This window comes from Aphelocoma coerulescens, chromosome 26 (genome assembly GCF_041296385.1).
Source record: "Aphelocoma coerulescens isolate FSJ_1873_10779 chromosome 26, UR_Acoe_1.0, whole genome shotgun sequence".
Taxonomy (NCBI): Eukaryota; Metazoa; Chordata; class Aves; order Passeriformes; family Corvidae; genus Aphelocoma; species Aphelocoma coerulescens.
The window spans coordinates 4343789-4452561 of NC_091039.1; the positions used below are offsets into that span (position 1 = coordinate 4343789).

The 108773-nt window shown below is 58.6% G+C and overlaps 9 protein-coding genes across 24 annotated transcripts; 3 read left to right on the forward strand and 6 right to left on the reverse strand.

The window, feature by feature from the left end:
• The first annotated feature begins 1658 nt into the window (after window positions 1-1658).
• TULP1 (TUB like protein 1) lies at window positions 1659-12573 on the forward strand. 2 transcript variants are annotated; one of them, XM_068995895.1, is made up of 14 exons: window positions 1659-1798; window positions 2244-2289; window positions 3737-3854; window positions 3968-4117; window positions 4697-4828; window positions 5094-5198; window positions 5307-5441; window positions 5618-5709; window positions 5934-6110; window positions 6494-6606; window positions 7095-7203; window positions 7397-7495; window positions 7778-7949; window positions 8760-12573. In XM_068995895.1, exons 1-14 carry the CDS (start codon window positions 1752-1754, stop codon window positions 8891-8893), a joined length of 1629 nt encoding a protein of 542 aa, XP_068851996.1. In that variant the 5' UTR covers window positions 1659-1751; the 3' UTR covers window positions 8894-12573. The 2 variants fall into 2 exon arrangements, with proteins under 2 accessions (XP_068851996.1, XP_068851997.1); XM_068995896.1 differs by having other exon boundaries at window positions 5937-6110.
• Window positions 12574-14298: 1725 nt separating this feature from the next.
• TEAD3 (TEA domain transcription factor 3) lies at window positions 14299-39356 on the forward strand. 4 transcript variants are annotated; one of them, XM_068996053.1, is made up of 14 exons: window positions 14299-14390; window positions 25766-26019; window positions 28848-28912; window positions 30715-30777; window positions 30909-30971; window positions 33617-33628; window positions 33974-34111; window positions 34323-34366; window positions 34471-34532; window positions 34869-35002; window positions 35124-35297; window positions 35475-35615; window positions 35826-35978; window positions 36570-39356. In XM_068996053.1, exons 2-14 carry the CDS (start codon window positions 25884-25886, stop codon window positions 36681-36683), a joined length of 1299 nt encoding a protein of 432 aa, XP_068852154.1. In that variant the 5' UTR covers window positions 14299-14390; window positions 25766-25883; the 3' UTR covers window positions 36684-39356. The 4 variants fall into 4 exon arrangements, with proteins under 4 accessions (XP_068852154.1, XP_068852153.1, XP_068852156.1 ...); XM_068996052.1 differs by having other exon boundaries at window positions 14327-14390; window positions 25763-26019; XM_068996055.1 differs by lacking the exon at window positions 30909-30971 and having other exon boundaries at window positions 14328-14390; window positions 25763-26019.
• A 555-nt stretch (window positions 39357-39911) lies between these two features.
• SMPD2 (sphingomyelin phosphodiesterase 2) lies at window positions 39912-44418 on the forward strand. 4 transcript variants are annotated; one of them, XM_068996049.1, is made up of 11 exons: window positions 39912-39974; window positions 40905-41102; window positions 41564-41660; window positions 41747-41823; window positions 42052-42145; window positions 42234-42323; window positions 42665-42747; window positions 42946-43078; window positions 43150-43254; window positions 43331-43487; window positions 43688-44418. In XM_068996049.1, exons 2-11 carry the CDS (start codon window positions 41053-41055, stop codon window positions 44029-44031), a joined length of 1230 nt encoding a protein of 409 aa, XP_068852150.1. In that variant the 5' UTR covers window positions 39912-39974; window positions 40905-41052; the 3' UTR covers window positions 44032-44418. The 4 variants fall into 4 exon arrangements, with proteins under 4 accessions (XP_068852150.1, XP_068852151.1, XP_068852149.1 ...); XM_068996050.1 differs by having other exon boundaries at window positions 39919-39974; window positions 40999-41102; XM_068996048.1 differs by lacking the exon at window positions 39912-39974 and adding an exon at window positions 40385-40612 and having other exon boundaries at window positions 40999-41102.
• Window positions 44229-56797, reverse strand: MICAL1 (microtubule associated monooxygenase, calponin and LIM domain containing 1). 6 transcript variants are annotated; one of them, XM_068996047.1, is made up of 26 exons: window positions 56718-56797; window positions 53178-53388; window positions 52822-53100; window positions 51913-52120; window positions 51712-51819; window positions 51431-51529; window positions 51198-51353; window positions 50898-50998; window positions 50397-50654; window positions 49879-49994; window positions 49670-49796; window positions 49323-49395; window positions 48755-48905; window positions 48494-48681; window positions 48283-48389; window positions 48149-48199; window positions 47974-48051; window positions 47465-47639; window positions 47293-47375; window positions 46731-47184; window positions 46514-46614; window positions 46271-46369; window positions 46054-46147; window positions 45877-45976; window positions 45706-45779; window positions 44229-45601 (listed from the first exon to the last, which is right to left on the reverse strand). In XM_068996047.1, the coding sequence occupies exons 3-26, from the start codon at window positions 53080-53082 to the stop codon at window positions 45471-45473; spliced, it is 3393 nt and encodes a 1130-aa protein (XP_068852148.1). In that variant the 5' UTR covers window positions 53083-53100; window positions 53178-53388; window positions 56718-56797; the 3' UTR covers window positions 44229-45470. The 6 variants fall into 6 exon arrangements, with proteins under 6 accessions (XP_068852148.1, XP_068852147.1, XP_068852145.1 ...); XM_068996046.1 differs by having other exon boundaries at window positions 46054-46369; XM_068996044.1 differs by having other exon boundaries at window positions 46271-46614.
• Window positions 56798-58263: 1466 nt separating this feature from the next.
• Window positions 58264-63281, reverse strand: LOC138098974 (inositol 1,4,5-triphosphate receptor associated 2-like). The gene is made up of 14 exons (XM_068995923.1): window positions 63237-63281; window positions 63088-63134; window positions 62629-62705; window positions 62413-62476; window positions 62044-62119; window positions 61776-61803; window positions 61021-61161; window positions 60778-60909; window positions 60345-60492; window positions 59797-59849; window positions 59179-59229; window positions 58996-59078; window positions 58795-58908; window positions 58264-58487 (listed from the first exon to the last, which is right to left on the reverse strand). The coding sequence occupies exons 3-14, from the start codon at window positions 62698-62700 to the stop codon at window positions 58328-58330; spliced, it is 1122 nt and encodes a 373-aa protein (XP_068852024.1). The 5' UTR covers window positions 62701-62705; window positions 63088-63134; window positions 63237-63281; the 3' UTR covers window positions 58264-58327.
• Window positions 63282-67123: 3842 nt separating this feature from the next.
• On the reverse strand, window positions 67124-73748 carry FANCE (FA complementation group E). Its single transcript, XM_068995818.1, has 12 exons — window positions 73683-73748; window positions 72924-73173; window positions 72016-72631; window positions 71889-71933; window positions 71535-71594; window positions 71310-71453; window positions 71106-71229; window positions 70482-70557; window positions 70285-70351; window positions 70064-70189; window positions 69824-69923; window positions 67124-69646 (listed from the first exon to the last, which is right to left on the reverse strand). The coding sequence occupies exons 2-11, from the start codon at window positions 73145-73147 to the stop codon at window positions 69825-69827; spliced, it is 1581 nt and encodes a 526-aa protein (XP_068851919.1). The 5' UTR covers window positions 73148-73173; window positions 73683-73748; the 3' UTR covers window positions 67124-69646; window position 69824.
• Window positions 73749-73989: 241 nt separating this feature from the next.
• LOC138098879 (probable E3 ubiquitin-protein ligase makorin-1) lies at window positions 73990-77305 on the reverse strand. Its single transcript, XM_068995767.1, has 8 exons — window positions 76675-77305; window positions 76071-76190; window positions 75727-75959; window positions 75339-75430; window positions 75043-75251; window positions 74693-74803; window positions 74479-74602; window positions 73990-74403 (listed from the first exon to the last, which is right to left on the reverse strand). Exons 1-8 carry the CDS (start codon window positions 76743-76745, stop codon window positions 74248-74250), a joined length of 1116 nt encoding a protein of 371 aa, XP_068851868.1. The 5' UTR covers window positions 76746-77305; the 3' UTR covers window positions 73990-74247.
• Window positions 77306-77689: 384 nt separating this feature from the next.
• Window positions 77690-96493, reverse strand: PPARD (peroxisome proliferator activated receptor delta). 4 transcript variants are annotated; one of them, XM_068995685.1, is made up of 9 exons: window positions 96459-96493; window positions 93513-93601; window positions 87659-89695; window positions 83503-83731; window positions 82668-82819; window positions 81811-81949; window positions 81030-81232; window positions 80249-80702; window positions 77690-79848 (listed from the first exon to the last, which is right to left on the reverse strand). In XM_068995685.1, the coding sequence occupies exons 4-9, from the start codon at window positions 83630-83632 to the stop codon at window positions 79601-79603; spliced, it is 1326 nt and encodes a 441-aa protein (XP_068851786.1). In that variant the 5' UTR covers window positions 83633-83731; window positions 87659-89695; window positions 93513-93601; window positions 96459-96493; the 3' UTR covers window positions 77690-79600. The 4 variants fall into 4 exon arrangements, with proteins under 4 accessions (XP_068851786.1, XP_068851787.1, XP_068851784.1 ...); XM_068995686.1 differs by lacking the exon at window positions 87659-89695 and having other exon boundaries at window positions 80249-80699; XM_068995683.1 differs by lacking the exon at window positions 87659-89695.
• Window positions 96494-97695: 1202 nt separating this feature from the next.
• DEF6 (DEF6 guanine nucleotide exchange factor) lies at window positions 97696-108346 on the reverse strand. The gene is made up of 11 exons (XM_068995953.1): window positions 108226-108346; window positions 104294-104434; window positions 102668-102853; window positions 101026-101253; window positions 100799-100945; window positions 100514-100622; window positions 100135-100433; window positions 99535-99701; window positions 99133-99331; window positions 98668-98758; window positions 97696-98429 (listed from the first exon to the last, which is right to left on the reverse strand). Exons 1-11 carry the CDS (start codon window positions 108319-108321, stop codon window positions 98218-98220), a joined length of 1875 nt encoding a protein of 624 aa, XP_068852054.1. The 5' UTR covers window positions 108322-108346; the 3' UTR covers window positions 97696-98217.
• Window positions 108347-108773: the final 427 nt, after the last annotated feature.

Here is a 108773-nt window from a genome sequence, read left to right on the forward strand (position 1 = left end):
CAGTGCCATTGTTCTTTGAAGGGCCAGCAGTCCGTGCTTTGGAAATGCCTGGCTGGGGGTCTCAGCTGGGGGTCTCTTTGGGGGTCTCAGCTTTTTTTCCAGCCTGGGAGATTGATCCTTATGCTTTTTTTCCTCCCCTCCAGGGTATTCTTTTGGGAGGGGACTTCCTGAGGGTCAGCTGGGTGGGTGGAGGAGTCATTCGTGCCCCTTGACTGAGGGTGCAGAGGGAGCAGAAAGCTGAGCCAGGGGGGACGTTAGGACTGCCCATCCCTCTTTTATCCCTTGCCTCCACAATCTCGGGAGACTAAGCCAGATTTGGTTAAAACTCCTCTTCTCTAGTCCCATCAGGTGGTACCTGAAGCATCATTTCTCAAGCCCATCTGTTCTCCCAGTAGTGGCACAGCATCCATGTGGCTGCTCCAGCTGCTCATCCAGGTCTTGGATTTTCTACCACCATGGGATGCACCTCCCTGGAGGCTGCTGTGAGACCCAGGGCCTCTGTGAAACATGAGTTTTTATTTTTTCTTGCAGCAGGGCAAAAAAGTCCTTTGGGGGCAGCCCAAGCCACATTTTCTATAGGAAACAATCTCCACAGGAAAAAAAAACAACCAAACCAACAAACAAAACAAAAAACAAAACAAAACAAAACAAAAACACCAAAAACTTGCTTTGCAGTTTCTGGGCTGGCTCCCGGTTTTTAAGCAGGTTTTTGGTTTATTTTGGCTTGGTGCTTTTCTGTGCCTTGGAAGAGAAATTGGACTTGCGCGGGTGATGAGGTTTAGAGATGAAAGGGAAACCAGGAGGGTTTTGCAGCGAGGCATCAGAAGTTCCCGGTGCTGGTGGGTCTCAGTGTGCAGTGCTCAAATGCCACCTAGTGGCACCAAGCACGGGCTGGGGGTTTTGGGGGGACAGTGGTGGGCTGGGCAAGGCCAAGGGTCCAGTGGCGACACTGGGGACACTTGGTTTGTCGGGCTCTGCAGCCCAACGGCATCCGCGGGGGCATCTGAGGAGGAATATTAAGAGTTAAATGTTAAGTGGTGTAATAACGAGTGAGGCACGAGCAGGAGGTTATGAAACCCATCACGCAAAGAGACCTCGGGACACGGGGTCGGAGCAGAGCAGAGGTCAGTACAGAAACCCTTAGCGCTGCCCAGAGCCAAGGGTGCTGCCTTCCCTGCATGGGCTTTCCATGCTCAACTCACATGGAACAGCCCAAATCCTGCTCTTCACTCACCCAAAAGACAGTTCTGGGTGAAAAACAAAGATACCCAGGGAGGATAACCCTAAACACGGTCAGAGAGCCGCTCCTCTGCCCACTGGAGTGAGTGGCTGTGCTGTGCCAGGGACCCCACCCAGCCGGGGGGAACCTGTGCACCCCAAAAAGGCACCGAGGTCTGACTGACCCCCTGCATTCCTGCAGAGCCCCCTTTTCCTGCGATTACTGCCCTGCCAGCTGCTCTCCCAGCGAGCCTGGCTGACAGCCCCTGAAATCCTATTAACCGAGTTCCAGGAGAAATAAAGTTAATCATCTCCTCCACCTGCTCTTCCTCCTTTCCCTTCTCCTCCTCCCACCACAGAGACTCGCGGAGGCGGCCGAGCCGGTGCTGTGAGGCCACTCTGGCTCTTGTGGCTGAGACTGACCCCATGGCCCTGGCCCTGGGCTGGTAGGGGCTGCAGGGCCGGTGCCGGGGAGCAGGGCAGGGCAGGGCAGGACGGACGGAGCCGGCCCGGCCGAGGCAGTGCCGGGAGCGATGCCGCTGCAGACGGAGATCCTGCGCGAGGTCTGGGCTGCCGACAGGTGAGTGCCGGCGGGCAGGGTGGGGTCTGAGGGATGCGTGATGTGCTGGATGCCCCCAGCGGACTCCCCTCTCCTCCAGCGCTTTTTTTTCTCTCCTGTTTTCAATTTAAATGCAATTTAGTGAGCAGCTTTATCGTAGTGGTTTTGCTTTGGGGGTTGGTGGGATGATGCTCATCGAGTTACATGGAGGAAAAGTGTTTGTTAGAGGGGGATCCTCAAATTAAGCTTCTTGCTGTCCCCCTCGGCCAAGGCAGAGCCTCTCCTGTGCTCCCTGTTAGGAAGGATGATGTCGGACAAGCTCGACCCGGTCAAGATGGGGGAAATGTTTCTGGAGCCAAATGGAAGACTGACCTTTCCCCCTGTACCAAAAATCGGGGCAATCTCATGCCCCCAGGGTCTGTGGAGGGCTGAAAGCCCTCACCCTTTTGCTTTCTGTGCCCCACAGCCCCAGTGAGGAGCCGGGGAGCCCCCAGCAGCACAAACCCAAACAGGTGAGAAAAAATCCTTCCCCTCCATCCCCTGCTGTGCTCTGTCCCCGAGGGCTGGGGACATCAGAGACCCCCAAACCCCGAAATCCACACCGAGGCCGATTTGGGGCTGGTTGGGCTGCTCCATTGGGGTACTGCAGCCTGTGAGGGCATGAGATTTTTAGGAATCCCCTCCAGAGCAAGTGGGTAGAGAAAATTCCACACCCCTCCCTTCTTTGTGCATCCTTCTGAATCCCCCCTCCATCACTTTGAAGCAGCCCATGAGGAGGGTTCCTAGTTCTTAAATAACACTTTAATTAAGCCCCTCAGTTAAGCTGTAAACTTTGACTCACTTTCCCCAGGCCACGACCCTGAAAGCCAGACCCCCCCCACCCCTGCATTTCTGAACAGCCCCCAGGTGCCTCCCTGGCCTTGGAAGTGTTTCAGCAGCAATTTCATCCATCACCCAATTTAATTTTTAATCAGCAGCTCCTCCTTGAAGGGCTTTGTTAAGTAAGGGAGTGGTTGTCCACCCCACAGCTGCTTAAGGGATTAGGGGGTGCAAAAGAGCTTTTCTGTGTGAGCTCATGACACAGAAGAAAGCAGCCAGTTCACAGCTTCACCATGGAGCCCCCACCTCCCCCTCCCCAAATTCACAGTCCTGGGATCCATGAGGATCCCACCTTTTGCAAAGCACCTTCACACACCACCCTGGAGCACACAGGAGAAACGAAACCCCTGCAAGGGGGAAGATGCTCTGTTAGGCAGTGGAAGCAGCCCTGGTGCATCTGGATTTGCTGAGATCACTTTCTGACAGCCTGAGCTGACACCCACTCCCCAAATACCTCCTGTCCAGAGCCAAGTGCTGACCCACATGCTCCATATTTGGTAAATCGGGGTTATTTATAGCCCCAGCTAACCGGGATTAGGTGTGCTGTGCCTAATCCTCCTGCTTCCCTGCTCCTGCTGACCTCCTTGCCATTGACAGGAGCCTCTTGCGAGGGTGAGAGGAGATGGAGGTGAGAGGCCAGGCTGTCTGCCCGTCCCTACGTCCCTTGTCCCAGTTCAGGTACCCAGGGTGCCCAGCAGTGCCCAGAGTGGCTCCCAGCCAGGGTCCCTATGGCCACAGTGGGATTTGTTCCTCCGTGCTGGCACGGTGTCACAGCAGCACCATCGTCACATCCCTCCTCTCTAGGGCTGTCCCGGGGCAGATGTTCCGTCTGTCTGCTAACAGTCCTTTCTGTTTTCCTCCCTCTGCCTTCCTCGGGGGGCTGCCCCATGGTAAGTCACTCGTTGGAAGGTGTGAGTGTGTCCCTGTTCTGGAGCGTGTCCCTCGTTCCCGTGTTGGGCCAGGGAAAAGCCCGGCTGTATTTCTGAAAGGGACCCAGTGCTGTATGAGCAGGGGTTGCCTGGTAAAGGGAAAAGGTGTTTAAGGCTGGCACCACCTCTGCAGCACCATCCATGAGGGCAGAAGCTGAAGAAGAAGAGGCAGGAGCCTGGGCTGGAGCCCGAGGCCAAGCCACGGCGGCCACGGGTGAAGAAGCCGAGCGAGGCGGGGGCTGCAGAGGAGCCCCCTGCCCCAGCACAGGGTGAGCACAGATCCCCCACAGCCCCCATGGAAACGGAGGGAAGTACCGGGCCCCCGTGGCCCCATCCTGCATCTGAGGCGCTCTCCATCGTGGGCATCTCTTGAAATGCACAGGGGTGAAGAAGGTGAGGAGGAAGAAGGAGGAGAAGGGGGAGGAGGAGAGCGACAGGGACCCCTCCTCCAAGCTCACCAAGGAGCCTCGGAAGAAGAAGGAAAGCCCGGCTCCCCGCTCCCAAGTGGCCAAGGGCCCCAAGAAGCCACAAGGTACGGGGGCAACACCCACCCCTCTGCAGGCACTCGCTCGTGGCATCTCGCGTCCCCTTGCACCGTGTCCCGATAGCGCCGTCGGTGCTCCCAGGGTCCGCTGCGGCTCCGCTGCGCCTCTGCACATCCCCGGCAGAGCTTTTTTTGGCTAAAACCCAGCTACGGACCTGGGAGAAACGGGGATGTGGCAGGGGACCTGGGCTCACTGCCTTGGCTGGGGAGTTGGCATCGAGGTGGGGAGGGGAAGAGGGGGTGGCACGCTCCCTGGGAAAGGGGCAGTTTGGTCCCCGGACACTTTCCGGAGCGAAAAGTGGCTCGGCCCCGTCCTCCGCACGGCGAGGCCGCGAGAGAGCGCTGTGGCTGCGCCCGCAGTGCCCGGCGCTGGACACGTCCCACGCCCCGCCGGACAGCGCGGCCGGGCCGGGCCGGGCCCCTCGGCCACCAGCCCGGGGTGACGGGATCAGCGCCCACTCCGGCCGCTGCTGCCCAGGGAAGGTCCCTCCTCGCACGCCACGGGGCTGGGGTCCCCCGCTGCCGAAGGACCTTGTGTTGGCTGATGCCGTGGTCACCTCTCGGCAGAGCCGGCTGAGGATGAGGAAGATGAGGAAGAGGAAGAAGAGGTGGAGAATAAAAACCCGCCAAAAAAGCTCAAGAAGAAGCTTCCCAAAGAGCCCCTCTCGGGCGGGGGGGAGAAGAAGCTGAAGCCGAAGGGTGAGTGCCCAGGGGACAGGGATGGCTTAAGCCCAGCTCTGTTGCCACTTGCATCTGTCCTTGCCGGGAGGAGGGAAATGCCTGCACCCCGTCCCCGTCGCTGTCCCGGGAGGCTCGGGGGGCTGCAGAGCCATCGCCTCCTACCCATGCAATATGCCCCCTGCTCAGCCCTTCCTGCTGCTCCGACCCTGCCACCTCCTTGTCCCCATCACTGCCCGTTCCCATCCCCCTGTCTGGCTGGTCATCAGCTCCTCTGTCCCAGCAGAAGACAAGAGTGATCCTGACAGCAAAGCCAAATCTGCCAAAAGCACCAAGAAGGAGCCAATGTCTGTGTTCCAGGTGAAGAAGGAGAAGAAAAGCAAGAAGAAAGGTATGGGATGAGCTGGAGGGGGTGGCAGCCAGTCCTGCTGCCTGATGGCATCACCCTGAGCCAACAGCACTCACTGTTGTGTGACCATGTCCCTCATGTCCCTCACAGCTGCCACGAGCAGTGATGAGGAGGACGATTCTGACTCCAGCACCAAACCCATCAGGTCAGAGAAGAAGAAAAACCCAGCATCCCTCTTCCAGACTGGTGGGGACCCCCCAAAGGAGAAAAAATCCAAAAAGAAAGGTGAGAATCTGGCACTGGTGGGTTCTGGTGGGGCTTCTGGGGGTGCAGTGAGCTTGGCCATGAAGAGGGGGGTTACAATCACTGATGTTGGCACGGATCTGTGCTGAGCTTGATTTTGGGGCTCAGTGGAATCAGGATCTTCTCCCTTCTATGCCCCTGCCTGTTCCTGCCCGCAGTTCCTCCCAAACAGGCTGAGAGTGAGGAGGAGACTCCAGAGACCCTGCAGAAAAACTCCAACAAGAAGGGCAAAGCAAAGAAATCAAAGAAGGTACAAAAGACCCCTCAGAGCTATGGGGATCCCCTCGGGGCAGGGGAAGAGCAGCTCTTCCCCCCAGGGCGGGTCAGGAGGTTTGCAGCACTCCCAGTGGGACCCACCACGGTACAGTCCCCAGAGCCACCGGCTGCAGAGCCACAGCCCAGGGGAATGGATAGCAAGGAGCAATTACCTGGGAAGGGAGGGTGGCTTTGGGGTCACCATCCCCTCTCACGCAGCAGCAGAAGGAGGAGAGGCCCCCATCCCCTGTCATCGAGGTGGACAACCTGGAGGAGTTTGTGCTGCAGCCGGCGCCGCAGGGGGTGACCATCAAATGCCGGGTGACACGGGACAAGAGGGGCATGGACCGGGGGCTGTACCCCACCTATTACCTTCACTTGGACAATGACAAGAAGGTGATTTGGGGTGGGGGCATGGGGATCCCTGGGGCTCTGCATCCATCCCAGGGAGCACCCTCAGGGTTTGGGGGGGGGATGCTCGCCTGCATCCCCCTGTGCTGGTGTGTCCTGAATGAGGCTGCTCCCCTCTCCTGCAATTCCTCCAAGGAAAGGCCCCTGGGGATGGTACCTGGGGTGATGAGCTAACATTGGCTAGAGAGCCATGCTGAAGCTGGGCTGGTCTCAGTTCCTCCTGCCCCATAATGCAGCCAGTATTTTGGGGATCATCTTCATGACTTGCTCAAGGTCATGGCAGTGACTTGTTGGGGGGTGAGCTGGGGACAGCAGTGGCAATGGCAGTGACAATGTCCCATTCCCACATGGTCCCACTGCTCTACTAGGTGTTCCTCCTTGCTGGGAGGAAGCGTAAGAAGAGCAAAACCTCCAACTACCTCATCTCCATCGACCCCACTGACCTGTCACGGGGTGGAGAGAACTTCATCGGGAAACTGAGGTAGGAGCAGATGTGGCCCCCCATTTTGGTGGCACCCCGTTTCTGCAGCACCCTCTTCCCACTCCATGGCTTACCGGCTCTCCCAAGCCATGGCTGGGGCAGACAGGAGGCTAAATACAGCATTTCCCACTGCTGTGCCTGACCTGAGGAGTGGTGGGGGGCTGAGAGGGGAAAACAAGCTTGGCCGGTTCCTCCCAGCAGACAGGTCATGGCTAGAAAAGGCGCCTGGCAAGTCCCAGCCTGCACTGCCAGCAGCCACACAGCAATGCTGGGGGTCCCCGTGGTGGCAGCACCCTATAACACCCTGATTTAGGGCTGCCTTGAACCCAAGAAAATGACTCAAGAGTGGGAAAGACGGCATTGTTGTGGCGCTGCACCAGGGGTTTGCAGCCAGACCAAATCCAAGGCTGTGCCTGGAGAGGGGTCATGGAGGGGGTGGAGTGGGCTCAGTGGCATCAGCCACAGCCATCTCCCACCCTTGGGTGCAGATCCAACCTGATGGGTACGAGATTCACCGTGTTCGACAACGGCGCAAACCCCGACAGGGCCAACGCTGACTGGTCCAACGTGCGCCAGGAGCTCTCGGCCGTGGTCTACGTAAGAGCAGCCACACAGGGCTCCCTCCCCGGCCCTCCTGGCCAGCAGAGAGGGGCTCCCACCCTGCACCCCTTCACTGGGGCTTGCAGAGGTGTGGGATGGGCTGGAGACACCCTTGAGCCCTTGTTCAGCCCCGGTGAGAGGCTGCAGCCTGTGGTGGTTGCTGGTTTTAGAGATGGGGTTTCTCTTGCAGGAGACCAACGTTTTAGGGTTCAAAGGCCCCCGGAAGATGACTGTCATCATCCCTGGGATGAACGCTGACTGTGAGAGGGTGCCCATCCGGCCCCGGAACGTGAGTCAGGGCCCGGACTGGGAGAAACTCCCTGGGAGCTGGGTTTGCAAGGGACCGCCTTGGATTTTCCCCATCTTGGGGCATGGAGAGGCTTTCAGGCGTCCCTGAAATTCAAGGTGTCCATGGGAGGTGGGAGACATGGTGTCTGGTTTTTTCTCCATGATAGATCCCATTTCCAGCTGGGTACTGCTACTGAGCATCCCCCAGGCAAAGCCACAGGAGGTGGCAGGACTCTGGAGGGGTCACCCCAACTCTGCTCTGCTCCCTCTTGCCCCTCCCCAGGATAACGACGGCCTCCTGATGCGATGGCAGAACAGGAACATGGACAACGTGATCGAGCTGCACAACAAGGCACCAGTGTGGAACGACGAGACCCAATCCTACGTCCTCAATTTCCATGGCCGGGTCACCCATGCCTCCGTCAAAAATTTCCAGATCGTGCACAGCAGTGACCGTAAGCTGGGACGGGGGTGGGATGGGACAGGGGATAGGATGGGGGAGCACTGCTCATGAGCTGGCCCCAACACCCATGTTTAAGCTGAGGTTTAGTTTTCTCATGCTCTGGGGTTCTGCCTGCCCTTGCAGGAGCTGGGATGAAGCTGGACAGGCACCCCACAGGAGTTGCCCTTGGTCACTGGTGCTGGTAGGGGCAGCGTGAGGGGCTCCTGTTGCCAGGCAGATTTAGGACAAGGAGAGATCCTGTGGGGTGCTGAGCCCTCTGTCACACTGCAGCCACCCACTCAGCCCAGGCCACCCCAGAGCACTGTCCCCAGCACACTCCCCACACCGCTGGCACTGGCGGGCTCCCTGTGCCTCGGGGACAGTCCCTCAGGGGTGGCAGCAGCTCTGTCTGGATGCGGCCACTCGTCACCTGTCCGGCGCAGTCAGAAGCCCTTGGCCTCCGGGGTGTTGGGTTACAGGACAGAAAAAGCCTCTTGAGGGCCCCTGGTTATTTTTACAGATTTCCTGTCACCCGCCCTCCAGTAGCAGCGATCCCACGGTCTGGGGGGGGGGTGGGGTGAGTGGGGTCCCTGTCCCTTGGGGGGCTGTGGGGTGCTGGAGGTGCCAGAGGTCCGTGCAACGGGAAAATGATGCTTTTTGGTGATCTGTGCTGCAGTACAGCGCAGCCAGCACAGGAGCCACAGGCAGAGTTTGGGTGAGGGCGCGTGGGCAGCTTCTTTGGGATGCTGCTGCGTGGGCTCACTGGGGAAAGGCAGGCTGGGTGCACAGGTGACATCCCAGTTGCTCGCCCTCTCTCCCGCAGCCGACTACATCGTGATGCAGTTTGGGCGTGTGGCGGATGACGCCTTCACCATGGACTATAACTACCCGCTGTGCGCCGTGCAGGCCTTCGCCATCGCCCTCTCCAGCTTCGACGGGAAGCTGGCCTGCGAGTAGCACCTGCACCGGGGCTGCCGGGACCACCGGGGCTGCCAGGACCATGGGGGCTGCCTGCCAGTGCCCATAGGATGCTCCTGCATCCCCGTCCTGTTCCGCTCCCTGCGTTTCCACCTTCTTGCGGTCACAGTTGTTCTGGGGTGGTTCAAGGCACTTGGTGCCCACTGAGGGCTGTGGGATGCTCACCCAGCTGCTGCCACCCTCTCCAGGCAAATTTGGGGCAAATTGCTGGGCTGGGGTGATGGCAGAGCCAGGGTGGGGGTATATTCAGCAGATGAGGCTGACTGCAATCCCTGTCTCATCCCTTTGAGATGTTTCTTGGACTCAGATCCTGGAAACTCATCCCTCCCCTTTTTTTGCTTTTTTTCTTTTTTTTTTTTTTATTATGGTTTGAATTTTTATGCTCAGTCTCCTAGTAAGAAGGGGGTAGGTGGTCTCCTCACTTTGTGTTTCCTCATCCCTGCCCACATGAAGGTGGGCTCTGCCTAAGCTCCTGGCTCAAGACCCCCATCCTGGCTCGTTGCCCACTGGGCACAAAGCCCCTCTTTTGCCCCATTTTGCCCTGGTGTGAACAGATGGCCAGCGCCCATGGTGTGTTTGCACCCACTGGGTCTCACCCCACTGCCCAGAAAATGCTGGGGATTTGGGTCCCTGAGAAGCAGCCTGGCACCGGCAGCACCCAGGCACGTGCTGAGGGGTGACAGTGCCAGCAGAGGAGGGCTGGCAGGCACGTGAGGCAGAGCTGGCATTGCTGGCAGGTTGCCCAGCTGGGTCAGTGCTGCCAGGAGGGACCTGGAAGAGAAAACTCAGGGTGCACCAGGAAGCAGTGGAGTGACTCATGAGGTGTGGTGCGGTGCTGAGTCACGTTCAGCACCCAGGCAGGGCCCGCCGAGCTCCCTGTGCCCGCAACACTCGCTGCCCCTTCACTCTGTGACGTCCCTCCAGACCTCACGTGCCCCAGGTGTCCCCACAGCTGCCTCACTGGTGCTCTCTGTTCATGAGAGGTGGTGGACACAAGGTGCCGTGCCCTGTCTCAGACTGGTGGGGAGCTGCAGGGAGTCACTGGGAAGGGGAGAGGCTGAAGAGAGGCAGCTCGGTGGGAGCAGGACAGCTCATGCCCCCAGTTTCACCATTTATGGGGTGAGGATCTGGCTGCACAGACAGTCCCAAATCTGATTAATTCAATGGTGAGAAAAACGAGGAGATGCCAAGGAGCCCTGAAACACCATCCTTAGCTCTCTGATGCTGTTTCTCTCACCTGCTCAGCTCACCCACGGACTCCAGGACAATTTGGGATTCCCTTCCCAGGACACATACAGGTTGTTCCCCCATTGTGGGGGTGATCTGAGTCCCCCAGGTTACTGCAGCTGAGAGGCAGCTGCAGTGGAAAGGCTGAGGAGCGGATGGATGAGATGGATGTGATTGTGCAAGAGGGATGCTCATCCTCTCTGGGCAGTGTCGCAACACCACCATGGCCCGAGCCTGTCTGCCTGGAGCCAAGGACAGAGGACAGTGACAGGGGGACCGTGAGCTGCTGCTGAACCACTGGTGAACTTCTGCCCCAGTGGCTTTGCAGATGGGAGTGGAGATTTTCCCCAGCTGTATGATTCTGGGCTTCATGATTCATGGGCAGATGCTCGTGGTGGGGTAGGCAGTGGTGGACAGCTTTGGGGACAAGCCAGCCAGCGTGGACCATCATCCACTACCCATGCAGCAACCTCAGAGAACATCTTGTGAGCTGAAGGGAGAACCAGCCACAGCAGTTCGGGGCCAGAGTCCCTGGCGAGGTATGGCCAGCAAATGTGGGGAAAGCAAGAGCTTTCTGCCCAAATCCAGCCACAAACCCAACATCTGTTTGAAATCGGGACGAGCTCAGCTAACAGTTGAGCTAATACTTGTCCCCATTTCCTCCTGTGTAAGGAGAAAAGAAGCAGCAGGGTGAGAGAGAGGGGTTTGGGCTCCCCAGGTTCTGTCTGCTGTTATCCCAGCTGTTCCCCAGGTCGATTCTCCCTCCCCTCACCCAAAACACTTCCATTTTCCATTTGCCCATTGTTGCTTGCAAACCCCTCAGGTTTCCTGGCCTGCTGCCCATGGCAGAGCAAAATCCCTGCCATGGGTGTCCCTCCTGTGCAATGTCACCCACTCTCAGAGCAGCCACTGCATCAGCCGCCCACCCGAAATCCCTTACACAAACCCTCTAACGCAAACCAACTGTGGCAGAAGAAACGAATGAAAACAATTTAATGGGGCGATGGATATTCGGGCCCTTTGTTTGCGCTGGCTGTTAACACCAGAGGAGATGAGGGATGGAAGCAGTTGAAATGTGTATCTACTTTGGCCGGCGGAAAGTGTGACGGATGCGCCGGCAGACCAATGGCTGAGGATGCTGGAGTGTGCGTGGGTGTGAAAGGAATGCTCGCTGCAAGAAAAGATAAAAAAAAAAAAGAAGAAAGAGCCTTATCAATGGTGTTTGAGTCCAAAGTGTGTGTATTCCTTGGAGAAAGGGCTTCCTCGATCCCCAGGGGTGATGTTTTCCCGGCAGTGTGAGACTTTGAGGTTTCTGAAGGTTCGTTTTAGGGGGGCTGGCACTGGGCTGGTGCTGCAGGCATGGATTTAACCCCACAAAGTGCTCCTGCAGGGGCACAAGCGTGGCCAGCGGCCAGAGACGACTGTCGTCAGCTCCTCGAGGGAACCTCCTGGGAAATGCATTTTATTTTTGCAGAGATGCTTATAAGGCAAAGGGGAGGAAAAAAGCAAGGCCCCACCTCGCTGCTGAGCAGCACATCCCAGCCAGGACCAGTGTCACTGCAGTGCTGGCGGCTCTGTCGGTGGTTCATCGCCATCCCACGCCGATGAGTGGAAAGATGCTGGTCCAGAGCTGAGCAGGAAGATGGACATGGGGGCTCTTCTCCAACTGCTTGCTTGTCCCTCTTCCCCAGACCCCTGGGGCTCAGGGGGCTCCATGCACCCAGTCCTGAGCCCAGGCTGGGCCCCTGCTCTCCTAGGGGGGCTGACAGATATTTCCATGGGTTCCAGGAGACAAATGTCCCATTGGGCGGGCAGCCTGAGCAGGGAAGGGCTGGTACATCCTGGGGGGTTTGGAAGGGGAGACCAGAGCTGGGAAACTCCTTGTCCAGCAATGGAAAGGGGCTGTTTGGTTCCCAGCAAGCTGCCATGGCCCCAGCCCTGGGGGATCTCCCTCCAGCTTTGAAGTGGCGATAATTTAATTAATTAAAGAAGTGATTGTGATCACTTCTTCTCTTCCCTCCCCCTCCCCTTGTACTTATTTGGGTAACATTTTTTAGAGGGAAAGGCAGACCCATTGCTGGTTAGCTCAGCTGTGGCTTTGCAGGATGGGCTCCTTCTCGGTGCAGCAAGCGACAGGCGGCAATGGGAAAGCCAATATTTTTCAACTGCTTTTTAAAAAGAGTCATTTTTTAATTAGTGAATCCATTCTAGAGAAGTGTTGGAGTTTTACAATGTTGTAGCTGTTCTTGGTGTCTTGCCTAGACTTGGATGTTCTGGCCATAAGAAAATATTATTTATGGCGTTGCAGCTTGCAGCTCTTTTCTATTATAATTTGAGAAAGGAAGTTGCTGTTCCCACCAGTGAACAAAAAAAAAAAAAAATAGCAGAAACAAGGATTATGGACTTCTGAAGGAGGAAAAAAAGAAATAAAAATTAAGAGGCAGAATGGAAACAAACCACTGAGCCAGCCTTGAATCTTTGCACTCCTGAACAAGCTCATCCCAGCATCACTATCAGTTGTGCTGGATGCTGAAGCCAGACCCCTGCCTAAAAGGCAAGGCCAGAGCAGCAGTGACCCCCTCAGCACTCCCATGCTCAGCGTTACATGTGTTCCTAAACATTTGTGGATCAGCCTTTTTATTCATGGGCTAATGCACACTTGTTTGCTCATGCCTTACTCAGCCTAAACTCCTATTGAACTCAATTAAGGCTGTCATCTCCAGGAGCTCTCAATGTCATTTTTGCCCAAGTAAGGGATGAGTAACGAGGCTCTGAACAGCCCTTGGAGAATAGCAGCCATTTTGCTGCAGTTTTTGGTCCAGATTTCTTAGAAGTTAGCACCAGGCCAAGGGTGGAAGAATGCGATATGGCTTTATGAATCACACACAATTGCTGAATGCGCTGGATGCTTCAGAGCCCGTCACTTCACGGACTGAAGCATTGGCTGTCTTGTCCCAAAACGCTTGAATACAACCAAGCTCATGATGAAAATTAGAAAAATATGTTTCTACAAGGAATGGGATGCAAAGAACATCCCTTCTCCGAGCAGGGTGCCGGGAGGATTCCTCATCTGGATTTATGTCTGGGGGTTTGGGGTATCGTGGCACAGGCCTGCGTTGTGTGCTGGCCCAATGGCCAGGGGGACTCAGGGTTTTGCCCCTTTTGGGGCTGCAGCTCCTGACAGTCAGGCTGGGTCGTGGCCAGGGACTTGTATGTGATCAGCCTGCTGTGGCTTAGCACGTTACCACCCATCAGCTCACTCAGAGGAAGTGACCATGGCCTGGATCCTGGCTGCATTCCCTTGGGAAATCCCAACAGTGTGGGCTGAAATCCCCATCCTGGGCACCATGGAGTGGGTGTCTGGGAGAAACAGGGAATCTGCAGATTGGTGGGATCCAGGGGACTGAGTGTGCATGTGTGTGAGGATGAGGAGAGGAATGAAGGGGTTTGGAGCGGGATGAAGATGTGAGGATGGGAAGGAGGAGGAGGATGAAGATGTGAGGGAGGGCACTATAGCGTGCAGAGGACAATGAAGAGGTGCAGAAAGGGATGGAGGTGAGCACAGGGATGAAGGTGAGTGAAGGGGGGCGAGAATGAAGAGTGGGATGAAGGTGAGCACAGAGGGCGATGAAGATGTGCAGGAGGGGATGAAGGTGTGCACAGGTGACCCTGGCTGGTTGGGGACGGGACAGGACGAGACGGGACAGCAGCACCTTCATGCCCTGGCCCAAGGCCGCATCCCAGGGCCTCATCCCGGGAATGCGGGACGGAGAAGGAGGAAGAGGAGGAAGGTGACGAAGGCTCATAGAGGGCGCTCCCATAGCCCGGGCCGAGCCGAGCCGAATTCCAGGGCTGCCCTTTCCCAAAAAAAAAAGAAACCTTCCCTGTGGAAGGGAAGTCCCGCGTCCGCGCTGCCTGCTGCCCCGACGGGGAGGTCGGGAGGGTCGGGCGGGAGGAAGGGCCGGGAAGAGGAGGAGGAGGTGGAGAAGGAGGTTAGGGGAGGAGGAGGAGGAGGCCCGGCCCGGCCCCGCCGCCTCCTGATTGACTCCCAACTTTCCGCTCCTCCCTCGCATAAACTTTCCCGTCCCTGCGCCTGGCTCCGTGCGCGGACCCGGGAGCCCGCCGCGCTCCCCGCATTCCTGCCGCCCGCCCCGGCCCGCCCCGGCCCGGCCCGGCCCCGGCCCCGCTCCGGCCCCGGCCCCGCTCCCGGCACCCGCGGCCGGCCCAGCCCCTCCGGAGCACGGAGCAGGTAAGCGCTCGCCGGGAAGAGACTCCCAACCCCCCTTCCTCCGCCTCCTCCTCCTCCTCCTCCAGCCCCTCCTTCCTCCCGGCCCGCAGCCCTCCGCCTGCACCGAGCCCCGGCGGATGGCGGGGGGCGGCGGGGTCGCACCAGCCCTCGTCCCCCCCCCCGGCCGGCAGCTCGGTGCCTCCCCCCGGGGCTGCCCCCACGCCCCCCGATGGGGTGTGTGCGTGGAGGGGGGGGGCACGGTCGGGCTGTTTTCACTCCCCCCCGTCGGGTCCCCGGGCTCCCGCCCCGTACGGGCTGCGCTGCCCCCGCACCGGTCCCCGCCGAGTCCCCCCGCGGCGCATCCCCGGGGTGACAAAGGGGCCTTGTGCCCGCACGTCGGGAGCGTTCGGGGCGGGCGCCGGACGTTACGGGCAGGGATAGCCCGCCCCGGCCGAAGCCCCCCGGGGAACCGGCGCGGGAGGGTCCCGGGTGAGGTGCGGGGTCACCCGCGTGTCACGCTACATGTGTGTCACACGCATGTAGGGGATGAGCATACACTGACTGTATGCTAAACACTTTGTGCCTCGTCATAGGGGTGCATTGCTAACAAGGCGGCAATTAGATGTATAATTTTCAGCAGTGTGTCATCTTTATTATTATTATTATTATTTTATTTTTACACCCTCCTTGGGTTTGGTGTTGTTTTCTTTCCCCTTAACCCCCTTGGAAGGAAAATACGGCCAAGCCCTCGCAGAGCCACCCACCTCCAACCCCCTGAAACTGCTCAGGCCCTATACAATGCATTTGGCTTCTATTGACTGAGAAAAAACCCAGTTTGGGGAGAAACCAACTGGAAATGGTACCAGTGGCCCTGCTAGAGTGGCGGACACCCTGCAGCCACTCACTACTGTTGTGTGGTTGGCATGGGGTGGCAGGGGGAAAGGTGAAGGCAGAGGTTTTGGGGGGTTTTGGTGCTTTGCAGGGAGCCAGGACAAACTGGGCTGGGCGATCATCCCATCAGCGAAGCGATAATCTCCTGTGTCAGGCACGCCAGGGTATTTTGGGCTCCGGCATCCTCTCTCCCCTCCTATCGCTTTACCCCGCGCGGGTACGTGCGTGTCGTGAGTCAGGGCATTGGCAGTGCCCGGCCACCCTGGGGGGCCCTGCCAGCCAGGCTGCGAACCTCCCCCTGGTACTGGAGCGCTCGTGATGCTGAGTGGAGAATTGGGGTTTGCCAGGGTGATGAGCTCCCCGTGCACCTGGCGCCTCAGTGGCCCCACAGCCCTTGAGGTCATTTCCCCCAAGAATGGGAGGAAGAGGGTCCCCAAAGCGGGCGAGGGGTGAGGGCTCACCAAGGTCACTCAGTGGTGAAGCTGGGAGAGAAGCAGGTAGCGGGGCTGGGACCATGGTGACAGGACAGATGATGGTCACTGTGGCAGTGCCCCAGCACTTCCCCACCAGAGAGGACGAGCATGACTGTCCCGTGGGGAGAAGGCACTGGATTTGGCCCTCTTAGGGTATTACAGGGTCAGCATTCCCGTGGGAAGAGGCTGCAGATGGCTGTGGGGTCAGCAGCTCCTCCTCACAGCTGGGTGGCACAGGGGGACATTGCCATCCCCAGGGACCTCGAGCACCCAGCTACCTCCCCACAGCGAGCATGTGGCTGGCACCACGCTGGCTTTTCTGGCAGGAATAACCCTTTGAAAGCAGCGGGTCCAGCTGCCTTCTATGAACGGCACCCAGGTATCTCAAGGAGCCCCATCCTGCCTGAGGTGACTGCAACATTGGGGTGCAGCTCAGAATAGGGAGATGTTTCAACTGGGGCATTTTGGACAGCCTAACCCTCCAGCAGTTGTCCCATATCTAACATCCCTTTCCTGCAAAGCAGAATCCTCCAGCTCCATCAATAAAGGGACTTGCATCCATTTGCCATGACATGCGGTGGCTGTTTATCATGATATCAGAAACAGCATCTCCTTTTAATCGCCATTTAATCCCCATCTTGCCACCACCAAGTGGGTTGGGAGGCGAGTCCCGGTGGCCCTGGCACCGTGCCGAAGGAAGGAGCCTTTTCCCGGCGGTGTGTGAGCAGGTCGTGGCACTGAGGAGGTGGGGGTGGCAGCGGTAATCAGCTGTAATTAATGTATTAAAAAGCAAGTAACCGCGCAGCTCCCATCAAACACACAGAGAGCACGAGGCTGGTGGCAGGTGAGCTCGGTGGTGAGACTGGGTGCAGGCATGCAGCAGCCAGAAAGGGCATAAATGGGCAATTCTGGGCTGTTTGTGGGGGGAGAAATGTGTTTTCCTGCGTCAGTACCTCTACTTCTGTCTGTGGGAGTGGAAAATGGAGGGAAAAAGGGGAGAAGGGGCTGCAAAGCCCTAACCAAGGGTGCTGCTGGGATTTGTGTGACAAGAGCCATCCTGAGGCTCTTTGTGAGGTTGGAATCTCTCCATCCATCACTGAACTGGACGGATGCTTTCCAAAAATTGTCCCATCTGTAGGAGCTTCCCTGTCTCATTAAATCCTTGATGGCTATGGCAAGGGGCTGCTGGGACAGCCGCAGTGTTTACATCCCCTTGAGCGCCGTTGGTGGACGTGATACAACCAACTACCCCTGATTTTGGGAGCTTCCATCCACGGGGGATTTGCCGAGTGGCCGGGCCATGCCCTGACCTTCTCAGCTGTTTGTCCAAGGCGTTATTTGGGGTCGGGGCCAGGCTGGGAGCCGCGGCGGCCGAGCCCAGGCACCTGCGTGTTGTGGTTGGGGCAGACACCTGAAGCGCATGGGCGTTCGCTATTGCCACTGTCACGTGGCGACTTATGAAATGTTTTTTTGGAGGGAGGGAGGGAAGGTAATGATGGGGTGAGCCAGCGGGGCCATGCCCCGCACCAGCCTGCAGCGGGCACGCGGCAGGAGCGGCCGCCCCGCGCGATAACGCACGTCCGGATCCTGCTGCGGGTCTGGACTTGCTGCTGCAGCTCCCGCTGCTTCAGTTTTCCCCGCCTGCGAAATGGGAGCGAGGGGCCCCGGGAAAACCTCCTCGTGGTGCCGGGTCAGCCACTCGCTGGCCGTGGCGGTGGGAGCAGGGGGTCATGCGGTGCTGGTGCCATTTCAGGCTCCCCCGCGCAGTTCGTGGCAGGGTTTCCTGATGAGCAGATGTGGCCGGGCCCTTTGGAGGTGACAGGCCGTGAACCCCATGGTCTCACTCTTGGGGCTGGCAGACGGTGGCCTTGTGGTGACAGTGTTCACGCAGGGCTCTACGCTGGCACAGCTGATCCTGTGGGCAAAGGATTCGGGGAAATACTGATGGCAGGAGGCGCATCCCATCCTGGCAGCGCCAATCCCGATGGAGCACGTCCCCCCATCCGGTCCCAAACAGATGTGATGCTCCAATGCCCCCAGCGTCCCCCGTTATGCTGCCATGAGAGAACAGCAGCACCGAAACCCAGCGTGCCCACCGCTGCCACCTCCCAGCGGGGCACTGGGTGTGTCACAAGCTGTGCTGGGTCTCTGCTCTATAAAGGCGACCCAGAGCTCGCCCTCGGGCACTCTCCTGCGAGCCAGAGGCACAGAGGTGACTGCGGGGCTGCGCTGCTCCCGGGCAGAGCTGGCTGGCGGGTGGCAGGCGAGGTGTGAGTGATGGAGGAGGCTGCTTGATCCCCTTCCCCCTTTGCTGCCGGGGGATCGGGACGGACCCGGAGCGTGTGCTGGCAGAGCTCCGCGGGCTGCGGGGGGTGGCCGGGGAGGGGACCAGCAGGGCTGCAGCTAATTTTAGGAGGTGGGCAGAGCCTCATGGGAAGCAGGCGGCTGGAGGGAGGTGTCGCACTCGCACCGCGGTGCCCACGAGCACCGAGAGTGAGCACTGGGTGACCCTGGCTCTGGAGATGCTGCCGTGGGCTGGCAAGGAGGCCTTGCGCTGGCAGCCCAGTTTTCTGCTCTGAGGAAGAGCCATGCCCCCGGCGATGCCCTGGCTGCTGGAGGGGCGGTGGGTCCGGGGAAACACACAGGGGCAAAGCCTCGGATTCCCGGTGTGCATTTCCAGGAGGCGGGTGAGCCCCGCGCTGCTCCGTGCCTCAGTTTCTTCGTGACCGTCTCGCCAGCGCTCCCCCGGCGGAGTGCGGTGGAGGCAGGAAGGCTGGCCGGGCTCGGGGATCCTCGCCTGGGAGCGCCAAGCCTTATTATTTCCCCACAACTGTCTCCTCCTCGCTCCTCGTAAAATTAGATCCAGCTGTTCACAATAGCCACTAACTTCTCTCCGGAAGATGTTCAAAGTTTACAGACGCGGAGCGGCGCGGGTGCGTGGAGGATGGGCTGCCGTTCCCATGCCAGCTCCTCGCCGCCCGCCCTTCCCCCAGAGGCAGCCAGCTCCTGCCTCCCCCCCGCCGGCTTAGGCAATTCGGGTTTAGGAAGAAGCACACCCGCACGCAGGCATGCGAGCTCCCGACCCAACCGAGCGTCGGGTTTTTATTAGCAGGAAGATCTGGGCGCTTCACAGTCCGGGAGAGAAGGTCTGGTCCAAGACCCTGGTTTTCCCTGCCCGGCTTTGTGCCCGCGCGCTTGGCAGATGAGTTGGGCAGGGTTCTGCTTTCGTGCTTGCCAGCACCTGTGCCCAGCTGTGGCATGAGTTCGGGCTCCAGCTCTTGCATGGGGTGGCTGCTGTGTCCCCTCGCAGCCTTGCCTGGGTGGCACTGCAGAGTTGTCGGGGTCCAGCTGTGGTGTTTGGACATCAGTGTGCTGGGCAGGGGTCTAACACACTGTTCTGGGCTGTCTGGCACTCTTGGGCCGTGCTCCTTGCTGGAGCTCCTTCTTTTACCAAGAATACTGCCTTCATGTATTTTTAGCAGTTTTCCTCCCCAAGGATTCCAGAGCAATTTTTCAATCTGCAGGAGCTGGAGTCGCTGTGCCCGTCTCCAGCTCTCGGCTCGGGCAGTGGTGAGAGATGCTGGGAGAAGGCGATGAGCTGCCGTGGACTCCCAGCACGCTCCTGGCATGCACAAGGATTCGCTCGCTGGGACTGTCTGGGGTGGTGGCAGTAAAATCAAAATATCCCTTTCTGGGAATAAGTCACTGATGGGGTTTGTGCAGGGCAGCCTGTATCTGCTCTCGCAGCTCCTGCAGGACCTCAGCCAGGCACTGCTTCGAGCTTCTGAGCTCCTTGCAGGAGGGCAGGGAAGCGTGTCCCCTCACAGGGGTGACAGTGGCCAGGTGACAGTGCTGTGTCACATTCTGTGCTAGACCCTGGCAGCCAGGGACATCTCCGTGTCTTGGCTGGGGTGGTAATGCCTGACAGCCACCCTGCCCGGTGTCTCAGGAGCCGATCCCCCCCAGTCAGTTCTCACACGCCTCATCCCATGGGGTTTCTCGGGTTGGGAGCTGTGAATGTGGCAGTCGGTGCTAGCCCTGGGCTCCAGCGGGTGCCACAGCGCAGGCAGTGGGTACAGCTGCTGCCTGGGCAGGCTTGGGTTTCACAGGGGCGGAGGCGGCTGGGGGCAGGTGTGAAATTCATTGCAGCCTTCCTCCTTCTTCTCCTCCTCCTCCTTGCCTGGTAGGGTCCCCTGGGAGATATTTTCCCTGGCCCTGCTGCAATGGCACAAAATGGGGTCAGCAGCACCTGGAGCTCTTCTGCAGAGGCATTTCTCCTCCTAGGAGCCGGACAGAGGGCTGGTGGGGTCCCTGGGATGCCTGGCTGGCCCCAGTGGTAGGACACTGTCCCACTGCAGGCACAGAACTGCCTGGCCCAGGCTTCCTGGTGCTCCCCTAACACCAGGGACCCTTGGCTTCCCCTTAGGACAAGCTGGGAGTCCCTGAGGACTCAAGACTCGTTGGCCACTCCAAGCTCATCTACAGGGAATGTTCAGGGGGAGATGTCCTGGGATGGATGTATTTTGGCGAATTCAGCGGTCCCCAGTGCGTGCTGTGCCCAGCACTGGCTGTGCCATGGGCCACCAGCACTGGGGGTGTCACGGGACGGCATGGGGGTGGCCCATCCCCAGCAGGCAACTCCAACCCTGTTGTTTCCATCCAGCTCGTTTCATAACACAGAGAGCAATTAATGCTCTAAAAGCTTTCTATTTATGCGCTGCTGGGTGAAACGCCCCATCCTGGCTGGGCAGGGCAGCGTAATTGGGCCAGGGAGGCACGCTGGCTTACAGTGTCCGTCTGTCCTCTGCCCTCGGGTCCTGAGCCTGAAGACTCGAGCAAAACCGGCTCAGGTCCTCCAGAAGCCGAAACCCAGCTCTGCCACCCTGCCAGGACTGGGGGAAGAGGAGGGGATGGAGGGATTGGTTTGGATGCCCGTGATTCTGCCGTTAGGAGGGAGCTGTGCCCTGGGTTTGCCTCATCCCCTTCCTCCTCTCTGCCCAAATATTTCAGGAGCAAATCGCTCGCATTTTCTCTTTGTTCATCCACAGCCCTCTGGGATGAGGGGTCTGAGCATCCCTCAACCTCGCACCGCTGGGCGAGGACCAGCCACATCTCTGCCAGGTAGAGGCTCAGGGCTTTGCTGGGAGCTAGGGGACCCTTTGGCTGTGGGGGTCCAGCTGGAGCTGGGGGGCATGGAGAGCCTGGGGCAGCCCTGGCAGTTCTTCAGACCCTGGTGGGATGCTGCCACGTGGCTTCCTGCGGTTTCCTCGCTCCAATTGCTTCCTGAGCTGCCCGCCAAGCCGGAAGGGACAGGAAGTGATAGAGGGGAGGAAATTAGTTGGGCTGTCTCACGGGGAGCTGGCCTGGTGCACGGGGGGCTCTGCCACCACCTGGGTCCCCAGATTGTGCCAGGGGACCCTTTGCAGAGGATGTGGCCAGTCAGGAGGTGCAAACCTGGGTGGGAGAGAGCAGGGTGGCCACCCTTCCCTCCACGAGCCAGGGAATCCCTCACCGCAGCCCGAGAGCTGTTTGGAAGAGGAGCACAATGTAAACAAACCTCCTTTCACCACCCTCCTGCCGCGCTGCGTCCTGCTCGGCCGCTGCCACCCGCCTCGGTGAGCTCTGGTTGTCCCTGGGACAGCCATGTGCCAAACAGGATGGTGTTTCCCTGTGGGAATGGGGCATGGTGTTCCTAAAGGGTCCCTGGGCAAGATGCCAGGGATTTGGGACTCCTGTGAAGAGCTGCAGGGTCATCCTTGGCAGAGCCAAGAGCATCCTGCTCTGTGCACTGCAGTGGACAGACAGGGCAACATCTTCTCCAGTGTGTTGTGGTCTTGCTGGTGTCCCCCAGGAGCTCCACAGCTTTTGGGTTTCCTTCGAGGGGCTCTGCAGAGCTGGTGGCCGTGTGACCGTGTGGGCAGCATTCCTCCTGGCCATGTCACCAGGTGGGGAGAGGCAGGAGCAGCGACACAGCCCCCAGCCAGCACTCCCCTGCCTGAAACGAGAGCGGCACGTTAACGAAAGCCTTTGCCTGCCTGCAAATCACTGCCTGCATCAGGACCCCAGCTGATACAGATTTATTGGCTCTCCCTGAGCCCCAATGTGCCAGGACACGCAGGAGCTGGGGTGCCCTAGAGCCTTGGCTTTGGGGTCTCACAGAGCAGTCCCTGGCAGGGGCTGCATGCTCAGTGCTAGGGAGGATGGGGACTCGTGTTCCCCTCGCCTCCGGAGTGTGGGTGCCATCAGTCTGGTGATGGGGAGGGGGTGATAGCAGCCTCATGTTCCCCCACAGGGCTGGCGCGGGCGGCGCTGAGCCGGTGCAAGGCTGAGCTGCTCTGTGCTGATCCTGCCCAGGCTTGTCATGAACTTTTATCCTTTTGCTGTGGGGTCTGCGTGCAGGGGGGAGGGAGAAGGGCTGGATTGCCCTGGGCCCCCTGCATGGGGAGGCAGGATGGAGCCAGGATGCAGCTGGACCCCTCTCCCTGTTCCTCCCAGGGTTCTTTGCCTCTGCAGTGTCCCCAGCACCTTTGCAGAGTCTTTTTGTCCCAGTGTCCCCCTCCATGGGCTGGGGGAGCCCCAGGTAAGAAGGGGTCCTTGGGGCTGCTCTGCCCCACACCTTGTCCCTCTGGGCAGTGCCAGCTGGGGACATGCTGTGCTGCCATTCCCCTTGTGAAGCGAGTGCTGGTGACCATGCCCTCCAGTCCAGGTGGTTTGAGGAGATGCTGTGACAACAGCCACCACCCCCGTCCCAGTTTGGGCGAGACACAAGGGGCAGTGCAAGGGCTGCTGGGGCTGTGCCTCATGGAACACCAGGTGGGATGATGCTTTTGGGGCTGACCATGCTGGGAAGGAGGAATATGCTGTCTCCCAGCTCGGCAGCATGGGACAAGGGTGAGTACTGGGTGCACAGGGGCATTGTGGGGGTGACGGGCACCTCTGCCCATGTCATGGTGTCCCTGTACTCCCAGCCCCAAGTGCTCTCCCCTGTGCCACCCTGAACGTCCCTGACCCGATCCCTATCACAGCTGGTTGTGCTGGATCCAGCAGCACCTTGCTCCTGGCTTTTGACACTCACAGGGTGCCCAAAGTGCTTCTCTGACTGCAGATGCTGCCTCCAAAGTATTTCCTTCCCTCACCTGCCACAAAACACCCATCTCTCAGGCATCCTTTCTTCTTTGCAGCCCCCTTTGCTTTTGCAGGGTTTAAAGAAGTTTCTCGTTGCTCTAGCAGGGTCCCCAGCCCCAGGCAGCTCTCCCAACAGGGTGGCTGCCTGCAGCCCTGCTGCCTGCTCAAGCCCCAGGTTTCCCTCACGTCCCCCGCACGTGGTGCTGGGGCCGAGCTCTGGGAGCCGTGGGAACACCGTCCCGGTCTCCTGGGCAGCCTTGACCTCGCAGGGAGATAAGGGCTGCCCTGGAGGCATCCTCCCCTGCCTGCTGTGGGCACCGCGTCCACTGGGGGACCTCACAAGTGTGCAGCCCCCTCCATTACCCTATAAAGCTGTGGGCTGGAATGCATCCCCACCACAAATTCAAGGGGCGAGTGAGCTGGATGTGGGTTCACCCTCCTGGCGTGGGTGTCAGTGATCATCCCTGCTCAGGGGTGGTGAGCATCCTCACAGTGGGCAAGCATCCCCTGGGGATGTGGGTCAGTGGTCCTGGGATCCCCAAACCCTGCAGAGATGTGCTGTGGGAGGGGTGGTCTTCCTGCCCTGGTCCCTGGGGAGCAGCTGGGAGGCAGGAGCCGGTGACGTTTTCTGGCAGGTCCGGTCCCCTTCCCTGCCCTGAGCAGGTCTGGCCACGGTCTCCGCAGGCCGTCCAGCCGTGCCGGTTCCCTAATTGCTGCTCTTGTTGGTGTTTTGTAAGGGCAGGGTGGAGCGGCACTCGGCCGTGCCTTGCGTCAGCGCGGTGCTTGCACCCTCCCTCCAGGAAATCCAATGTCTTTCCCTGGCCAAAAGCAGGTTCGGTGGAGCAGGAGGAGGAGAAGAAGAAGGAGGAGCTGCTTCCTCGCACCTTGGCCGGGGCCCCAGCATCACCCTCCCTCCTCTCCCAGCTTCCCTGAAAAGGCTGGGCTGGGATTTCCCTGCTGGAGGGGGAGTGGGGTGGGAGGGGGCTGGGGACTTCCAAGGGAGGGGGATACATGTGCTGCAGGCACGGTGTGGGGTCAGCCGTCACTCTGCCTGTGCAGGCAGTGCCTGGCACAGGGACCCGGGGCACCGGGCACGCTGCCTGCAGTGGTGCAGCCAGCTCCGTGGTTTTGCTCTCAGCCCTATAGCTTTCCCCTTGGCCCCCAAAACATCAGCTGGGGAGGGCAGGGGGTCTGGTGAGTCCCTGTAAAGTCACCCTCCGGCACCAGCTCTTGGGGCTTTCCCCTGCTAGGGTGAGCTGATGACAGCCCTGTGGTGCTGTGGGGCCCCGGGATGCTGCTGGGTCCTGGGCTGGCACCAGGCTGCAGGGTCCCTGACCACTGACATATTTCGAGACTGGGGGCTCCTGAGCTGCCACAGTGCTGAGGGGCCTGGGGCTGCCACGGGCTGCTGTGGGGTCTGAGACCATTGAAGTTTTTGAGTGCTGCTGGGTCTTGGGCTGCTGCAGAAGCTGAGGAGTCTCAAGTTCCCCCATGTCTGGAGGTCCTGGTCTGCCAGGGGGTCTTGGGCTGCTGTGAAGTAGCCAGGGTTCAGCACCAAGGCAGTTGCACCCCCAGTGTAGGTGCCCCACTGGGACAGAGCCCTGATGCGCTTGGTGGGCTGCAGGGGGGAGTGAGAGTCCCCCTGGGCCTGTCCCCATATGCCACCCTCGCCGTCCCTGTGCAGTGCCTGGTCCCGGTGTTCCTCTGCCCTGCCATCCCCAATACCCTGCTGGGTTTGGACCCTGCATCCGTGCCAGGGGCTGCCCCAGGGAGCCCCCAGCAGCAGGCACAGCCGGGGTGCCGCTGGCCCGTCCGGCACCGCTGCCGCCATCCCTCCCTTGGCCGGCTGGCTCGATCCTACAATCCAGTTCTCCTTATTTGGCCACAGTGCTCAGCAAGAGGGGGAGCGGCGGCGGGGGGGACGCGGGCAGGGACGGGCGGCGGGACCGGAGGGGCTGACATCACATCGCGACGAGGGAGAGAGAGGGATGGGGGGGCTAAGTTTCTTTTTTTATAAAAGGAAAAAAAAAAAAAAAAAAAGGCAGCAAGGCCTCGCAGCGCACTTGAGCCAGCGGGCTCAGCAGTTCCTTTAAAAGGAGATGTCTGTGCCGGAGACCTTTGTACACTCCCAGCCCGTCCGGGAAGCGCGGCGGCGCAGGAGACACCTCTCCGCTCCCACCGCCGGCAGCTGCCGCCAAACATGTTATTGCAAAACACTGAAACGCTGCACTGGGAGCTGGGCAAGAGCAGGAGGAAGAGGAGGAGGATTGAAGGCTCCCCAGCATCATCCACCAGCTGGGGAGGGTCCGGGGCTCCAGCTGAGCATCCTCAGGGTGGGGGGCCTCTCCTGGTACCCGGGGAAGGGCTGCTGGACGGCTCTGGCCACCTGGTTCCCATTAGTGGGGTCTGGCTTGGAGCCGCTCAGCATCTCCCTTCAAATCCCAGCTCTGCCTTTGCCAGGCATGGTGGAGCCGGGATTTTGGGGCCTAGGGGTGTTTTTTGGGCCAGCTTGCCCAAAGAGACTGCTGTTTGGCAGTGGGTACTGGTGCAGGGTCAGGGTTCACAGGCTGTGGGGCTGCTGCCATCCTGTCCCGAGGTGTCAGCCATAAACACCATGTGCTCAAGTTCCTTGTATGGATAATACAGTAGCCGGGGCAGTTTCCTTCCCAAGCTTTATTTGGGTGGATCTTGGGTGGTCACTTGTGACTTGGATTTGGGGGTACTCGTAGAAATCATGCTCTGCCCCCAAGGAAAGCCTGTTTGTGTGTCTGATGCCCTACAATGAGATGCTGCTCTGGGTGCAAGTGGGAACAGGGCCAGGAATAGACCTGGCCCCATGCTGCCACTGCACCCCATGCCCCCAGCAAGGGTTTCTGGGTCTGACAGGTGTCCCCTGTGTCCCAGCAGGTTGTCGCGTGTCCGTGGGGGCTCGGGGTCGGAGCCCAGAGCAGCCAGCACCATAGCGTCCAACAGCTGGAACGCCAGCGGCAGCCCCGGGGAGGGGCGGGAAGATGGCCAGGACGGCATGGACAAGAGTCTGGACAATGATGCCGAGGGTGTGTGGAGTCCAGACATCGAGCAGAGCTTCCAGGAGGCGCTGGCGATCTACCCACCCTGCGGCCGGCGGAAAATCATCCTCTCAGATGAGGGCAAGATGTACGGTGAGTGATGGGGCCGGGATGGAGGCACCGGGCACAGGCACCGCGCCGCCAGCCAGGACGGGGAGCGAGGGCTGAAGCGAAACCTCCTGCCCCAAACCCACGCTGGGGCATCGCCCTTGAGCATCCCCCAACCCCGAAAGCAGCTGGCCCGGGTTCATCCCAGAGCTGGAGTGGGGAGGTGGCAGTGACCTGCGTGCCCTCCCTCTGCTCTGGCTCTCCCTCCCGCTCCCTCCCTCTCTCGGCCCTGCCGGACCGACTGGTTTGGTGAAGCCGTCGGGCAGGGAGCGGGCGCGGGCAGGGAGCGGGCGCGGGACTGCGGGGCCGGGGCAGCCCCAGCCCTCCTACTCCCCTGTGCCTCTGCATCCCTCCCCAAACCTTCCCCAACCGGACCTGGTGGCCAGAGCACCCTGTGGCAAGAGCCATCCACCCACCCTGAGCCACCTGTGCCCAGCTCAGTTTTTGGTGACTTCATTGGTGGCAGCAGGGCTGGTCAGCCCCGCTGGGGTGATGATTTTGGAGGTGTCAGCCTCGGTTTTGGTGTCTCTGAAAACTCCCTATCCCTGCCTGGGTAGGGACTGGTTCCTCCTCCCCTCCACATCCCATGATGTCACCCCCAAGGGCCAGTGACTTCAAAGTCAGGAGCAGGCTGCCATATTACCATCACCCCATGGTGATGACAGGACCAGGGCATCTCTATCCCCAGCCTCTAAAATACACCTGCCCAGGATGCTGGTGTCACAGCAATGGCTCACCCAGTGCCAGCAGAGAGGGACAACAGGGACAAGATTTTCTGGAGAGCACCATGCCACTGTCCCTACACCCATGCCAGCTACCTGTGCCACCCCATTTGCCAGGGCCCCCAACCCACAGCATCGGGGCTGGTGGAGGAGCAGGGTGAGGGGGAGGCGGGGGAGCACAGGGCTTCCCAAGCGTGTGCATTTTTTGGATTTCTTCGGGAATAGCTGAAGTGCCGCCGGGAGCCTGGCCCTTCGAAGCACGCCCCAACCGGTTTTTCCAGCCTTTCAGAGACATCTGGCAGCTGCTTAAAGAGGCAGCAGCCCCTTGCCGGCCGCCTTTCATCTCCCCCCACCTTCCCCAGCACCTCCCCACTGGGACCCCCAGGACCCCTGGCTGGCATTACCGCGCGTACCAGGGGCACTGGCAGCACAGGCAACGCCAGCATGCAGCACAGTGGTGTGCCAGTGCCTCTGCTCTCTCTCACCATCCCTCTTTTTGGGGGTTCCACGGGTGCCCGTGGCCGTGCCAGCCCATGCCACACTGGTGCCAGCACTGCGGGGGTGGCAAAGCAGGTGGGAGCTGGGGAGGCAGGACCCAGCACGGGCACACTGGGCCTTGCTACACTCGGCTGCTGGACGGGTTATTTTTAACCCAGCCTGTCCAACTGGTTCACGTGGTGGTGTCAGGGGAGAGGAATTTGGGGAATGTGGTAATTTGGAGGAGGACGTGCCCTCGGAGGGAATGGCACGGTCCAGATGAATCACAGGGAAAGGGACAAGGGGCAGGGCACGTGGGCACAGGGATGGCTGTGAGGGTGCAGCTTTGGACATGGTGAGGCAGGATGGGTGCAGGCGATGCTGCCCCTGGGTGCTGGGCATTAGGGCCGAGTCCAGCAAGGCACCCACATTTCTTTCCTGTATTTTTTCCCCCATATTTCTTTCCCACGGGCAGGGTACAGGGAAGAGAGGATGGGACTGAAGAGCAGGGCATGCTAAGGGGGATGGCGAAGGTGTACCCCCAAAATGGGGCTCAGCAGCAGGGTCCCTCCTGCCAGCGCCCTGCTGCTGGTGTCATCTCACCTGGGCTTAAAGGACACCCTTTAAGACCTGGCCCCTGCTAGGCGCTAATGAGGGAGCCAGCCCGGGATGGGAGGCAGGAGGGGTGGGAGCTGTGCTCAGCGCTTCAAGGTGCCACCAGGGTGCCATGCTGGCTGTGCAAGGGGTACCCCCACTGTCACCCACCCACCAGCTCCTGCCTGGCGTGGGCACCCCCAAGGGGCAGCTGTCTCTGCGTGGCACCTGGCCCTGTCCGTCCCCATGTGTGTGTCCCCCCAGGAGGGCCCAGTTGCTGTGGGGCTGGGAGGGGGCCAAGCGGGGTGGAAGAGGAGAGGGGGGGAGTGTATTTTTTTTTTTTTTAAGGGATTTTTTTTTATTCTTTTAAAGCCGAAACCCGCTCCAAGGGCATTTCGACAAGTTCCAACCGCGACCATCTGGTCCATTAAAATAAATCTGGCGTGCCTGGCTGCCCCCGTGCGCGGGGGGGCGGCGGCGGGGGCCGGGGGGGCCGGGGCCGGGAGAAGAAAGCTCCCAGCTGCTCTGACGTTCGAACGTAGATTGGCCACAGCTGGCCCCTGAAATGTGGCGCAAAAGCAACTTCTGCTTCGAATTAGACCAGGACGTTAGGAAATACTGGTGGAGAGGCCAGCACAGCTTGGGAACGGGAAGCGGGGTGCCGGGGGGGCAGCCCGGGACCCCCGCGGGCACGGCTGCCCGGAGCGGCTTCGTTGGCTCTGGTGGGGGGGCTCCGGCTGGGATAGGTTTTGAGGGGGTCAGTGGTTTGAGGCACCGCTGTGGTGGGGGTCCCCGGTGACTGTCACCTCCGTCTGAGCCCCGGGGCTGCTAACGCAGCGGGGTGGGGGGCGCGGGGTGGGTGCCCTGCCCTGGCCACCCCCGTGTCCCCGAGGTCGCCCCGGCACTGTCGCGTCAGCGCCACCTCCTGGCAGCGCCTCCCTCGCCAGGCCGGGGGGGCGGCGGGGGTTTCGGGGCCGATGCCCCTCGTGTGCCGAGGCTGACCCCAGGCTCTGCCCGCAGGTCGTAACGAGCTGATCGCCCGCTACATCAAGCTGCGAACGGGGAAGACACGGACGAGGAAGCAGGTGAGGCATTGCTCTGCTTTTTCTCCTGGGGTGGGCTCGGGGCGGGGTGGGAGGTGGTGCCAGGTAAGCCCGAGGGGAAGCGGATGTCCGGCTGCATCGCTCGTCCTCTGTGTCCCCTCCTCAAGCCACTGCTGCTGCCAGCAGGTCCCCCATCCTGTGCAAGGAGCTTCGCCTGTCAGCACAAAACCCCTGGGGTTTCCTCTCTCTCAGGATGCCTGGAAACTGGGAGTGTGGGGGGCAGACAGCACCCAGCCCCCCCCACCTGGCTGGGGTCACCCTGCGGGTGACAGGAGCCCTCAAACTGTCTGGGCAGTGTGTGTGTGTCTGCATGGGTCTCTGTTGCGCCTCCTGGATCGGGGGACTTGTTCCTATCTCTGCCCCTTGCCAGGCTTTATGCCGCTTGTGCCAGGTGCCACAGCAAAGGCACTCCAAACCCCGTGGGCTGAGAGCAAGGCATCCCCATCCCAGCCAGGGATGCAGGGACTGGCGGTGTGGAGCTGGTCCTGGTGGGGCTGGAGGTACCACAGAGCCCTTACCCTGCTCTCACTGCCCTGCCCAGTTGGATGCTGGGGCAGGCAGGGATGCAGGCAGAGCACAGGCAGCGATGCTGACAGGGCAGGGGCACACAGAGCTCCCTGCAAGCCCTTGCTGCGCCAAACCTGTCTCAGGAGTGGGCTGCTGCAGCCCTCGATGGGACACGTCCCTTTGTCATGTGTCCAGTGGCTCTTCCCTCCGCTCGTGGTGGCCCCCAGCCGGGAGCCAGGCCACCTGTCCCAGCAGAGCCAGTGGCTTTGGATGCTTGGGAGCATCTCCCACCTCAGGGAGATGGTTGGGTTTGGGACACTGATTCTGGGACCATCCCATGCCACAAGTCCTCACAAGAGAGGGATGCTGGTCCCCAGACACTGAAGGGGTCACTCCTCCAGGACTTACGCTGAAAGGAGAGGGGCTGGGGGTCTGGCCACCGGTTCTGTGTTCAGACGAGTGCCAAGCAGCACTTCATTTCTGGCTTAAAGACTTAGCTGCCCTCCCCCCTTCATGGGGGAAGGATGCAATGCTCTGGGGGACTTGGGAAAGGCATGGGAGAGAGCACACATGGCACTGATCCCTCTGTGCAGTCATTTCCTGGACAGCCTGGTATCTCCTCATGGACAGCCTGGCACTGGTGGGAGAAAGTTCTTGCCAAAGTCAGCCCTGAAGCCCTGTGGGTGCATGGACGCCCACCTTTCCTGTGGGTAGCCCTGCAGTCATGTCGTGCCTTTCCTGCCTGGACATCAGCCCCTTTAGCTCCCATCAGATCTTCTTTAGATCTTGCTCTTACAGGGGCCTGGACACAAAACCCCAACCTTTCTCACTTTTCCCACATGCACAGTCAGCAGGAGCCCTGGGGCAATGTGCCAGTCCCTCCTGGACCCTCAGGCCCCACCAAACAACCCGTGGCACCTCAAACCTGCCAGGCTGTATTTTCAGCTTGTGCTGCTCACAGGGGCTGGCAGGGCCTGTCCGTCTGTCCCCAAGAGATGGTCAGTGAGGACCCCCTCAACTGCAGCAGCTCTACACCAAGGAGCTTCACCCCAGCTGGGGAGGGCACAAACCAGCATCAACCAGCAGCGGGGACCCCCCTGCAATTTTCCTTCCTCCAGCTCTTGGCAGGTGCAGGACCCTCAGCATCTCCAGGAGCAGCCAAAATGCTCCCGCGTTTCTCCGCACTCCCTCCCCCGGGGACAGCATCCCGCCCTGCGGGGGGAACGTATCTTCACGCTCTCTGTGTTTTCCTTTCCGAACGGCGTGGCGGGCGCTAGGTGTCCAGCCACATACAGGTTCTAGCTCGGAAGAAGGTGCGGGAGTACCAGGTTGGCATCAAGGTACGTTGACGCCCTTGCCCAGGTGTCCGCGGCGGTGTCTCTGTGAGCATGGGCAGCCCCTCTCCTTCCTCCTCCTTTCCTCTGGTTGACGGCTCTGCTGTTCCCCCTCTCCTTCTGCTCTCTCTCTGCAGGTCTCTAGCCACTTGCAGGTTCTTGCCCGACGGAAATCTCGTGAGATTCAGTCCAAGCTGAAGGTACGCCCTGCCTCGCCTGGCCCCCGCCTGCTGACGACTAACGCACTGGGCTCTGTGGTGTGCTGCTTGCTTTCCTGTTTTACCTCTCTTTTTTTGGTGTTTTTTTTTCTTCCCCCTCACTTGGCTCCTTGGATCAGATGGTTTTTACAGGCATCATCGTGGGATGCCCAGAGAGAAGTGCAAGGAAGGGCAGCAGAGCCCTTCTCTTTCTTCCAGGAGGGTGAACGTGGGTGCCAAATCCCCTCTTTGCATCCAGGCAAGGACTCTGCCATGGGGAGATGGGGGTTTAAACCCTCCTATGGTGATGCATGAGGGCTGCCCCCTCTTTTGGGCCATCAGGGGTTCTCCCACGAGGAGAAGGGCCTCCCCAGGGTAGCCAGCGAGGAAAAGTGAGGTTCAAGGTGTGCAAAGGCCCACTGCCCTCCACAACTGAGACCTGACCCAGCTCAGAACAGGTGCCGGTGGGATGTGGGGAGAAGCAGGGGGGCCCCAGGAGTCCCTGCAGGCTGCCAGCCCGGTGGCTTGTGATGCACCAGGGTGTGAATACAGCCCAGGGGCACCCCAGGGGTGTGAGTGGCAGCAGGTCCAGGTGGGGCCATGCTGCTGGGGACGGGGGCACAGCAGTGCCAGGAGCCAAGGGAGCCAAGTGAGAAAAAAATGGATCATTCTCTCTCTCTTTTCTGGTTGGCTTTTCTTTTCTTTCCTTCCTTCCTTCCTTTCTCCTAACTGGAGCCCGACTAACCTTTCCATAACTGTTCCCACCAAGCTTTGTGGTGGCAGTCGGGAGGGTGATGATGGGAGGACATGGGCAGGGCTGGGGGCATCACCGAAGGACCAAGCCCTGCTCGGGTTGGACCCACATGGTGCAAGCTGGGGGACAGAGAAGTCCCCACTGCACAGCCACCCACTGGGGACAGCCAGCTCCTGCGAGGTGCCTGAGTTCATCTCTGCACCATCACACCAGGGAACATCTCCTTGTGTAGCTCCAGGGCTGATTTCCTGCCTTGCTGTGTGAGTGGGAGCCCAGAAAATCTTTCAGCCTGCTGACCTTGAGGTCCCAAAAGCATCACCGGCTCCCGCTGTCCTGGGTGCTGTGTCCATCTCCAGCACTGAGGCTGTCAGAGTTGGCAGCAAGGGGCACCATCAGAGCTGGAGTGTTTTCATCCTCAGAGCTTTAACAAACTCCAGCTCATGCTGCCTGGGAGCCCACCGAGATGTGCCCCCCAAAGCCTTTCAGCAGGGACCCCAGTGCCCCATGAGCAGGATGCCAGAAGGGCTCCCGCAGCCAGACAGGTTTGATCTGCTAGGAGAAGCCAGGAGAGAGCACCTGAAACTATTTTGGGATGCTCCTTTGGGCTTATATGTCTTAAACCCAGTCTCCAGCCCAAGAGGGGCAGTCAGGGAAGTGAGGGGGGCATCAGGGTCAACAAGAGCAGAAGCCTTTACAAAATAAATAAAATAAAATAAAATAAAATAAAATAAAATAAAATAAAATAAAATAAAATAAAATAAAATAAAATAAAATAAAATAAAATAAAATAAAATAAAATAAAATAAAATCTTTCCTTGCCACGTGGCACAGTGCAGATCAAGGGGGAGTTGGAGGCAGGAGTGACCCCAGGGGTCCATGGCTGTGCTCTCCAGCCCCAGCCATGCTGCCTGCAGGATTCTGGCAGGGAGCAGCCAGGGCAGAGATCCCCCTGAGCAATACTCAGGGGATAGAGAACATCCCTTCTGAAGATCAGTGCAGGCAGCCCCCTGCCCTCACCCAGCACTGTCCTGTGGGATGAAAACTCACTTCTGTGAGCAGTATCTGTGTTTTTGAGCTGCAGTCATGTGTGTGTTCATGCTCCTGGCGTGTGGCTGCACGCCCGCCCTCCTGCCCTGCCCCAGGTGAAAATAAATGAAGCATTGATCCCTGGGGAAGGTTCAGAGGGAAAGCAGAGGGCGTGCACTGGGATCAGCATGAACGTGTCCTAGCAGTGCGAGTGGAGGAGCAGCCCTGCTCCGGGCAAGACCTGGGAGCCCTGGAGCTCCTGCCCAGCAGTGCTGTGGAGCAAAAGGGGAAAGGAAAAACAGTTGGTCTCCTATATCACAGGAGGGTTGTGCTCGGGGTTTTCTTTGCAGTGCCTGTGGGGCAGTTGGTGCCCATGTCCCAGGGCATCCCAGCAGCTCTTCCTCTGCGTGCCCTGGCTGCAAGCACTGGAGAGCCATGTAGAGGATATTAAAGCCTCTGAGGAGGCTGTAGAGGATATTAAAAAGCCAAGAAAGGCACAGGCCTGGCTCACCACAGTGACCTCTTAAAAGAGTGGATGGGGGGCTTTGGCATCCCATTCCTGGTGGGATTAAGCCTGGGCATCAGTGGCCACCACGTGCATCCCCCGGTGACCAGCCAGGTCAAGGGGTTCACTCCCCACGTCGGGCTGTGGTGATGAGCCAGGGTGGGGGGTACCCAGCTGTGCTGGTTTCAGCTGGGGTAGAGTTAATTCTCATCACAGCACGTCACAACCAACCCGTGGCTGTGCTGTGGAGAAAATGAACTCTGCCCCAGCTGACACCAGCACCGACTATGGGGGGGTGTACAGAGCACCCAAAGGCTCCCATGACACTCTAACCATTTTTTTTTCCCTTTCTTTTGCGGACAGGCCATGAACTTGGTAAGTTGAGCTTGAATCTGAAATTCCTTTTGTTCCCCATTGCATTTTGCCCTCTCCAGTACAGAGGCTAAAAACCCTTCGAATCATCGCCAAGGGGGGGAGGGCCACCAGCAGCGGGAGGGGGACATTTCCCAGACCCATCAGCTTTTGCCCAGAGGATATTGGCAAGCTTCAAATGTTAATTAACATTTGAGAGGGGGTGGAGGGATCACTCTGCACCGGTCCCTCGGCTGGGCTGTGGGATTGGCTGCTGGCTTTGCAAAACCTGTCAGGCACGCTCGGATTGAGGGAGCTCAGTGTGCCCCTGTAACCCCGCTTCCCTCCTGTCCCCCCTTTTCCCCTCAGGACCAGGTCTCGAAGGATAAGGCTCTGCAGAGCATGGCTTCCATGTCCTCGGCGCAGATTGTGTCGGCCAGCGTCCTGCAGAACAAGCTCAGCCCCCCCCCTCCTCTTCCTCAGGCCGTCTTCTCTGCTGCCCCCAGGGTGAGGACAGCCCCACACCCCCCACACAGGGACACCCCAGGGTGGTGGGGACACCACGAGCCACACAGGGGGCAGGGGGAGATGATCAACAGCCGTTCTCAGCCGTGGTGGCAATGCAGGGGCTCCCTGCTGTTTGCAGCAGATGAGGAGGGAAATTTTGGGAGTGGGGAGAGTCAGAAGCCACTGACTCTTCCCTGTGCTGTTTCCCCAGTTTTGGAGTGGGCCTATCCCAGGACAGCCTGGACCCTCTCAGGAGTGAGTACAGACCCCTCCACACCTGGCACCAGGCAGGACCCCACCTTGGCAAGGGGCTGGGGCATCCTGGGCTTGGTAACCTGATGATGCTTTTTCCTTTCCAGCATTAAACCGTTTGCACAACCAGCTTACCCCATCCAGCCACCCATGCCTCCATCACTAGCCAGTAAGTCATGTCCTTACCCCCTTGGAGGAGACCCCGTGCCCCTGCCAGGTCATATTTGTCCTCTGTCCCCTCCCACCCACTATGTCTCCTCCCCAGCCCTACTGGGGGAAAAGCCTGAATTTAAATCCAGCAAAAAGCTCCACAGTGAGCAGGACTGTGCTGCTCCCAGCTGGGTCCCCTCCAGTCCCTTTCCACCCAGTACATCCCGTGTTTTAGCCGCCCCGTGCGGGGCGATACAGGAGGGTGGGGGATGCAGGGGGGACAGCAGCAGTGCAGGGGGGGCTCACCCCAGTTCCTGGCTGCCCCTCCACCCCCATGTCACTCCCCCTGCCCCAGGTTACGAGCCCCTGGCTCCGCTCCCGCCAGCTGCCTCGGCCGTGCCGGTCTGGCAGGACCGCACCATCGCCTCCACCAAGCTCCGGCTCCTCGAGTACTCCGCCTTCATGGAGGTGCCCCGGGATGCCGAAACGGTAACGGTCCCCTCCACATGCCCACCACCCACGTGGGATGGTGCCCGTCCATCCCCGTGCCTGGTGGCATCTTGCTCTTGCCTGACCTCTCCTGCTGCTGTCCCCACCCCGCTCCCTACAGTACAGCAAACACCTCTTCGTGCACATCGGCCAGACGAACCCCTCGTACAGCGACCCGCTGCTGGAGGCCGTGGACATCCGCCAGATCTACGACAAGTTTCCTGAGAAGAAAGGCGGCCTCAAGGAGCTCTATGAGCGTGGGCCCCAGAACTCCTTCTTCCTCGTCAAATTTTGGGTATGCTGCCGGGAGGGTTAGGGTGGGGAGGGTCTTCCTCGAGCCGCAGGCTCATTGTGGGTCGGGCACTCCGCTGGCAGGGTGGGAGCGTCCTGGGCAGCTCTGAAAGCTGGTGTCCCTCATCCCCATGGAGGGCTGGGTGTGGTGGGGCCTCATGGAACCCTCTCCTCTCTCCAGGCGGATCTGAACAGCACGATCCAGGACGGGCCAGGGACCTTCTATGGTGTCAGCAGCCAGTACAGCAGTGCAGAGAACATGACCATCACAGTCTCCACCAAGGTGTGCTCCTTTGGGAAGCAGGTCGTGGAGAAGGTGGAGGTGAGTTCCATGCCCCACTGCATCAGGCAGGGGTGGGAGTTGGTCCATGGTGGGTCCTGGGATGGAGAAAATCCCGGAGCTGGGTGTAGGATACATGGATGCCTGTAGCATGTTTATGGGTGGAGTGGAGAGGACACAGCCATGTCCCAGTTGGCCACCACCACCCATGGGACAGCTGCTCACCCTACTCACCCTGGCTGTCCCCTGCAGACAGAGTATGCACGGCTGGAGAACGGCCGCTTCGTCTACCGCATCCACCGGTCTCCCATGTGCGAGTACATGATCAACTTCATCCACAAACTCAAGCACCTCCCGGAGAAGTACATGATGAACAGTGTCCTGGAGAATTTCACCATCCTGCAGGTACCTCCCCTCCTTTTCCAGGGGGTGTGTCCCACCAGGAGCGTGGAGCCCGCACTTGCATCAACCCTGCTGGCCCCACGCACACCTGGCTGTGCCTGAGCCCACACAGCCCCTGAATTCCAGGGAGCAGATCTTGGTGGTGCAAACAAAGGGGCTGTGCCCAAGCCTGGACAAATCTACTGGATAATGGGGAGCAAAATTTTCATGGTGCGATTAAATTGGCTGTGCCTGAGTTTGACTGTTTGACTTCACCAAAATTACCCAAATAATGAGTAGCAGTTTTTGGTGGTGCAAATGCAGTAGCTGTGCCTGAGCCAATGCAGCCTCCCCCAAACAAATTTTTGGTGGTGCAGTTCAGGCTGTTCCTGAGCCTGTGCAACTTCCCCAAAACTGGGTAGTTAAATTGCAATTAAACTGGCAATTAGCGCCATTAAATTGGCTGTGCTACTGCCTGTGCGACCCTACAAATAATGGGTAGCAGATTTTCTCATGGTGCAAAGTGGCTTTGCCTGAGCCCATGCAACCTCCCCCAGATAACAGCATCTGTCCACGGGCACAGCACTCCCCTGACACATTCTGCTCCTGCTGCAGGTTGTTACGAACAGGGATACCCAGGAAACCTTGCTCTGCATTGCCTTCGTTTTCGAGGTCTCCACCAGCGAGCACGGCGCCCAGCACCACGTGTACAAGTTGGTCAAGGACTAGGGGCCCTTGGGGACAGGCAGGGGCACGAGGAGCATGCAGGGGAGGGAGAAGGCCATGCAGAAAAGCCACCCGTGCCTGTTGCCTTGCGAGAAACCATTTGAAGACAGAAGGAGAAGGAGGAGGAAGAAAAACAATAGCCAAAAAAGACTGACTTGTGATCGCAGATGTTTTCTACTTAGGAACAGTTTCTTTTTTTTTTTTAAATAAATAAATAAAATTACAAAAAAAAAAAAAGGAAGAAGAAGAAGAAGAAGAATGGGAAAGGAAGCGTAGGGAGAAAGGAAACCCACATCCAGCGCTGGAGAGGGAGAGACCGGCCCTCGGTGTTGCTGATGAAGGCCAGGACCCCACCGTGCCACCAGCAGCAGCAGCAGCAGCGGGATGTCGGAGCAGAGAACGACTCCTCCCTCCTTTCACCGCCGCCCTCGCTCAGAAGTGGCCCCGGTCCTGAGCGGAGAGGAGCGAGCACTGATGGTCAGGAGGATGTAGCACCGTGCCAGGTCTGGTCCGCCACCGATGGGCATGGCAGCGACAGCGGCGTTGGCACCGCGTGGCACAGCCCAGGGGGCCGTGGGGACGGATGTGCAGGGCAGGAGCAGGGCAGGGCAGAATGGAGGAGGGGACACTGCCACCTCCCCAGGGATGCTCCTTCTCTATGCCCAGTGGCGGTGAAGGCATGAGGGCATCGACAATGCAAACCATGGGGTTTTATGGATCCTTTTTCCCCCCTTTTTTTTAAATTAAAGTGCTTTTTAAAAAGACACCATGCTTGTAATCAGGCTGATGACCCTCTGCAGTGGCCAGGTGCTCCCCTCCCACCCTGCATAAAACCATGGGGTTTTATGGATCCTTTTTCCCCCCTTTTTTTTAAATTAAAGTGCTTTTTAAAAAGACACCATGCTTGTAATCAGGCTGATGACCCTCTGCAGTGGCCAGGTGCTCCCCTCCCACCCTGCACGGGAAGTTTCTTATTTAGGGAAAGGTTTGGGATGTCTCCATCTCTGGCTGGGTTTTGTGTGGAATCCCGAGCTCTGCGTGCGCTTTCAGGAATTGCACTTAGGGGTGGCCCAGGCTCAGTGTCCCCACTGTGGTTGCTTGCTGAGGAGTCAGGAGTAGAGAGCAGTGAGGGCAGATTTGCCTGATTTACTTTGCATATGTACATTTTCCTTGTTTCTTTGTTTTTTTGTTGTTCCTTCACCTTTTTTTTTTCCTTTTTTCTGCGATGACTGTTCCAGACTGCTCCGTCCGCTTGCCTGCATCCTGTGGGAAGTGGCCAGGGAGGTGACTTGTGCAGGGAAAAACATACTGAGCAATGCAGGGCCAAGCTGTCAGTGGGCAGAGTTCAGGACAGAGAGGACAGAGACAGACAGGGGACAGAGAACAGGAGGGATGCCAGGATAAGAGACTGGGTCAGCTTGGAGGTATTTTTGTGGCTGCAGCCCAAAGTAAGCCAAGGCAGTGTGCCCAGTCCTGAGGCTGCGACTGCAAGGGCAGAGTCTGGGGAAAGCATCCCCAGAGTGCAGGAGGGTCACAGAGGGACAGAGGTGGCAGGGAGCAGGGTGGCAGGAGGCTGGCAGAGGGACAGGGAGCCCGAGGTGGCCAGGTCTGATGGGTTTCTCATGTTGTCAGGGGAGTGAAGGCAGGGGGAAGGAGGACAGGAGTGTTTTGAGGGGCACTGCAGCCCCTTAGGGAGGGGGACAGGGCAGGTTTAGGCTCAGTGTTGCCAGTGCAAGGAGCAGGAACAGCCCCAGAGCTCAGGAGAGTGCCTTGGCTGCCACCTTGATGCCACGTGTCCTGCGAGGCATGGGGACTTCGACCTCTTGCTGCTGGGAAAAGCCACCCATCCCTGTGGGACAGGGCAGAGCCACCCTGGCCCCGTGCCGGGCCAAGGGCTCAGTGGTGGGACTGGACTGAGGTGGCTGCTGTGAGCAGGGCAGATGGAGCAGGGGGGAAAGAGAGAGGGAAAAATCCAAGGCCAGGCACTGGCATACCATCCCAGGGCTGTGCTGGGGCTCTCTGGCCAAGTTCTCATATGTAGCATGTTTGTTTGTTGTTTCGTAGGTTTTGGGTTGTTTTTTTTTTTTCTTCTTCTGTTTCACTCACTGATCTAAAAACTCTGGGAATGAAAACTCAAAACTCCCCCACATAAAACACAGGCGTGCCCCGCTCTCAGCCCTGATGGGGGACGAAGCTCTTCGTTAACTGGACCGGTTTGTGCCTCCATCCCCCCCTCCCTCCTGCCTGCACCGAGCCCAGGGCTCACACTGCACCCCACGCACACAGACTGGTGCCCCCAGCAGCCCTGGCCGGGGTTTAGTCATGATCCAAGACACTTTCTCAACTCCCCTGCTCCCCAGCCCCTCCGTTCTCCTCCAGTGTATTTATGAATTTCACATGAAGTACTGTTTTATTTTTTTAAAGACTTTGTAAAGCTTACCAGGGTTACAATCACCATTTTTAGAGCTGCGTCAGTCCACAATGTTAAAAATCCATTTTTTTATGTATTATATTTTTTGTGTATTTTTTTTAATCCAGCTGTGATGGGTTGTATCATATATTTGTTGTGTTTACTGTATCTGTCCAACTTCAAAGAGAGGAGACTGTGGAGCTCCGAGAAAACTACGGTCTGCTGAAAAAAAAACATTAAAATTATTTGTTCATGGGTTGGCTCAAGCAGTTCTGAAGTTCCTATTTTATTTCTTGGGATTTTCTTCAACAGCCAGGACTGTGAGAGCTGCTGTGTCCCACGTAACCCCTTGGCTGGGTGACGCTTCTCCTGGGACCCCAGTTCTGGGTACCAGGATGCCACATCCAGCTGTGTTTTGCTCTAGTTTGCATCAGTACTGCAGGGTTTGGTGGGGAAAGGTCGGGCTGGCCATGGCAGACGCTCCCGCTGTGCTTCCCCGCAGCATCGCTGGGCTCAGGAACACACGGGGCCCACAGCAGCAGGTGCCAGAGCGCTGGTCTGTCCCACCAGTCACCACCACCCCTCCAAGCCCTGCTCGCTGTTCGCTACACACACCCCGTCCTACACGCAGGGGACACAGGCGACGTGTTTCACCACCGGCCGCTTTCCCTGCGAGCCGCCCGTACCCCACTGTCCCACCCGCACCCCCGGCGCGCCCCGTTACACCCACCACACCCGGCCCCGTTCCCGGCCCCGTTCCCGGCCCCGTTCCCGGCCCCATTCACCGCCCCTGCCCCGGCGCCGGTCCTGCCCCTTCCGCCCCGCTCCGCTGCCTGCCGGGACGCGTAGTCCCGCGGCCCCGCGCCGCTCCCGGCCCGCTGCAGGTCCGCTCTCGGCTCCTCCGATCGCTCCGCGCCCCGCTGCTCCCGGCCCCGCTGCTCCCGGCCCCGCTGCTCCCGGTCCCTCTGCTCCTGTAGCTCCGCTCCTCCTATTGCTGCGCTCCCCCGGCTGTCCCGCTGCCGTCCCCGCTCCTCCTGTCGCTCCGATGCTCCTGTCCCCCCGCTCCCCCGCTTGCCCCGCTCCTGTCCCCGCTCTCCCCCGCTTGCCCCGCTCCTGTCCCCGCTCTCCCCCGCTTGCCCCGCTGCTGTCCCCGCTCCACCTGTTGCCGCTGTCCCGCTCCGTGTCCCGCTGCTGTCCCCGCCGCCCGCCCCATCCCTCGGGCAGCGGGGAGCGCCCCTCGGGGTTTAGGCTTGCTAGAAGCCGCCGGCATTAATTAGCGCGGCTCAGGAAGGGGATGAGGCGCTCGGTAATCTCGCCGGGGCAGGCAGAGCCCGGCTGCCCGCACCGGCATCCTGGAGCTCCGGGGTTGCTTTTTTTCGCTTCTAAACCGGAAACTGGACGATCTCACGGGGTCAGGCATGGGAGAAGCGGGGCTGGCGGAGCGCTGGGGCTGCTCCGGAGCTGCTGGCTCCACCGGGGTTTGGGGTCTCAAGGAGGATCCGTGGGCTTCCCGAGTGGGGAGGTGTGTGATGGTGTCCCATGCCCGTAGTTCGTGGATTCACTCTGAAACCAGGGTGAAAGTCCATCCTGGAACGCAACTCACTGACAGGAAGAGGGGTTGAGCCCTGTACCCCACCCCTGGCCCACCGGTGTCCCCAGCCACTGGATGAAGGGTCATATGGATCCATGTTTGGGTACATGGATCGCTGTATGGGGGCAATTTGGGGTTCGGGGTGGGCCTTGCCCGCAGGGGGGGAGGGAAAAGTCCTGGAGCACTCTGAGCACTCTTCTTTCCTTCCTGGCCTTTGCTCCAGCTCAGCCCTTCCGCCTTCCCAGCCTGGCTCCTTGGCTCCGTCCTGCATCCTGCACCGGCTGCCCTGAGCTGTCACTCCAACCCACTCCCTGCAGGTCCTCCCCTCTGCTCGGTGTTGCCCTCTGGCCCCTGCAAAGCCCCGACAAGCGATGGAGGGAGAGCCCACCCTGCGCCTCCGTATCTTCGACCTCAACTGCTGGTGAGTCCAGAGTTTGCCAGGTCTGCACCAGGCTGTGTGGGTGGAGATGGGGACACTGCACTGGGAGAGGGGTCCCACCTTGGGGTTATCTTCATGTCCCCTTCATTTTGGGGTCACACCACTCTCCCAGCCCCAGAGGGCCATGAGGTGCTTGGCTGGGTAGTGCCTCCTGTCCCCTCTGTGCTTGTTAGCCCCAGAAAGACCCCCCATTTGCACCTCAAGCAAGGATGAGCTGCCTCAATTCTGCAGGCAGGAGAAGCTGTCCCCAGACAGCCTCCCTGCATATCCCTCTTGTCCCCATGTCCTCACACGGCCCTTTCCCCCTCCCACCTTTCCCAGCTGCATCCTGCTTCTACTGGTACTGGAGCCCTCTTTCTCTCCCTCGCTTTGGGTCACAGTGGGCCCTGACAGCCCCCATCACCTGTCCCCACCAGGCTGTGACTGTCACCCCTCTCTGGCAGGGCCATCCGCTACCTGAGCAAGCGGCGGCAGGAGCGCGTCCGGCTCATCGGGGACACGCTGCGCCGGGAGGGCTTTGACCTGGTGCTGCTCCAGGAGGTGAGGGCAGTTTGTGGGCCAAGTGCAGCCATTCCCAGCCTGGGAGATGAGCGTGACTGTTCTCAGCCTATCCCACTGTTCTCCAGGTGTGGAGCGAGCAGGACTACAGTGACCTGAGGGTGAAACTAGCAGGCTGCTACCCCTTCTCCCATTACTTCCGCAGGTGAGAAGGGCAAGGTCACCCCCCTGGGGCTGTCTGTGGGGCTCTGCCAGTTTAGCACTTGCAGAGACCAGTGCAGGTGCTTTAAGTCACCTCTGTCGCTGTGGGAGACCCCATGCCTGGGTACTGGGATGCTCACAGGAGCACACTAGGATCCAGGCATCCAGGGAATCCTCCTGGCTCAGGGCTAGGGGAACCACGTTTCCTCACTGTGCCATTTCCCTCCCACAGCGGGGTGATCGGCAGTGGCCTCTGCGTCTTCTCCAGGTTCCCCATCCTGGACACCCTACTCTACCAGTACTCACTGAACGGGTACCCCTACATGGTAAGCAGGGTGGGGGGCACGTGGCACCATGGTGTCCATCCCCACAGAGCCTCAGTAGCCCTGACCTGCTCTCCTTTCCCTCTGGCAGCTCCAGCACGGGGACTGGTTCTGCGGCAAGTCCGTCGGTCTCGTCATTATTAAGATCTCAGGGATCATCTTCAACGTCTACGTCACCCACGTGAGCACCCCAGGGAAGAACCCAGCATGGGGGGGACAATGGGGAGGAGGGGAATGAGTGGCTGTACCCCTCTTTTACTGTCCCCTTGCTTAAGCACTGCTCTCCACTCTGCCCTGGACTATGCACTGATTTAATAAAATATTGCTCGGGGGGAGGGGCAGGGACCCACAACCTGGTTGTGCAGTGGGGTGAGCATCCCAGGCTCTCCCCAGTGGGGGTGACATAAAGACAGAGGTGTTGGCAGGGACTGTTCAGAGGATGGGTTTGCAGGGAGCCTGGGGGCAGGGCAGGTGTTAGCATGGGAGTCACAGCCCCTGTGCTTCCTTTCCCTCTTTCTCCAGCTGCATGCTGAGTACTGCCGGGAGAAGGATGCCTACCTGCCCCACCGCCTGGTGCAGGCCTGGGAGCTGGCACAGTTCATCCGGTGAGCAGCTGCACGGTGTCCCCCTGCGGGTCCCCAGGACGTGTGTGGTCACCCCTGCCCCCGGGGCTTGCACTGCAGAGAGCTCCCACTTGCACCAATCCCAGTCAGGAATAAGGCTGAGGAGCACTGGGCAGGTCCCAGTCACTCCAGTCTGGTGCAGGGCAGGGCAGGGCAGGACAGCCATCCCTGTCCTCACAGACACACCTCAAAGGCAGCAGACGTGGTGCTGCTGGGAGGGGACCTGAACATGCACCCTGAAGATGTGGGCATCCGGCTGCTGCGTGGCTGGACGGGGCTGCGGGACGCCTTTGCTGAGGCCATGCGCTTTGAGGTGAGCTGGGGGGCTGAGCGGGGTCCCAGGGCACTCCAAGAGCCCCCCACTCACCCAGGCTCTTGTCTCAGGGCTGTAAGAACGGCTGCACCCTTGTCCCTGACAACTGCTTCATTGACAAGTCGGAGCTGCTGCCCTTCCCACTGGGCATCCGCATTGACTACATCCTCTACAAGGTATGGGGAGTGTTGGCCACCAGCTGTGAGTGGGGGGGGTGAGGCACTGGTGTGACCCCCTTGTCCCCTCACCCAGGCCATCTCCAGCTTCACAGTGAAGTGTGAAGAGCTGAAGACCACCACAGGGCCAGCCCTGGGCACGGACATCCCCTTCTCAGATCATGAAGCCGTGATGGCAACACTGCACATCCAGAGGCAGGGACAGCCTGCGGGTGCCACCCTTGGCGCAGCTGGTAAGCCTGGGGGCTGCTGCCAGCATCCACCATGTGCTGGGGGGACTGGTGGAGTTGGATGGAGCTTGTTGGGGATGTTTCCCTTTGCGGTGCTGCTTGTGGAGGGCTGCAGAGGTGGGGAGAAGGGTATTGGGGTGGTATGGGGGGCATAGGAGTGGTATATGGAGGTCCCACCCCGCTGAGGGCCCCTGTCCCCGCAGACCTGGCGCTGGCGGATGTGGTGACAGAGGCACGGACAGAGGTGGGTGTGGGGCTGCAGGCGGCGCAGCGGCAGCGCTACTCCTCGGGCAGGATGGCTGTGCTGGCCTTGCTGCTGCTGCTGCTCCAGGCCGCGGCTGCACTGGGCATACTGGCCGGACTGGGCACAGAGCAGCCCTTCCCCAAGCTCTCCTTCTGCCTGCTGGCCTTTCTCGCCCTCGGCGTCCTCGTCCTCGCCACCGGTCTCCACCTGTTTCACACCATGGAGGTGAAGATGCTGCATGGCACCAAGGACCAGATGTGGATGGCACTGCGGGCGCTGCAGGAGCGTCCCAGCGAAGGCTGAGCTGAGGCTGTGGGTGTTCCACAATTGTCCCCTTGGCTCCACCGTGTCCCCTTTTTGATCCTTGTTTTTAGCTGACTTCAGATTTTAGGAGAGCAGCACTGCAGCCAGTGCAGTCATGCAGGTTTGACAGCTGCCTCTGGGTGAAAACTAAGATTTTTGGAGTAGATTTATTGCATTGACCCCTGTGAGAACCACGATGGAGGCAGATTTTTATTGCTGTCTTTTTAAACACACCCTTTTGTACATGGAGGGACCCACTGGCCTAGCTGGAAGGCTTGAGAGGCTGAGGCTCCCCTTGCCTGGGGTGGCCTCAAAGTTTGTGCTGGTGGCTGTTCTGGCAACCAGTTTTGACTCAGATGGAAAATAAAGGCTGTATTTTAACCTTTGGCACCAGGTCAGGGGGGCTTTATTTGAAGGGAGTGGGTTTGCAGCAGGATTGGGAGGACTGGAGGAGGTGCTGAGGGGAATGGCAGGATGAGGGCTGAACACAGGGTGGTGTTGCTAAGAGAGGAATCTATGCCTGGGACCCCCATCCCAACACAGCTGGGGCTGCCATATGGCCACAGAGGCCACCCTGCAACAGCCAGGGACTCCAGGGGCGTCTGAGGTCTGTGCAAAGACCACTATGGCATTGCCAAGCAGAAGAAATCCCAAAGGGGCAAGGAGGGACAGCTGCTGGTGTCCCTTGTCCTTGGTGTTAGAGTACTGGCCCTGAGCACAATTCCCTTGGGAGCTACTGGACAAAAAGCCCTTCCCTTGCCCAAAGGGCTCATGGCAGGGTTCTGACCCTGGTTTCCTGCAGCAGCTGGGGACAGCATGGATGTGGCATCCAAAAGCAGTGGTGCAGAGCAGCGGGATCAGCCCAATCTTGTCTGTCACTGGCCCCCACTTGTACAGCCAGATGTCCCTTGAGATGGAGGGTGAGGCTGGGATGGATGCCCTCAGCTGGGAAGGATGTCCCAGGGTGGCTTCGAGAGACCACTCCTGATAGTGCCCCTGCACATATGGCATCTGCCCTGTGGGCTGCTTCTGGTGGCCACAGTCACTTCCTTGCTGCTGGGAGCCACCACAGCCCCCTTTTGCAGCCCCCTGCAAGTCTTGTTTTCCAACAAGCACAAGGCAAAGGCAATCCAGCCATGCACAGGAATGTCCTCTCAGCACCCCAAAGCTGAGTGCTTCTCAGTGTCTCCTCATGTGAGCATCTCCCAGCGGGTCTGGCCCCTCAGTGACAGACTTTGGCAAGCAGGGAGCTGGATTGGCTGCTGGCGCCTGCGGGCAGCTGGGGCATCACCAACTCCAGAGGTAGCTCAGAGTGATGCTCAGAGGAGAGGGACTCTCTCACACACACACACACACACACACACACACACACACACACACACACACACACTCTCTGCTTGTCCCCCAGGAGGATCCCGTGGCTCCAGGGGCTGTGAGGATCAAGGCCGCAGCTCACTGAGCCGCTTCTCCTCCTGCATTTGGATGAGGACGTTGCGCTTATTCACCACCTCCAGCAGCTGCTTCAGGATCTCCTGCTCAGCCTTCTCATCCTCAGGTGTCTTCAGGGTTTCTGTGGGTGCAGGGGGCCAGAGTAGGGCTGGGAAGGCCACAAGCCCTGAGCTGCTCCCCACACCATGCAAAGGCATCCTCCCCCTGGCACGTGCTGGCACTCACCCTGCTTGTTCATGTAACTCCGGAGCTTCTGGTCAAGCTGACACTGCTGCTCCTCCAGCTTCAGTTCCTGCACCCTGTGGGAAGGAAAAGGGTGTGCTGGGTCCAGGGTTCACAGGGGACTGGGGTGAGCTGAGCCCCCACACCAACCAGGGAGCATCCCCCAAGCCCTACGCGATCATGAGGTCCGACTCCTCGCTCATCAGATTGTTCTTCTTCTGGACCAGGTACAGCAGCTGGTTTGTCCACCGTGTCTGCTGGTCAGCCGGGCTCTCTGCAGGACAGGGGAATGGTGAGTGGGGTGCAGACCCCCATCACAGGGTCACAGTGCTCCACCCACCCTGGCCTTACCGTTCTCATCCCGGAGTAGCTTCTCCAGCTTGATGCCCTGCTGCTCCAGTTCCCGGAATGTCACCTCGATCTCCTCCAGCCGTCTCTGGATGGCCTGGAAGAGAAAGGCAGCACTCACCTGCAGGCCAGCACCTGCCAACATGTGGCCACTAGCAGCAGGGGGACAGATGGAGGGGACAGTGCCACGCTGGGGACCTGGGTCTCCCCTGTGGGTTACCTGGGCTCTGCAGAACCGCTTCACCTGGGATTCCCTGGCCCGGCGGGCCAATGTGCGCTTCCAGGTGGGGTATTTCTCCTCTTCCCTCAGGTCTGGGTACTGTGAAAGGATGGAGGCACAGGCCCTGCACCAGGCACCTCCTGCCTTGGCAGCCACAGCTGAGCCAGACCCGGTGCCTCTGTGAAAGGAGCAAGAGCCCCAGCTACCACGTGTGCTGGTGGGGCCACCGGGGAAAATCCTCACCAACTCTTTCATGATGCCAAGGCCTGTGCCTTCCTCCTCCTCCTCTTTCTCCTCCTCCTCCTCCTCCTCCTCATCCTCCTCGCTGTCACTCTCCTCCAAATCTGCCCAAGGAAAGAGCCATTTCAGGCTGGTTCCTCATGAGCAAGATGTGGGTACAGCGCGTCCTGAAGGGACTGAGAGCTCTGCTTGTCTGGACACTCCAATTTGTACCACCTACCTTTCTCCATGTCAATTTTCCCCTCCTTCTGCTTCCAAGCGCCTTGTCCCTGCCCCAGGGCAGGGAGGGCCTCAGGTGCTGCTTGGGGCCGCAGACGAGCTGGCTTCAGTGGAGGCTCAGGCTCTGCTTCACTGGTGAGGTTCAGCGTGGACAGACTGAGCTTCTCCAGTGGTGTAAGGATAATCTTCCTCCTGCCCCCACTCTCCTCGCCCTCCTCTGCTGTCCCTCGGGGTTCCGCTCTGGGAACCTCCTCTTCCCTCACATCCCTCCCAGGCTGTGCCAGCAGCTCCTGCTCCTCGATGTCACCAGCATCTGCAGTGTCCTCAACCTCCCCAGGCTCTTCCCCTGGCTGTGGGGCTGCTGGAGTGGACTGAGGTGGACTGGGTGCCCGCTCCATGGGGGACACACATGGGCTTCCAGCTTCTGAGGGTGGGTGGGCAGCAGCATCAGCATCCTACAGCAGAGCCAGAGCAGAGGAGTGATGCAGCACAGGGCCACGCCCAAGCCCCCCCTCCACACTTTGCCTCTCCTCCATCACCTACAGGGATTTAGGGTGATTTACCCCATCAGGCAGTGCTGAAGCCTCATCCCGGGGCAGGTCCACGCTGGGTGGATTGGGGTAGTGCAGTGAGCAGTAAAAATGACCTGGGGGGAGGGGGGGCGAACTCATGTGACAACCTGCAAGGTGGAGAAGTTGTGCCCCGAGCATTCCCACTCCCCAAAAGCCACCTCACCATCCTCCTCGTCGAAGGCGTAGTCGCCCAGGCGCAGGGTGGCCCCGCAGCGCCGGCACTGGAAGCAGCCGCGGTGGAAGAAGCGTCCCTCGGCGCTGGCTCGCTCCAGGATGTAGACACGGCGGCCACAGAAGTAGCAGGCGTCACTGTTCTCCCCTGTCCTCTCCCTCGCCGGCTGCAGGGGGAGAGGACAGGCTGGGGTGGCACCGGGGGCCTGGCACCCACCCTGCCCCGTGGCTGTGCAGGCAGCCATGGGGGGCACGGGGCAGGGCTCTGCCCCTCTTGCAGCGCCAGGTCTGGGTGCTCGGGATGGGTGAGGGAGTGGCAAGACTTGGCTCCGGAAAACCAGTTGGGTCAGGAAACAGGCAGGGAGGAGCTGGGAGCCTGTAGGCGTCTGCTTGCGCTGCCCTGGTCCCAGCCCTTGGCTTGGCCCTGCCAGCCTCTGTGCCCCTCCAGTGCCCACCAGCCCTGAGCAGGACCCTCCATCCCAAGGTGACACAAGGACCAACCTGCCCTGGGTCCATCACAGTGGTTTGCGGCAGCTCATGGGCACTGTCCGGAGTGTCTCCATCCAGCCCCGTGTCCAGCTACAAGTGACCCAAGGGGAGGGTCAGCCCCCCACTCTCCCCCCAGGACTGCTGCACCCCAGCAGAACACCCCTTGGGGTGCCTGGGGCAGACCCACCTCGGTGTCCCTGCGGCTCCTCTTGGCCTCAGTGTCCTTCTGGGCACTGTCCTGCAAATGCAAATGGGGTGGTTTGGGTGGGGAGGGGGACAGGGCTTTGGTGTGTCACGAGGGTCTGGGTGGGGGTCCCTCACCTGGGCACGTTTGTGTGTCAGGTTCCGGCTCTTCTGCAGCTTGCTGAGGAAGAGGATGGCCCCTCGCGTGCCACGGGGAGACAGTGGCTTCTTGCTGACCTCCACCTCTGCACAGGACATGGCCATTTTGGTGGGACCCACCCAACAAAGAGAGCACCCAGCCAGCCCCAGTGGGCCTCAGGACGGGACAAATCCCCCCAAAATCTCACACCTGAAGAGGTCCTGAAAACTTCATAGAACTGGCTGAGGTAGGTGATGAGGCCCAGGCGGTCAGGCTCTGCCATGGTGGCCATCTCAGCACTGGAGAGCACAGGCTGGATGCCCAGCTCCTGCTCTGCTATGTCCAGCATCATCTGGTGGGTCCGAATGGCATTCTGCGGGTCCACTGAGTCCAAGTCCCTGAGGGGAGACACAGCTGCCATCAGGGTGGGCTCTGCAGAGTGGAGGGTTCCGGGGGGTCCCAGGCACTCACACCAGGTCCGGGCGGAAGTGGTGGATGAGGGCGCAGAGGGCCAAGCCACTGGTCCAGGAGGTGGTGAAGTTGGTCACGGCCACGCCAGGGTATCCAGCCGTGCTGGCCTGGCACCAGCTCAGCAGCTCTTCGTAGACGTCTCCAGGGGCTGCTGGGGAGGCAGCCTGTGTGTCCCCATTCCACAGAGACAGGGGACAACCCCCCCCAGCCCACCTCCTGCCTCAGCATCAGTGCTTTAACAGGAAAGGGATCTCATGGGAGCGACCTGAGACACCTCCTCCCCCCCCTGCAACCATCCCTGCAAGTCTCAATAAATGGGTTGATAAAGCATCTGTCAATATTTCATGGCTCAGCATCAGTGCAGGCTGGAGAGGCACAGTCTCCTCCCCAGAAGGCAGCAGGGGGACTGTGTCCCAACGTGGGCCACAAGCAGAGGGCATAGAAACCAGTGGTGTCACCAGGACAGCCTGCTGGACACAGGCCAGGGCGCAAGAAACAAGGAGGGGGAGGAAAATCAAGGCAGGAGTCACTTGGGCATGGGCTGCTGGGCAGGACTGGTTGCTCCTACCAGTGCTGAGCCGGTTGTCGCTCTTCCTCTTGTGGTCCACCTCCACCATGCCCACGAGGTAGAGGTCCTTGACCTGCCAATGGGGACATGCCAGTGGTGGTCACCACCTGCACAGAGCCAATGGCACTGCGCAGGGAGCTGGCCCCAGCAAGGGGGACACCGGGACAGCCCCACACAACTCTCCAGAACCCTCCGCCATCCACAATGGGCGATGTACTCGATGTCCTGGGGACTAATAGCTTCAGTCTCACACCCTTTGGGGACAGGGGACTGGGCAAATTAGTGTCACCTGACAGCCAGGGAGGCTGGGCTGGCTGGCTGTCCCATGGCAGGACCTGGCCAGGTACCTGGCTGGCTTTGATGGCCTGCAGGTTGATGTTGGGGTAGCGCGTGGCCGGGTCGATGCTGTACTGACTGATGTTCTTGTTGGTGTTGTCTGGGGACGTCTGCGAGAGGTGCTGGTAGATGCTCTCCCTGGGTGCAAGGGACAGGGCTGGCATCGCTGCCACCATCCTCACGTGCTCCAGACCCATCCCAGCGGGATGGGGACACTCACCTCTCGGCCAGCACCTCCAGCGGGGGTGTCCCGGCCGCCCATCGTCGCACCATCCACGCTGCATCGAAGGCGGCAAGGAAGCCCCTGGCCACCCCGGTGCCCAGCGGCCAGAAGGGCTGCGAAGGAAAAGGCAGAGCTGGAACTGGAGTTGCATGGCTGGTCAGGGCAGCTGGGAGGAGGCTGAGAGCTGCCAGGCTTGGCCAGGGATGAAAGAGGGAGTGGCGGCAGGACGCGCACAGAGAGGATGGGTGGCCGTCTCCTCCCCAGCCAGCACGGCTGCTTCTGGGGGGGGGGCTGGGCTGCTCCTCCATCCTGAGCCAACCCCAAATCTCTGGTGGGGCTGGAGAAGGGGGATAACCTCCCCAGAGCATGCCACTACTGGGAGCTTGCCCAAGGATGGGGTGCACTGGGCAACTGGGATGAGAAGCACTTAGGGAGGGGAAATATATTGCAACCAATGCATTTTACAGGCAGAGGGAAGTGGAGGCATGAGGTGATGCTGCAGGAGAAACTCTCACCTCCACCAAGCAGTCGCCCACCAGCCCCAGGAGCAGCCGGCTCCCATTGTGCTCCCGCACCAGCGCCGCGTTCTCCGAGCGCGTCATGCAGGTGAAGTCGAACATGTCAACATCCGGCAGGTCCCGGTGGTTGAGGGCAAACTCCAGTTCGGGCAGGCAGTAGTTGGTGGAGAAGTTGGCAGCTTCTTTGGCGTAGCTAAGGAGGGCGTCCCAGTTCACATTGTCTGGGGACAGGAGGCTCTCGATGTCCGCTTTGTCCTGCGGAGATGGGGTGAAGCTGGCTGGGGTGTGGGAGGTGCTGTTTGTCCCTCAGCCCAGGAGCACGCAGCTCTGGGGTGCAGCTGTGCCACTGCACTCTGAGAACCCTGGAAGGATTTTTCCTGTGGCACAGGCAACAGCTGCTGCAGCATCCACCACCCCAGGGGTGTGCAGTCAAACCAGCACCCACGATTTGCATCCCGCTTACTGTGGGATCCCAGGGCCAGATCCTGCCCTTCTCACCTGGAGGATGACCCCCTTCTTGAGCAGGCTCTGCTTCTTGGCCGTCATGACGAAATAGTGAGTGTCATCCTTGTAGTACACGATGTTTTCCAGGTCGATGCCTGGTGATGGGGAAGGGGCTGAGCCAGGGCCACAGGGTGCCCCAGCACTGGGCTCAGAACATCAAATGTCCCCTGCAGTGGGGTACCATGTAGGGAAATGCACCCCATCACCGGGGACACCCTGGGGCTGAGCCTCCAGCTCCCTCAGGAGGGGACAGGAGCCCCCAGCGCCTCCCATGCGGGGGCTGGGACCACTGACCTGTTTTGTTGTAGAGGTTTTGGAAGAACTTCTGGTTGTAGATTCGGGCCACGCCGCTGATCTCAGCCACCTCCACCTCGGCCCGGCTGTGGCGGTTGATGAAGTTGGTGGTGATGCCAATGGCCAACTTCCCACGCGTCTCCTTCCGCTTGAACCCTGCAGGAGGGGAGAGGCGTGAGCCCCCACCCAGCCCCCCACATTGGTCCTGGGGCTGCAGGGACACCTGATGTCACCTTCAGGGACAAATTTGCCACCGCCAGCTGAGATGAGGACGTCGAACTCGTAGTGGGTGAGGGGAGAGGAGCTGGGCTGCAGCACAGCCTGCCAGCCACCTGCAGGGAGAAGGGGGGTCATGAATGTGCCGGTTCCCAGGGAGCAGGGAAAGGGCTGCATCTCATTCCCCCCCCAAAAAGGCATGCCTTGGGCTAGCAGAAGGATTGGGGAGCTCAGAGTGGCCACGCACAGCCCTGTCCTTGTCCCCAGGAATGCCGCCCGCCCTGCACAGATACCGTACCTGCCTTGCCCGTGGGGGGAACAAGGCCCTCAAACCGCACATTGATGTGCACCTCAACCCCCAGGAGCAAAGCCACCTTCAGCAGGATCAGCTGGAGCTGCCGAATACCTGGGAGGGCAGAGGGGTACTCAGGGCTGCACCCCCGGGTCCCTGGACTCCCCACAGACGGGGACCCCAGAGCCTGGTTCTCCTAAAACTCACTGATGTGGTCCAGCGTGCCAGTGCAGAAGCGCCCATAGAACTTCTTGGCGCCCAGCGCCCGCAGGTCGTGGATGGTGAAGGGCCAGAGGTGCAGGACGTTGTTGCGGGAGAAGGAGTCGCGCTTCTCCAGCAGCACCACGCGGGCCCCCAGCAGCGCCAGCTCGATGGCCACCCGCAGCCCGCAGGGCCCGGCGCCCACCACCAGGCACTGCCATGGCACAGGACGGGCAGGGTCAAGGGGGTGGGCAGACCCAGAGTGGGGTTTGGGTGAACCCCCCAGCACTCCCAAAGGCAGCACCTCCCCGCTCGCTGGGTCAGGATCTGGCCCTCCCCGCTATTGCCTTTTTCTCGCTGATTCTCCCTGCAAATCGGGGTGCCTCCCACCCCCTGAACCTTGCCTTCACCCAGGGCAATGGCAGTCAGGGGAATGGCAGCAATTAAAGCACTGGATGAGATAAGGTGCAGGTCTGCTGCAGGCCTGACATGGGTTTTGTCTCCTGATGGCTTCTGCACGGGGCTGGGACAACAGGACACAGCAGTCAGGACAAAAGCCATCATCTGTGGGACAGGGAACAGATGTCCCCAAGGGGAAATCCTACTTGGGATGCTCCTGTCTCCCAGAAAGGACTTGACAGGTCCCTCAGCCCCACCATGAGATGTCCCCAGCGAGAAGCAGCTGGGAGGAGGAAGGACGCTGCTGGCTGCATGGCACTGAGGCGGCATCGTGCCATGGGGAGCTGAGCAGTGCTAATTAACATCCTGTCCCATTAAACTCCATCAACCTCCCGCTTGGCACATCCTGCATCCTCCTGGGATGAGAGCCAGAGTACCCCAAGGGATGTTCTCACCCTGGAGACAAGGACACAGGGCAGGGAGGGACCCAAACCCCTCACCCCACATCCCGGGTACCTTGGTGCCAGCACAGGCTGTGCCCTGGTCGTAGTCCTTGTGCCCGGCTTTCTTATCCAGCTTGCTCCACAGGGCCTTGGCATTCCAGTAGTTGAGGGCAGCCTTCAGGCCGTGGTAGAGCTGCAGCCCACTGCCCTGCAGCCCCAGCTGCTGGCACAGCTCCACAAAGCAGCCCAGCACCTCCCGGCACTCCCCAGCACGCAGGAACCTCTCAAAGATGGCATGGGCCGGGTTGCCCGGCTCGTTGGCCGGCACACTCATCCCGTGTCACCCAGAAGCCTGGCAGAGGAACAGCAGAAGTCAGCAGGGAGGGGACCCTCGTGGATCCCCACCCCCAAACGCATCCGGTACCAGACCTGGTGTCTCAGTGCCAGCTTTCGCAGCTGCAGGTGCTGTTGGGTGGTGATGGCACTGTCAAAATTGACACACTTTGTGGCAGCAGCTGGTGGAGCCGTCCCCGAATGCTGCACCCAGAGAGCCACGGTGTCACCCTGCCACGGTGGTGTCAGGGGAGGGGATGGGGAGGGCTGTGGCAGCAGTAAGCAGCTTCCTCCATACAGAAGGTACCTGCAACAGCCAAGAGCAGAGCGAGTTGTTTTGGAGCAAAGACATCGCTTCCTTCCTCTGCAGCCCTGGCCTCACTACGGGGGGGATGGGAGGGAGCGCCTGGCTTTAGGAATCAGCCACAGCTGCTGCAAAAAACCAGCAAGACCGGCCCTAGGGCCATAGGGAGGAGGACAGGATCCATCCCACCAGCCTGGCTTCTGCAGCTGGAGTGGGGTGAACTTTTCCCCCACCTCCCCTTCTACCACTCCTGGAGCGGGTGGAAGCAGATTAGCACAGAGGAAGCAGCGGTGAGGAAATCAAATAAAAGTCAAATCACCCTGCAAACAGCCCCATCATGCCACAGAAGCCGTGGAAGGAGGGGTGCAGCACATCCCCCCTGGGCATCCCAAAACCCCCTGCCCCTGGCATCTCCCAGCTCTCCTTGCATCTGTCTCCCACTCCCAGCACTGCCCCGAGCACCCGCCTGTGCCATCCTCTGTCTTGCCAGCCCCAGCACGAAGAACAAAGTTTTGCCTTTTCCGGCCACTGTCGCCAAGCCCCGAGGCTGTGAAAGGCTCCCCCAGCCCGGCAAAGCAGCTGGCGGAGACACGGTGCTGCCAAGGAGGATCCGGTGGGAAGGCTCGGGAAGACGGAGAGCTCCTACCTTTGAACCACCGCTCTTTGCCCTCTCGCCCCGAGTGTTATCGCGGGCACGTGGCAGCACCCGGAAAGTGGCGGCCACCCCTGCAGTGGGACAAGCATGCCGTGAATAAATTAAGGAGCCCTCAGGAGGAGGGGGCTGGGGGTGGGCGGAGAAAGGAGTTATTTAAGCGTGCGCTTAAATTTTGGCTGGGAAGACTGAATTCTAGCTGGATTTCAAGTTCAGTCTCACTCAGGACTTTCCCGACACCAGAACGTGCCTTGCGAAGCAGTTCTGCAGGTCACCTTCCCTCCAATCACTTCTGCAAGCCACCTTCCCTTCCATCACCACAGTCAGGAAATCCGGGCGTTTTAACCACTTCCTTTCTGGGCAGAGGATAAGGCACCCAGCGGGGCAGAGCAGGGGCTGGCACCCACCTGAGTGGCAGCGTGGGGACAGAGCACATGGCCTATGCCTTCCTGACAGGGCTGTGAGACCTGGGGACAGATTTCTGCTCTTCCCCTGAGCGCTGCAAGAAGGACAGGATGAGCCTGGGGAAACTGAGGCACCGCTGCGAACCTCCCTGGAGAGTTTGCAGTGCTCCCACCTGTCCTCCTACCATAGAGGATGCCCAGGCAGCACTGGCTGGCCAGTGCCCCATCCTGGGTTGCCCCCCAGGAGCTCATGTCACTGCACTGGCACCTGCCAAGGTCACCACACAGCAGCCCCAGGGAGATGGGGCAAAGGCAGCTGCTCAGGCTGGGAGCATCTACTCCAGCCTCAGCAGCCCCGGCTCTGAAAAAAGCCCTCTCTCGGCCTTGATTCCCACTGGACATGATGCCAGGACAAGCGTGCTGCCCGGGAAAGCTTTCCAGCCCCTACGCTTTGGCAGGGAGGCTCAGAGGAGGCAGAACAACAAGCCTTGTGTTACACAGCTTCCTACAGAAAGGATTATCCTGCCAGCACTCTGGCACACTCAACCCGCCTTGACAACTGCAAGCAAGGTCAGAAACTCCTAGGAAAACTCAGTTCCTGCAGGGTTGATACAAAAACCCAGCTTTCAGCCCACAAAGGCCAGTGGCAGTGGAGGAGGGCGCAGTCAGAGCCAGGCTCTGCTCTCCCCATCAAAGCCTTTTCTTCCCTTCACACTGTTCCTGCAAGCAGGAGGGAGGAGGGGGGGTTGCAGCCAGCCCTGACTCATCTCATGTCGGCTTTGGTTGGCTGCAGACCTGCCTGTGGGGACATCACCCGCGCCCCACACATGGGGAGCACCCCAGGAGGCAGGGACACCCCACCCCATTTGGAGGTCAGGGTGTCCCTCTTGCCCTTGCATGCAGAGAAGCAGCCTCTTGGGAGAAGGTGGGGGAAGCTGCTCGGGAGCTCACGTGTCTTGCAGGCACATGGAAATAGGGTGGGAAAGGACATGGCTCCAGAGCTAATGAAAGCTGGGAAGAATTTCAGCAGATCGCCTCGCCGCTGCTGCGCTGGCTCCCAGTGTGGACAGGCTGTTCTGGGTCTGGGATCCAGCCTGGAGACTGCAAGCCAGGCTGCTGAGCTGGGATGGACCCATGAAAGCCCTTCCAGCAAAAGGCCAGTGGGCAGGATGGAGGGTTTCTTGTGACCACCCAACAGCTTGGCCTTGCTTTCAACCACCAGCTGATCTGAGAGGGTACCAGGAAGGGGTGAAGGCACTGGAAGCTCTTACAAGCATTATTGTGCTCAGGAGAAACATCCCAGGTATGGCACTGGGTAGGGAGACCACCCTGGCCACTGCCATGGAAACTTGCCTTGATTTGGGTGGGTTTTAATCCTTGGAGGGAGGGAAAAATCCCTGTCAGCTGCTCTGGTTTGAGGCAGGGATGTGGGTGCATGAGCACAGCCCAGCTTTGCAAGGCCTCAGCATGGAGCTGTGGGGAGAAGGGCTGAGGAGAGGGGACAAACCTGCATTGCCCTTTGCCGGGGATCCACAAGCCACAGCCTGGCCATGTCCCAGGGAGCCCTGGCCACAGACAACACTTAGGGAGGAGCAAACGTGCCCCCCTATTTTTGCTGCTCAGCCTGCCCCCCCGGCCAGCACCAGCCCATGGAGGGACCTGCCGCTTGCAGCTGAATTTTGGTAAAAAGAGGAAGTCGGGTCACAGCCAGGCTTCACGCCCCACATCATTTTCCTCTTTCTGCTTCTCCTTTACCCCAAACCACATCTATGACAAAGACATCTCTGCGATGATGCCACAGAGCATCCCTCATGGATCTTAGCAAAGCTCTTCCCACCCCATCCTACTCATCCCAGAGCGCTGGTGGCTCTGGGAATGGAGGAGGAGGAGCAGGGACCCCTCACTTTTCCCTTTGTCCCGGGGGCAGCAGAGGTCAGAGGCTGGAGGGCAAAAGCAGCGAGGATGGAGCAGGGAGGACCCCGCTGCCCCCGGGAGAGGCTGTGCGGAGGGGTCTGCCGGAGAAAAAGCGCTACCCTGCCACGGAGCGTCCCAGGGACACGCAGGACAGGGGTTCGGGGGGTCTGAGCCCCCCCAGCCCCGCAGAATCACCCCTCGGTTTTGTCACCCCCCGTCCCCGCCCTGCGCAGCGATGCTCTCAGCGGGGCGGGCGGAGGGCACCGGCGATCGGGATGCTGGAGGACACGGGGCTGGGGGGGCAGCAGAGCCCGGCCCCCCCACGCCCAGGGATGCTCTGCCCATCTTCACCCCCCACTCACCTCCACAGCCCCTCGGCGGGGGAAACTGAGGCACGGACCGGGGAGTGGGGAGGGACCGGAGCTGGGCGCAGCCGGGCGACAGCGAGCAGGAAACGACCTCCGGCTCCGCAAGCAGCAGCTGCCGGCCGGCCCGGCCCTCCTCTCGTTTGCCCTCCCCTCCTGGGCCTTCCCCTCCCCTCGCCTGCCCGACCCTCCCCCGCCGCCGGGGCGACCGAGGCCGGGCGCTGCCGGCAGAGCCCCCGGGCCACCCCCGCTTTGTGCTGCTGCAGATATTGCGCCGGGGGGTTTGGAGAGCGGGACGGGCGGCACAGCGCAACCCCAGCTGGGATTTTTGTATTTTAGGATAAGAAACCGGACTTTTCGCTAAGCAAACAAAAAGACTCCGGCGATGAAGCCAAACCGCTTCACACCCCGCCCCCGCCACTGTGCTGCTCCCCCCGCAGCCAGAACCCGGCTAGGAGGGAGCTGGGGGCACCGAAGGGTCCAGGGCGGGGGGACCCACCCAGTGCCAGCTCCGGACCCCGCCCGCCACAGCTCGCGTGGGAACTTCTGGGATTACGTTTCCACCTGGGTCACCCGGGTGGGAATGGTCCCAGTGGGGCGAAGGTACCTGGGGGAGGGGGGGGGGGGGGGGAGCCCCCGGGGTCACCGAAGATCGCTGCTGGCCGGGTGCTTTTGGGGGTTTCTGGTGGCGATGACCTCGGGGTGCTGCTGGAGATTTGCCCTGTGCTGGGACGGGCGTCACGGCAAAGGGGCTCGCGTGCAGTGACGCGCGGTGACAACTTGCCACGAGACTGGGGACGGTGACTCAGGGACACGGGGCGAGCTGGCAAACGGGTGTTGGTTACGTCGGCCACCCTGAGTCACCCGTGGCACTGCCGGCGGCTACGGCAAGCGGGGTGACCAGCCCAGCACCTCCATCCCTCCCCTTCTGCAGCCCCCTCCGGCCCCTTCCTGGGGACCCTGGTGCAGAAACCCCCACCGTGGCAGCTCGGCCGGGCTGTTCTGGCCCCTGCAAAGCTGCTGGGTGCGGGTGCAGTGAAGCCCACCCGTGTTCCGGGGCCGCGAGAGGCTGGGGCGGACACGGAAACGGGGTGTCTGTGTCAAACCAGGCGCCTTTCCCCAGCGGTCGGAAACAGCTCCCTCTGTTTGTGAGCACTTTGTGGTGCCGTGGGAAAGGCTGAGCACGGACCTGCGCCTTCCAGCCCCAGCATCGTCCCCCGGGCAGCAGCAAAGGAGCATTAGATGTGAATTACAGCAGGGAGTGAGGGCACGTGGTGGCACTGAGGGACGCGGCTCTACTGCAAACCCACCGCTGCGGGCAGCCCGGGCTGTCCCCAGCACAGGCGACATGTGGGAGCACACCTGCACCCCTTGATGTGCTGAGAACAGGCAACTCAGAGCATCAGTGAGAGCTTCTGCAGCTCCCTGAACCCTTCATGATTATATGGATGTGCCAGCCATACCTTAGATCCCGCCACAGGATGTTCCCCCTGCTCCGTCATTACAATTCCCCCATTTTTCCTCCCATTTTATTATTCTAGGGTTTTGGTGTTTTAGGACGTGGGGAAGGAGCAGAGATGCCTCTCAGCTCCCCCTCCCCGGTCCAGCTAGGCCTTGGATGATGCTGCAGACTGCAGCCGCTGCAACTCGAGGACACGGATGAAGAGGAGGAAGGCGATGCTCAGGAGAAGCAGCCAGAAGATAACCCAGTAGTGCTGCGGGAAGAAGAGCCACGGACGCCACAGCTCCGCTGCAGACCCTTTGGACCTGGGGAGAAAGTGACCAGGGACACTTGTCACCCGTGGGAGAGAGCAAATCCCACCTCCACCCCAGTGGGAGACAAGAAGGATGTTTAACTTAGCCCCAAACCTCACTGGCCCTTTTACAAACACAAATGCAACAAGCCTGGGAGAGCGTGGGCAACCCGCAATGCACGGGCAAAACTGAGGCACAGCAAAATCCCGGCCTTCCACCACTAAATCCCCCAGCCCCTGCCCAAGTGCTGGCCACCTGGGGACTAGAGAGAGGCCAGCAGCCACGGGGGGATGCTGGGCACATGCAGGGTGCTGCTCACGTCAGCCCAAGCTGCTCCGGCTCCTCGTCCCCTGCACTTGAGCCTCTGCCATCTGCCTCAGCCACCAGCTTCCCGGTCACGGCGCTGTCCTGGGCCCGTGGCTCCAGTTCACTCCTGGGAAGGGTGAGGACAGGGTTGGCGCTGTCCCACGTGGGCCAGTGGAGCCGGTGCCATGGCTGCCCGGCCACCCAGTGCAGTTACCTCTGGATGCTGGGCCAGCGCTGGGCCCCCTCTGGCTCCGAGTCACCTGCTGGGGCTGCTCGGCTGTCGGGGCTGGCACCTGGCTGGGCACCGAAGGTGGGAGCATCAGTGGGGACCCAGAGCCCCAGCAGCACCGAGCCTGGGGACACAGCTCCTGACTGTCCCCACCGAACACGTCCTTACCAAGAGCTGCTTGGGGATGACGGCGATGCTGACTCTGCGGCGGGCAGACCCCTGCAACAGAGGGGCTGGGGGTGAGCACCGTGCAGCTGCTTCTCACCTCTTCCTTCCCATCACCTCCCCAGAACAGGCAAGGGACATCAAGGAGAAGGGGCATTGCCAACTCCCGCTGGCCCTGGAGCTGAGGGGAAGCTGGAAAGCCAGGGAAGGTCAAAGCCAAGAGGTTTATGCCTGTCATTACTGCTGCAAGCTCTTCTGGTGGGGCTGCCTAACCCCCTCCCCTACCTCTGGAGCTATAGGGGAATCAGTGTCGCATTCAAGCTGGTGCTAGAGAATAGCCAAGCCTGTGGCTCTTGCACTGTGACCCTGCAATGGAAGAAGGATCTGCCTGAGATCTCTTGGACAGGCAGCCCCCAGCTTGCTGTCTACCAACAGTCCTCCGAGGCTGCCCCTACATTTTGTCTCATCCCTGGCACTTCCAGCAGATCTTCCCTGCAGCAAGCAGCTGGCTGGAGTAACATTGCTTGGGGCCTAGTGGATGTGTGGGGGCAGCCAGCTGAGTGAGGGCAGCAGGGCATGGGGAGGCACTGACTCCGAGACTCTTGAACCAGGACCAGTTACCTGCTGGAAAGTTCTCTTCAGGGGGTGAGGTCTCAGCCGTGGCTCCACATCATCTGGGAGCAAAGAGAAGCCACCTTACATCGTCCCCCAACACTAAGATGGGGCTGATGCACAGACAGTCACAAACCTCCCTGCCATTGAAAGCTGTCCTGGCCATGTGCTCTGTGTGTGGCACAGGTGGTGCCCCAGGCAGGGGGACCTGTCACATGCACGGCAATGGCACGTGTGGGGCTTGGTGTTCAGGAACAGAGTCCTTTTTGTGCATGGGGCCCCACTGCCCCGCATTCCCAGCTGGGTTACGGCTCTCCGGCCACCAGCACCTGCTCCCACGCCGATCTGCTGTTCCACTGTCCCCTCACAACTGCCATCAGCTGTTCCCTTCACCACCCCATCCATCAGCTGTTCCCCACCACTGGTCCTCGACTCACACCACCCACTGGCTCTGTGGTGCAGGGTCACACTGACCCTCCAGAGGGGCTCGGGACCAAATCCTGCAGGGTTGCTCCGTGCAAACCCCGCAGAGGCCCCGGCGGCAGAGCCCACCTCACCCTGGATCTCCGCCAGCTGCCGGTTGCGGGAGTTTTGCTGGATCAGGCGCTTCATCTCCTCCAGCTCCGCGTGCTCCCGCATGTGGTGCCGCTTCAGGTTCTCCACGTGCTGCACCATCACCTCTGCTGCTCGGCTCATCCGGGCCTCCTGCAGCCAGGCAGGATGGGGGTCAGGGCCCCCATCTCCTAAGGAGCCAGGTCTCTGCCAGTCCCTCCCTGAGCATCCCATGGTGCCTCCACCCAGGGAGTGCAGCTGCATCCCCTTCCTGCTCCCCAGGGCAGGCGCATGGATCCCTTGCACTCTCCTAAGCACAAACATGAGGTCAAGGCCAGCGCCATGAGAGGAGGGACAAGCCCCAGCAAGCCCAGGGACGAGTCCCCAGGCCTGTGTGTAGCACCCTCCATCACTCCCAGCCCTGGCCTGTGGGCATACCTGGTGTACAGCCCCCAGCTTCTCCGCGGCACTGGTTGCCCGCTCGACAGCTGCTGACAGCACGGCCAGGTTGTGCTGCAGCTGCTCCAGCACCTCCTTGCAGCCTGCATTGGCAGAGGATCGACCCAGCCTCTGTGGGGGGATAGGATGGAACTGCTGGAGCTGGCACTTTGAGTCATCCAAACCCCTCTGGGGCTGGATGTTCCCAGCACATGCCAGCCCCCTGCCCTGGTGCCCACCTACCTCCAGGGCAGCTTGGCACTGCCCCAGCTCCTCCTGGATGTTTTCCTCTGCTGCATCCCTTGCCCGTTTCTCCACCTCCACCCGTTGCTGCAGGGTGAACATATCGCAGCGAAAAGCCAGGGCAAGGTGGGCAAAGGCTGCCTGTGGGGTGGGAAGGCGAGAGGTGGGACATGGGGGCAGAAGGGAAGCCACCGGGGCCGTGTGCTGCTGTCCCCAAGGCACAGACAGACCTCCCAGCGTGCCACCAAACAGGGAAGTGCTAAAGTTAATCAGCATTTGTTTGGCTCCAGCACCCGTTAGGCTGCTGCATGCTGGGGACAGTCCCTTAAGATGCCAGCCTGAGGAGACACGTCCCCCAGGCAGCCGATAACACATGGAAATCTTGAGCCCTCCTGGCAAGAGCACGCGCCGGGCAGACGCCAGCCCTCGCTGCGGGTCCCGGCTGACGGCTGAGCCTGACTCAGCCCTGGCACTCGCAGGGAAATTATTTTTATTAGCGTGGCTCCTGCTGCCTCCCCGGCTAAGGGCGCTCTTCAACAGCTGCAGAGCACTTTGTGGGATTGCCGGGCGCTCAGAGGACCGACTCATGGAAATGCAGCTGCCTCCAAATGCCAAAAGCATCTCTGGGAAAGGGTTTATAAGGTGGCTGCCAGGGGACTGCGGTGCCTGCAGGAGCAGGGCACAGCCCTGGGACTGTGAGCCAGCAAGGTGTCTGTCCTTCTGTCCCCCTTCCCCAGCCCACCCGGAGCCCTCACCTCCAGATCCTGCTCTGTCAAAGCCACCCTGCAGAAAGAGAAGTGCTGTCAGGGATGGAGGCATCATGGGGGCTGCATGATGAAAATGCCCTTGTTCTGCTCCCAGGGGTGCCAGCCACCACGAGAAGTGAGAAGCCAAGTGCCCATTGTGTGGACAGCAGCTCTTGTGCAGTGGAAAAGGAGCAAAGTCCAATCTGAACCGTGCTGTGCCCTGGGACCCCCCCCTGTCCTGTAGCCCCCGAGGGATGCAGGCGCTCACTGGTCTTACCTGTGCAAGCCAAGTCTGTCCAGCACTGAGAGCTCACTGGGGAGACTCAGCAGCGGCTCCTGCAGTGTTTCTGCACCTGCAGGAAGGCAGTGGGGCCACAGAGACCACACATGAGGGCTTCTGCTTGGCCTTCCCTCCTCCCTCTGCCCTCCTGTCTTAGCAGGGGTAGGTGCCCATGTTGTGGAACCATCCCAATCCTTCCCCCAGCATCAGGGGGCTTTTAAGGCCCCCCAGGCCAAGTCTCCCCTTCCCCGTGTCCCCACCAAGGGAGATGACCCCCATCAGAACGTGTTCCCATGCTCATCCCCAACTGCTTCAAGCCCTCCCCTAAGGGGACCCAGCTGGGATGTGGGATGGGGACTCACTCACCTTCTTCAGTCCTGTCACTGACCCCAGGGTGCACAGCCTGCTCCTGCATGGCCCTGCCTGGCTCCTGAGAGGCACAAGAGTGCTGTTGGAGCAAACCTCTCCCTGGTGCTGCACGGCATCCCGAAAAGACCAGCACAGAGGGGCTGGGGGCCTGGCTGAGCCCAAGGAACCAGGCAGGGAAGGTCCCTCCACCTGTTGGCCTCCCCTCCCTCTCACCTGGCTGACTTGCTCCACGCTCTGCTCGCTCCCGGCCAAAACCCGGCCTGGGTGTCCCTGGGGACTGCTCATCCTGCCTGGGGACAGAGAGAGTGGTAGGCAGCAGGGACCCCTCCCCAGCCTGACACCACTTCAGGAGACACCCCCAAAACTGCCCCTGGCACTTCTGCAGCCTGCAGGCTGCCAGGGACATGAGCTACCAGGTACCTCCCAAAATATCCCCGTGGGTTTGAGGGAGCTGGAGCTCAGCTGGGCAGGGCAGGGGGAGGAGGGCAAGGGATCCAGTGCAGAGCGTGGGTTACAGCTGGTGAGGCAAATCCAGGGGATGGGGTTGGGGTCCCAGGGCTGGAAGGGGTTGCAGGCAGATGCTGCCAGGCCAGGGGACACCCTCCTGCTGCTCAGGGAGGGAGGGTGGAAAACCCACCCTTTTGACCCCACCACCCCCTGGGCTGCCCTTACCTTCATCCGGAGATGTGAGGAGCCCGCACAGCTCTGCCTGCTGCTCCCTGTGGAGGGAATCCCGGGTAATCCCTAAAGAAACTCAGGAAGCATCGGCAGCATCCCACCCCCCACGCTCTCCCAGCTCCCTCGATGGGGCTGCTCAGGACCTGGGTCCCTCCCGAGCATCCTCCACAGCCTGCTCCGTCCCTGTCCTGCTCTGCCTGCCCCGGGCGAGCCGCCCCCTCCGCTCCTGCCGCTCCTGCCGCCGCCGCAGAGCCCCACAGAGGACCCGCCGAGGCCGTTCCCAGCCAGCAGTGAGTCACCAGCTTTGCTTCAGCACTGTCTTTTTTTTTTTTTTTTTTTTTTTCCCCTCTGGCTGCCAAGCGGACCTCGCTGCGAGCCGCCCTCTTCCAGCACCACAACAAATGCAGCCGCCGACAGAGCCCAGGCATCATCTCGCAGCACCCCCATGGGGATGGCAGGCCCCCCTAAAAGTGCACGGGGACGGGTTCATCACCCCAAAAACCTTGTCCTGGGTGCCAGAAAGTCTGGCAGCTCTGTAGCATCCCTGCTCGATGACGTTGGAGGCCACCAGGGGTGGCAGGTCACCAGCGCGTGGAGACACGGGCTGCTGTGCAAAGAGCCCTCTGCAGCCCACGCTGGAGCCCAGCACCCAACTGGGAGAGGGTTTGAACCCCCAAACTTTTTCCCCTGGCTCTGGAAAGGGCTCTTCCCTCACCTCCTGGCAAGCCTGAGTGAAGAGGCTGCAGGAGAAGGTGCCACCATGCCAAAATGATGCTCATTGTCCCTTGCCTGGCACTGCCATCACTGTCCCATCCTTCCTAGCACCCCGGGAGCCGCTGGGTGAGCTTTTTGTGCACATACCTCTGAGGTGAGGGGCTGGGTGGACAGCTTGTCCTCTGCCGCTGCCGCCGCCGGCGTCCCTGGGCCGGTCCCTGGGCCGGTCCCTGCGCCTCCTCCTTGCCCCGTCCCAGCGAGGTCCCTTCGAGTGGCTTCATTTTTGAAGTGCAGAGGCTCCAGGACCAGCACACCTATCACGAGAGACCCACATTAGCTGCGCGCAGATGGAGAACGCCTCTAAATGTTGTATTTTTAAAGCGTTTTCTCACCCAGCAGGAGCTTCGAGCTCCTCTGCTTAGCGTGGAGGCATCTGTGGGAAAAGAGGTGGGGAGGCCCGCTGTGATTCAGGAGGAGGCTGGTGAGATTCGGATGGGCACAGAGCAAGGCAAATGAGAAATTCAATGGAAGCCTCATTTCTGGGCAGTGCTGAGGGTGGGTTTTCCTGCTTGCCATCCCCATTTCCTTCCCCCAGGGCAATGCTCGTTCTGGGCTTGTGATGTGGGTCAACTTCATGGGGGGAGGTAGATTTGCACCCACCCCACACTGCGAGCACCCAGTGCAGAGTGGGAGCAAACCTCCTGTTCTTGCAGACAGGGCAATCCCTGAGCTCCCAGGGACACAAATTTAAAAGATTTTCAAATCTAAAGGAACTTGGACAACCCACTGAAGCTGTTTTACAATGTTGAAAGAATCACAGATGCACAAAGTCCACAGAGCCTCTCCCAGCCCAGGGTAAAGTCGCTGTGCACAAGGGACTGTCCTGCAGTGACTCCTCCCAGGCTGTGCCCATGGACATGCACATATGGGACAGAAGGAGATTTTTTTTGTCCAGGACAGGAAATTCAGGAGAGATCTAGGGGGACAGAGAGCAGGGACTGCTTGAAGCCCCACGTGCGTGTGCAAAGCCTGGGCCAAGCTCAGTCTAGGTCACCCCAGAACCAAGCAGGGCCATCACCCAGCTCGCAGAGCCTGTTAAGCGCTGATGAAGGTGTAAAAAGCAGCACTTGGCACCTGTCAAAGCCAGCCCATTTCACGCCTGTACAGTGGGAATTGTCGCTGACACCTCCACCCAGGGGCTCAGGCGCCCCCAGCCAGCGGGGATCAGCCAAACTCATCACACCATCAGAGTCCTCTGGAGGGCTGGTCCCTGCTGCAAAGTGCTCAATCCATCACAGCCACAGCAGACCCTGCAGGCTGCTGCTTTCCCACAGCTCTGACAGCCTCACAGACACTCGCTCCTTATCTCTGTGTTACAGATGGAAAAGATACGACGCACGCAGCTGGTTTAGCATAAGGAACCCCCTGGGATGCCAGACCGGGCGCTTTCCCTCAACTCGGCGACGACCAAACCTCCCCAGGTCATCATTACCTGCCTGAACTCCTCTCAAGCAGCCGAAGGCAGATGCTGGGGCCACCCAAGCCCGGACCCGGCGCTCAGCTCTGCTGGGCCCCCATCAGCCCCGGGAGGGGGTCAGGGGCCACGGCGTGGCCGGCAGTCGGTGGGGCGGCGGTGCCGGGGCCCCGCACGGCGCTCGCTGCCGGCGGCGGAGCCTCCCCGAGGGGCAGAGCAACCGCATCTGCGGCAGACGGAGCTGCCGGGGACGAGCCCGATGAGAGAAGGCCTTTAAAGGAGATGCATGAGAGCGGCTGGGAGCTCCCCGCGCGGGCCAGGGCGGGCAGAGTGGTCTGCAGGTGGCCAGGAAACCTCTGCTTTTGGTGCGGGGCCAGAGCTTGCACCCGCAGGCTGAGGAGGTGACAGAGCTGAACAGACCAGGACTGCTCCCTCCGTGCCCGGCGTCTGCGGAGCAGAGCAGAGCCTCAGCGTCTCCCTGGCAGGAGGCTCAGGGCAGGGTGGTGGTGGTCAGGAGAGATGGGGGAAGTCTCCCGTGCTTTCGTGGGGGGCACAGCACCAGGCTAAACCAGGATGGCTGATGAGGAGCCCCAGTAGCATCTTGTTTGGTGATGCAGGGAAGCCACTCTGCCCAGGACCCCCATCCCTCCTGCCCCTCTCAGCAGCCTCACTTTCCCCCAGCCATCACCCCACTGCCTCAGCCCCGGCCCCAATCCCTTTGCTGAAATCCATCACATCCTCTAAAGCCGCTTTCTTCCCCTAAGGAGCTTACAGGGAGTCGGGCTCGATGTCCAGCACTACCAGGAGGCAGCTGCTGTTGCCCCCCCTTCGCCCAGGGACCCCAGTGGACCCCTTGGGGTCTGCAGCCCTTGTAAGCCCTGAGAGGGCAGACAGCATCTCCCAGTGCTGGGGCACGATTGGCCCAGGCTCTGACCCCCCTGCCAGAGTGAGAGCCCAGAACACAGCCCCAGGGGCTACAAAACAAGGGCAGTGGAGGATGGACACCTTTGCAGAGCCCCAGCTTCTTACCCAGGAGCAGCAGCTGGCACCAGGCAGCAGCTGAGGCTCCATGGCCTCTGCTCTGGTGTCCTGGCAGGCCCAGGGCTGCCCCTGGAGGACACAGACCTAAGGACACCATTACACCGGTGCCTCTATTCCCTCCCACACCCAGGGGAGGGTTAACAAGAGGCAATGCCCCTGTTCACAAACCATCCCGTTCAAAAGCCTCCACAAGCATTTACTAAAAGCATGCAGGGATTTTTAGGCATTCTTATTTTTAACCTGGGAGCAGCTAAATCGTGACTGCAATCTAGGTATCACAGAGCCTCAAACACGGAAAAGCAGCCCGGTTCCCCTCACACAGACCTGTTCAGCAGGGATGAACAAGACCCTGCTGGGAGATCTCCAGCCCAGAGGGGCGAGTGGCAGCACGTTGCTGCGGGCTCTGGCTTTGTCCCCTGTCCTCCTTCCAGCGAGGTCCCTCACAGCAGCTACAGCGACAGCATCTTCCAGGGCGCCTGTAGTTGAGCTGAACTTGCAGCTCAGATCACAGAGTGTGGTCATCTGGATTATCCACTTCTTGGAAGAAAGCTGCTCAGGCTGACACTGACTGGTGCCACTGATGTGGCAAGCACGACTTACAGGTCTGTGCAGGGGCCCAACCACAAAGCAGCACCCCAGCCCTCCTGCAAATTCACCTTTTGGTGGCCCTGGCTGCCCTAGCTGACAGGGACCTGGCAGCCACCAGGCTACCCAAGAAAGAACCCGATTTGTTTTAGGATTAAAAGGTTGTTGGCAAAAAAACCCCAAAACAACCCAAACAGATGAGAAGGAAAATCCCTCTTTCTTTTTATTCAGTTTTAAATCCCAAGTGAAAAAAATAAATATTGCTGAGCATCTCCCAAGCAGTTCAGCCTCACATTTGGGTGTCACAGCCCCCAGGTTTCCAGGCAGAACTGCATCAGCATGTTGGGGATTACACACATGAGATTAACAGGCTGTCACTGGACATGCAGCTACCTCCAGGGAGAAGTGGGGTGACCCCCAGCACTGCTGCAAGAGGGGACACAGCAACAACCTGGAGCTCTGGGCAGTTTCAGCCCTTTCCAACAAGGTGCTGCACGGCCCAAGGCTCCTACACGGCTCTGACGTCTGGTGTTTAACATCCACCGACCCCACACCTCTGCTCACCCCAAAGAGGTTCTTTGCTGTCTGATAACAGCCCCACAAAGGCACTTGGGGAGTGGAGGAATCATCTTGTCATGAAACTGATTCAAAAATCCCTGTGGAGGGTGTGGAGGCAGCAGAGTGGACAAACAACCCATGCAATTGTATGTGATGAATTTCCTTCAAAAAAAACAGAGAACTACTAGGCCAAAAAGGGAATTCCCCTCTGTACCATGAAGTAAAACTCCACAAGCAGAAGAGGAAGCAGGTAAGGAACCACTGCCAAGTATCACAAATAAACTGGCTGAAAATCCCACACTGCCTTCTACCACCAGCCTAGGAGAGGTCTTGGACAAAGCTCCAGACCATTCCCTTCACACACACCACTATTAAATCAGGACAAGGACAGAGCCAGTCCTGGCACTCCCACCACCCTTGGCCAAGGTTCTGCTGAACTACAAAATCTGACTGATGTTTTATGCTGCATCCACCTCTCTGCACTGTTCAGGATGGATTTTAAAGTTCTTGAAAGGGTCAAGAGAGTCAAAAGCAGAGTTTTCTGTGCAGGTGCTGCCAACCTCCATATAAACAAGCAGTCTTCCACCAGCATGTGCAGTGTTCCCAGGGTTTGCTCCCAATTCTCCTTACATGATTGTTATCTGCATGCACACCTCAAAGGAACCCACAGCTGATAAGCTGCAGCCAGGAGCAAAACCAGGGCTAAGAAGGGTCTTTCCACAAGCCAGTGGCCATCTCCATGTGACCGATAGCCACGGCCAGACGGAGCACTGGGGACAATGACACCGAGGTCACTCGGTAGAAGCTCTGCAGGGAAAATGCAAAGATCAGAGCCTGCTACCTAATAAAGCCACAAGAGCAGGCTTAGACCTTGGTGATCATGGCACAATTTCTATTTATGTCGTGTTTTGGGCAGCCCTACAATAGCTTCACTCTACTCAGCCATTAACTCACTGGAATGCAAACACATCAACAATCTGGCTCCCTGGAGGTTTCTGTCCTCCAGCTAAATGTGGCCTTTGAAGCCTCATCAGTCCACTGTCACCTAAAATAGCTTAAGAGATTCTTATATAAAGAAATCTGCGCTCTCAGCCCTAAGAGTGTCACCTTATGCTTCAGAGTTCCCTTCCTCTGGCTGGGATCTAAATATTAATGAGCAAACCTGAAGCAGTCACATGTCACACCTGCAAGTTCTGATTCTCCTTCTCCCTTTGTAGATGTTTATGGATTTTTAAATAGCTCCTGAAGTATGCAATGCTTCAAAACCTCCATTGAAACCCTAGCTCTGCCTCTGAGTATCCACTCTCTCCCATCCTTTTCTTCCCAGTTCTCAAACCAGGAGGTGCCTAGATGAGGTTTCCAGTGGGTACTTTCAAGAATACAGGATAGAACTTTGAGCACAGTGATGCCATACAAGCACTTTCCATTAGGGCAATGAGAAGTGTCATCATCACCAGAAATGTGTCACACACAGCAGGGCCCCTAGCAGGCCTGGAAAATGGGAAAGAAAGGTGGATATAAAGCAGAACGTCCAAATTTTCCAGCTAAGTTCAGCTGGAATTCACCTAAATCCCACTCTCCTGCACCCAGAGATCTGTAAATCCCAGCAGATCAGATACACAAAGCAGCAGCCCAGCCTGCACCACTCCAAAAAACGGCTTGGCTGCTGGGGAGGAATGTGGACGTGCACAGAGCTTGGAATGAGCTGAGGTAAAATCAAGACAGCGAATTAAGTCCAGAATTATCAACTTCGTGCAGCCTCAAATCAATGTCCGTCCTGGTTCAGCGACGTGTTTTGGGCAGTAAGAACTCAGGAACTCCCCCAGGGGTTGTGTCCTGCCTGGCCCCCACAGCCCTGCCCTGCCCCCATCACAGGAGGGCCAGGCTGAGCGTGGCAGGCCTGAGGGAGAACAGATACAGAAACACCTGGAAACACATTAATTGTTCAACCAAGACACCTCTGAGCCCCAGGGAGCGTGGGGGGCTGGGATGGCACTGCCCAGCAAGAGCCCCCTCACACCAGGTGCTGCCAGGAGGCCCCGGGTGCTCTGTGGGGAACAGATGCCGCTCGCAGGGTCCCACCTCACCAGGGGGAACCCAGTGAGGGGTGGGCTGTGGCTGCTGCTGTGCAATGAGTGTCCTCCTTGCAAGGAAGCTGTCACCTCCTGATTCCTTTTGGTGCTCACCTGAGAAAGGAAAGACAGAAATCAAGAAGAGGAAAGCCACTGCCATGCACACCACGGCACAGCTCCATCATGGCTCTGGCACAGCAGCCGTGGCACCTTCTGGTTTCCCACCCCTGGGGCAGCCCAGGGTGCAGAGCCTGCCATCCCCCATGACAGGGACCCCTGTCCCCACCTCACCTGGCCCCTTCCAGCACAGCCTGCAGCGACTTCTTCAGCGCCGCGTTGCTCCGATGCAGGACTGCAGCCAGACTGCTCCGGTGAGCTGGGGTGACCTGGGATGGAGGCAGCATGAGCTCAGGGTGCTGCCCTGCCAGGAGCCCATCTGAGACCTCTGGGCCAGGTTCCCAGGCCAGCTGCAGCCCTGGCTGGTGGCTCACCAGGAGCTGCAGGACCTGAGCCTGGCCTCGCTCACCTGGCTCTGATACGCCGTGAGCACGGCCGTCACCAGCTTGGCGTAGTTGAGTGACGTGGCAAAGGCTGGGGCCTGCTGGCACAGAGTCAGGACCAGGAGATCCAAGAGCTCAGGGGGCAGCACCTCCTGGAAAAGACCCAGGAGCAGGTAGGAGAGTGGGTCCTTTCTCCAGCACTGCTGGAGTTGTCAAGGAAACCCGTGGGACAAGGCGGGCCCCTCACCTGCCGCCCCAGCACGGCCTGCAGTACTGGCAGGAGTTTCTCTGACAAAGGCACCTCCAAGACTTGGCTGGAAGGACAGTGAAGAAGAAAGGTGCTGCCCCATGGCCTTGCTGGTGCTCCCAAATGGCTGGAGCCAGCTGGACCCATCCAGGTGGGCGTGAGGCCAAAGCAGAGCTGTCAACCCCGTAACCCCTCACCTTAGCACCAGCTGCACAGAGTGTGGCTCCAGGCACTCCTCCACCAGCTCACACATCAGCTTGGTCTGCTCAGCACCTGCAAGGGCAAAGCAGCAGGGAAGAGCCTCCAGAGGCTGCCAAATCCATGGGGATGTGCCTGGCCGTTCCTGGCACCCGTTCACCCAGGATTATGACCCAGTCAGGACAGGCAGAAACCATGCAGTGCCTCCTTCTGCTGCTCAGGATAATCCTTCTTCCTTTGCCCAGCTGCAGCAAGGGTTTTAACAGCACCAGTCTCTGGGAAAAGGGGATGCTACTGTGGCAGGGGTTCACCCCCTCCTCACACCAGCATAGCCACCCTGGGGCAGTTCTGGCCCGAGCATTAGGAGCTGTCAGGAGCCCTCCAATCATGGAGGTATGGGAGCTGTCCTTTGGGAAAAATTAAGCCCCAAGCCAGCCTCCCACTCCATCTCAGTAAACCCATCTCCCATCCCAACCCCCAAGTGTTCACCTGCCCAGAAAAAAACAGCCCCATGGTTCCTAACACACATTCCACACACAAATGCCTCCCAGGAGACAGCACCCTGCAGCTGGGCCCCTCTCCAGCTCCCAGAGGCAGCCACGCCTCCCACGAACCCACCACACCTTCCCCTGGCTCCTGCAGCACTGCAGCCACCAGCACATGGCAGAAGGGATGGGAATACTTGGAGCAAAACGAAGCAAGGGCAGCCATGAGGTGTCGGGAAGGCGGCTGGGTGAGGGACAGGACCTAGGGATGGAAAAGGCAGGAGGTGGGGACAGTGGAGAGGGAAACGGGGAGCAGGAAACCTCTGCTGCCCTGGCACGTACTCGCCTGAGGAAGAGCTGCTCTGCCAGGACAGCTGCACTGGTGTAGCTGAGGTCAGGGGTCAGAGCCAGCAGCCAGCTGCAGAAACACACCAGGAATGGCTCGGGGCACGTGGAGAGCTGGAGGAAGGAGCACAGCCCCTGGAGCTGGGGATGGCAGAGGGGAAGGGACATTAGGGACAGCAGCAGGCCCCCCGCAGTGGCTGCAGCAGGGATGCTTGGGCTCACCTGGCTGGGGGAGCAGTTGTTCAGGATGCTCAGCTCGGGTGGGGTGCGCAGCTCCGAGTGCTGGAGGGAAACACAGTCCTGAGTAATGCACCAAATCAACCAACCCACAAAATACGGCTCCAGGGATTTTGCCTTCCCTCCATGTCTGTCAGCATTGAGCCCACGGGTGGCCCCTCACACCTGCAAGGTGCAGGCAGGTATCTGTATCCCAGCCCAGAGGAAATGACAACAGGGTTTTTTATCCCTGTCCAGCTGGCCCTGTGAAATCCACCTCCTTTTCCACCCCTTCCGAGGCCCTGGCATGAGCCTGTTTAGAGCATCAGCTCCAGGAGAGAGACAGAAGCAACCACTTACACTGGACTCCTGCAGCAGCAGCATTTTCAGCCTCTGTCCATGCATCTGAGGGAAATGAGATGAAGGAATGGGCATCAGGCTGTAAAGGCTCACTGGCTGGAAGGGGACAGCAAACCCTACCCAGTACCTGGACAAAGGACTGGACCTCTGCTGCCAGCTCTGTCTGGGAAATCTTCCTGAGCTCCCCAACTGCATCCTGCTGGGAGCTGTCCGGAGCAGCCTGATCTGTGCTCTGAGCAGATGTGCCCCCTGAAGGCTCCTGGGGCACCTCCTCTTCTACCCCTGCCATATCCTCACATTCCTGGGGCCCCAGGGGCTCAAATGCCACCTCCTCCAGCAACAACCTCTTCCCCTCTCTCTCACTGTCCAAGTCCAGGCTCTCCTCCAACACTTTCTTGCGCTTCGCACCTTGAGGCACAGAATCAGGGGCATCAGGCTGCTTGCTGAAGCACCAGTTCAGTTTTCTTTGCCCCTCTGGTTTCTTCTGGCCAATTTTCTGGCACAGGTCCCTAAGCTGCTGCTGACACGCAGAAGACAGGGGAGATGGGAAGCCCTCCTCTACCCTTGGTCCCTGCCGGAGCAGATCCCCCAGTGTCTGCACCCAGGGATCCACGTGGGAATCTTGCTCCAAGGCCTGGAGCAGCTGGTCCAGGCAGTCCCCCGGCACCACATCCCGCACCACGAGGAGCAGGGAGAGGAGGTTTCTCTGGCACAAAATGGGCAGCAGCAGCAGCCGTGGCTTGCTGGGTAAGGGGAGAAAAGGAGAGGTGACTCGTCAGAGCAAATCCCCGCGTCCTGACTCCAACCCATCCCACGGAGCAGAGTCTCACAGCACTAGCAGGGAGCAAGAGGAGGCACCTAATGCCTTCACCAGCTTTTGCAGACACAAGCTGGGACACCGGTGGGTCGCTGCCATGATCCCAACCTCATGTACAAACCGCTCCACCGGGGGAAGCAGATGCGCTCTCCCAAACCGTGCACCTGACACCCAAAACTCCCGCAAAACACCGAGCTTTAGAAGCGCGTCCAACTCACACAGCCAGGGTGTCCTGCGGCCCCTCCAGCGCGGGCTCCTCGGCGCACACGGCTGCGGTGAGAGCCTGCCAGGGGAACGCCTGCCCCGGTCCCTCGCGGGGCTGGCCCCGCTGCAGCACCCGCAGCGCGGCCATCGCCCCGGCGGGGCCCGAGGACAGAGCGTGGAGCAGGAGGCGGCACGGCCGGGGGCAGCTCTGCAGCCAGGGCGGGCACCGCGGCTCCATCGCTGCGGCGGCGGCTGCACAGCTGCCTGCGGGACACGGAGAGACCGGACACGGTCACACACACCGGGGAGAGCCGGGCACGGGTCCCAGCCGGACACGGGGCACACACACAGGGGGGAGAGCTGGACAAGGGGCACGCACACCGAGGAGAACCGGACACGGGTGACACACAAGGGGGAGAGCCGCACACGGGTCACACCCGGGACAGCCGAACGCAGTCACACCGGGGAGAAGCGGGCACGGGTCACACTGGGGAGGCACGGGACGATCACAACCTGCCTGCCCGCGCTCCGCGCCGACCCCGGCATCAGCTTTAGGGGCTGCCTTTACCCGCCCTCCCCACCCGAGGGTGCGGGAGCGTCCCTGCGGTCGCAGCCGGGCGGGAGCACCGCCAGTCCCTCCGTGCCCTCCAGAACCCGGGGGCTGGCAGCGCCCGCATCCCCAGCTCAAGCCCCCCGGCCCCAAGCCCTGCCCCCGTCACTGCCGTGCCCCAGGCACCGCCGCCCGGCCCCGGGGCACTCCCGGGAACACTCACGGATGTCGCCGCGTCCCCGCCGGGCTCCGCCCGCTGCCCCCGGGCCCCGAGGCGCCGCTTCCGGCCCCGCCTCCGGGAAACGCAACGGGACCGCGCGCAGACGAGCTCTTTATGCAAATACCCTTAAATTCCAACCCAAACACCGCCTTCGCCCTCCCCCCCGGGGTGGATCCCCCAGCCCACAGATAAGAGGCCCCCGGAAGCGTGACGTTACACAACCGGTTTTATTTCGTTATTCCCGGATTTGGCTAAAAACAGTTTAAAACAGTGTCCCCCCCTCTCCCCCCCCGGCCCGTGGATATCAGACCCCCCCCGCTGCCCCCCAGCACCCAGCCCAGCCTCACCCGTGGGTCTCGGGCAAGAGCAGGGGGGGCTGTGCCCTGAGTCACCCCCACTGCACCCATAAATGCCAGCCAGACTGCTTCCCCATCCCACCCCATCCCTGCAACACCCCCACGGCTGGAGCCACCCCAAAACAATGGCAGGAGTCAAAAGCAGATGCTTCTGCCTCCCGGAGATGTGTCTGGCCACCAGCAGCACCCAGACCCTGCATGGCCCCCAAGGTTCAGTCGGAATCGCTGAAGTCAATGAGAAGCATCTCGTGGCCAGAATTGGAGTAGTGAAATTCTGTCTCCAGCATGGCCAGGGTAAGGGCCCACTCGAGTGTGCAGAACTCTTCATCCTCCTCATCAGAGCTCTCAGAGGAAGAAGGGATGAACACCTGCAGCAGAGGAGGGAGGATAAGCCACGGCCTCTTGGTGCCCAGCCCAGTCCCGGGATGTGCCACCCCACTTACAGCGGGCATCCTCGGCCGCTGCCGCCTGTGCCGCAGCAGCCGGCGGGCAGGCAGCTCGTGCAGGTAGATGCACTCTGATCTGAAAGGGCAGTGGCCACGGATGAAGAATTTGCACCTGATTTTCCTGCGGGATTCCAAGCACAGTTGTGAGTGTAGCTCCCAGAGCAGCGCAGAGCCCACAGCCCCGCCACCCGCAGCAGCACCATGCACTCACCCTGTCCGTGCCTTGAAGGTTCTGATGAGCTTCTCCTTCTCACCCACGTCTGAGATCCAGTATTTGTGGGGGATGTAGTAACTGGAGGTGATCCGGCACTCTGGGCAGGCTCTGAGGGTGACAGATGCAGATGGGTGTACCAAAGAGGAAGCAGGGAGCATGAGCTCAGCACCCACACTGGGTGGTCCGGCTGCCTCATCCAGCACCCCCATACCCATCACCACTCCCAAGTGCCTGTTCCCAAAGGAAAGTCACACCAATCCAAAGCCACATCACCAGACCCCAGGAAGAATTTCAGGGCACAGAAGGGGGAATGGTGACGACCCTCCCACGTCCCCATCCCCACTCACTTTATGACCGTGCTTTGGAAGTCCCGGCTGCGCCGCCACTTGCGGATGCACCCCACGCAGTACGCGTGGCTGCAGTTCGGGAGGATCCCGAAGAACTGCTCCTCTGGCAGCGGCTTCTCATACACCCTGTCCATGCAGATGCCACACACCACGGCCTCGCTCTGGGCTCTCAGTGCTGCGGTGGTGACCAGGGCTGGCTCTGCAGGGACCTGCAAGCAGAGCAGCACAGTGTGGCAACCCCTGGCTTTGTCACTGCCCTGGCCTCGGGGAGCACCACAGGGAGACCCCGAACCCACCTTTGCAGGGTCAGTCCATGTTGCCGTCTCCACAACTGCCTCTCTGGGGTCAGAGGAGTCTGGATCCAGTGCTGGCCCTTGTGGTTGGAAGCCTGCAGGAGGAGAGTTCTTAGAGGGGAAAAGCACATCCTGGCCCATCATCAGAGAGCTGGGCAGGCTGCTGGGAGCGTGCAGCTTCAGCAGTGACAGTCCCCACACTGGAGAGCTCTCCACAGCCCCAGCTTGGCCCGGGCTTGGGTCACAGGCAGAAACATGCACAGGCTGCTTCACCAGAACCACCCCAGTATCTTCACTCCACCAGTCCCCTGGGCAGCCTAGCACCTACGTGAGGCACCCCGAGCTTTTACAGGGACAAATTCTCCACCGATGGCCCCAAGGGGAACGTTACCAAGTGCTGGGATGTTCTTCTTGTCTTTCTCTTCCACTTCAACCCCCACTTTTGGGAATTTGAAGGCCACACGTGTCACGCTGTGGGCAGGGTGGACCGAGGTGTACTGGGCTCCTCGCTGGTCCCGCTCCATGGCTGTGGGCTCAGTGTCAGGCTCCAGGCCCCAGTGGTGGTGGGGCACCAGACCATACTGTGTCCCTACTGGTGCTGGCTCCTCCTGGACATGCTGATAGCTGCAGGAGCCCGGGGACAGAGACAGAGCGTCCCATCAGTCCAGCATGACTCCTCTAGGCTCCCGGCCCATCCTCATGGCATCAGGCCCCTCCTCACAGCCCCTTCCTTACCTGCACTGCTCTCCGTAACGGCAAAACCCACGCTGGAAGTACCTGCACACCTGGGCTGATTTTCTGTCATGTGAGAAGCGGCAGCTCTGGCCCCACCGACAGGATCCACGGGCAAAATTCCTGTTAGCCAGAGGAGCCGCATGGCTGGGGTCAGGCCCTGCTCCAGCCTTGCCCTAACGTACCCCCCAGTACCAGCTTTGTCTGGGTGGGGATATATTTTGGAAGCCCCTCTGGCTGGTGTCTGGGCTCAGGAGGAGCCAGGGCTCTCCCAGCCCCATCCTGCCTAATTTCCTGGTTAATTGCAAAGCAAAGGAAGCCCAGGACAGGGACTGTCTGGGGGCTCTCCTCGGGACTGGGGGAGCAGGGGGACCGAGGGCAGGGGCACGGAGAAGGGCAGGAGCCCTTGGCTTGGGGCTGGCAGGAAGAGGGGGCCTGGCCGGAGTCCTGCCGCCGATCCCAGCTCGGGAGGGGGGGGATGGGGAAATGGGTGGGAGGATGGATCAAGGCCATCTCAATCCACTCTCTACCCCCACAGCGAGGGGCCCCATCTCCAGTCTATCTTCCCCCAAATCTGCTCCCAGCCGCCCCATCCCCAGGCCTTTACCTGCACAGGGGTCTCAGGCAGCTTCCCCCGGCCCCTAACGGCCCAGATGCCATCATCGAGCCTGGCTCCATCTCTTCCCCAGCAGCGAAGAGGGCTGGGCCACTTCCCAGGGCTATTTATGGCCTCGGTGAGTCCCGGGTCCGGCTGGGATAATTCTCTCCTAGTAGTCGGGGACACGTGTTTTGGGCGGAGGACAAGCCCGGGCTGGCTGATAGCACCCGGGTGCGTGAGCACTGTTTACACAGAGTCAAGGACTTTGCAGCTCCTGCTGCTCCCGCAGTGAGGAGCCTGGACGGGGGCACCGCTCCAGTGTGCATCACTAGATTCTAATTCTTCTATCATTATTATTTCCCCTTCCTTTCCAGTCTTATTAAACTGCCTTTAACTCAGCCTGTGAATTTCACTTCTTTCTCAGTTCTCTCCCCCATCCCCACTGGGAAGGGAGGGAGTGAACGGGTGGGTGATGTTTCGTTGCCTGCTGGGGTACACCACACAGGGTCCGCAGCCAGGTACCCTGGGCCCCCTGGCCAGCAGCACCACGGCTCCGTGTGCCGCCAGCTGCACGGGAGAGGCGGGGAGCACTGGAAAGCTTCCCCCGGGGCACTCAAGCCGAGCAGAGGGGAGCCCGGGGGTCTGCAGCTGCTCCCTGCAAATTCTCAGGTGCTTCGCCACAGCCAAGGGCAGCGCCAGGTGCCAGTACGTGACTGCCCTGGAGCTCATTCTTCCCCATTTCGGGCTGTTTTCAGCTCATTTCCAGCTCCGCCCGCAGCATTTGGGGCAGGACACACCCAGCTCTGAGGCTGGGATCCTGCTCAGGACTGGCTCTTTCTACTGCTTTAGGTTTGCAAGCAGGAAAACCACAGCAGGTATGAGATCTGGGAATTACAGAGCCCCAGGAATTATGGCAAATCCCTGGAAATCACAGCAAATGCCATAGCATCTGCTGGAAATCTTCCCATGGACAGCCCCCAGGTGCTGAGAGAAATCCCACAAATACAGGCTGGACGCTAAAAGGTTCTTAAATATTTAGTTCAGATTTATTTAAAGTCAAGTAAGTTTGTGGACACTATTTATATTATTAAAAACACTTGGAGGTTTGTACTTCTAGCAAAAATATACATTTCAGTTTGAGGGTTGTTATGCTGTCGAGGAAGGAAGAGCAAAAAGTTTCCCAGGTGATGGGCATGAGTCCTGCACTGTGGCCCCGGTGGGGACACCACCGGGGCTTTGGGAAGGGCAAATCCCCCAGGCTCCGACCAGCACACACACGTCTCCAGTGCCTTCCCCCAGAGGGCTTCAAAGTGCTTCAGAAACGGTAATTCCCAACACCCCTGCGAGGTAGGGAGGGGAGGGGCTGGGTGGGGAAACTGAGGCACGGCAAAAGGAGCGGAGTGTGGCAGCAGGGGGAGGTTTGGGACCGGCCAGCCCTGTGACAAGGAGGGAAAGCCCAGTGCTCTTCCCCTTTGGGTTTTAAAGGAATTATTGCACCAGGGAAATCTGCTATCCTGAAGAGGAGGAAAGTAAAATAAAACTGAATAATTTGCTCCCACAACCCCTCCTTGGGAATACCAGTATTTTAATAAGGCTGCTCAGGACACGCGGGACTACGAGCTGCAGACAGGGAAGTGTTGCTTCTTAGGTCAGACACCATTATCCCGAAAGGGAAACTGAGCCCTTCCCAGGTCCATCCTCCCCCCACCCTGAGCCCAAGTGACACAGCCCCCCACACCAGGGGCCTGGCCTGGCCCAGGTGGCACCGTGGTGTTTCACTACAGCTGTGAGAAGTTGTGAGGTAAAATCCCAGAATGGTGCTGGGTTCAGGCAGACCCCGAAGCCTGGACCTGTTCCCACTCTTGGGAGCAGTGGCAGAGGAGGACTGGCAGCTTCCCTGACACGGCCACGCTCGCTGGGAAGCTGCTGCCCATTGTGAGCATCCCAACCACCCCCTCCCTGTTTATAAAGCAGCTGCAAAGCTCTCTGCAACCAATGCACTAACAGATCCTCGTGCTCCTGCTCCAAGCAGAGAGCAGGTGACAATCCAGGTCCCTTTCACAGAGGGGAAACTGAGGCAGGACACCAAACCCTGAGGAGCTCAAGGCCCCTGACCCTCTGCGCACCTTTTTTTTAACTCACATCTGTGCAGAACAGCCTGTGGAAGCCATGGATTCTGTGCCTCTGCTCTGAAGGTGAACTTTAAGGAGTCAAATCCTTTCCCTCCCACTTCCCCATCCCACCCTCTCTCATACTGAGGTGCCAAGGGATGCATTCCCTATGGAACGAGGGCGCCAGGAGCAAAGGCTCACACACAGCACCCAGGAAGGCAGAGCTCACACAGTCCTGCTGGGAGACAGGAACGCACTGCAGAGCACAGCGGGGCTGCAGCTGAGGGTCTCTGCTGGGACAGCCCCTACCCGTGTTCAAAGACTCCGGGGCTGTTCTTTGGGTAAGAGAGAAACATCCTTTCATCACACTGTCCCAGACTTCACGGCTCACGTCTTCGGAGTGCAAACGAACGAGAGAATACAGACACACTGTGAGTGCTGCTGTCGGCCCCGCTGGCCCCTGCACCCCCTTGGCCCTCCCAAGGACCAGAGCTCCCCACCCTGGGGACCCGGAGTGCCACAGGAACCTCGCTGCCTGAGCCATGTAAACTGGGCGGCCGCTCTGCTCTGGGAACAGCCAGAGCTGGGCCGTAGGAACGGGAACAGCAGCTTTGCAGATTTGTTAGTGTGTGTTAACGGAAGCCCTGGCCGAGCAGGAGGCAGCTGCAAATCCTGACGGCATCTCACCCTATGTACCGTATGTCAGGGTCATGTAGAAAAGAGTTTCCAGTAGGAGAAATGGAAGACACTGGGAAGGGTTTTCTTTGTTTCTGTACAGAGTCTTGATGGGAATCCATGGCTTCATTCTCATAAATAACAGGTCCTTAGTACATGTCCTTGTAGATCTCCTGCAGAAGCGGGTGCAAAGATGTCTCTGTCTCTGTCTTCTTGATCTTCTGCACCAGCTGGGCATGCTCTGTCACCAGCTGCCGCAGGTCAGCCATCTTCTGCAGCAGCTTGGGGAAGAGGTACTGGGCATCTGGGTGGTTGGACTGCAGGTGGAACTCCAGTGCTCGCAGGATGTTGTCCTGGATCTCCTCCACCTGCTTCACGTTCATCAGGCCAGGGCGGTCTGTGGAGAGGAAGCATGGTAGCTGCAGGGTCATGGTGCAGCCTTCCAAAGTACACGCTCCTCCTGGGGAAAGGGAGACGGGGACTGTAACCCACCCACCGGGACTTCAACCTCATCAGCTAGAAAGGGGAGAAGCGTGCCCTTGGGCAACGTATCCCACAGCAGCATATGAGGAGGAGATGCCACTTCTACATTCCTTGCTGTTGGTCCAAGCTTGCCAGGCATCACCGCCACAGAGAAGCTTTGGTTTTGGAAGTGTTCAGTTCTTCTCTCACGCCCCTGAGAGATCCCTGGCTGACCTCAGGGCCAGCTGCAGCTCAGCTCCCCTAGCCCCCTCTGAACCACCTCTAAGGAGGCAGGACTCTTCCTGACTCTGGCACGGCCAAGGGCACCCGCTCACCTCCACACAGGATGATGGCAGCCACAAACAGGGACAGGTCGCTGTCATCCAGCTCCAGCGCGTTGAACTTCACAGCAAACTCAAATTTGGGCTCCATGATCTCATTGAAGGGCTTGCGCAGGCTGCGCAGGAACTCGCGGGTCACGAAGCCATTCCCGTTGGCCACCAGCAGCCCATCCTTGTTCATGATGGAGGCCAGCATGGCGAAGATGGCCTCGTGTACCCCGTACTTGAGCAGAGTCACTTGGTCATTCAGGTAGAGGCCTATGAAGCTGGGGATGCTCTTGGCGAACTCGGTGAGCTCCCGCACAGTCTCCACCGTGGTGCACTGGCAGCGGTAGAAGACGTGCACCCCGATCTCCTTGTAGGGGGGGATACCGTTCACCAGCTGCTTCCACACCAGCCCCTTCTCTGCCTGCCACAAGGTGTCCATGTCATGGATCACAAAAGGCTGCTTGAACAAGAAGCAAGTTAGGAGTCTGTTGCGGGGACTCGAGGTGCCAGCTCTGCCCAGGACAGTCCTGTCTGCCTGTCCCTGTGCTGTGCCCTGCCTTTGGGGCTAACAGTGCCCAGGCAGTCTGCACCCACCCACCACAGCACAAGTCTACAGAGCAATGGGATTTTTCCCAGCAAAGGGCAGGACATGCAGAGCCCACCTGACCACAGGTGGGAATGGTGCATATGGAACAGCTACGGCAGCAGGGAGATGTGCAGCATCTCCCAGAGAACAGTCCCCTGTGCTGGCCATAGCCAACCCCACCTGCCCTGGGAGGGAACTTACTGGGGTGCTGCTGGCCTTCCCGGTCAGGATACCTCTTGCCTTCTTTTTGGTCATGTTGAAATTCTTCAGGTAGGCGTTGTAGATGTGCTTGGAGAAAGCTTTCAGGTCAGCCACCTGCGGGTTCTGGCAGCTGATCTCGCTCGCTGTCAGCCCTGCCACCAGCTTCCTCTTCTCTGCCTCTGGCATGCGCCCGAAGCGGATTGCTGGGGGGGCAAAACTGGGGGTCAGGACAGCGGGGGGACCCCAGAAGATGCATCCAGAGAGGCAGCAGTTTGTTCTGCTGCTGCAGACAGACAGGTCTGCTGGAGAACACCTGCAGCTACACAACACAATGCTTCTCCAGGCTGCAGCTCCTCCAGCATCAACACCATGAACCAGCCACTGCTGCTTCCTCACACCAGACTCCCATCCCACTCCTCTGGGCTCTTGCACAAACCCCAGTTCCCACATAAACACCTTTGCTTGTCTGGATCCAAGATTCTTACACCTGAAGTCTGAAAATGCCAGCACAGAAGAACAATCTGCATGCCAGTTCCCTCTGGGCCAGTCCGTAAGGGACAGTCACATGCCAGCAGCTGTACTGCACGGTGGGAATAAACAGCCCCTTCTCATACAGAAAAAGGGGATGAAGAGTCAAATACTTGAAGCATGGGGTTTGAATGATCCCCTAGCAAGAAGAGCCATAGGCTACAGCACAGCAGGCCATGGGCACCCTTCACAGGAGGGCAGCTGGCCTTGTGTCACCCAGCTAGCCAGGCCTGTGGGCAGCAGTGACACTCACCATTGTGTGACATGCCCAGCGAGAGGCATTTCTGGAAGCGGCAGTACTGGCACTTGTTTCGGTTCTTCTTCTGAATCTTGCAGCTCCTCTCACACTTCTCGTACTCCAGCTTCATGCGGATCGTCCGGCGGAAGAAACCCTGCAGGCAGGGAGCAGGGGGACATGGAGCAGCAGTGCCTGTGGTTTGGGACCAGGCTGGTTTGTCATCCCCTGGAGCTTCAGGAAGGTTCAGGGGGGTGAGGAGGGGGAGCCCTGGTCTCTCTGATGCAAGCAGTCTCTATCCCAAGGAGAGGTCATGTGGTGGGAGAAAGGGGCTGCAGAGGAGGAAATGTGGGGGGCACTCCATGCCTGGTGCTGTGTGACTGCCAGCAGCCCACAAGGAGGGATGGAGGAACAAGCCATGGGCCAACCCCAGCCTGCAGGAATGTCTGGCAGGACCTGGGCTGCTAACGCAACCCTGCTGGATCTGCTGCAGGGGAAAGAATTCCAGAATTCCAGGAACATCCAAGCTGCAGCCAATGATCCCAGGGGGATAAATATACAGCTCACTGCTGATCTGCAGCACAGAAACCATTTTTAAAAGCAAACTCAGGGTCCCTGTGGGGACAGATGGATTTGCCTTATACAGCAAAGCATGACTAGGCAAGGTTTGGGCCATACAGGTCTCAGCCACCTTCCCAGGGCAGCATTTGCTGCCTGCCTGTACTTGCCACATTCTAGACAGGTTCAATTGAGTTTTTTACAATCAATCCCGAATCCCTGTTTTGCTGCAAATCTTCTTGTGTGAGGAGGCAGCCCAGTCCCTGGGGTCTAAGCCCTGCTTGGTGCTGCTGAACCCAGCCCTCCCTGGTTCTCACCTTGCAGCCCTCGCAGGCGTGCACGCCGTAGTGGAACCCCGAGGCTTTGTCTCCGCAGACCCTGCACTCCACGTTCAGCGCTCCCAGCGCCGCCTCCTCGCAGCCCATCTGCAGCTGGTCCGACAGCGAGGGAGAGGAGCTCTGTGACAGGTCTGCAAACACACACAGGGACACGTCCTTCCATGTCACAGCCACGGGCCCAGCTCCTGATGTGGCCAGCTCCTCCAGCCATGGGGCTGAGGAGGGATTTCTAGCCCTGTCCTGCCTGCCCCTGGTATCACATCTGGAATCTGGCACTGGCTGCAGGCAAATGCCGTGCGCAGAGCCAAGAATACCCCAGCAGCTCAGACTCCACATCAATGCTTCTTTATTCCCTCTGGCATTCATGTCCTGGCAATGAAATCCCAACCAGCAGATTTTCTAATCCCTGGTTGGCCGGCTGCTGGCACAGGACATCCCAGCTGGAACATCAAGGCCTCTGGAGGAGCCTCTTCTGCATCCACAAATCTTCTCTCCTACCCCCTACAACCACTTTGCACTGAGGACTTCAAGAAGTGTCCAAGGAAGCGTTCCCAAGCACCCTGGGAGGCCCCTTGCTCTCAAGCACAATGTTACCTACCTGTCCTTTTAATTTCCATTGCCAGTGGCTGTGCAGTGATCTCAGAGGAAGAAATAAGCTCTCCATAACTTGGAGCATTATTTCACAAAGGGAAGAGATTAAAACCAGCTGAACTCCATTCAAGGACAGATTCTCTGCCCTTTCAGCTGAGCATGCTGCCTGGGGGCTGTGGGTGCCTGGATGCTCCACAGGATGAGCACCTGTGGCTCCACTCACCTGTGTAGCTGCTTGAAGGCAGTGAGCTGTCTGGTCCTCCAGTTGGGTCTGAGGCTCCGCTTGCCACTATCACTGCCTCTTCCTCTTCCTCTTCCTTGACCTCAGGTACTTCCTCCTGTAGTTGTTCCATAATTGATCACCCCTCAGTGCCAAGACTGCAATCCCTGTCATAGCTCTGGCATCATCCGCGTCTATCCAAGATGGACCCCACCAGGCTGTTCCTGCTAGCCTGCAGGACATGGGAGAGAGGACACTGAGTGCCTGCATGGAGCAGCTCAGCAGCAGGGCAGTGTCACCAACCACACCAGTCCTGCTCTGTGCTTGCTCCTCGGCCAGTGAGACATGCAGAGCCGGGGCCATTTAAAGATCCCTTTGCACTCTGGAATAAACATTCTGTAGGACTCAAGGAAGCAAAAGCTCACAGAACTGTTTTTAAAGCCCAGCAGATCACAAACCAGCTCAAATGCCACCCAGGGACCCAGCTTGCAAGTCCCATAGCAGAAACACTGCTCCAGACAATGTCCCCCAGAGCCGCCAGTGACCTGGGATGTGATGGTGACAGCCAGGGCCAGGGTCTGACAGAGCCAGCATCTCCAGAAGAATCAAAGCAGGGCTGGCTTCACCCTCTGTCCCTGCCCAGCCATGGCAGAGCTTGGGTTGGGAGCAGCAGCTGATCAGGGCGTGCCTTACCCGTGGGTGGAAGATACTGGGCAAGCAGGGCTCAGTGCAGCAGCAGGCAGAGGCTAGAATTCCCTGGCCCGTGCAAGCCATCTGCAAGACTGATGGCTTCCTGTCGGCCCTGCACTCGCACTCCTTCCCGTCAGAGTGCTGCCAGTTACAGCCTTTGTGTTTGTTTTCACTTGGCTCCTCTGCCAAGAGCAGGGTTGAATGTGTTGCTGTTGCTCTGCGCAGCTGCTGGGCCGTGCTCAGCCACGGGGTCCAGCAGTGCGATCCCAACAGCCACACAATCCAACCAGTGTCTTAATCCTGGGTTTCCTGTGGGAGGAACGGCCCCATCCTCCCCCACGCACTTCCGCTCCTTGTTTGCCTTACTCCATCCCAAAGAGCCCACAAAGAGCTCCAGCCATCCAAGCGATGCAGCACCGGTACCGTGGCTATGGCAGAGCCATTCCCACCTCCCTCCCAACCATGCCACATCTTGATTCCTAAAATGACTCTTGCTTGAATAATTAATATCTCAAGCCCAGCTTATGTAAAGTTCCATCCACTTCCTTAAGAGAGCAATTTTTAAGTGGAGAAATACTCATTGGGAAAGCCACTGAAATCCAGGTTCAACCAAGAAAGCTTCAATTTGCAGACCCGAATTAAACTAATGCAGGACCTTGCAGGGCCTCGTATAAGAGCAACCCCAAGCTCTGGTATGGTCTGTGCCCTGTGCCCAAGGCCACAGCACAGCTCAGGGCTTGCTGGGGGAGGGCAGCAGTGACCCAGAACTCCCTGGATTTGTTTGCCCTCCCGCAGCAGACCCTCACACCTGGCACTTCGAACTTGAGCTGCAGCCAGCTCCTTGGATTGCTGGAAAGCCATCAAGGTCAGAGCTCCCTGAAAGAGCAAGGAAGCAGCTCAGGGAGAGAACAAAACCTGCAGGTGGGAGGGTGAACACAAACATGTTACAAAGCCAGGACACAAGTCACCCCTGGAGCTGGTGCTGCACCAGAGCCTGGGTCTCCTGTGGCTGAGGGGGCTTTGTTTTTTCCCTCCACACTGGGAATTCAGACTGCAGGACAGGTGGCTTTGTTTCCAGAAGAGGTACATTAGTGGCAACAGCGAGCACACTGGCCTGTGCTCCTTGGCAGCAGGAGCAGGCAGGGGGGTGCTCCCTTCCCGTGCCTCCACATGAGCACTGAGGGACTATTGAAGGGCTGTGTTATCCTTGGCCTCTGCTCACACATCCCACGTGGTGGGACATGGCAGACAGGCAGGAAAACCTATTCATTGGAGATGGAGGGTAATGAACTTCATCCTTTTCAGGGTTATATATAAATGATCACACAAACATCAGGGAAACACTTTTGCCTGGAAGAGCAGTTAGCGGGGGAAGCTTGTGGCAGGAGAAGCTCATCTATAGTGGAAAATCCATCCTGCAGGAGCTTAATGAGCAGCTCATTAGATTCCCTTTGTCCCTGGCATCCAGCACAAGCCCCTTGCTTTAAACCCACTGCAGACAGAGCTCTCTGCTTTGCCCCAGATGTCTCATGGGACATGTTGGAATAATTTGGGCATGTCCCTGACTTGCTGTCCTGCATCTGCCGGGTCTACTCAGGGCCATGTGCACCCAGGGCAGCACCAAGTTTTTGGCATGCATTTTGCTCCCCAAAACCCAAAAAAGCAACTCCAAAACTGTGCTTGGAGTCGGGCTTGGATGGGTGTGAGGAGGGGGAAAACAGGACAAGACACGGACAGACAGCTCCAGAGGGCCCCAGCTAAGGCTGCTCGTGCACGCAGGCATTACAGAAAGGATATGGATGTGAATCCCGCCCTTTGAGAGTGGCTGGAGAGCCAGAGAGAGAAAAGCTTTTACCAGAAGGCTCCAAATGTGTTGCTTGAATATCTCCTTGCAGGCCAAGAGTTCAGGGGCCTGGGCAGAGGGGAGCTGCAGGAGCTCTTTGCACACCTGCCTCTCCCTTAGCCCTTCCTGTTTTCTAAACAACTGGGATAGAGGGAGAGGACTGGAAAAGAGGATTGATCTCACATGGGAGGCTGCAGCCCCAGCCTTTGGCAGATGAAGGGCCAAGGCAGCCACTGCCTGGGTAAAGGGCCAGGCGTGGGCCGTGCCTGTGCACCCCTTGGAGGAGCCAGCCAGCTGGGCAGAGCCCCCAGCAGGAGAGGGACCTCAGCCCTCACCCCCATGCCAGGTATAGCAGGGAGGCAGCAGGCAGAGACTGTGGAGATTCACCAAGGATTCACATGCTTCCCTCTGTTCCCCTGCAAGCCCTTCAGTGGGAATGGGGGTCCTGGGAAGCTGGCACTCTCCAGAGGTTTGTCCAAAGTCTCTCTGTCTGAGCATAAGGAGGGACCTGCCCAGCCAGCACCGCAGCCCGGAATCTTTGTGGGACAGCACTGTGGGTGACAAAGGACAGCCAAAGGGCCCATCTCCACCCCGGGACCTCTCAAGCCATTTGGTGCCACCACATCCAGTGGCCAGGTTGCCGGAGCAGGGATAACATGGTCTCCTCCTCTTGGCTGAGTCCTGTGCCAGAGTGCAGCACACAAACTTCGAGCTGCAGGAAGACATGCAGAGATTTCTGCCTGCTGTAGACACCCACCCCTTTTTTTCCGTTTGGCAGCTGTCACAGGACGCTGATGGAAACAAGGATGGAGATTGTGAATTTCTTCCTAAGCATATCCAGAGAATCTAGCAAAGATGTTTCCCTTCCTCTTCCCACAGGATGGGAGTGAGCAAGAGGGCAAGCATTTCATTACTTGCTCTGCCCTTGCCTCAATCCCTGTTTCAAGGAGCTTTGGTAACCCTGGCTGAGCCAGCAGGTTCCTCTGCAGCCAGCGCAGGGAGGGTTTGTTTGCTGGCTCTGGGCTTGGGCTGATGCCTGCTGGCTGCAAAAAGCTTGGGCAACAGGTTTGTCTTTCCTAGAAGCTGGCATCTACGCCAAGCTAAACCATCAGTGGGAACAGGGAGAGAGACGTGGCAAAACCAGAAGAGGAAAAATCAGGAATAGAAGTTAAAAGGAGATAAACCTTCAGTGTGGATTCCCTGGAAGAAGGCAGTACAGCTGACCAAGAGCCTCCAGTTCATCAACCAACAGCCTGTGCCCCTGTGGCCTGGCAGCTCCCCTGGCAGCTAATACTGCTGATTAGCACGTAGACCCTGAAGCCAAGCTCAGAGTTTCCAGGAAAAGCAAAGCACCAAAGAAAGGTCCAAACCTCCCAAAAGTCAAGTCACAGAGCTGATCCGCTCAAAGTAGTTGTTCAAGTTACTGTAAAAGAGGTCATCAGGAATGGCAAAAGGAAACCAATATACCATGGGAGCACTCCTGGCTCGTGTTTTTATTCCTCTGGACAAGAATGTTCGCCAAATTCACAGCCAAAAGAAACAGGAGGGGTGAGATGAGAACTCAGCCCTCTGCAGGGCAGCACTGTGATGCGCAGCACATTTTGAAATCCACAATCGAAAACTGACCTGAATCCATCAAGGAGATGTGATTGCTGCTGGTTGACCACCTTTTGCAGACTTCCCTTGGGTTGTGTCACTGCTTCCAAGATCTGCTGACCAAGTACCAGTTTCTGTTCCTCCTCCTACACGTCAGCTACTACTAATAAAAGCCAAATAAGAGCTAAGCAGATGCTGCAATACAGGAAAGGTAACTAAGAGTACAAAACAGGAGAGACGAACACTGAAAACATGTTTGTGTTTGCTCCTGGAAGATCAGCGTACCCCCCTATTAGCCAATGAGATCTCAGCAGCACTTAGTAGCTGAGTGTTTCCTCCCTTACTCAAAGTCTTGGCCGCAAGGCAGGCTACACACAAAAATAAACTACTAGAGCTAGCAAGGAAGAGCCCTCCCACATAGCACTGACCAGGACGGACATTCTGGGCCAGATTCTTCCCCTTGAAGCATCTGCGTAGATGTTGTTCCATGCCCCAGAGTCCAGTCCTGTGATTCTCTCTCCAAGGCTGCTTGGTGTGGACCACCTGTGCTTCCCCAAGAGTGAGCTGGGCTCACTAAGCAGTGGGGTGCTGCCAGAGCTGCCATTACCATAGCTGCTGCTAATTACTCAGGGACGTGTGACACAAGGTGCAGGAGATTTCCCTCAGCTGCCTTGAGCAGCCAGGCTTGCCAAAATGAATCACACATCTACTGCATGTTTTAACTCACCCACTTCCTGGGCACTGAGGGGGGAAAAAAACCCCCAGCTCATTAAAAAAGGTTACAAAACTTGCTGGATTCTTCTCTTTTTGTACCATAATTGATGCTGTACCCAAAACCAGGTCATGACATTTTCCTCCAAAAGGAACTTGCTGCTGGCTTTGTTCAGAGTGCAAGAGTTATTGGAGACACAGAAAAAAAGCAGACTTTGGGCACTGAACTCTCAGCCATGTGCAAAGCAGGGTCTGCCAGGCTGCTTGTTCTCCAAGAGTTGCAGCCCTCCCTGGCTCCAGCAGCTCCAAGCACGCATGAGATGTGCTTCAAAATCTTGAGATACTGGAAGACAGAGGAGTCATCCCTCCACAGCTTCCCAGCAGAGGGACTCCCTGACCTCATGAGGCTCCGTGGCTGATGCTGGCAGAAGGGCAGCAGCAGGGCAGGCTGTGAAGAGCTGTGCAGTTGTTAGCTCTTACTTGTAGTGCTGCTCCATGACCTTCAGCAAATCTGGTCAAGTCCCATACCTCCATTTCCTTCATCATCAAAAAAACCTCAACCAAAACCAAAATCCACCACAAAGAAACAAACCCAGGATTTTTACAGTGCTTTCTTCCTGATCCTTCCCTGGCTGCGTTAGCTCATGGAGACGGTATGTTTTGGAAGTGCAGAGCAATAGATCAGTGCTAAGTGTCATTGTTTATTCCCGTATTGCAGATTTTGACACCTGTTCGCAGTCACACTTGCAGGTCTGGCCTGCCCAGCCCCTGGTCAGCTCCCTGCACTGCTTGTGACCATCTTCTCCTGTCATACATTCCTGTACAAGGCTTTTCCAGGATGACTTGCAGGAAATAAACTGGCGCATCTCATTCTGCCAACTGCTGACTGGTATTTGTGTTTTGCGGTCAACTCGGGACAGCCCGAAGTACCTATGGCCAGGAGGGGCACGTGGGTCTGACCCACTGGAACAAGGACAGCAGCCAGGAAACAAGCAGGTATTGGAAAGGTGACACCACTGGGGCTTCTCAGTGCTGGAAATGGCACAGAAGTGCTGCTATTTGAGAAGATCGTTAAGTCTGGCAAGGAGAGAGGATCATCCCCCCACAGCCCAGCGCACAGCAGAGGTGGCTGTGAAACTGTGGCAATGCTTTGGGATCGCGCTGCAAACCTGGCACTCACACCAGAGAAGCTGTCTGGGATGTATTCCCCTTTCCTTTACCATCCCAAAGGTGAGGAGGCTGGAAGCTCAGAACTCACTGAACCACTGTAAGATGACGCTTTCCCAAACTGCTGAAGTCCTCTTGGCTGTACTCCAGGGCAGTCGGTTTGCTTAGAGACCCCTTGTCCTCCTGAACCTGAGCAGGACACATGGAAGGATCGGGTTTCAGGAACATCAGTAATTATAGAACAGGGCGGGTGAGGGAGGAGCTCACAGAAACAGCAACACCACTTCCCAAGGCAAACAGTGGGCACAGGGTGTTACAGACCCAGAGCAGCACCAAAATGGAACTCCAGGAAAGTGGTGAGTGGGACAAGCTGTGGCTCAGCACCGCTGGCGGTCAGGGAGGCCAAGTTTGGCAGTGCTGCACACACCAGGATCCAGGTTAGATTTCCCCAAAGTCTCAGGGTCACTGGAACACCAACAAGTGCCACCCCTGCTTTGGAAGGGGCAATCAGCTCCCCAGAAAAGCAATGGGGGCAGAAAAGCAGCAGTGGGCCGATGAGTCACTTAGGATCACACACATGCATGCAGCCTTCTGTCTGGAGCCAAACATCCAGCAGGCCCCTAGGTTTTATTGCTACGTTGCCAGTGCTCCCAAATCCAGGAAAATGCCCAGAAAACCAGTAGCAAACCTCCTCCTCTTTGCAGCAACAGATTTTAGATCTGTTGGATCTGTTTAGATCTGTTGGACTAATCAGGAAAAAAAACCAAATCCATCAGCCTGTAAGTTTTGTTATGTTTACACTTGGACTCCCAGAGAAGTGCTACTTGGTTTTGTAGACTTTAGCAAAATATCCTGGGCACCAGCCACGCTGCTCTGATCCCAGGATGCAGCTGACAGAGAGCAACTGTGCCCAGGCACAAGTTCCGATGATTCAGCAGGGCCAGGAACATGCGCAGCGAGATGGATCGAGCAGATTGCTGTGTCTGCTGCAGCTCCCCTTCAGCCAGGAAAACAGAGGGGTCCCAGTCTCACTGCACATATCTCCGTAAGAAAACCTCCAGAGAACACCAGAATCACTTTTCCACACAAACTAGTACAACACCCTCTCAGGGAACTATATGGGAATGCTGTTTCCTTACTATTTTTGGCCACATTCACACAGCAATAGCTGCCTGGAGAACAGAGATTTCCCTGCCTTTTCAGCAGGGAAAGGAGCAGCGACCATGTCAGTGTGATCCTGCCAAGACTCACAGTGTGCTCTGACCATTTGGATTTTTGCCTCAGCTCCCAGAAAACAAAACCCTTGAGCAAAGCATTCACACTTTTTGTAACATCCTCATGCCTTTGGCACTGTCTTGGGGGTACAGGGTGAGCCACAGAGCTCACGGTGAGCCAACAGCTACTGCTTCCTGACACAGCCAGCTGCTGGCAGCTCAGCAGGCTCCTCAAGTTCATGCTCACCAACAACCCTTTTCCAGAGATCCCCATGTCCCTAAGTTCCACAACATAAGGCCTACCCCAGAGACATGAGAACCCACGGATATTTTCAGAGATGTGGGTCTCTGACCATCAGCCCTTGTGGAGTTAGCAGCTTTCTAGGGCCAACATCTCTAGCAGAATCCATATAAACAACTTAAAGGCAAAAAGCTGATTTGGGCATTTTCAGAAATATCCCAGATTGCATTATGATGAAATCAAGAGTTCCATTGAAAAATGTTTGTAACAAGTCAGGCAGGATAAGGATTTGAGCTTAGGTTCCCATCAACACGATGACTGCACAAAGCATTGCCTATTTTGAAGCCATCTCACACAACTTCTGCCAGGAAAGGCCTGACAAAGCCTGTCCTAATGAGATAGGCATGTGTTTCCGCAGTAAAGTCTGTCTTAACAGCCCATCAAAGAAATGCTTCCCTATCAGCTCATCTGCCCTTTCAAATCACCAGAACCATTCCCTGTCTAGATCCCACATCTCTGTTAAGGGCTGAACATGCATGTTCTGGCTTTTGCTATTTCAAGCTCCAGTTCCCAGACTAGGGCAAATCAGGAAATGCAGCATGATGGCAACAACTTATGGTAACATGGAGGTTACCAGGCTGTGGCTATGCCCCAGCCCCTGAGATGGGTTCTGGCTTGATCCAGCACCGTAACAAACGCTTGTGTTTCTGGCTTGTGCTTTCATCCTGCCACTTCCGCCTCCATGGTCAGGATTCCCCTGCAAACCACAGACTCCCCAAAACTCAAAACTTTGAGCAGAGCCTGTCCATGAGGTCCCCAGGAAAGCCCCCCAACATCCACACACGCATTTCAGAGCCCTTTGCAAAGCCAAATAGAAAGACCTGACCAAAACGATCCCAGATGTTCGCAAGCTCTTGGCTAAGCCTTGGAAAACACAGACATTTTCCAGACATTATGACTGAAACAGTGAATATTAAAGCATTTCAAGAAGTCATAATGAAACTAAGATACATCTCGAGTCAGTTCTGCTCTGAACCCTTCCTGCAATCAAGCAGGACTCCACTGAACGTCATCCCAAAACATATATTTTGGGGAGCATGCATTTCACAATCTTCTTGACCAAAAGGATTCATACTGGCATCAATCGTTCCACTCCAAACCTCGCTTTGGGAAAGTAATTTCCCAGGCATTCTGCCGAGGCAAGCACATTTCAGAGCATTAAAAAAAAAATAAAACTAGTTCTACAGAAAAATCTTATTTGTCCTCACTATGGAAATCACTTCTGCTTGTCCAGACTTTCCCAGACTCTCCAAAATTACTGCAGCAGTGCACCTCTAGAAAAAGCAGAGATTACTCTGCAGCACCTGATGAGAAGCAGCAACAGAGCCCAACAAATCTGCGGTTATCAGTTTGTTCCTGCTCTAAGCAAGAGTCAGTACAAACCACAAAACCCCTGACATCTAAAATGTCACAGCCAGGGCAATCCAGGCTGGGATCTGACAGCAAATAACCTTTCAGGCATAAGCACTGTAACATCATCTCACCCAATTAAAACATCATTTGTATGTCAGGTTCTGTTGTTCAGAGGAGCCCAAGAGTCTCTTGTTGTGCCAATCTCTCAGTCTCCAAGATCATTTGCAGATTTCCAGTCCATAATTCAATAGCCACAGATGAAATATTCCCCAAAGGGCAACAAGATGTACTGTACAAAAATACATATTTGTCAAAAGGCATCACGCAAGAAAGACAGAGCCCATAAACACCAGAAAGCAATTCTGTACAACAATGCTCTTCTGATCAGCAAAGCCTCATGGGGCTCATTACAAAATCCTCTCCACATGCTGTGAAGATCCTTAGAAGTCTGTGTCTTGAATACCAGAACAGAGACAGCGTAACAGTTGCACCAACGTGACACAGAAACCCACAACAGCTCAACACCTCAGACCTGTGTTGTGGCAAACACACACCCACAGCCACATGCAGACAGCCTCAGCACTGCTGATTGCAGGAATCACTTCAAGGGTCTGCGGGCAGGACGGTGCCCACCCATGTCCCTCCTGACCACCTCCACCAAACCCCTGTCCTGCCTCTGCCACGATCTGCTCGGCTTTGTCTGACACCGACAGACAGCATCGGCCCCACTGCCGGGTCGTGTGTGGGACTGTTGGGTCATCAGTTACCCACGTGCAGCCCTGGATCTCATGTGCCCTCCCCCATCTACAAGAGCCAATTTCAGTCATAAACACCAGCAAAATAATGAAATGTTATGTCACTGTGCTTTCTAAAGCAAGAGCCAGCTGAGGAGAACAGGATTAGACCATGGTCCTCACAGTGTATCCCTAAAGTAATCCATAAGATCATATTCAGAAACTGAACAAAAATAAGGTACAGAGTTTAAATTTAAAATAAAATTTAAGAAAGTTTAAGCTCATGGACAAAGTGAAACTTGCTGGAAGCAAACTGCTCTTCCCAGGCTCCTCCCTACCCCAAGTTTCTAGAAACACTGGTAAGTGCCTTGGTTGGTGGCCCACATACAAAGGGGAAGGGTTACCTCTGCGGAGCAGCTGTCCTCGTCTGCCTGTCACCGAAAGCCACCGCTCGGTCACCATGTCAGCATGGACAGCCGAAACCTGGAGCAATCTGCAGAAGGACAGAGAGCAAGTTTCCACGGCTGTGCTGAAGGCCAGATATTTATGCTGCTAGGAGCACTGGGCTGGGTCCAGCAGCAGCTCTGAAATTTAAACACACACTCCCTCTTTCGTACGCCGAAGCCCTGGGCCAAGGTGACTCCAGGGGGCTGCTGCCACAGGCAGCATCTGTCCCAGGACCAGGAGGTAGAGCAAACCCTGGGGTGTCCAGCAGAGACAGCCCCATCCCCTCACCAGGGATGTCACCTTTGCCTTAAGTCACCTGCAGCCAGAGGCTGATGACCCTGAACTCTTATGACAATGCACAGTTGATGCTAGAAAAAGGTCTATGGTGGCCACAAGGCTGCTTGTTTACTCAGCTTGCTTAATCCACCTTCAAGAGGCTGCCAGAAAGTTCCTGCAACTTTAATGAACTTCCTCTTGGGTGGCTGAAACTTAAGGATTCAACAGAGTTCATTCACTCTTCTTGGTTTTCCTGAGAACTTTGCCTTGTATGAATTTCAGGCTCAAAAGAGAAGGAAGAGACTAATGCCAGAAAAAAAATGGCTTATGAGGCTTTGAACTAGAGGACTTAGAGAAAACATGTTCTATTTTTAGACAGTTATGCAGACTAACTGGACTAAAACATTAAACAAAGATGTTGTGAACATGATGCTGTTTGCACCCACATACCCTCCTTGACATTACCCAGGCTTAGCTGCTCCTCCCACTCCGATGGAAAAGCCCCGTTTTGTATTGCTGCCCTTGACATGGGACAACTTGTGAGGCAGCTGAGAACCAGCAAGAAACCAGCAAGAAACCAGCACTGCCAGCCCCTAGCAGGACGGGCAGCTCGGCAGCAACCTGCGAGTGCTGCGCTGAGAGTGAACCCCCAGTGCTGCACATCCTTCCAGGTCTGACATGGCAGCGGCAGCTGCAGCTGCCCAGGAGAGGATGAAAAAAGAACATGAATCCCCTGCCTCAAAAGCTGAGGATCCCAGTGGCCTGAGTGTGGAGGGTGTTCCCTACAGGATCAAGGCACATCCAGAGGAGGGCACAAGTGTGAGATCCAAAAATACGACCCAAGTCCCTCGCGCTGGAGCATCAATCACATCAGGATCGCCCGGTCAGTGATGTCAAAGTCACATCCTCCTGAAGGCAGTGATTGCCCTTGTTTAGAGGTGGGGGCTGAGGACAGCCTAGAGCTCTGCCAAGTGTGGATCCAGCACCAGCCTCTGCCTCAGTGGGGCCACAAAAGCACCCTCGGGAGCTTCACTTTCACAGCAGAGCAGGTTCCTCATCCCTTCTCTCCCAACATGGAAAACAGTTTTTCTAAACAATCCTGACAAAGTTTATCTTTAATCTCTCTGACAAAGAACAATACTAAAGTCATTCCAACCCCACTGGCACATCAGGAGTTGGCTTTCTCCACGTCCACCAGCAATAAAGCTCATCCTGATTCGGTAACACAGCATTAGCCTTGACACTGTCAACGAGGGCTGAATCACATGCAGGGAGTGCACAAATCACACCCTGAGCTCTCTCCCATTGCAGACCAGAGTGCTCTGCTGCTGCCAGAGATCTGGGAATTAAAACTAAATGATTGGCTCACGTTGTCCCACTCACAGGTAAATGCCAGGACATGCCCATCACACCACACACAAGGCAACACTTGCACCAGCTTGGCAGGGCATGGAGGGAACCTGCCAGCACATCCCACCTGGATGCTTCGTCTGCTGTCCCTGGCTGACACATGGCAAGTCATCAGGAAAACTCCCACCTCAGCCTGGAGCAGGTTTGTACAGAAAAGGACACTCTGCTGAAGGCAACAAGGGATTTGCACGGAGAGGGCAGGAGGAGAGGAGAGTGGGGCAGAAACAAGAAACAGGACATGGGCTGTCTCAACCCACAGGTCACTGGTTTAGAGACCAACACTGCAACCAGCCCTGGGACTCTGATTTGTGGGGCAGCCACCCCTCAGACCCCTCTGCATCACCATGATGGGCACTGTCTGGACCCTATGGCACATCCGATTCCTTCCCACAGGCATCTCCTTCATCTGGGATCTCAGGGAAAGAGGGAGCAGAACGTGGAGATGTGAGGGATGAGAAAGGACTCTCAGATCCTTCCTCCTGCAGCAGCCCCTCACCGGATGCTCTGCTAAAGGTCCATCCTGATCCTCCTGCTTCTCCTCCTTCCAGCCCCAGACCCCTGCAGTGCCTGGTACCCTCAATCCCCTGGCGAATTCCCCCTCCACCACGCCACCCTGGCAAAGACGACGGGCACACTGTCCCCCTGAGCTTCCTCCCGTGCGGGCCATGTCCCGTCCTCAGTCTCCCCTGATTTCCCAAGAAGAACTACAGCCTGAACCCTAAAGCCACCGATGCCACTCACGCCCCAGCTCCTCGCACCCATATCCCCGATGCCACTCACGCCCCAGCTCCTCGCACCCATATCCCCTCTGCACCAACCCCTGCCCCAAACCCTGTCACACCCCCAGCCTCTCACACCGCCCCCGCCCCTCACAGCCCCTCTCCCTCGCACTCCCCGTCCCTCACACATTCCGTCCCGCACATGCCCTGCCCCTCACACCCCCCGTCCCTCACGACCCCGGTCTCTCACAGCCCCCGTCCCTCACGACCCCGCTCCCTCACGACCCCGCTCCCTCACAGCCTCCGTCCCTCACGACCCCGCTCCCTTACAGCCTCCGTCCCTCACGACCCCGCTCCCTCACAGCCCCCGTCCCTCACAGCCCCCGCTCCCTCACAGCCTCCGTCCCTCACAGCCCCCGTCCCTCACAGCCCCCGCTCCCTCACAGCCCCCGCTCCCTCACAGCCCCCGTCCCTCGCCCTCCTCCCGGTCCCGCTCACCTCACGCGCGGCCCCGCTCGTATCGCCGCCCCCCCCCCCCGTCACCCCCGGCCCCGCGCGTCACCGCGCACGCCCTGACGCCACCGCACCCCGCGCGCGCGCGCGGCCAATCGCCGCCGCCGCCGGGGGCCTCGCGGCCGCGTCACCACGGCAACGGCCCCGCCCCCCCCGCGCGCCGCATCGCCCCCTGCCGGGAGCCGCCCGCACTGCACCCCGCGGCGGGAGAGGGGCCTCATGGGAAGTGTAGGCGCTGCCCGTGGTGGGCTCTGGGGGCGGGGCAGGGCGGGCCGGGGCGGAGCGGCCTGAGGGCGGCCCAAGATGGCGGCGGCGGCCGTTCCGCGCGGGCGGCTCAGCGCCCGAGGAGCCCGAGCAGCGCCGGTGACCCATGGGCCCCAGCAATTCGCACCGCGGCCCCCCCCCCCCCTCGCGCTTCGATAGAAGACAATAGCCCAGCCTCGGGGCAGAGCTGGGAAGGGCTCACTGTGCTCAGAAAGCCCGTGCGGAATGGCGGGGTCCTGTGTCCCAAGTGGTGCGGCCAGGATGGTGCGGAGCAGGCAGGGATCCCCACAAGGGGACGGCCCAGGGCTCGGGGCCACCCCGCTGTGTCCCAGCGCCGAGCGAAGCGGGGAGAAGCTGACGCGTTTGACCTGCAGCCCCTGCCCTGGCCGTGCCCCCGCTGTGCGTCAGCGCGGGCCTGGGCCGGGGCCAGCCCGCACCCCGGGCACACTGAGCGCTTTGTCCCGGGGCCCACGGAGCCTTCGGCCACGATGGAAAAAAGCTGTGGGAGAGAAACACTCTGAGACCGGGGGCAGCGCCGTGCGAGGCCCGGGAGGAAACAGATCATAATCTCCCTAACGGAACTCGGCTCATCTCCGGGCGAGTGCGCAGAGATGGAGTTGATGCAGAGGTTGCTCCCGGGGCCTGTTACAGAGGCGACCCTGGCTCTATGTCCCAAAACCCCAAAGGCACAGGTGGCTGGGACTGTATTTATACAGAGGTGCTTGAAAAACTAACCCAAATGATGGTGTGTTATTGGGGCTTTTTTGTTTAGTTCTGTGTCCCTCTTGGCCCTCCACACACCAACCCAAAATCTGCTGGTGGAGCCACTTCCCACAGCTTGTGGCTGATTTCCTTCCAAAGGGCTCTTTCACACAGTGGGAATCCAAACCCTGCACTGCCAAGGAAAGAGGGCTGGTGCCTGCAGGGCCACCGGTGTATGGGGCAGGAGGTCTGTGACCAGTGGCTCCAAAAGCTTTATTGCTCGTTAGTTTCTGCTAAGTGAATCCAGTACTAACAACCACCGCCAGGAAACACGGGGGTAGCTGTAGTTAGGGACACCCTGGCGTGGTGTGAGGGTGACAAGAAGGCCCCACTTGGTCAGTCCAGGCGTCCTTGGGATGATCGCAAGGCCCCACACCTTGGAGCACGGTGGGTGATGCAGAAGGGTTATTGTAGAAACCAAGGGGGAACTGCAGCCCTAGGCCACAGGGTCCCGACCCACCAGCAGCTCTTTTTTAACACAGGGTGTAAAACAGAGCGCAAGGAGTTGAGTCCAGCAGTCCAGAGAAGGTCCCACTGCCCCCTCCCCAGCACTGGGCTGCCTGAGCCTCCTTTACTGATGGAAATGGGAGCACCTCTGCCTTATGCAGTCCCCTGTAGGCTCTGTGCTGGTCCATCCAGAGGTGGCCACACTGACTATCCATCCAGAGGGACAAGCTGAGCCCTGCCATTCCCAGCTGGACTCTGCCATCCTGGTGGGCTAATTGGTGGGCTCTGTGGCCATGGTGTCCACATCTGGAGATGGCAGCACGCTGCTGTTCCCACCGTTGCTCACGTTTTCCTTGCTGTTTTCTCTCGTGGGGTCACTGTCTTTATCCTCCACCCTCTGCTTGAGCTTGAGGGAAGAATCTCTCCGGGACAGAAGGGGCTGGTAGCCAGCAAAGACTCCTCCACTCACGTTTGTTCGCTTGTCTAGGGGTGGACAGAAAAAGAGAGTTGTTTACCTGGGGCCCAAACTGACTGTTCAGATGAGAAAAAGGTTTGTAGAGTCCCTCCTTGCAAGAAGCATTGGGGTATCCTCTCTGGGAGTCCTTCCAGCCACCAGATGCCCCCAAAGGGGAAGATGGGTGGGGGTGTGGGCTCTGCCCCAGCATGGCTGTGCTCAGGAGGTCCAGGGAAGGGTGGTCAGCTGGGTCAGCTGGTCTCCTACCTCCTGGCCCGATGGGGTGCATCAGTCGGTTCATCTGGACGTTCCAGTGCTTGACGTTGGTGCTGGCCTGTCGCAGCTTCCGCTGGGCCGCCTGGCAGGGGACGGAGGAAAGGGGTGAGCTGGTGCCCCACTGCCCCTGTTCTGTTCCCTTCCGTGAGTAAGCCTGGATTGGAGGTTCCCTCTGGGATGGAGACCTCCTCTAGACCTTCTGCTCCCTCTCCAAACCTCCCCCCTTCACACGCTCCCACTGTGAACATCGCTTTGGACACCAGTGCTTTGTCCCCAGGGCAGGACACGCTTGTCCTGTCTCAGCCACTGCATCATCCCCTGCCTACACACAGCACAGCTCAGAAACCCCCAAGGCAATTCCAGCTTGGTCCTCCCCAGTATGGAGGTGACCCTGGGAGGGCTGGGAAGTCCCCTGGGTTTGGTGTGTGAAGAGACGTGGCACTGACTGATGCTCACCATGACATCTTGGTCCACCCGCTGCCTGTTCACTCTCACTTCTTCCAGCTGCTTCTGTGCCTCTTCCAGGCACTTGTTCTTGTTCTCCATCTCCTGCTTGAGGACTTGCTTCTCCCTCTGAGTTTTGATGATATATTCTTCTTGCTCCTCCTTCAGCTTCATCAGCTGTTTCAGCTTCTCCTCCTCCTCAGCCAGTAGCCTGACAATGAAGAGCAAGAGGTGAGGATGTCCCTCTGCCACTTCTTCCACCAGCTTTCCCTGTCCCAGCCTGCATACTGGGAAGTCACCAGCACACCCCAGTACCTGGGAGCACTGAGCTGCCCTGGGGAGCACATCCCCATGCCCAGCTGCTGCCCTGGGAGCGGGGCTGCTCAAGCAGGGGGAGGGATGCCCTGGTCCTACCTGGCCTGTGCGTATCTCACAGCCTCCTCGTCCTGCCGCGCTTTCACTTCCTGCTGCAGGGCCTCCTGGAGCCTCTCCTGCATGTCCTCCAGCTCCAGGATGCGCTTGCGCTGCCGCTCTGCCTCTGCCTCCTTCAGGACCATCTCAGCCTGCATGGAGGCACGAGCCTGCGGCGGGGACAGGAGCCATCAGCTGGCCGGGCCACCACCAGTGTCCCCAGAACCCACTTAGGCCCACCAAGCAGAGTGGGCCAGACCAGGGACAGTCCATAGTGACAGGTCCAAAGCAAAGCTGTTTCCCTGCTCAGGAGACAGGCTGTGTCACTCAGAGCCAGTGCTGGCTGTGAGGTCAGAAATGGGCACTCTGTCTAGCCTGGCACCAGCACTTGTCTCTCACTGACCCCCAGCTAAAGACCCTCGAGGCAGATTGTCCTCATGTCCTGCTCAAAGGGATCTCAGGCACAACAGAGCCCAGAGGCGATGGGTGGCAGCAGCACTGCACATCCAAACCCCTGGGCTGCCCCAAGCAAGGGAAGGGGAAGGAAGCACCCACCCCACGAGCACCACAGCCCATGGCAGACACACCATGGGATGCACCCACCTGCTCAGCCTCCCGCAGCTGGATCTCCAGGGTCCTCTGCATCTCCTCGTGCTGCTGCCTCCGCCGCTGCTCCTCCTCCTGCAGCAGGATCTCTGCCTGCCTCTGGGCCTCCTTGAGCAGCTCCAGCTCCTGCAGCTTCCTCTCCTTCTCCTCCTGCAGCTGCTTGAGCCGCTGTGTCTCCTCCTCCTTGGCCGCCTTGCGCTGCTCCCGCTGCTCCCGCTGCTCCCGTCGCTTCTGTTTCAGGTCCTTGTGCAGGGACTTCTTTCCCTCAGCCTGCAGCCGAATGGCCATCTGGATGGCTGGAGAGGGAGGGCACGGTCAGTGGGGACATGCAGGGGGCATGGGGAAGCTGGGGAAGGGGTGTGGGGTGGGCACGGACCAAGCGTCCACTCCTGGCGCTGCCGGGTGTCAGAGGCGCTCATCTCGTAGGTGCGGGACAAAGTCTTCACACAGAACATGCACCTCTTCCCATCCCTGTCTGGCAACACCTGCAGGGAGAGGACACAGCACAGCATTACCCCCTGTACCTCACCTTATCCCCCCATCTTCAGCCACAGGGCTGGCTGTCCCATGCTCATGGATGTGAAATCGTGTGTTCTTGGGTGTCCCTTCCTGGAGTCTGAAGGGTCTGCTCTCCCCAAGCTGAGCATGGCCCGGGCTGTACCTCCACGCAGCAGTGCTTGTCCAATGCGATGCTCCCCTTCTTCTCCTTCCGTTCCTCGCTCATGTAGTAGGACAGGACACTGGGCTTCAGCATGAACCACCGCTCCGACCAGTTCCTCCTCAGCTGGCCCCTCTTCCAGAGGTAGCCCTGCGCCCGAGAGACACAGAGATCAAAACCGTGCTGGGGGCGGGATGGAGCTTGTGCACCAGGATATGGGGGCTCCTTGCCTGTTTGAGCACATCCTCAATGACCTCCTGGTACACCTCCTCCACAGCCATGCTGACGGCCTCCTGCTCGATGCCTCTCAGGAACCGCCCCGAGTTCACCATGTCCAGGAACTGCCACACTGTGAGCCCGCCCTGCCCCTGCGGCTCCTGGGACAGGTAATCATCCAGCTCACAGGAGTTCAGCTCCACGTTCATGGCTGTGCAGATCTTCTTCAGCAGGTACTCCACCTGTGGAGATGGGGACACTCAGTGACAGGAAGAAGCTGTCCCCACCCCATCAACCCATTTTGGAGAGCCCAAGGCCACATCTCTCGCCAGCTTGGAGATGCAGGACCCTGATCCCAGAGGGATCACCCCTTGTAATGGTTGAGGCATTCCAGGCAGCAGGCTGGTTCAGGAAGCTGGAACTGGTTTAGAGTTTGACCACTACTGGGAGGTTTTTCCTTTTAACACCAAGGCTGGGATGTTTTGGCTGGTTTGTCTGCAGAGTAAGAAAACTCTGTAGACAAGAGCCTGAGGGAGTACAGGCCAGCACTGTTAAACCCCATTCAGGACTGTTGTCTCAGGGCCACGGTGAGCTCAGCACCACTCTGCTTTCCAAAAATCACTGGGGAGGAGCAGGGGGACAGGTCCTTATGGAGACGAGCATCATTTTAAAACTGCAAATGAAGTGCTTTTAAAAGAGTCAAGGTGGTTGACATGATGTGGGGAAGACTTATTACAGCTCAAGTTTTGCTGCCAGCTCTCCTCTGCCCACGATCTGGGGACTGAGACTGTTGGGTGACTGCAGAGAACCACACAGGAAGGTGACATACAGCAGGGTCCCCACACCCAGGTGGGTTTTTTATGTCATTTAATTGTGAGAAGGGCAAGAATTGAATGCAGTTGTTTAGGATGATTCAGTTTTTCATGGTCTGGGGCACAGGAAACACCTCTCCCAGGGCACAGGAAGTGCGGTCACCCTCCTACGTCTGCGCAGCACAGTGCTTCTTGTCTTTTTTCTCTCCCCCTTTTTTTTTTTTTTAATTTTAGCTTTTCTGCTGATCTCAGGAGGTTGAAGGGGTAGAAGGCAACAGCAGCCATTTGCCCAGCCAAGTTCCTTCTGCTGAGGCCTCTCCTGGCTTCTGCACTTGTGCGCTCTCCCCAGATCTGCCCCCCTTCTCATGGGGGTTTAATCTGACCCCAGAGAAAGGGAGAACCTTCCCCTCTAAATGCTGTGCAATTTGGAGATTTGGCGATTACTGCCAGAGGCTTTTCTTTGGCTGGCACCTCACCCTTAACACTCTGCATGCTGGGCAGGGGCTGAGCACCCGGTGGCAGTGGCCACAGAGACAGCCAGGTCTGCTCTGCCACTGCCCTCCAGGCAGAAGAGGCTGCAGCATTTTGAAGGGGTCTCCCCTCTAAAGTCCCCCTCTTCTCCCTGGGCATTGGGGGTGGCTGTGGGCACAGTGGGGGTGCCCAGGGCAGAGAGCCCCCTTGTCCCACCCCCAGCCTCCTTTCTCTTGTCCCCTGGAGCACCACAGCTTGCAGGATGCAGTGGGACATGCCAGGAAGCAATAGTGGGATATGTCACCCACAAATGGGGCTCTGCCAGCACATGGAGCCCTGGGAGGACAGGGATGGGGGGAGAGGCAGGTCCTACCTCATCTGGCACCATGACGAGAGGGTATTTGTCTTCAGACAGAAAGTTGAAGAGACACCAGAGCTTGAAAGCGTCCTGGTGGGACACAACGCTATTCCCATTCCGGTCGGGTTTGTAGTTCTTCTTTGCTGTCAGGGTCCAGCAAAGCTCATCAAAGTTTTCTTTGACAAAAGCACCTTCCTCCACCTGCAGGCAGTGAGTGGGGAGCTGAAGAGCTACAGAAAGGAGTTCTGGGGGAGGAAGTGCTGTAGAGAAGAAACCTTCACTCCTAAAATCTGTCCAGTGAGAAGCATGGGGTGGTTGGCAGCACCAGCAGGAACCGTGGGGTGCAGCACATGCAGGATGGTGTGGAGCTTTCCAAGCCCACCTCCCCAGTGCCTCCATGGTTTTTAGGTTTCTTGTTATCCCATTCAATCACAATGAGGAACTGAGGAGTGAAGGGAAGTGCTGGCCCGAGGGCAGCCAGCAGGAATGGTGCCTCCACCAGCCTCGTCCCTGCTGCTGTCACAGTTCTGTGATCATGTCCTGGCACCGTGAGCTGCCCCAGGCAGCAAGTTTGGTGCAGAAGGGTGACCCGTGATGGGGATCAGAAGAGCTCTGGCTGTCCCTGAGTGTTCCATCCCAGCTGTGTGAGCCACACACCACCAGCACAGGAGCAAACTGCGGCCTGTAGCAGTTTTAAAACTGAGTGGTAAAAGCTAAAAGCTTCTCTTACTAGGAAAACCCACTTCCCCCTTTTCAGGCTGCCTCTGGGATTCTACTAACCATAGTGAAACCAGAAGAGGTGTGTTTAAAGATCACCTCCCAAAGAACCACATGGGCAACTGGAAGGATTTTGGCCACTCTGTGATGGGGAGATTGGGCTGGGCTGACCTTGGGCAGCTCCTGCTCTGAGCCCAGGGAGCTGGGGAAAGCTTTGTCCTTGCTTGCTGCAGACCAGATCTCTGCAGCCAAGATTAGCATTGCTGGACCAGGCTGGGCAGCTGCTGACCAGCTCTGGGCAAGGCAAAGATGGGCACAGGGATAGGGACTGGCACAGGGACTGGCACAGGGATAAGAACACCGGGAGAGCCAGGGGAGCGAAGGGTTACTGCACCCAGCTCTGGCCCCTTTCTGTGAGCACACAGTGGAAGAAAGATGTCAGTCATTCTTCCTCTCCTCACATGCTTGGAGGAAACAGCACCCACAGAGCAACCTGTGGCTGTGCCAGACAAAGGTGTCTTTGAACCGTGGAAAAAAGGGAGAAAGCCCCTGCCCAACTCCTGCTCCTGCCCTGGCACCTCATCCTCCTCCCTCTCCTGTTTGCCAAATGAGGTCACACCTCAAATCTGAGCATGGCTGGAGAGAAAAAAAGAGGCTGATTTTTCTCTCAGAGCCCTTCAGGAAACGTGGGCAGAGATGCTGCTCCATCCAGAGCCATGATGTAAAGGGATGACTTCATCCTTGCCAGGGAGATGCTGAGTATTAAACATTTCTCACCCATTTTGGCATTCACCTGAGCAGTCCCCATCTCTGTGCACCCTCTTTCCACCCACCAAGGCATGTGATTTCCAAGAGCTAAGGGGAGCTCCCCTCAATGTCCTCACTTGAGGACTAGCAGGTCTGGGGGATGACCAAGGAACTCACCTTGTCCAGGATGTACTTGTTGAGGTAGGGCATGTAGCCCTGGCTGGACACTGGCCCATCATCGTCATCGCGGAAATGCTCTTCCAGTGCCACGGGGTCGTGGGGGATGCACAGCACCGTGTACAGGTTGTGAGACAGCACCTGGCCAAGCACAAGGGGTGGTGAGAAGGTGAACAACCTCCAGCCCTGCCCCAGCACATCCCCAAGGTGCCACCCCCTCACTCAACTGCCTGGGGACTGTGCCCTGCATGGCATCACCTCCTGGCAGCCACAGCATCGAGTCAAGGTTTGGGTTTGGCATAATTTCCAAATGCAAACCTTAGAGAATCATTTAGAAACAGGCAAAATTCGAGGATTTTTCCACATTAGTTTTTTTTCTTGGCACACGAGGAATTTCTTTCTTTAAAGGGCTGTTTCAAACCTCTCAGACCAAACAGGACTCTGATCTAGAAAAGCTGATAAGCCACCCCAAGCTGTGCATTTGGCACAAGCATGGCCCAGCCTGGCAGCAGCCACTGTCTGCTCAGGGCACAGAAAGATGGAAACATGAAATGAGGAAAGACTGGTGAGAAACTAAGCAAAGGTTTTGTCTGGAATGGAAGCAGACAATAGAGATGTAGAGACACACCATCCCCAGAAATATTCAGCAAGACTTGCCAACAGCCTGTTTTGTTCAAATCCCCCCCAAATAAAACATGTTTAGAAGCTCATGGATTTCCCACGTGCTGGAAAGCCTGGAACAAGGCTGCCCATGAGCACTACCAGCATCTCTAGCAGGTGGTGCTCTCCTTGCCTTTACATGCCAGAAGCAGGAGATGGTTAAACAAGTGTCCCAGACTGACACCTCCCCACTGCACCAGGATCTGCCAATGCAGCTTACCAAGGGTTCAAGAGAGGGGATGGAGGAGATGGAACAGCATCCCTGCTCCTCTGTGCAGGGCTGGAAATTTCCTCCCAGCCAGAGAGGAGCCGCCGGAGGCCATGATGGCTGCTGCAGCTGGAGACAGTTCTTGCTTGACCAGATTTTCTTTCTCTTTTCCACCTTCTGGACCAATGGGATCAGCAGGACTCCACCCTGTGCTCACACAACAGGGCTGTAGCCCCAAGCACTGTTGCTTTGGCTGTGCCTTTTGGGGCTCGGTGCAGCCCCAGGGTCCACACAAGGGTGGAAAGGCCTGGGAACATCATGGACATCCTCCAGGATGATAACAAAACCACCAGGATGAATTCAAAGTCTGGGAATCATATCCCATTCCGTGTTTCCAACATAGGCCCTCATCTCCATCCTTCACCCCTCCTCCCAGAGCACCCCTAAAAAGCTCTGTGAGGTCTCACTTGTGACCCCGGCCATGGGGGACACCCTGAGCCCTTCCATCCATCCCAGCACCCTGCGACCTGCAGCCCCTCCTCTCACAGGGCTGTCACTGAAAAATGGGGAGGAAAGCCCTGGCCTGGTCGATGGTGGAGTGACTGGAGACAGGAGAGGTGGGAAACCCTTGCAGCCTCTGAAGCAGTGACGGGAGGAGGAGAATAAGAGTAAAGGGATGCTACGAAAGCAGTTTGCTGGTACAACCTTTCCCTTGTGGCATGCCAGGGATGGCCGGGGGGGCAGGGGTCTGCCTGACTCCTCCTCGTGCCCTGGATTCCTCTGAGCACCAACCTTGTTTCTATTCTCCACCCTCTCCCACCGCTGTCACACCCATCACCTGTGAGAAGAGGTGCCCAAAAGCACCAGGGCAGTGCTCGGTATTTCCTGCCTCCTGCCCCAGCCACGCATGGCCACACTGAAGGACCACACCCCATATCCCATCCCACATCCACAGCTCCTCCAGCTTGGCCGGGAAGGGGGATGCAATGGCACTGAGAGGACAAACGCTCTTCCAAGAGCACGGCTGGCTGGGAACAAAACTACCCAACGTCGCTGGGTGCGCAGCACCCGACCGCAAACTGTCCTTCCTTCCTGTGCACACACACACCTACACTCACAGCGGCATCTGCACACGCCTGCCTGCGCACAAGTGCCCCTGCAAGGAGCCCAACGGCTTCCCACAGCTGGGCCTCCACACTGGAAACCCCAACACGTTCAGAGCGACCGCCTGGAGCGCGGCCGGAGCTCAGCCCCAGCTCCCACTCTGCCCGGACGCTCCCACCCAGCTCTGGGGCTGGTTCCGTCCTGTAGGTGCAAAGCCGGTGTCTCTCCCACCCCTGTTCAAGACCCTTCGTGTAGCAACACGCCCGGGTGAGGGAGCAGAGCACAGCCCGGCTCAGGGCTCAGCAGCCCTGGAGGAGTTTGGAGTGGGCTCGGCCACTTTAACACTTTATTGCTCAGAGCTGCGAGACCCCGGATTCCTTCCACACTGAACCGTGGCTGGCCTGTGTAGGCTGGGGCAAACAAGCTCTCCCTGGCCTGGAGGTAGGTGGAAGGTCATCCAGAGCTGAGCTTTGCTGTTCAATGACCTGCCACCAGCCCACCCCCTCACTGAAGGTGCGTGGGAGAACATCCTTTCCCCTCTGGAACGTCCCCCTGGATAAAGCCGCTGCGGAGGTGCCATCCCCAGCATCACCACAGCCCCTACACCATGGTTTGCAGACCCTGTATGAACTCTCCATGAAACTGCCATTAAAATCAGATTCTCTGTGGCCTCAGCATCGTCACTGGTGACAAAGATCTCTCAAGACAAGCACTGCACGTGTTCAGGCTGGTGCTTTTGGGTCCATCACATGCCTGGGCCAGGCTCTGGATCCTGAGCATGGGTGCAGGGGATGCTGTGACGGGGGTACAGCAGCCCCTCTCAGGGATTAGCAAACCAAATTAATCTCTGGCCTACTTTAGGATTTTCCTTAATTCCTTCAGCTATTTCTACAGCTTTAGTGGGTGAGCGTGGCTCGCAGGGCACATGCCATGCGTTCTGGGGGGCAGCCGAAGGCTCTCGGCCGCAAAGGCTGAGCAGGAAGAATCTGCCTCCCCGCTGCTTCTCCTCCAGATCCCTGCAAACAAAACTCTTCTCTTTGGGGCAAAACACACCCCCCCACCCAAAGCCCAGCACCTTCCCTGCAGTCTGTCCTGGGGAAGCCCTATAAAACAGAGGGAGTAGAAGAAAAGTGGGTCTTTTTGCAATGGTTCAAAACTGGTCTCGCAGACTGGCAGCAGCTGCCAAGTCCTGACGCAACACCTCCCCATGCTCAGCATGTTCCTACTCAGGTCTCTTCTCTCATCTCAGACCCTGGTACCAACCAACATTTCCAGCCGCAGTGCCAGCCTAAGAACCAAAACGGATGAAAAAGAAAGATTCCCACCGTGTGCAAAGGTTAAAAAATCCATTATTCTCAGTGCCAAGGGGCTCCCTGGTGGGTTTCAGCAACCCTGGCCTGGGGGCAGACAAAAAGGTTTTTAAAGCTATTGATGAAGGGCTGAGGGCATGAGCCCTCTGAAAGCCGCTAAGAGCGGGAAGAGGGGAAAGCTGAGAGTTTATAAAATACTGTGTTATTTCTGGTCACACCACTGAGGACTTTTTGTTTAAAAACAACCTGCCCCTACCTCTCAACCCACTGGCTGAGCAAGAAGGAGAAACACAGGTGCTCCGGCAAGCAAGAAAATGTAAACAGTTTGGGCTCTTAGTTCACCATAAAAAGCATAAGAAATTGATAACAACTAAAAATTAGATTTCTTATCATTTTCACCTAGAAAACACATTTGAGCATTAATTCCCCCCCCCCCCCCCACCGTCTTTTTTTTAAAGGGACATGCCACAGAGCCTGAGAACTTCACCAGAACTATCGTGGAGGCAACAATAAGGTCTTATTGATCTTAAAATTTAACAATTTCTCCGTGGAAACCCGCGGGGATGCAAAGCAGCCCCGGACTTGCTCTGCCCCTCGCTGCCCACCCTCCATCCGTGCGCCGAAGCCACCCGAGCTCCCCGGGGACTCACTTTGAGCTGGGATTTGGAGACCTTGCCGCTCTTCTCCACGTCCAGGGCGGTGAAGGCGTACCAGATGGACTTGAGCAGCTCCGCTCGCAGGTCCATGGCTGGCGGCGGCGGCGGCGGCTCTGCCGAGCCCGCGGATCCGGTTCCTGGAGCCGCCCGGGCGGGCGGGACGCGGGGCGGGAGCGCCGCCTGCTCGGGGCGCCCCGGGAACCCCCCGGGCCCCATCGCCGCTCCCCGCACGGCCGGGGCGGCACGGCCGCGGCTAGCCTCGACTCTCTGCTGAGCTCGGCGCAGAGATCAAAAGCTCCGTCATAATTTGCGTTTTGGGGAGAGAAATCCCCGCCCTGGCTCAAGCAGCAGCTTCCCCCTCGCAGCAGGAGCGCTGCCTTTGGAAGGGATCGGTCGCACCAGGCGAGAGGAGACTCAGCCTGTGGCATCCTCTCGGGTTGTGCCGAAACCTCTTCTTCTGCAAACATCCTCTGGGATGTCCAAAAAACGACCCACGTGACTGCCGGCAGCCTGCACCAGGCTCAGGTTTGCAGTCGGACTCG

Bases quoted from the DNA above. Each gene is read 5' to 3' on its own strand.
- TULP1 (XM_068995895.1), top strand. From the start codon at position 1,752: ATGCCGCTGCAGACGGAGATCCTGCGCGAGGTCTGGGCTGCCGACAG. The intron at 6,111-6,493 runs GTGATTTGGGGT...CTGCTCTACTAG, and splicing joins ACTTGGACAATGACAAGAAG to GTGTTCCTCCTTGCTGGGAG. The intron at 7,204-7,396 runs GTAAGAGCAGCC...TTTCTCTTGCAG, and splicing joins AGCTCTCGGCCGTGGTCTAC to GAGACCAACGTTTTAGGGTT.
- TEAD3 (XM_068996053.1), top strand. From the start codon at position 25,884: ATGGACAAGAGTCTGGACAATGATGCCGAGGGTGTGTGGAGTCCAGAC. The intron at 28,913-30,714 runs GTGAGGCATTGC...GGCGGGCGCTAG, and splicing joins AGACACGGACGAGGAAGCAG to GTGTCCAGCCACATACAGGT. The intron at 35,616-35,825 runs GTGAGTTCCATG...TGTCCCCTGCAG, and splicing joins AGGTCGTGGAGAAGGTGGAG to ACAGAGTATGCACGGCTGGA.
- SMPD2 (XM_068996048.1), top strand. From the start codon at position 40,385: ATGAGGCGCTCGGTAATCTCGCCGGGGCAGGCAGAGCCCGGCTGCCCG. The intron at 43,079-43,149 runs GTGAGCTGGGGG...CTCTTGTCTCAG, and splicing joins CTGAGGCCATGCGCTTTGAG to GGCTGTAAGAACGGCTGCAC. The intron at 43,255-43,330 runs GTATGGGGAGTG...CCCCTCACCCAG, and splicing joins TTGACTACATCCTCTACAAG to GCCATCTCCAGCTTCACAGT.
- MICAL1 (XM_068996041.1), bottom strand. From the start codon at position 53,082: ATGAGTGTGCCGGCCAACGAGCCGGGCAACCCGGCCCATGCCATCTTT. The intron at 50,999-51,197 runs GTCAGTGGTCCC...CCCCATCACCAG, and splicing joins AAACCTCTACAACAAAACAG to GCATCGACCTGGAAAACATC. The intron at 47,640-47,973 runs GTTGGTCCTTGT...CTCCCCCTGCAG, and splicing joins CTGTGATGGACCCAGGGCAG to CCGGCGAGGGAGAGGACAGG.
- LOC138098974 (XM_068995923.1), bottom strand. From the start codon at position 62,700: ATGAGCAGTCCCCAGGGACACCCAGGCCGGGTTTTGGCCGGGAGCGAG. The intron at 62,120-62,412 runs GTGAGTGAGTCC...GCCTTCCTGCAG, and splicing joins CAGTGACAGGACTGAAGAAG to GTGCAGAAACACTGCAGGAG. The intron at 58,488-58,794 runs GTGAGCAGCACC...CTTTCTCCCCAG, and splicing joins CCGGAGCAGCTTGGGCTGAC to GTCCAAAGGGTCTGCAGCGG.
- FANCE (XM_068995818.1), bottom strand. From the start codon at position 73,147: ATGGAGCCGCGGTGCCCGCCCTGGCTGCAGAGCTGCCCCCGGCCGTGC. The intron at 70,352-70,481 runs GTGAGGGGTTAC...CTGTCCTTCCAG, and splicing joins TCTGTGCAGCTGGTGCTAAG to CCAAGTCTTGGAGGTGCCTT. The intron at 69,924-70,063 runs GTGAGCGAGGCC...CCTCCATCCCAG, and splicing joins TCACGGCGTATCAGAGCCAG to GTCACCCCAGCTCACCGGAG.
- LOC138098879 (XM_068995767.1), bottom strand. From the start codon at position 76,745: ATGGAGCCAGGCTCGATGATGGCATCTGGGCCGTTAGGGGCCGGGGGA. The intron at 76,191-76,674 runs GTAAAGGCCTGG...TCTGGCTAACAG, and splicing joins TGCCTGAGACCCCTGTGCAG to GAATTTTGCCCGTGGATCCT. The intron at 74,603-74,692 runs GTGAGTGCATGG...GGAATCCCGCAG, and splicing joins ACCTTCAAGGCACGGACAGG to GAAAATCAGGTGCAAATTCT.
- PPARD (XM_068995683.1), bottom strand. From the start codon at position 83,632: ATGGAACAACTACAGGAGGAAGTACCTGAGGTCAAGGAAGAGGAAGAG. The intron at 82,820-83,502 runs GTGAGTGGAGCC...GTGTGTTTGCAG, and splicing joins GCCTTCAAGCAGCTACACAG to ACCTGTCACAGAGCTCCTCT. The intron at 81,950-82,667 runs GTGAGAACCAGG...CCCTGCCTGCAG, and splicing joins ACGCCTGCGAGGGCTGCAAG to GGTTTCTTCCGCCGGACGAT.
- DEF6 (XM_068995953.1), bottom strand. From the start codon at position 108,321: ATGGACCTGCGAGCGGAGCTGCTCAAGTCCATCTGGTACGCCTTCACC. The intron at 101,254-102,667 runs GTAGGACCTGCC...CCATCTCCACAG, and splicing joins TCGTCATGGTGCCAGATGAG to GTGGAGTACCTGCTGAAGAA. The intron at 100,946-101,025 runs GCAAGGAGCCCC...TCTCGGGCGCAG, and splicing joins TTGAGGATGTGCTCAAACAG to GGCTACCTCTGGAAGAGGGG.